Raw genomic sequence first — 144,179 nt, 5'->3', positions numbered from 1 at the left:
TGACAATTTCATTCGGATAAATAATGATGTTCCCGAAAATAGACGATTAGAAAATATGAATTTGGAAAAATGAAAAGTAAACACACAAAATTAGGCTTGATAACTCGAATTGTATTTCACTTCACAGTGTCACGTTGATCTCGGTAGCGCAGTCACGATTGTGATATAATAACTTTGCAATACTTTGGATTATTCAATCCTTTAACGAGCAGCTTGTCGACGCACACCTCTTGCAAAAATACGTAAGGATGAGAATCATGAGTCAGCAAATTTTTAGTAATCGCGACGAGACACAAGCATTCAACATCACTCGGCGGGCAGCCGCTTGAACCTGGTGCCGGAGCTCTCGAAGATTTTTCTTTTTGAGAAAAAAAAAAGTGTATCGTTAGTGACGCGTCGCCGAGTCGTCGCGTGTTTACGAAAACGCGGATCCCCTATCGGAACATCGGTTAATCGCCTCACGCAGCATACCGGTTTCTCTGGATCGCTCGTAGGCAAGTTTTTGCCACCGCGCCTCGGCGCGTTAAAGACTTATTTTGCCCTTTTTTTTTCGTCGGTTTCAACTGCGACGAACTTGACTGTGAACCAGGCTTGGCGCACGCCTTCTGAGTTTGAGAGTTATATCGTGTAAATATAAGGATCGCTTAGAACTATTGCATTATTTACAATTCGTTAAGCGGTTTTGTTCAGCGGATTATTTTACTGCTCCTTTTTTAGCGCATTCGGTCGTAAAGAGAGTTCGAGTGACTTTCACTGTTAAGAAGGAATTTCCGAGCGCTGCGGCTGCTACTGCTGCAGTCGCGTGCCTAAGCGAATAAACATTTCTGGTCTCTCCGAGCCACTCGGTTGCGTTGCGTCGAAAAACCGAGCGCTCCGTATCGCAGCTCGAAACTTTTTACGAACTTTTTTGCTACGATACTTAACCCACATATTTCTTTTTATTTAAAAAAATTGAATCTAAAAATGGTGAATTCGATACGTTATCGAACTAACTTTAGACAAAAAAAATGACTGATTCGAGTGATTTGGTTGATTTATTGCAGACAGCTGAAGCATCCCAGCCAAAAGCCGTGAAAATCATGAGTTCACCTGTACTTCCGAACATGGACGGAGCCGAAGCCGAAATGAGCGAGCCTCTCTTCAGCATCCTCGACCTGTTGCTGCTGGGGTCTCTCTTGTTCGGTGCCCTGTGGTGGCTGCTGAGGAGGAAAAAGGACAGCTCGCCGAGCAATGCCGCCAAGTCCTACAGCATTCAGTAATATATACTACATTATACATTGTCTAATTGACTTTCGTTTTAGTGGAAGGTAATTTAATTCGAGGCGTTGGCTACTTTTCTTCTCTCTCTAGGCCCGTCACGACGAGCGCGTCGATAACGCCGGCGGAAAATTCCTTCATCAAAAAGCTCAAGACGTCCGGCAGGAGCCTCGTGGTGTTCTACGGCAGCCAGACCGGCACCGCGGAAGAGTTCGCCGGTCGCCTCGCCAAGGAGGGCATCCGCTACAAGCTCAAGGGCATGGTGGCCGACCCCGAGGAGTGCGACATGGAGGAGCTCATCAATCTCAAGGACATCCCCAATAGTCTGGCCGTGTTCTGCTTGGCCACCTACGGCGAGGGTGATCCCACCGACAACGCCATGGAATTCGTCGACTGGCTCAAGAACGGCGACGCCGATCTCAACGGTCTCAATTACGCCGTGAGTGTGTGCGCTGCAGCGAGCAGCCAACGATACTTTTACTACCGTGCGGACTCGGCATTTTTTTCCGTCGCACTTTTTCCACTCGCTCTCTTTCGCTCTTTTTCTCACTGTAAACCGATCTAGCGTTCCCTTTTTGAACGAGGTTTTTTTCCAATTCTTTTTTTTTGCCATCGATGACGCGCTCAAAATTTACGATATCGGTTGCGCGGACGATAATGTGTGCTCGCTAGTGTACGATACTTGCAAATTTCTTTGAACTACTCGGCTTTTTCGTTACGAAAGTTGGCGCAAGCCGCGATTATCAGTCGACAGCGCTCGATAATGAGACATTTGTTTCCAATCGTACTGAAATGCACGCGGAGCACGGCCAGACTTTTTTCCACTCCGAAAAATGGGAGAGTCGAGAATTTCGCGTCTCTGGTCCCGCTTTGCTTGCTCATAATATTATATTATATTGTTACGTGCGCGCGACGTTGTCGTCTCTCTCTCTCTCTCTCCCTCTTGTCGCGACTCGTGTGTCGTCTGCACACAGCGAGCCAGAAATGATCGTCTGCTAGCGAGCAGCCGACTCCGAAACCGTACTATTCTCATCTAGTCGCAAATCTGCTCGCATGTGTGCACAAATCATGCACAGAACAGACATTCGTCGTGTCCGTTGATTTTTGCCGTGGTCGTCGTCGTCGTCGCGCGTTTCTTCCGTCGAGACTTGCCGAGCACACACGCAGACTTTGGCACGATTATGTAACGACGCCGTAACGAGCCGACACGACTTACGTATCACCAGCGACACGGACGATTTTCTTGCATGCACCTGTCCGCGAGCGCGAGAGATCAGAGGTTAACGACTACTACTGACTGCCGTCTATGTGCTTGACTTTGTCGGCCCGTGCGTGTATGTGTAATACATGTGTATTATATATATATAAAAACAAAGCATATATACAGCTACATATATATAATATCATTGCGCATACAGTAGTACATGCACGTGTGCCTGTACTCTGGATATGAGTCAAGATGCGAGCAGCGGTCAAATCGTTAATAGCGCGAGTCGCGAAACGTTACCTTGTCGAAGCTCACTTTGCTCGCTATAATGTTAATGCCCTCGAAATTGCAGCTTCTTCTTCCTTCAATTCCGAGGTTAGACATGGTTTTTTTTTTTTAATTTCATTATTCTTTACGAGGTGACAATTTCATTACGTCGGCCTTCATTTCAATTTGCCATTGATGCACTTGTCACAAGTATCGCACTGTGCCGATATCAATTTCTCAGCATGACTTGCGAAAATTTATCGTCATCAGTAAACACGATATTGCATTATTTAGCGTGAAAATATTTTTTGTCACACAAAATTTCACTTGCGTAAAAAGAGTTTTTTGCATTAAAAATCATGAGCTGTACCATTAATAAAATCAAATTAACTCATTTTATATTGATTCATTTATTAATTTTTTTCATATAAATTTTTGAATTAAAATGTTCCAACTTCTTCAATTAATTTTTTAACATTTTATTTCAGGTGTTTGGATTGGGTAACAAAACTTATGAGCACTACAATGAAATTGCCCTTTTTGTTGATCACAAACTTGAGCAGCTTGGTGCTAATCGTGTCTATGAATGTGGTCTTGGAGATGACGATGCCAAGTGAGTAATTTTTCTGCTGACTTTTTATGTATGAATTGTTTTTAAAATTTCATCGATGATTCTCCATAGCATTGAAGATGATTTTCTTACTTGGAAAGAAAAGTTCTGGCCTGCAGTCTGTGAATATTTTAATATTGAACCAGCTGCGGAAGAATTTAGTGTTCGTCAATACAAACTTACAGAACATGTTGATATGCCAGCTGAAAAAGTTTTCAGGGGCGAAATTGCTAGACTCAATGCTTTTCAAAATCAAAGACCGTAAGAATTTTAATTATGCACCAAAATCATATTTAAACTTTTATTCATATAATGGTTAATTATTGCAGACCATTTGATGCTAAGAACCCTTTCTTGGCACCTGTGTTGGTAAATCGAGAATTACATGGTCCTTCTTCAACTCGATCTTGTATGCATATTGAATTTGACATAAATGGATCTAAAATGAGATATGATGCTGGTGATCATTTAGCTGTATATCCAACTAATAATGCTGAACTTGTTAATAAAATTGGTGAAAAATGTCAGGCTGATTTGGATCAAGTTATAAGTTTGGATAATACTGATGGTAAGAAGATTAAAAATTTTTAATTTCGAATAAAAATACATACTTTACTTTTTTTATTACAGAGGAAAGTACTAAGAAAAATCCTTTCCCGTGCCCATGTACCTACAGAACTGCTTTGACTCATTACTTGGATATTACTAACAACCCAAGAACTCATGTATTGAAAGAATTAGCTGAGTACTGTAGTGATCCAGCTGATAAAGAAAAACTATTAAAGATGTCTTCTACTACTCCTGAGGGTAAAGCTCTGTTTCAGCAATGGATCACTCATGAAAACCGAAATATTGTTCATATCTTAGAAGATATTCCGAGTTGCAAGCCTGCATTAGATCATTTATGTGAACTGCTGCCTAGATTGCAGTGTCGTTATTATTCGATTTCTTCATCTCCAAAGGTATTTGAAACAAAACTCTTATTTATAAGCTGTTTTTGAAAGATTCAATTTATTTTGATTATCCACTTAATTTTTTGTCTCTCTGTCTTTCAGTTACATCCGACAGCAATTCATATTACTGCTGTTGTTGTGGAATACAAAACTCCGACCGGCCGAATTAACCGGGGTGTTACAACTTCATGGCTGAAAGAAAAGCATCCATCTGATCCACCTGCCTTAGTGCCAATTTTCGTTCGAAAGTCTCAATTCCGTTTGCCATCGCGCACTACCACTCCTGTGATCATGGTTGGTCCAGGAACTGGTATTGCACCATTTAGGGCGTTCATTCAAGAGCGAGATGTAGCAAAAAGAGAGGGTAAGTTTAGTGTCAAAAATTTATTAAGTTTCAACAATTTTCAATTTACTTCAGAGATTTATTTTATTTTTAGGTAAACCAGTTGGTGATACAGTTCTTTACTTTGGTTGCCGAAAACGCGACGAAGATTATCTGTACCAAGAGGAGCTGCAGCAATATGTCGATAGTGGAACATTGATTTTGCATACAGCTTTTAGTAGAGAACAAGCAAATAAAGTTTATGTTACTCATTTACTTGAACAAAATAAAGATGAGATATGGGATGTGATTGGTAAGAAGAACGGTCACATTTATGTGTGTGGGTGAGTAAAATTTTGAAAAAATTATTGAAATTCTATTAAAATATAAATTTTCGATTATTACATTAATATTTAATGATTATTCAGAGATGCACGTAATATGGCTAGAGACGTTCACAATATTCTGCTGAAGGTTGTGATGGAAAAAGGAAACATGAGTGAGCTTCAAGCAGCTGATTACATAAAAAAGATGGACTCACAAAAGCGTTATTCTACCGACGTATGGAGTTGAATGTAAATAAAGAAAAGTCTGTAAATGTTAGATTTACTATTGCGTATGAGTGGTTGGATCACTGCAATTATACAAAGTGCCTGAGAAGATATATGAAATCTTCAATTATTTTTTATGATAAGAATGAAAACTACAACAAGCTATTGTTAACATATACTTAGGTATAACGTATTTTTTGTGATGAAATTACCACTCCATCACGCTATTTAGAGACGTGCATACGTATTATTTGTTGACACATGTGTACATATGGGTGACTAAAATATCTTGTTAGCCAAATCTATTGTGATAACGATATACATATGTTATTAGATAATTTTACATAGCTATCTAGATAGAAATTTATTATGTAATTGAATAAATATGAATTTTTTAGCTGTTATGATTTTAATATTTTTCTAGAAACTGTTAAAATATCAAGTTTTTAAACTATAAATCGTATTAACATTAACCATCAAAATGCAAAAAAAAAAAAAATTGTACGGTATAAATAGCAGTCAAAAGCATTATGTTTATACAAAATGTTGGATTTTTATAAACAAGTAGATAACTGAATTTTTAGATTTATAGTTGCAACAAGTTGGATTAATGAAATATTATATTGATGTACAAACTTTTTTGCTAATTTTTAATAAATGTATATTTTGAATTTATACATAAGATTATACAATAAGTCGACTTTTATACACTTCTAATGGGAAGTATGATAAAGATTCAGAAGATGGCTAGATGCCGTAGTTCTTATAACATACATGAATATACACTGTAAAAAAAATAAATGAAATATGTTAACAAATAAATAATTTAATTTATTAAAAACTACCTTTTTCAAATAAACGCTATTTATTATAAAACTATTTCCTATTTTTAAATATTTAATAATATTTTTAGTTAAAATTATACATTCGATCTTATTTTTTCACGGAATACAATTTTAATTTACCTGCTGGTATTGCGAATTAAAACTAAAATAATATTTCACAATTAATTGAGAATTTTTATTGATAATCAGTGGAGACAATTTAAAAGATAGTTTAAATATATAGTATAGTTATTTTTTAGAATTGAATATCAAAACTTCTTTATCAGCAATTGAATTAAAAAGGCTATCAAATTTTAATTGATGAAGATTACATGATTGAATTGCATTGTTTTTAAAAGTCGATTGAATATAATAGGAGTCTCAGTTCAAGTTTCTCTACAGTGAGCTCTTGCCAAGAGATCATGATTTTTTGAAGAGTAAGTCCTATTTTGCGATGCACATGAGGATTTTTTTTATAAACCCTATATACTCTGATACCCGAACAAATTACTTTATGTTTATAAATACCTTATGAATGTTCAATTCCGGGGGTCATCCCATAAGGCTAATGTAAAAAATTTTATACTTTGAGATGAAATAACTCAAGATTTTGAAGCGTAAGCCACATAAACAAATACACCATTGGATTTCGCGTGATGTAATCTATCGAATAGAGTAGGTCTCATTTCTCAAAAAATCTTGAAAGAACCTCTTTAATGGTTCAAGTGAATTAAATTTCCCGGTATAGAAAGTATTCGACCAATCAGCGCTCCACTTTTAGTACTTCGTATGGCTTTTTGTTATTGAATGAATCTGATTGGCCGATGCTCAACTAACCTCCTGAAGCCATGTGTTATGTGTGCTACACTAGTGTAAACGTGTTTCATATTGGAGTCTTTTGGTCGAAGAACCGGCTACGATAAGGTCTTGTGCATTTTCATTTTTACTCCCAAAAGCTTATAAATCGTGAAATTAACAATAATCATGTGAAAATTATCAATACCAGTGGTGTCAAGACCACTTTAATTATTAGTTAACATGAGGGTCGGAAATTGTTTATTTCTTAATGACTACGGTTTGAATTTCATTTTTTCAAGCTGCTTATACTTATTGTGCATTCATTTTCGTTGTTGAAGTTGAAATAATTTTAGTGGAGTGTTCAAATTGTTTATTTTAACATAGGTTACAACATTTCCTCATGTGACTAAATTTAAAATTCAATTGTAAATATGGTTTACAACTAGCGAGGTTATGGTAATTTTCACATGAATGTATGATTTAAATGTAGATTTAATGAACTATCACATGAGTATTAAGGAGCCAAGTTAGAAGGATTTTAACTAATTGAAAATTTGTATTAATTTACACAGTTAAAATGAAGCTGAACAAGTTAGTCAGTTCATCCAGGAGGAAAAGCAGGAAGGCGCACTTCACTGCCCCTTCACACATCAGAAGGCGGCTCATGTCAGCTCCTCTCTCAAAGGAACTGAGAACAAAATACAATGTTCGCAGTATGCCAATCCGTAAAGATGATGAAGTCCAGGTACAATGATTTAAAGTAACTAATTTCGCTCATTAGTACTATTATTTCCCAATATTAAGTTATGTTAGAATTATAAAATTGTAAAAACTCTTGTAAGATACTACTTCAAAATGATGATCCAAACCATTCACATAAATTGTGTAATGAATTGTTCTTTAACATTGTTTTTGAGGTTTTCTCATTAACAGTGTTGGGTTCAATTATATTCTCAATTGATGCAGAAAAAATGGCACTGACATTTATGTCAAAGATTAATTACAATTTCTTTTAATAATAATCAGTTATTGATAAATATTTTTATTTTTGATTAAAGGTCGTTCGTGGTCATTACAAAGGACAACAAGTTGGAAAAGTTATCCAGGTATATCGCAAAAAATTTGTGATCTACATTGAACGCATCCAGAGAGAAAAGAGCAATGGCTCCTCCGTTCAAGTTGGCATTGACCCATCAAAGGTAAGAAAAGATTTAAATTTTTATTGTATATTAATTTCTCATAGTGGGAACATTTATTTTGAAACTGAATGATGATCCAAACCATTCACATAGGATCATACTGAATATTATAAGTAAGTCAGTAATTAGGTTTTCTAGTTATTTGACAAGCTTGTATTACTAAGTTTGAACACTGCAGAGTAATTGGCACTGATTGAAAATTGAAAAATTTTTTATTGAAAACCTTAAATTGATATATATTTTTGACAATCAATTTTTTTCTTCATAGGTTGTCATTGTCAAATTGAAAATGGACCGAAACAGAAAGGACATCATTGACAGGAGAAGCAAGGGTCGTCTGGCTGCCTTGGGCAAAGACAAAGGCAAATACAAGGAAGATGCCGCTACTCCTATGGAGTCGTAAACATCATTTTTCTTATGATATTAAATAAAATCTTCAATATATATAAGAAACCATCAGTTTTTTTATTTAAAACAAAAACATCAATGACTATTCGCAGAAAAACAGATAAAATGAATAATTGCTAGTATTGAAATGTTAAAGCTAATAGCCCTTGTAAATTGTACACAATAAAAGCTAACGAGCGATCATAATACTATGGTATTACACGTATTACCGACAGCATGTGTCTTATGAACCGAGTCAAGTACACGGTCACTGCTCGCTGCAGATTTAATGCATAGGTGCGCGAACTTTCGATAGTAAATTGACTGCATCCGCATTCCATTTCCACGCGCGCGCGAGCGAGCGCAGCCCAACGCGGGGAGACAGACAGCATCGGCCGTGCGTCGCAACAGCTGTGCGTGAAAAGTTCGCGTCGCGTATCATACTTCGCGCGAATTAAGAGTGTAAACGTAAAAAGAACGTATCGAGATCTCGAGCGAGCGTTGTTTGCCGCATATATAGGAGGCAGGAGGTCGATACGCGCAGGTGGACATGGGGCGAGTGGAGGGACCAGTCCGGAAGACCATTGGCCTGCAGGACGCGTGAAAAAGTCCAGCCTGCGCTCGCTCTGCACCGTAGAGGATCGATCAGCGCTCGTCGCGCACACAGTATCCGCAGGTGTTTTTCATCGCATATAATACGCTGCTCGCTACTGCTGCGGCACGTGTTGCAATCGCAGAAACTCCGCGAGAGACTGCATACTGCATATCGCTGCGAGTGCTCGTGTGTGCAGTGCGGCCGTCATAGAGCACCGCAGTTCTACAAACAATCGCTGCTATTTACCAACTCAACAAGTGTCAATGATAGTTGCGAGCGAGTATCAAGCAAACGAGGAAATACAAAGTAGTAACGTCATAGACATCCTGTTGTTGTGTGGGTGTGTGCGTGCGTGCGCGCCTGTGTGTGTGTATTTGCCACCGGGGTTCGGAACACTGCGAGGACGCCAGATGCCTGCCAGTCGCTAAATCCGCCTACGCGCACGATATTTTCTGCTCACCTTTCTATCGTTTGGCAGTGACGCTCGTATCATGCTAGGAAGCGATAAGAGTTTCGACAGACTGGCCGCGGAGAAGAACTCTACCTGCTGTTGTTCTCTAAATAGTGGGCCGACACCCGATCGATAATAATATAACACGGCATCGAGCCTGGAGCGAATACTTTAAAGCTGACGTTAAAAGTTTATTTTACCTAATTCAATTCGAGCTGCTGCTGCTGCTGTTTCTCTATCGCGTGTGCAGTCTTATTAGCGCGATCAGTATAAGCAGTGTGACACGCGGCGCAACGATTAAGTCAACAACCCGCGAGACACTCTCGCGCATAACTACCTGTCGAGTGTCGAGCGCGTCGAGGCCAGCTGCACTTGCGACTTATCGAGTTATGATTTTCCAGCTTCGGAGCTTCCATTGAGAGAAGGATTCGGCCGCAGCTCGACTAATGACGAGTAAGCTGCCGCTGCAAGCTGCTGATCAAAATGAAGCAGCTAAATTTCAAATTTTATCCTTGCCTGCTTCTTTTGCTCCTAATTCTCAGATCATCTGCTAACGGAGCTAACGAAAATGTAAGTTTACCATCGTCGCTTATCAACGTATCGCACCATCGTAGCATTGAATGAATGTAAAAAATTAATTTTTCATCCCTATAGTTTCCAGCACATCATTTAGAGGATCAAAAGTTTCCATCCGAAGAGTATGAAGATTCGGAAATCGACGAAAGGGACTCACCCCCAGGAAATTCACCTTTCGTTCAATATGATCAAATTTTGCCTAAAGAAACTGCTCTTCCTTACAATCCACAGCCCATACAAAACTTGAATCCTAGTAAGAGCTCAACATATCTATTGTATTATTTTAGAAATTTTTCATTGCTAAAATTTACTTACCACTTTTTATTTACAGATATAAAATACGACCAAAGATGGGGTGAAAACTTAAATGTAAGACAAATATCAGCAGTTTCAATAGATCCTAAAGGTAACATAGGTATATTTCATAGAGGGCACCGTGTTTGGGATGCATCAACTTTTAGCGTTGATAACAAATTCGATGTGAACCAGGGGCCCATTAAACAATCTACAATAATGTTATTAGACAAGTCTGGCCGGGTGCTACAAGAATGGGGAAGAGCTATGTTTTATCTTCCCCATGGTTTAACTATAGATTCTTATGGAAATTATTGGATTACAGATGTAGCCATGCATCAAGTTTTTAAATTTGATGTAAAGGATATTGAACAATATCAAACAAAATCATCTTATACTTATGACGCTAAACCTTTAAAGCCATCATTATCACTGGGAGAAGCTTTTCAACCAGGCAATGATCATTACAGATTTTGTAAGCCAACTGCAGTAGCTGTACAAAGCAATGGTGATTTTTTTGTAAGCGATGGTTATTGCAATTCAAGAATTATTAAATTTAATAAAAATGGTGAGAGAATTGATGAGTGGGGAAGAACTTGGGGATTTGAAGGTATACAATTTGAATTATTTTTAATATTCATATTTATAATATTTGCTTGTGGTAGTTACATAAGTGTTAAATATTGATAGGGTACATATAAATACTTTGTGTTAATAATGTTGTAGGTAGAGAATTGTACAAAAGACCACCACCTATAAATGCATTTTTGGTCCCTCATGCACTAGCACTTGACGAAGAACATGGATATTTATATATTGCAGATAGAGAAAATAATAGAGTTGTTTGTAGTTATGCAACTAATGGAACAATTCACAAAGAATTCAAAAACGATCAATTTGGTGGTCCAGTCTACAGTATTGCCTATGCTAATAATAGATTATACTTGGTCAATGGCAAAAGATTTGATAATAAACATGTACATGTTCGAGGATACGTTTTAGATGTAAATACTGGAAAGTTATTGTCAGAATTTGCACCAAACATGGATATGGATAGTCCTCATGACATAGCAGTATCACAAGATGAAAAAGAAATATATGTCGTTGAATTGAATATTCAGAGAGTTTATAAATTTAATCAAGGTAATTATTAATTTTATCATCATTCCTATGTGTAATTTTAAAAAATAAATAAAATAATGAGTCAAATTTTTTTCAATTATGATTTTTAGATGTTAAAACATTAAAAATTGAACCAAAAGTAGTTCAATTGAAAAATGTGACTGAAGTTCGATCAGCTGAACTTTTAGATAATGGGGCAGTAGTCAAAGTCCCTGAAAAATCGTCACAAAAATTTATGGTAATTATTGCCGTTATTTTTGCCATTGTCTTCATCGGGCTCTGCATTTTCCTCGCCGCTCTATTAGCCAAGTACCAGAAAAAAGGTAGAACATCAAGATATGGTGAACCTATTGTTGAATTTAGTGCATTAGATGATGCTTAGATGACTTGAAGTTATCCAGCTTTGTAACTTCAATTTTTTTTATGTACAGTGGAGTTATAATTGACTTTTATGTTTTATTATGTAATGTTTATTGATTCAGTTTGCTGCCTCGTAAAATCGTCAAAATTTATTATCCAGTTATGACACAAATATTTAATTTTATTCAGCTGGATTCTGATAATTAAATTAAATTTTGACGAAGTCAGAGGATATTTTTTAAAGTATATTATTTTTATTGGTGCTTAAAACTAAATTTGTCTTGATACTTTAAAGAATTTGTATATAAATGTATGCTTGATTATGTTAGAACGCTTCAATTTAGAATTTTGCACGACTCTATTGTATTATAAATAGTAGAAAAATTGTCGACCAACTTACGAATAATAACGTTTTTGTGTATACAAGTTCAATCGATATTTATGCTTGATGCACAAAAATGTCTAATAATTATTTTTGCTTTACAAGCAAAATTATTGTTGCACTTTTTTTGTTTGATGTGTCGTTTTTTGAGTATATATATTTTTAGCACATTTATGTTTCATAGTACTTAATTGACTTGTAATAAATGTTTTGTTATTCTTCAAAGCTAATTATGTTTTCTAAGCTCGATTTTAATCATGCCTTTATTGCGACGAATAAAATAATTTGTTAACGGCAGGTTGTTTATATCCGTGCTGTAAGAATAGATCAAACTATGACAGCGGAAGAAACGATGCCATCAAACTATCAAGTTTTCTCGAAGCTCGTCGAAGATTCAATTTTTTCGAGAAACGGCCAAACACACGAGATTTCAGTAAAGTGAACACAGAACCAGAGACTTCAGATGAAGAGGTTGGTGAAAATAATACAGAAAGAATCGTGTGAAAAACATTTAAACGAGTTTTTGTGGGAAAGTCTGATTATGTTTAACTCCAAAACAATAATTTTATTTTATTTAACTATGTTTTTCCAGTTTGAAAAATGCACAAGTATTATTTAGATTACATTACAAAAAAAGAGTTTTTGTATTTTAGCTATCAAAAAAGTTGCAGAGCAAAGTAGGAAATGTATGCTTCGTCGAGTACTTTTGATCTCATTTTGATACATAATTTGAAAACAAATTTATTCTAATATGTTAAAATATTTCAAAAGTTTACTCATATAAAATATATTTCTCAACGTGCAATCGAAATAAGAATATTCAGACGAAATCTGAAAATTCGAATAAATGGTCTATGAATGCATCAAACATACAAACCATGCGTCATTGAATGATTTAATTACTGTACATGAGTAAGATGTTTGATTTTAATTAAAGAGAATATATTGACTATTTCTTTATAATTTTTTATCAAATAATTATTACTGCGAGTTTGAAGTTGATAAAAGGATTCGATTTTTTGAGTGAACTGCGCAAACGTAAAATTGTATTTAAGTTGTGCAAAGCATCAATCGTGCAATAGTTATGAATTCGAGGTAATTGAAAACTTGATAGAATGAATGTAACCAAAGTGTACTCTACTATACGTGTGAAATTGGGATTAATTAAATTTGAGTTCCTTGGAACAGGTTTATCTAGTCATAAGTACAAATTTGGTTGCAGCATTTTTTTCTCTCAATAAGAGAAAAAAATGTTTGTTTTGTCAAAGAAAGTTTTGAATTATAAGAGACTGAAAGAATGATTTCAATACAGAATAATCATAACATTAAAATAATTTAAGGATTGTGATGCGTACGTAAAATAAATTATCTATATGAGGTCAAAAGTTGAATTAAATGAAACATAAAAATATTTAATGTAACAAATACTTATGACAAAAATCGTATTATAGAAGAGCTATATATTGTTGTACTTTATCGAATAATATGAAAACGCTATTTTTCATCGTTTTAATTATTATTTTTAAGCGAAATGTATCAAGATAACAATGTTATCGATTTGATATGTGATCTGTCATAATTGCTTGAAAAAGAGATAATTAAATGTAAGTTTACTACCGATTGTAAGCTAAAATTGTCTGAAATATTTTCAATAAACGCAGAGAATGATCATATGCTCATTCCACAATTCAGTATCTTATGATTTCAATAAAAATAAAAATCGATCCTAAAGTAGAAGCGCTAACATATCATTGATAACTGTTATTGCAAGACAAATAAATAATTTAAACTACTTTGTACATGTATTTTGATAATTTTTTATTTTACATACTCAGCTGACTTCTATACACAATTATACAATGACGAAAATGAAAATATTTAACATTCCTAGTCGCTGTACGAACCACATTATGAAAACTACTGCATGGTTTATTTCATTTTCAATGAGTATACAACTTTGTTTATAGCAGCATGCATTTTGCAATGAATTTAGTGTAATGTATTATATTCAGATCGATGTTGAACGTATACCATTTGTTTATATTTCGCAAGTTGCACCTGCAAAGTAAGCTCGCGTTGATAATGCGTACGATTAGACATTTATAATCAATTTCAGAAATGATCTTTTTGCGCAGTTCTTCCAGCCTTTATTATTGTTTTATATTCATTTTTTGCTAAGAGTATGCATAAATTTGCGATAAATGCGACTAGGAAAAGATACTTCTCATTTTTTATGAATTTAAAACAAAGGAATTGGAAAAGTTCGGTATTTTTTTAATCGTAACACTTTAATGTAATATTGTTAAAAATCTTCGATGAACATTTTCTTCTTTATAATTATGCCTGATTTATTCGACTATTATCCTTTTGTATTCATTATTTTATTTTTATTTTAATTCTATCATTATTTTTTTTTAATCGTTAATAATATTATATTATTATGCAATATAAAGCTCAAATACACGATGAACATCATGGTAATGATAATCGTTATTTTTTTCTCGAATCAATTTGTACATTGAAAATCGTATACTCTCGATGGTGTACATAGAACGGTACAATCTACTGATATATATAATGTACGAGTAATATCGTTTATTCGTTTAATCATAATCGTATTTATGGATTTTATTTTTCGCACCTGCGTGCCGATTTATCAATGATATATAAATTAATTTTTCTTCATGCCGGGCAATTTCTCCGGAGAGGTGTCCGGTCGTATACTTACTTATTCGTACACACTTGTCTGTCTGTCTCTCTCTCTCTCTCTCACCATTTAAACTAATCGTACTGTAATATTTTTTTCTTATTTCAAGTTGCAGTTTTAGCATCTAGGATAAATTCGTATATTCACTTCACGTATATAATATTCATTACAAAACGCAACGAAAAACTCGTTATCGTTTCATCATCAATGACATATCGATGAGTTTCATTTGTTTTCGCGCCTCGACCGATCGTTCGATTTTTTATCATGCGATCACTGCTTCGTCGTGTTTATACACATATCATCTAACACATAATCTACTTTGAATAATGAGTATCATCGTCGATATCGATTACTGCGTCTTTCGATGCCGATTTTCGATCAAGTCGCGGAAGAATACTTTATTTTCAGCTGCGATAGAAGCGCTACATGCATCGTATACTATAGTAGACATATTGGTTTACAGGTTTGAAATCACGAGCACATTTGAGAATATCACAATATACCAAAATTTGAGGTAATTCAATGCTTGATTTCTATCGATGAGTTTTGCCAATGGGATTTTTCGTGTGAAGCGACAGCGTGCACGTATACTCTGCAAAAAAACTGATTCGTCTTACTCGCGTTTAGTGAACTTGGCGTTATTGCATATATTACGTTGAAATGTAATTTCGTATAAATTATTATTTACTTTTTTTGCCATTTAATTACGAATTTTAGACTCACGTACTTAAAACAATTATAACGAATACTTTGTATTTTCCGTACGTACCGGGCGCTGCTTTGCGTGTATATTTATGTAGTAAAATTTTTGTATATTTATTTTTTATTTATAATAATAATAATAATATATTCGTAATTATATATTATATCTAATATATATAACGTATACCATATGTATTGTATTTACAAAAGATTATATTCAATGTGTATTTTAGTGCTAACATCATGAAACTTCTTAATTACACTATACGGTAAATAGTGTGGGAGTTTTCAACAATGCTCACTCTTGCGAATTCTTCCCTTCATTTATAAAGATTTGTTCTACTTGAAATACTATTTCATTGTTGTCGAAGCGTTGAACACTCAATGATCACATTCATCACCAAAAGTAAATCGAATTTCGTTGACATTGAATGCGAACTACAAAAATCTTGATTCGTTTCGTCTTAATTCGTCGACTGTGGTATTTTTTTAATACTTCAGGGATACAAATAAAATGCACATAATTATCATTTTCAATTGCAATGCAGTAAATCTTCGGAATAAAAAAGAAAACCGACTCCAGCACTCGGCTGCTCGTTGAAAGTCAATATTTTGCACACAAACGAGCATCGTAAAGGTTCTTGACGCAATCGTATACGGCGCCTGAAAGTTGCGAATCACTGCGATGCCCTCGCGAGCTTCGTGCAACATATGACAACAATTTTTCCTTCGCTTCCGTTGCGCAATTTACCATTACTTTGGCTTAGTTTAATAGTTTTATTAGAAAGTTCATAAAGATAGATGGAACAACGCCGCTCGCGCGCGACATCGTGCACCTCGTGTGATTTTTGACACAAAAGTTTATCGGTAATGATTGCACGACTCCCGACTCTCAATTTATACTTTCAAGTCTCGTTTCTATGATTTTCTAAATTCGACACGAGCAAGTTCTATACTCTTTCTCTCTCTCTCTCTCACACACACATACGCACTCGCACATAACGCGTCGCGCATTATACTTCATAAATTATTCTACTCGTATAATACTAAAATGCAGTTCTATTTACAATTTCTCACAGGATACTACGAGCTAATCCGCTCTGGCTCTGGATTTTCAAAAACGAATCCTCTTCGAATTCCTTGAGGGGAGGGGGTAAATTCGGTGACTCGGATGCCACACGCGTGCGATATTTCATCCCACCCGATCTATTTAAAATTATACAATGCGAATATTACAAATTATCGTAGTAATACTAAGCGCGATCGTACTCTGTAAAATACTCGTCGTATCAAATTCTATTGCAAATATTCATCGTGTCGAAATCGCATCGAGGCGATTTTACAAGATAATACAGGAGCTTGGGTAAAGTCCTTGAAGGTGATCCGACTCTCTCACTACAGCTGCTCAAAAAGTCAGGTAAAATTCGGCCGACACTGGCCTTAGGAAAATTAGCAAAACAGCGATAACCAACAGAGTCGTTATCGCGCGCACATAGGAAACATACGAGTCGATTTCCGACGGCTAAACTTAACTTGGTCGATATATACGTACATAAAAACGAAATAAAGGAACAAGCAATGATGTACATAATTTATACATAGTAACACAGAGCCAGCTTGGCTCGATCGCCTCAATAAACGGAGCTGTACTCGATGTCGTGGCCGTACTGAGGCGGTGGCCCGTGCGGCTGAGGACTGTATTGCTGCTGCTGCTGTTGTTGCTGCTGCTGTTGCTGTTGCTGTTGCTGCTGGGAGGTCGCGTCGGAGGCGCGCCGCCTGAGGGCCGCGATGCTGTGGGCGCCTCGCCAGTCGGTGGCCTCGCCGGCGCCGTTCTCGCAGGCGCTCTGCTGCGCCTGGCCGTTGTTGCTGGCCCCGGCGGGCCCGGCCGAGCCACCCGAGGCGCTGCTGACGTTGCCGCCCGCGGGCGAGCTCTGGCCCCCGCAGCCGCCGAGGCTCGAGCCGAGGACCACCGCCGCTCCGGCCTGCTGCTGCTGTTGCTGCTGATTCGAGCCGCCCGTCGCACCGCCGCCCGAGACCAGCGACGAGCCACTCGGGGGCGAGCCCCGCGACGCCGACATGTGTACCCCACCTGTGTGGCACAAAAAACATCGGATGAGATTGGGAAATTTAATAATGTGTTCATAAAAGTTTGAGATCGTCGAAATAGAGGGAGAAGGAGTTTATGCAAAGAGGAAATTTTGACGCTACCGAGACGCTCGGTATCCGTTAATGAAAAAAAGTGTAATTCTGACACTTTCACGAACAACACAAATAGTACCACGGACGAAATGGCTTTGAAGTTGATGAAAAAGCCGCGCGTTACACATATTTAGTGTGGGGAGCTTCGATCGACTCTCCATTGCGAGTACGAGCCGACCGATAATTCCGTGGCTAAATATTATTCGAGCACGAGTCAAGATGGAGAGTCAATTATTGACGCGATGAGCTTAGTAAATTTATTGCCTCTATCCTATAGCAAAACGGACTCGACTTATCCCGAGGGCCGATTTAATGTGCGCACGTATTATAAAATAGACATTACATTACCGACACGCGCATGGCTCGTTGCTGCTTTGATTCGGAGCTGCGCAATAACGAAACCTATCACTCCTTTTCTCGCTTTTTCACACACTTACAGGTATATTGTAAAATGCTAAAATGGTATGAAAATTACGAATGTAATGTCAAACCCATATGGATCGGGGAAACTCACGTTCATATAAATTGTCAACGAGAGTTTCAGCTCCACTGCTCGCGGTGCAAAAATTAGAAGAATAGCTCGAAGGATCGGGAGAATTTGGATTCGCGCTGTGGCCCCCGGTGGTGCGCTCGCGTATATAGTTTGGCAAATGCCTACTACTGCAGCCACGTGCAAATATTGACCGTTCGACCGAGCAGTGAGCTCAAATACAAATTGCAAATGTTCTCCTCGCGTCGACGAGGAGACGACGACGACGATGATGCGTGCGTGCAATGCAGTGTAGTGCAAGTAATTCGTGTACGAGCCCGAGAGAGACAAGAGGGACACGAGCTCGACCGCTTGAGGCTCGTGCAAATACAGTACACATATACGGAGGAAAGTTAGCCCGGGCAATTAGGTCCTGGGCATTGTTTGACCGTAAAAACAGTTTCTGCGCGCGGCGCGGCCCGTTGTGTAAGCACAGCTCGGTGTGTATCGCTCGCTGTGCGCGTCCAATATTCGGTGGCGTTTCGAACGTTCGGCTTAATTGGCACCTCGTCCGTGCGTACACACACCCACGCTAACACACACACGTAAACTTGCACATCGTCGGATAGAAAAGTTCCTCGCGCTGCTCGATGATCTGCCTATACGCGCGAGTGCGATATAATACACGAGTGTTTAAGCGCGCAAGTACGTGTACGTGTGCATAACGCAATGCTCGTGAGCGATCTTTTGGATCGGGTGCTAATCATTATCAAAAAGCGAAAAATAAGCCTTGCTCTAAAAGCTCGTTCAACGCGCAGCTAGTTATAGTTGTACCGAATTTATGGACGCTACAAAATGTCAAACAACAGATCGTAACTTGTGTGTGTATATAAATGTTTGATACACCAAGTTGTCCGATCGTTTGGTCGGATTGTCACTCCGACACCGTCCGAGTATCGGAAAATTTATGGAAACATTCTTGTAACTACAGTTTCTGCCACACGGGGGGATATTTTCCACCGAGCGTCGTCGGGCTGCAAGCGTTATGGAGCTAAAACTATACGGGTTTGATAATTTACAAGGATGTCGCGTGGCGCATGAATATTCATGATTAGCGCAAATTGTTGAAATTAAATCGACGAGACGCGCGCGTCGATGTACATACGACCCGTTATTGTCGTTGCCTTATGGGCTTTGTGGACAGGGCGCGTACGCGGAACCGCCGCAGCCGCGCGCTAAGCTACTGCTGCTTTTTAGTAAATCATAAAATGGTAATGGCCGTTGCGGCTATTTTTACCGACTGCACACTATACGGCCGAGCTTGTTGCATGCAACTACACCGCGATGGGCGACTCGTGCGCTACGACCGAGGAAATTTGCCATCTAGATTCGATCCTTGAAAAAGGATGAGATTTTCTGTGCAGGACAACGTTACGTTATACGTAAGGTTGAAGAGTATCGACGATCCGGGGCGTATTCGCAGCTCGTAGAAAGTTTTTGAGTACGCGGACGAGAGACAAAACAAGCGACTTTAGATACACGTTGTATGTATACAGGCTTGAGTTAGGTTGCTTATAGCTCGGCGCGCGCGAACGAGAGCCGAGCCGAGTCCGAAGCGCAACACGATATCTCGCACCTAGGTGCGACTACCTTGAGCATCCTGTGATCACATCTCGGCAAATCTTCCAATGTCTCTATTTTCTTTCTCGCTCTACCTATGCTTATACATACATACGTATGTATAAGTGCAGACACGTATGTACAAAATGACATACAAGCAGAGTGGCTCGAAGACTATACCAGCTCCCCGTCCTTATTACATTTTTACCCGTCTCCTCCGAGCCAACGAACAGGTTTAGTTAAATCTCTATCTCGACGCATTGTTTAGCAACGATCGATCCTCTCCCGCTGCTTCGACAAAAATCCAACGCTCTCTCGATGGTCATAAGTGGAATATTTAAATGGAGGCACACCGAGAGAAAAAAGTCACGCCGCAGCTACAAAGAGTATACAGCCATCGCGAAAAGCGATTATAATAACAACAAGAAAATTCGTTTAACGCGCGGAGAATAAAGTCGGCAAACGATATGGAGGCAAGCTCGAGAGAGCTCCGGAGTCGACGTCGGAGGGTGCAGGCGAGCGCAGAGCTTTTCAGCGCCGACAATCAATAAGTTATTCGTTCCCGTATCTGTATAAGCCGCGCGCGCGTTTATATTCTCTCTCTTTGCGAGAGAAGCAACTGCTGTGTAGCGAGTGTATATGGCGAGGGAGGAAGGACGTGTCTGTATATAGAGGAGGGCGCAGGTACGCCGCGCCTGCGCACGCTTCACTCCGTACTGTGTTTTTTTTTCAATATATCTCTCGTTGCGCGGGCACAGGTAAACGACTCGTCGAATATTCGCTCGCGGCCCAGCTCTGTATATTTCGAGGCTCGTTTTGTTTTTCTCGGCCCAAGGCCGCAGACAATGTGTATAAGTAGGCGTCAAAAAAGAATATAATATCCGTGTAGTAGACTCGCAAGAGAATAACTAAAGATCTAGTTAAAAAGTACAAACAGTTCTCACGGCTCGTCGATATTGGGTCGCGGGCAGAGAGCAATGACGATACGCATTATCTCGAGGCTTATATTTGGAAACTCAGCTCCGAGTCGTCGTCGTCGTCGAAGGTATTTGCAAATTTCGCCATTCGCCGCCGCACACGCATACGGAGCAGCAGCGAGGCACGAGAGTCTCGAGGCAAAAAAAAAAATGTTTTCACACGTGGCGACGACTTTTTTCCACGCTAACACCTCGGTGTAAAGTGAGGAGCTCGTGCGCGGCTACCATACGCGCCACTAGCCGCGCAGCGCAGCAGTTCAGCAGCTTCGTACAATAATAATGCGTATACAGCTATAGCCGAGCTAGTCATCCTCCACGAGAGAGAATAGAGCGATAAGCAGGCTTTGTTGCATATTATACATCCAAGGCGCTTAATATGGAGGTGCAGGTGGATACTTACCGAGCGAGTTGAGGCCGTAGGTGGCTTGGTAGACGGTCTGCGAGGGGCTGCTGATGAGCTGGCCGCTGTTGCCGAGGCCCAGACTCGAGCCCAAGCTGCCGGCCGAGCCCTGCTGGCCGAGCTGGCCCAAGCTCTGGCCGAAGCCGCCCATTCCCATTCCGCCTTGGCTCAGCTGACTCAAACCTGCGAGGGGCAGTCAACGCACACGTTCGTTATATCCGTTCGACGATGATACTAATGCAGCTAAAAAGTACACGCGCGCGAGATTCTATCTTTGCTCTCCCAACACGACCGACCAACGATCGATCCGTATACCCAAGAGATGCTAAATTATGAACGACGCGATAATGCGCGCGCGCGGCGATACACGAGTGCACAATGCTGCTGCGAGCTTTCATCGGGGCTCACGAGTTTCGAAAAGAAGCGAATTTTCATATAATTGTATATGATGCAAGCTCTTGCGCGATCTCGCGCCACCGCGTTTGCCGCGAGCTCGGCCGTCGAACCGCAGTCAATCAGCGGCCATATAATTGATTGAATCGATCGGCCGTAACGATGTTTATTTTTTTACGCGAGAGTGCAGAGCGTGAAAGAGAAGCGAATACAAGGCAGTAAATCATCATCATAAGTTAAACTCCGAGTCGGAGAATCGCGAGTATATAGGATATAGGTATAGGCAGCTCGAGTGCGATTTTATGGGGGATATTATTGCAATACCATTATGTATATAGGATATACACTCGGCAACAAAATTATCGCAACAAAAAAATTCATCGAAATTTTGTCGATTTTCAAATGCTTCTATCTTGGGCTAGATTTATCGTATCGACACGCTTTTTTTTTTAATTTCTTGGAAATTTTGTCCTCTTTAAATCCATATAAATTAAGATAAGATTTGAGTTAATGTTGAGTTACCAGTAGTATTTGAGCGTGACCCTAAAAATTACTGAAAAAAAATGACTGTTTGAACGTGTACCAGTACCACAGTGATTTTTTTATCGAAATCTAACATACATCATCGCAAAGTGCTCTTTTTAACGAGTAATTTAAAAAAAAAACGACCTCTCTACGATTTTTTTAACGCCCTGTAAGTCGATTTGAAGATACCATTTAAAGTACGTAAAATCCCCCGTTTACCTGAAATCAAGACGATTTTCTGGGCATTTTGCGTACATAAACCGGACCTTCAAATCGACCTACAGGGCGTTAAAAAAATCGTAGAGAGGTCTTTTTTTTTTAAATTACTCGTTGAAAAGAGCACTTTGCGATGGTGTATGTTAGATTTCGATANAAAAAATCGTAGAGAGGTCTTTTTTTTTTTAAATTACTCGTTAAAAAGAGCACTTTGCGATGGTGTATGTTAGATTTCCATAAAAAAATCACTGTGGTACTGGTACACGTTCAAACAGTCATTTTTTTTCAGTAATTTTTAGGGTCACGCTCAAATACTACTGGTAACTCAACATTAACTCAAATCTTATCTTAATTTATATGGATTTAAAGAGGACAAAATTTCCAAGAAATTAAAAAAAAAAGCGTGTCGATACGATAAATCTAGCCTAAGATAGAATCATTTGAAAATCGACAAAATTTCGATGAATTTTTTTGTTGCGATAATTTTGTTGCCGAGTGTATATCGTACCTGGAGCCATTCCCCATCGATCGGTGGGCGCGTGAAACATGCCGGCGGCGCCGCACAAGTCCGAGCTCATCGCGCCGAAAGGCGGCAGGCCGTGCGACGGCAGCAGAGCACCTGGCGATCTGAACACGTTCGTCGTCTTCTTGCGCTTCTTCCATTTGGCTCGGCGATTTTGAAACCACACCTGCGCACACACACACACACGTCAACAATTTGCATCGTCAGTTTGCATTTATAATTTCTCTATTCGATCATATGGATTTTGCATTATTTATCGAACTATATAATTAAAAATTATTCATGATATAAATGAGCTCAGAAGAGCTAATTGTGTCGGAAGTAACGCGCATGACACTGAAAAGCCAAAAAAAACTTCAAGAAAATGACACTTTTATCAAGTTGGAATCGAGCCAAGAATTAACGAGGTTTCGGATCGCTGAAATCAAAAGTTATACCAGCTACAGGCAGTCATTACCATTTCTCATTATTCATACAATTGCGATGACGCGTGTGCGCGCGGTCAAAAGAGTGCAACACCTTCGACACTCTTTAATCGAGTTGTATCAGTTGATTACGCGCGAATATAATGTCTGCACGTATATATTTATAAGTAGTCGAGCAGAGTCGGAGATGCTATATGTGGGAGCGAGCGGGTCTATATAGCGGGGCAAAGGGTAGGTACATAATAATACGAGACGGTGTCGGTGGCGGCGGCCTGTTAGCTATTAGCCCGTGCTCTGGCTGCTCTGGCCTGCTATATGCTCGCTCGGTGGCGGCGGCGGCGCTTTACGAGCTGTTGATTCCGACCACGTAGTGCGGCGGCCTCCTACCCTCGCGCGCGAGCTATAACATAAGCTGCTCCGCTGCTGCTGCGGGCTCTCCCGGCGACTTGATTTATTGATATCGCATGCAAAGCCCACTCGCTCCCGTGCGCGCTCCTTGCTCCGGCTCGCATCCGCACACACACACACACACACACACATACACACACAGAGTTATATATACACGCGCATAGGCCATAGCTGAACGCAGCCAAGGTCCTGTATACCGAGCAAATCTCGGCTCTCTTTAGCCGAGCATTACTCCGGCCGAGGTGTACAACTGTTATGCAGCCATAAATTAGTGCTTTAGCATTAATTCGCGCTCCAGTTTGCTCGCGCCACGTCCAGCCGAGTATGCTATTTGTCTCTTCTTTCAGCGATTCCAGACTTGCGGTTTTCCACGTGCAAGAGAGCTGCGTCTCTCGATATATCGCCTACTTAATTTTCTAGCCGAGCCTATCGCCTATGTCTCGTTTACACGGAGTCGGCGTGATTTTTGCTTTTTATATACGAGACCAAGCTCGATCGAGCATACGGCACGACTGCGCCTTTTGTAACGATGACGTGCAGTCCGTGGGGGGGGTGAAGCAGGCCTACTGTCTTATATATGGGGTGAATAGATAGGCACTGTGGCGTACCGCATACAATATTTACGTACAATGGTACGCACCGACGCTTCCACTAGCGCCAGTCCATTATATTATCTTGTATCGTGTTCGTTAATTCAGCTGCTATTTCTGATCCATCGCTAACCGACTCAAAGCTCGCACTCATGCACCTTTTATCGTCATCGCGGAGTCGTGATTTTCGACGCGTGCACGAGCGTCCGTCGATCGACCGGTCGGGAAGCGACTCCGAGACATTCTATTCATAAATAGATGCAGTACAAGCTGCTCCGTCAGGACGATCATCGCCGTATAGTTATAAGCGCACAAGAGCGCGATGAATTAAAATCGATGCGTCACGAGCCGGCTAACTCGGGCTTCGTAAGCTCGCGCACGCGGCCCTGTCAAAGGTGTGGCTTCTTTAGCCATAGTACGTTTCTTCTTTATTGCATCGCGTAACGTATGTATCTCGTCCCTCGCTGCCGATGTATGTGCAGTACGCGCCATTCTCTGTATATCGCATATTGTGAGCGAAGCTCTCCCGCGGATACCTATTATCGGTGTTTTCTCATTTCCTCGCTTTGCAACAGGCCCGACTTACGATCGTTTACTTTTTTTCTCGCTTCTATTTCTTTGCGCGCGTGTCTGGTTCCGATTGGCCGGGTGTGGTTAGCGAGTTCATATATAGCTCCGCGCACTCGCAACTCGACAAGTTCAACACGCAAATTCATCTTTCTCTCTCTCCTTCACTCTTGATTCTCTTTGTAGAAATTCATTTTTCCAACTGCGCTACTCGTGCTACTCGCCAACTATAAGCCTTTCTTATTGCTTTTAATATCCAGTCGACAAATAAGCTGCGCGCGTAAAAAAGTCCGAGTCGCGCGCCAGAGGACTGGCGCCACAATAACTTAAATGAGTGAAGAATGTGAAAACAAAGCGGAGCCCAACGAGAGAAAAAAAAATAAGGGAAAACGAGCAGCTTCTGTAGTTGCACGAGATCTGCGAGCTGCGAGCTCGGCCGCAAGAGCCAAGCGCGAAAAGTTAACTTGGCCATTTGTTCCGTGCCCGCGTCAATGTCTGCTGCGCGTACGGTGCTATAGGCCAGGGGCAAAGGAGAGAGAGAGAGAGAGCGATAAAGTTGAACTTCTGCGCTTCTACGTCGGAGCTGCACACACACATATATAGGCAGTACACCGGCGGTGCTTGCAACGACGAGTCCGACTCGGCGAACCGCAAGTGTCAAGGGATCGAAATTTAGCTCGCTCGAGCGATCTTGCCGAGCTACCATCGACTTCGCATATACCTATATGTACGTATAGGAACGAAGCCGTGCGAGGAAAAAGAAGTGACGTGGATGGTTTGTGGGCCATCGCAGCTGGCTGACGTTCAGACAAATGGCCTTCGCCGCTTCTAACGTGCCTCATAATGCTGCCGCGCTGAATCGATTTAGGATTTTCAGCCAACGCATCGACCTCTATCACCCGGGGAGGATTCGTTCGGTCCGAAGCAAGATGCCATTGAAGGATCTTTATCCCTTTTCTCCTCCTCCTCCTCTAGCTCCTGTTCGTCCTCCCCTACAGGGCTATATAGTTCCTCGCCCGGCACACCCTCGCCCAGCTCACGTGCCGTGTACTGCTTCTGCTACTTTCGATGTACGAGCTCCGACGCCCGACGAGTCAATGCTTATTGCGTCGATAAATTTTATGGCTCGAGCTTTAAGCCCGAGCAGGAGACTCGCTGCGGAAACTCGGATGTATTATATTTGCCGCACGCACGAATTTTTCTTACCGCTCAACCGCTGCTGCTGCTTCGTTCATTTTTCAGCACCGCGCGACGCATCGTTTTTCTCTCGCACTTTTCGACCGATGAGCGATATAACCCAACGACTACTCGACGATTTTATGGCTTATTACGTCGAATCAATATCGTATACGCATCTCGAAGTTTAAGGATTTATCAGATTTCAAAAGAAAAAAAAGAGAGAGAGAGAGAAATCCCGGAGTCAAGGAATTGCTTGCTCGAGAGTGACTGCTGACCTCGGAAAAATACGAAAATATCAGACCTAAGCCACAATACGCACACGTATTTACCAAGACATAATGAAAATAAATACTGTATAAAGTTGGCTTGCGAGTTGCGCGGCGAGTCGGGCAATAGCCTCTGATTGATGATCGCCGTCGCTGCACATACACACACACACACACCAGCAGCAGCAACAGCAGTGAGACTGTCGAGAGAGAGAAAGAGAGAAAAAGAGACGACCTGCCAAGGGGATGGGATCGTTAAGCGAGCGAGGCAAAAGACGCATTATCTGCAAGCCCCATCGGGGACCACCAACCCCGCCAGTGAGCTCGTCGGTCCTTTTGCGATGGATCTGCGCATTGCCACTTGCAGCTTACTTATTCACACACGTGCGCGCGTGAGCCGATTATACTCGCGCACAGTCTAATTCGCGCGGATGTGCTTTATTGGCTCACCTGATTTTTGATTTGTCATGATGGTCTACGCGTAAAAGCGTTCAAAAAAAAGTTCTTACATATAAAGAACTTTGCTAATTATTTTCTTATACAATTATTTTGACTTTGTCACTTGCAGATTTACAGATTTAGATACTCGCCATCTAGCGGCGAAGACTAAATTTAACTATGCCTTAATTTTCATTAAATTTATAAATTATTATCAAAACGTCAATTGATAATCAAAATTAAATCCTCCTTTCTTGATTTTAATATAAAAATTAACATATGTGATTACATTACCATGAATTGTTGTGTAATTTATGCAACAAAAATAAAACAAAACCGATACATTAATCGTTAAAGCGAATTTCATATAAAAATATTCGTAAAGGTCAATTATAATTAGGTATACCGTTAAAAAACTTTAATTTAACGAGATTTAAATATGAAATCCGAGATTACATGAAACCAATCTAAATTTTGTTTAAACATATTTTTAAATAAAATCTTTGTTGAAAATGTATTCATAAGTTTAACATTCAAATTTTAACATATTGATTGAAAGCTAATGCATGATTACTGATTTAGTTTTTGGATTAATGGTCCCTAAAAATTTATAAAAATTCAATCATTATTAAAACCAGTCTGCACCACTAGATGGCTAGAACCTTTGTAAATAAATCTGCAAGCGATCGAGTCAAAGTAATTGTATATAAATAAAAGTGAGGTTTTAAAAATGTATATATTGTCATAGGATTCTGAGTTGATTTTTTAGTTTATGAAGAGAGATTGTTTAGTGCATGAAGAAAACTAAATTAAAATTAATGCGAATTTAAATGCCATATAATTCATGAAAATATGTTTCTGTGGTGGAAAGGCATAACGACTTAAGTCCATTTTTACGGAAATCGATATTATGGTGAAAAACAACTATACGTAGTGTCTACTTTAATGTACAAGGGTCAGAATAGACGAATATAGCTTCTATCGTTAGTTTCAGCATTGTGCATAACATAACGACTTAAGTCCATTTCGCGAAAACCGGGGAAAGGTAAAACGACTTAAGTCCACCTTTGTGAGATCCAAAATGTTATAGAGAGTCTACTTTGATTTGAAAATGAAACAAAATGATATTCAAACATATAAATAGCTCTCACATTCTTCGAATGTTGTGAATTTCACTATACGATTGGTACATTTAATACGCTAGGGGTCATTTTCGCGATTTTCAGTTTGGCCTTTTTTCGTTGCAAGACTTGAGATCTGACACCAGTATAACGTTAAATGAGCTATTTTATCAATGTAAAATCATTAAATGACGTTTTGATCACAAACTGAGCGAAATTATCGATATTGAAAAAAGTGTGACAGCCAAAAGTGGACTTAAGTGCAAAGCGTGAAAAGGCACAACGACTTAAGTCCATATTTTTTGCTCCGTATCATCGCTATGATGCGCCTTTCAATTTCATAAGTACATAGGTCAAAAGCTACCTCATAGTAGCTTAAAACACCATAGGTTCAGACCTCAACTCGTCCGCGTCTAGTTAGGCTGGCACAATCAACTTAAAACGCGTTTTTCTCGAAAATACGAAAAATGGACTTGGGTCGTTATGTTATGCCTTTCCATCACAGGTTTTCATTCAATTGAAATCCAGTTAATTTTACATGCTTTTATACACACATTCGAGTTTATCTACGCGAAGGAAAAAACATCCTCCAGTTTTACATTAATTTTAGAGATAATGTGACGAACACGTATGATGTAAATTTGGTCGTTTTTAGCTTGAGGACATAGAGACGATGTCGATAGAAGGAAAATGAAGTATAAAAAAATCACATCTGTTTCGGTGACGCGAGGCGAGTTTGTGATTTCATGAGGACGTATATAGAGCTATATAGAAATTAGAGAGGTCGATTCGAGCCGCGCGATGTATGGGACGTAGGGTATAAGATATACGCGGCGCGGGCAGAAAATTTTTATCGCTCGCGTGGCGAGTAGCGGCGCGAGAGGAAGCGCGCAAACTACTCGTGGTGCTGCGGCCGGCAGTTATCTCGTAAAGTTGATCCGTTTACACAACTTTATTATTATTTCACGAATGCAATATCGGCTCCGAGCTTTAAGCGCGCCTATACGCGGCCGCGCGTTGATGGGCGTCGGTGGTGGCTCGCTGCTGCTGCGCGTGTAACACACGCCTATACACCCGTATAAGCCGGGGAATATGGTCGCGCGTGCTCGCCCGGCGCCTCGGGCTATATTACACGCGCGGGGGGGCCCGGTAGCTCGTCGTCAAATTAGCCTAAAACTGCGCCGGGGGCTATTCGCGCGAATTTAGCCGCGGCGATTTTCGCGCATTAGCCGATCCAAGTGCCGCTGTAAAACCTGTAATTCTGATGAAAGTGCGCATTTATATGGGCTCGTGCCGTAGTGCGGCCGGCAGCTTTTATATACTCGCGCGCGCTTGCGGGGATATATGGTTTTCGGACGAGCGAGTCGCGTTGCCGTGTTATATAGGGCGCGATCGAGGCCGCAACCGATGTACACCGAGGCCGCTTGTAAAGCGTCTCGTACAGGTGAGCCCCGCAAGTAAAGGACGAAATTAATTAGGCTCGAACGTCGTTGACGCGAGTCGAGCGAAAGACTCGGTCTCGAGCGAGCGAGCTTTTATTCATCGACAGACAACCGTTGCGACTGCGACACAGAGAGAGAACTGCGCTGCAAAGTCGATCCATCGAGCTGCGAGCGTATATACGTGTAATAAAATGGGCGTTAGACAAAGATTATATAGCTGCGCATCGCGCAGTAGTGCGTCCCCAGGAGAGCCGGAGCTCGACGCAACACAGTTTATCCATTGCAGCGCGCGCGCGTGACGATATAGGAGCAGCAGCGGCTCGCGCCTCCACCAGCAGCGTCACCTCGTATAATAATATACACGCGCGTATAGATGTACTCTCTGCTTCTGTCTCGCGTCCCCCTGCAGCAGCAGCAGCAGCAGAGCCGAATCGTCGTCCCGCTGTGCGCTATGTGTGTGTACCTCTCCTACACGCAGGCCTACTATACACACTATGTGTATATATACGCTCTCATTCATTTCGCATGCAAGCCATTATATAACGCATTACCGCATCAACGTACACACAGTGGCAATTCGTACGTATATATAGTGAGAGAGCCCCGTACGTACGCCCCGCGCGCCTGTCCTGACTGATGATGCGCTCCTCGCTCGACGCGGCGAAACCCGCCTGCCTCGCGTCTAGGATACACGACGATATCGCGATATCGTCCGCAAGTTGACTCCGCGCTGCATACTTGAACAGCTGCGCGAGCATTAAAAAGCTTCGAGCGGCTCCGCGATTATTTTCCCGAGCTTTGCGCGCGACGCTCGAGTCCCGGAGAACCGAGTGCATTATATTTTTAGCTGCCGCACCACGAGCTGCGGCTGATTTTATTTTTGTATGCGCGTTCGCAAAATTGAAGCCGAACATTTTTTTCTCCTGCGCCAACAAATACAGCACACGTATTTATCGATAAGTGGCGAAATTTATTTACTGCTATATCGCGCGCTCGTGGCTATATGATATACAGAATGTATATTAAAATTTTATCAGCTCCCAAAACCAGCACGACGTACGAGTGCGGATCGAGCAATGATGAAATCCAATAAATTCCGTGTAGCGCGTGAAATTTTCAACTATATGCACGACGAGCTCTTTATGCGCTGCAATATATGCTGCTCGCGCGCGGCTCGAGTGATTGATAGGCCGTGTAGTTCACCAGCGCGTAACTATAATATCGCTCTCTCGCTGATCCCGTAGCCGCAACTCGATCAAATACCTATATACCGAATTCATTTGCGCTCGTGTGCTAGGCATGTATTATTATATGCTATAGTTATTGTTATTTTGGCATTAGCGTTGATTTCGCTCTCGAACGAAACGACGATGCAATATTCAGTGGTCGGGCGCGCGCAAATAGCTGTCTCTCTGTGATGTACACACACACACACACATATACACACACACAAAGGGATGTGTTATATATCACACGGCAATACACGCGAGTAATGCAATATACATGCGGACGCGAGTGCGCCCCGAAAAGGGATGCCGCACGAAAAAGCCGCACTCGTCGACTACCACATAGCTGCTATACTACAATAGCAGAGATCGCTAAATGCGAAAAGCCTGTTAGTCCAGCGAGCGAACGTCAACGTATATATCCACCAGTCGTACGTGTGGAGCGTATGCGCGCGGGCGGCGCAGAGAGTAAGCGAAAGACACCGCAGACGACTATGTGCCAGCAGCATCCTTTTTCCCCGAGGATAGTTGGCTGACACCAACTACTATGGAGCTCTCGAGCTCTCGAGCTCCCTCGGGACGCAGACGCGCTTTATTATACGTATATGCAGTTTCGGGCCACGTTCGAGGCTCGTTTGGACGAGCTGTATATATGCACTGCCGGGCCTATAGCATGTGTGCGCGGCCGAGATTCACTTGCCAGCGATTTATATACGAGCAGCGGTTTTCCTTCGTTATAATATTAGGGCGGGTAGGAGCGGCGGCACGATATTCTGCGAGCTGCGCGGCCCATTATAAACGATGCGTTTTGGGATTTCGCCGCCACTGTGTATAGCAGCTATAATGATTCTTCGGGCCGTTACTCGGATCGCGGCCAGTCCAAGTGATACGAAGCTTTCAAAGTATCGATTAATAAAAGACAATCGACACGAGTAAGCTCGTTTAAATATAGCCACGATCACGATCCGAGCTCGTCTTGGTGCGTAAATGCGTAAAAGCTCCGGGGAAAGTTCGGGCCGCTTTTGTAAAGCCAAAGTCGATTCCGTAAGCGAGGGAGAAAAAAGCCTATTTCGCGAGTATCGACCAATAGACCCATCCTATACAAGTATGCATATGTATAAAAGATCATCCCCGATGGCGATTTCGCGCGAGCTGCCCGCGTAAACGCGCGAATAACGCTACTCGAGTCGTTGAATCGTAAAACTGCGAACTGCCCGAGCTAATCGAGGCTCTCGTATGTAGGTGATAGCTGCTTTGCGGACGTACGTATATAAGTTGCCGCTGTGGCTTCTACGACTGCTATACTACTCGGGACTTTGGCTGATCGGTGCACGCGGCGAGACTTGTTAACTTAAATGCCCGTTAGCCGACACTTTGCGCGGTGAGCTCTCGGCCATCTGCTGCGGCTACTCCACACAGCAAACCTCGTCGAAATGGCACACACGCACAAAGCCCGTAACGATCATTCGACTTTTAATCTCTTTCATTATTATCTCTTGCCTATATTTCCATTGTTATGTCGTACACGAATGGGCGCGTTTATCTCGCGCACTGTACAGCTTTTTTGTGCTTTTTACTACTATTTGCGTAATAGACTTGAATATTTTTTCAATGAATCAACAGCCCAAAATGTTTGAACAAATTAAACGAGATAATGTCTTTTAGTGTCAAAAAATTTGTCGAAAAATAAAAACTAATTTCTAGAATTCTATCTCAAGTAGTCCGCACAGCGCATCATGTTCCGCAGAACTGCGCGTGATAGTATTGCAATGATGTCGATCACGAGACGGGTATACCCGAATCGAGGCAGGCCGAGTGCAGTCTGGTACCTGCTGCCAATTAAACGTACATCCAATAAAAATTACAAGGGCGCTCGAATCGTTGCACCCAAGCCAAGAGTACACAGCCCAAGAGCGTTCGAGGCTGCGACCCTCCTCGTAGTACACAAACGTGCGTGCCTATATAGATCTCTATTTATAATAGCTGTAGCGAATGATTTTCTTCTTTTTTTTTTGGCTTTGCGAATGGCCTTCCGGTCGACGAGATAACCGTTTGATACGAGGCCAGACTGTAGCGTCCACGGAGCTTGCCGCGCGCGCATCGATCCACGACGAGCCTTTGACGTGCTTCGTGAATAATCTGTGACTCGTCGTCCCTTATACGTTCCGTATATAAGCCTGTCTTGCTGATGTGTTGAGAGGGTCACACTCACTCGCTCACCGACGAACTGCATTATATCGTACTCTGTATATCTGGCGCTGCTGCTTTAGCCGCTCGGTCGCCACGGCCATCGGGGATTGACATTAAAATCTTTATAAACTCTCGATCGGAAACATTTCATTTTCATCGAGTACGCCCTATAGCTGGCGTACTGCAACTATTCGCAGCTATTGCAGCTTTCCCTCCCTCTATCTCTCACTCGAACAGCGAGCCAATTAATTGTCCGCGCAAAATGTCCGATTTTCATTGAATTTTTCAAGAATCCTCGACAGCTTTCACATCCGATTGACAGGTAATGGCTCATTTTCCTCTGTGCACTGCGAAACGTATATCACTGCGACTTTGTCGAGTGCGTTGATTTTCCATGTAATTTCATTGAAAAAGTGCTAGGCTCGGTTCCAGATCTCGCAGAAGTTCTCGATGTACCTCCAAAATATTCTCAATTAATTCGTAATTCTCTTGTTCGCACATCTATATTAGACCGGAAGGAAGTGGATCGTAAAAAAAATTACTCTACTTGTCAATTACATCGGCACACTAATTTATTCGAGTCCCACCACAAAGAGGATGAGAGCAACTTTCGGAGAAAAGAAGGAGCAAACATCAAACGGTCAATAGAATCCATACAGCAGCCGTTCGATCGCGCGTGAGTCTGCTGAATTACGCGAATCGCTTGAAACGTTACTTTTCAGCCGCAAAGTCGCGATTCCAGGAACGAATGAGTCGAGTGATGAGGAGACGAATGATATTAACACGCGGTTTTACACGTCTCCGTCGTAAAGGATGATACACCGCATTAGTGTTCTCTCTCTTTGTACCTACGAGCGAGACAACAGGCAGATTCGTATTAGAGGTGCTACCTCGGGGTCTATTCGTGTTGCATTTTCGAGCTCATATTCTTACATACGTTGAGTCGTCGTCGAATTCTTGAAACGCGCTTGATGAACGAGACAAATCAACAAAGAGAGTCGCAAGCGTCACGCAGCCTATTCATCCCTCATATCGACTGTATCGCGAGCTAAAAAGCTTGAAAGCTCGTAAAAGCTTTCTGCATCCGTGCTCAGCTCTCTCTCATCTCTCTCAGTCCTATCCTCTACGCTTTTGCGTCGAGGAGGCAAACAGTCCACCACACCTCTCTCTCTCTCTCTCCTCACTTGCAACCCGGCAGAGGCAAAACGAGCGTGGAACGTGGAAAAAAAGGCGAAAAAAAATCTGCACGAAGAGGAGAAAGAACGAAGCGTGTGTTATAGCTGTATACGTGCGCGAAGCGTATCATCGGCTGTGCGAGGCGCTGCACTGCCATGGAGGATAGAGCTCGTGCCGATTGGCCGACGCCGCTCGGGGCAGGCCGACGGTTGCCTCGGTGACGCGCCGCCACCACCACATCTCTGTGTATAGCTCCGTATCCGCACGCGCACGCGTGATATTGCCGCGTTTGCACACCAGCGCATACAGGAGCTTCAAGTTCGCTCAAACTCTCTATGTATGTTTCGCTGAGCGCGCGTGTGTGTGTGAGTGGGACTCTACCCGTACTGCACTGGGCTTTTTTTTATATACCCTTTACTACTTATTCGATTGTTCAAGTACTCGCGATGATATTTCACTTATACCAGCTACGCCGCGCTGTTTTCATTCTTTTCATTGTTTTTTCCATTTCGCGAAACTTTAACATTATTTTTTACTTTCGTGTAATACGCCGCACTACCGAGTCGTATCGTATATATATACGGGCTGCTGCTCGTCGCCAGGGCTACTCGCTCGCGTGCTTCATCAAATTCTGCTCTTGAAAATTCAGGCGACGAAATTCACTACTCAGCCCCGAAACTTTGTGAAGCGAGACTCAAAGCAAACGGGGGATGGAAAAAAATGTCCAAAAAAACTCTCGAGCCCGAGCGATCAATTTGAAATAAAAGCTTTTTAGGATTTTGCCAATTGATTTAATCGTTAAATTCAATTTTATACCGCTTGCTCGAGCTTTTTTCATGCGCTAATAATGTGTATATCGCGCATACGAGTTATTTGAGGCGCGCGAAACGCGCTCGATGCTATTTCTATAATATGACTCTATGCAGTGTGAATTGACTAGAAAAGCTCTTGCGATCGCGAAATTTCCGCACCGTGGGCTTCAATTACTCGAAATAATTTTAGTCGCAAAAAAGCTCAATTCGCTGATTTTTTTATCGCGAGAGCTTGCAGGCAAATGACTCCTCTCTCTTTTTTTTTAACGATAAAGCGTGTATTTGTTTACGAGAGTGATATTATATATACACGTCCGTGGGAAATGGAAAGACACGAAGAAAGCTCATTGGTATGCAGACGGCTCACGGCTTGAGTGACGCTTTGCGAATATGCGAAAAATAAAAATTTCATGAATCTCCATTATAACTTCCATTTCTCTTGAAGCGTGTACGTTTGCCGAGGCCCCGAGAAAATTCACGTGTCTCGTCTCTCTCTCTCTCCTTCTCTCGTACCGTTGCGTATGCGTGCGTGACTGCGCTCGTGCGTGTGTGTGTGTGTACGTTTTCAATTGACTCGACAAGTGAGTGATCATCTTGAATTATGAAATTGATACGCGGCACACGCGTGTAGGCACTAGGCTATCATGTATTTTTGATTTAATTTTCTGGCAGCTCGCGAATTCTCGGTCTGCATATCCACGTACAAGCCGACGAATAAAAAATAAATTATTTTCCGATCATCTTTAAATCGAGGTTTAACAAAATTGCACTTGCTCCCTCGAAAAATGTTTCGCCGTTTGACGATTAAACCACAGAACATCGCAAGCCAAGAAATCGAGTCGTGCTTGCGGATATTCCCGAATTAATTCATTAGCACGCCCGGTTAAATTGAAATCAGGAGAATAGAGTATCGATGAAAAATCGCAGCTACTGTCACAGCTACTGGCCTATACATATCGAGGAAAATCACGTGGTCAGCGACAAAAGCATCGGTTACGTCGATACGTTATATCAATACGGCACGACGAGACGCGCGAAAACTTGCCGACGACTAACGCGAGCTTTTCTGCATGTATACCTACAGACTAGATGCTATATGTTGTCGGAGCTGCTGCTGCGGAGGCGGTGAGCGTCGCATTTCGCCGACGACAAGTTTGCTTTAATCCGGAAAGCCAGCATAGGCCGTGGTAATTGATACGGGGCACAAAACTTTCCTACCCACTACTATTATTCCTGCTGGTGCTGCGTCGCAGCTCGCATTTCTCTCTCTTATTATCACTCAAAATGCGCGTCGATATCTGCGCTTACTCCTTGCAAGAGGTCTTAACGTATCTTTAACAATTTTCAATTCACAATAGTGCAAAAAACTTGGAAGTTGTAAGCCAGTTGACGAACGCGCAAATTCACTTTTAGCTTCCATTTGAGACCTATAACAGTACTATCTTAGACTATTATATCAAACGCGTCTTTGGCAATGATTTTAACTTGACTCGGCGTCGATGACTTTTAACTTGATTATCGTTACAAAGTTACCTGCGCCAATAGAATAAAGGTGTTGCCAAGCCTCGGAAAAGCATTTTTCAAGCTCGCAAAAGTCACGTAAAGCAACAGCTCGAGGCGCGATTGAAAGTTGGGTCAAGAAAAATTGATAGAAATATAATGATCGAACGAACCTGTACTCTGCTCTCGGTCAGGCCGATCCTCATGGCTATGTCCTCCCTGAGAAAGATGTCGGGATAGTGCGTCTTGCCGAAACACCTCTCGAGCTCGTTCAGCTGAGCCGGTGTGAATCTCGTCCTGTGGCGTTTCTGCTTGGCTGGTTTGTCGTCGTTCGAGCCAACATTGCAGGGATTCCCTAAACAAAGTAGCTTCAGTTTGACAATCGAACAGTTTTGTCGAGATAATCTTCGACCGCATCGACTATGCGCGATGCGTTCAAAGTTCACGCGACGACAGTTTAATTTTCGTAACTCTCATCCCGACGCGATGACGAGGAAATTTTTGTATGGGTTTTAAAAGAAATATTGAGTTTATTCAAATACCTGAACTAGGCATCGTCATTATCAAGTCCTGGGGAATTGTGAGACCGCCACCTACGGACAAGCCACCGCCCAGGTTGACTCCCAGGACGCCGTCCAATTTATCGTGCCGTTTCAAGTCTTGTACATGAATGTCTTTTGCACCTGTTTGCAATTTACCAGTTGGATTAAGCATATTCATAGCTACATGTGCGTTTCATTTTTCAAATTAAATGTAGTTTTAATGAGCTTTTGAATTTTTTTTGTCACGTGATAATTCAATTATTTATGATATTTAGTGTTGGAAACCAAAGATATATTTTGAGTCGTTTTACGCAGCTCACAAAGCAATAATGAGGGTTAATACGGCGTTTATTAACGTAAAGTGTCTAAAAAATGAAATGACAATTTTCAACGCTTTTTGAGCGAAAACAAGCTGTAACAGTTGTAAAGAGTATAAAAACAAAATGTAAACGCTCGTAACTTTTTTATTGACTATTGAGTAGGGCTCATTTATTTTAAGTTAAATAATCAATTAATGGTTACAACACATTCAATTAAAACCTTTAAGTTTCCCTTTATTTTATGAATTTTTTTTTATGCACAACACGGTATGATCTCGATGTTGCTTCTTATCTCATACGATGTAAGCAAGCAATGGATTGTCAAGAATAAATTCGGCACCGTACCTATAGTCAAAATATTTTCTGCACAACATCGGCACCAGTGCACGTTATCGCACAGTCATGAGTCACAAGTTCACACGCAGAGCTTCATCCGTCGCAACGAGAAGAAAACCAACGAAAAGACAAAAGCGTCGGACAACAACACCAACAATCGTATAACTTCACAAAGCCGAGTATTTTTCCAGCCGCACTGCACGAGTTAGTCATTCGCGGGCTGCTCTGAGCTGTATACAGTGCTGCACACACACGGCGTCGTCACACGGCGACGGCGACCAAGACTGAACGATCTCGCTCCGAAGAGAGCCAAAGAGTTGAGAGCTCGCGATTTTGCTGTCGGATGGACGACGGACGGGCACACGCACAAGTCGCAAACTGCCACAGGCACACAAACAGACACACACACACAGACGAGACACGAAACACTACTCGTGTGCCGAGGCATAATATATACGCGCAGCGAGTTTAAATTTGTATAGGAGCAGAAGCTGGCCGAACTGCAGAGAGCTCGAGAGCTGGCTCGAGGTGGAACGGTGAGCTCTCGCGGCTTACTTAGCACCGAGGTGCGAGAATCGTCACCGGTTTCCCATATCTCTCTCTCGCTCTTTCATGCCTCTTACCGGAGCGGATGAATAAATATAACGCGCGCAGCACACGGCTATCTATATATCGACTCGCGACGCAACGCCTTCACATACATATATACTTATTGTATATCTATACACATTTATATGATGTGTTTCTCGGTGTGTCGATGTACGCGCCCGAGTCCCGAAGATCGTCCTTTCTTGATATATGCGCGCGTGTGTGTTCCTATATATACTCGTCCTCACGACGTTGCAGAAAATGCCAATGTCTCTTGGTCCGTCCGCGTCAGCTCGTGCACACATCGACAGCTATAATGACCGATGAAATGTCATTAGAACCTTTTACGCGACGAATGTGTGCGACTTTAAAGCTCGCATTTACAGATGATCTTTTGAAAATTACTTTTTACACTGACGATAATACGAAAGATACGAGCGCACACAATAGTCATTACGTAACTAATAATTTCGATTTTCGACATTTCACTAATGCACATTGCATCTTCACTTAGATTAATGTTCAACAATGGCATTTTTAAGTTATTTTTCAAACGAATTAATTGGCATTTTTAAATGCTTTTCATAATAAAATTAATTAAAATAGGATCTTTTTTATATTTAATGAAAAATTAATTAAATGTCTTCCTAAATTTTATTCAATTGAAGAAGATATCTCGTATTAAATAATTAACAAGTACAAAAGTCTCTGTTAATTTTACTCTTTGTTTTAATTAAAGTAATGTCGAGAAGTGTAACTATTTTAAACGCTCCCACGCTCACGAGCTCCAAGTTAATTTTACAGTATTTATTTGTGTGTAAAGAGTCTCAAAATGTTTCAAAAGAAAAAAGCACACAGAGTTTAGTATTTGTTTGTAATTTAGAGATAGGCCGCGTAAAAGTGTCGAATGGTCGCAGAGCTGCGCGCGGAAAACGACGACTATTATCACCGCTTCTTAAGCGTCGCTCAAGTTCCCTCATCAATGTTACTATAATTGCATCATAAGCCGCGGGTAGTTGAACGTCGTGCTGTGCTCGGCTGCTCCGTGCCTTTAACGTCCAGCAGCTCTCGGTAGATGAATGGCTTTTTACGACTCGAGCCGGTGTCTCTCTATACGCGAGATAGTATATAGTCACACACAAACACACGCACGCACACACATTCACGAGCCCGACGACGACACACTATCGGCCAGTGTCATGCATCTTCATCGGTTTTTTCACCTTTTGTAATGTTTTTTTCGTTTCTTCGTTTTTTTTACGCCCGTACGTCCTCTTTTATTTCTATACTTATACGTATTTATATATCTCTTTCGTTTTACGAGGCTGAATGCGCAAAGAGCAAGAGCCTATAAGAACAGTGTGTATACTCTTAAGAGGTGCCAGAATAAAACGAAAAAGATCCGGCCAGCGGAGCGAGCAAATGTCGCCTGTGTTTTTGTGCAGGTTAAAACGAGATGAAAAAAAATTTTAAGTACGAAATACTCGTACACGGTCGGATGACTTTATTTCTGATCTTTATGTATTGCCCGGCATCAACAGAGCTTACAGCGATGGGCCATAGAAAAAGGGAGCGCAAGAGAAGGAAAAGATTTGCCGTTGTATTGCCTAGGAATCAAAGTTTCACCATAGACCTCAAGTTCTCTCTATTGCATTCGTCGATTCGAACTTTTTATCGTTTGCGCTTTATGAGTTTCCGAGTCTTCTCTTGAGTAGAAAAGCTCATGGAGTGATTAAATTTGAATGCTTTATCTTTATTTAAAAAAAAGAACCGTGAATTAAGTGAGTTCTTGTAAGTCATTAAAGTTCGATTGCTTTTGGTAAAATGTATATGAACTAGACCACTTGCTCGTCGCTACGAATCGTTATTCACTCATGCAGTTATACGCCGAGCGTGGACGCAGCGATAAAATTTTAATTCATATCGTCTGTGATGAATATAATACAATTTACAAGGATCAATGAAGCTTTATATTTTTGAGGTAGAGCAGATCTAATAATAGGCGGCTCGGTGACCACGAATAGCCAAAGGCTAAAAAGTTGTCTGCATGTAGGGAATGCGCTTTTTCATTAAGCGCAATTACCAGCGCGACGGAGTACAATCGCCGGGGGGTGCGAATCGCATACGTGTGTTTGTGTATAATTTAATGGTCGAATAATTAATCATATTACATGTCGCATAAAATGGCAATAAACGGCCGGCTAGACGTAGGTATATATAGGAGCTTTTTACGTGCTTTCGATGCGCGAGCGAGGAGAAAGAAACTCGCGTCGCGAGACGTGCGAATCGTTAAAGCTCGAGCTTTTTGTCATACTCAACTTTAGCGTGGGACTTGATTATGCCCGAGTTCTGCGCGATCGATCGAATTTGTGAGGGGGAGGGGGGCAGACAATTCGTGCGTTATTATACCTGTACTGATAGCGTGAATGGAGCCACCGGCGGAGATGTTGTTGAGCATGCCTCCGCGGGGCCTTGTCGGCTCGAGCAGCACCGTAGCACTTGTCTGGCACCACCGTCGCACACCAACGTCGTCCGATCTACGCACTGTTCGTGGGCTTTCGTATTGCTCCTCTTGCCTGGGACAATACGAAATCGTGCTTCGATCACTCGTTCTTTGATCTTTCGAGGACAATATAATTTCGTGCAACGATCAATGGAACACAGCACAAGAGTCATGAAATACGACGGCAGGTAGGCGACACGAGGCCCGCGGCATGATAACGATAAAAGGGTATCGCACAACGAACTGGCTCACTCGCTCGACTGCACGAGCTTTTCGGTATATTACTGTGGCGAAGCGAAGCTCGGGGCTGCTATATACTACACACGGTTCATGCATGCATATTATCGAATCAAATCTCGTTCGGGTGAACGTGTGCGAGTGTGCCGTGGGTTGCTGCAGCAGCACGACGAACGACGACACACATTTGCGATGCCTTGGAGCCGACTGTCCGGCTCGACTTTGTCCGCCATGTCCACAGCCCCACTATAGTATCGTCGCTGGCGCCGCCGCCGCCACCACCGCTGATACCGCCTCCCACTTTCCTCTCTCTCTCTCTCTTTCTCTCTGTCTCGCGTGCACCCTCCGATCTACGCGGAATACGGATCGAAAGCCCACGCGCATGGAGAGCCGAGCAAAGCCACCCTTGCGAGCTTCGCTCTGTATGTAGATGTGCGTGCGAATGTACTCTGGGCTGTATGCGTGGGTGTGCGTTCTCGACACACACAGTGGTAACTCGCAGGTGAGCTTGCTCGCACACACGTACGCACCGTACATATACGTACAGCAGCTGCCTTTTCTCCCTCGCTGCTGTATACATACAGACCTAAGCTATATATGATGGGCGTGATATTAAATCACCACCTTCTTCTCGCTCTCTCTCTCCCTCGGCGTACTTCTCGCATACATTTGCGCGTGACATGCTTACACCGATATGAATACATGCATAGCGCGGCAACGTGTGCCTGCTTTTACGAGCTTTGGATGCACACTTTGTTTTCTAAAGTCACTGTCGTCTATCAGAATATTTAGACCTCAGTTTTTGATTTTTGACTGCGTGAGTAAACATTGATTCATATTCAACGTCAATAATGACATTACTGATAAAGAAAATAAATGAGCTTTATAGAGCTTGAAAATTGCTCTTACTTAATACTAAAACTTTGACTTTTCTCTTTTGGATTTAAAGAATTCGGCCATAGGCCACCTAGCGGTAACTTATGAACTATTGCGTATCTGCAAAAAGAGTATACATGTACAATTTACAGCGAGCTTGCTCTAATTTACGATAAATATAAAACTTTCGTACTTTTCAAGCTGCGAGTATTGAAGTTCAATTTTATGAATTAACAGCTGTATTTTCGAGTCTTGACATCCAAATTCACATATTGGTCGAGTAAATATGTGTAATATATTTTATTAGATTTCAGCATTAGTACTTTATTTTTCACATAAAAACCATTGGTTTTCAAGAGTAAGGTAGCTTCTGAACGACTGCAATGATTCGTTTCACGCTTGGTTATATTATTTACTTATCATAGCTCAACGCGCTAATCTTTTAACACCAAGCTCAAACTAACGCCGTAATGAGTAAATATTTGAGTCGCATTTTACGTTTTATGAAGCATTTCAACAACATAATTAGAAGGAAATGAGAAAGTCGACGTTTTAATTTTTTTTCGTTCTTATTCAAGCTTTTTCGAATGACTATTCAATCTAAATTGGAGAAAAATTTGTAACGTATAAATCTCGCAAAAGTTTCAATAATCACCGAACATTATTGCTCTTCTTCGCTAATTTGCCAATTCGAATGTAAAACAAGTAGAAGCCGTCTCGCGCGATTACGGAAAAATCCTGAGAACACGGTAGACAAAAACTCAAGCGAAAAGAGGAGTAAATTCGATCTGCGATAAAAGAATTTCAATATTTTTCACTCCTCGTCGTCGACGCGCGAGCAGCGGAGCATATTTGATTGATATATATTTTTTAATATTATGCGCGGGCCTATCATCGCGCGGCAGTTGATACATAAAGGAGCGCGAAGGTGAAGAAAATGGAAGCAGTTTCTTATTTTGCACTCCAGTCTTCTGTATATAGGTGCGATGACTCGCGCGGCTCTCCTGGACTGATCGAGTTTTTCCGATTGTCTCTCCATTTTTCGTTTCGCCTGACATTTCACGCGCGCGCGTGTGTGTGTGTGTGTGTGTGTGTGTGCGCGCGCGCAGAGATACACGAGCCAGCTAATGCGTCATCAATTGGCTCCGCCGCGCAAATATACGAGTAACAATATGTGTACTCGAAACTATGCCGTTGATTCTTACGTTCGGCAAAGTCGACTCGGTATACGGGGTATCTAGTTGGCGTACACTCGAGTCTATATACTGATACAGGTGTATATAGGTACATATAGATATATCTAAGCACGAGCCGAGTTGCTTACACAACAGGAGAGCCGCCGCTGCTGCTGCTGTTGAATCGTTCGTCGGTGGCCTTGCGCTCGCTCGCACACAGCTAGACAGCAGCAGCAGCAGTAGTAGCAGCGGCAGGTGGGCGTGGCTCCGGCTATACGTGGGATCGAATGGCGCGGCTCGGCCCAACCTCCGGACGCGTCGCTCGTCCCCCACCAGCGCGCAAAAGGCAAAGCTATCCGCTATATACTTGCACCCCCTCTGAATGGCATCTCTCTCATTCTCTCATTCTCTCTCTCTTTTGCTCTCTTCCGTGCGCGATCGTCCCTGCACAAGCGTCGAGATTTATTGAAATTTTATTTTTATGCTCGCTCGCGTGCTTGCGCCCCTGATGTCATCGTCGTCGTCGTCGTCGTCGTCGTCGCGAGATTGTAAGAGGACTGCCGCGTGCGAGGATGGGAAAAACGCTTTTTCGCTTTCTCCATCTCTCTCTCTTTTTCTCTCTCTCTCTCTTTTCCGAGCATTTCTGCATTACCTAGCCGAGCAACAGACTGCCTTGCTGCGCGTTACTGCTCCAGCGTAGGAGGGTTCGGAAGCCAAACAACTACTCGTCGTTTCAGCCCCGGGAAATAGCTTTTTGCCTTCTCGTCGTCGTCGTCGTCGTGTACCCCCTCGCTCCATTCCAGCGCCTCTCACTTTCAAGCTTTCTCTCTTTCCAGCTTGCAAGCTCGCCCCGATGCTTTTTCGTCGTCGTCGTCTTCGTCTCTCGAAAAGTCGACGAGCTTCGTTTTCTCCGGGAGCCATCGTCCTCCTCCTAATTCAATATAACCGACTGCTGCTGGCGTTGCCTTGTGCGCCACTGCGTTCTCCGCGCGTTGCGAGCTGCAGCTGCTTTTCTCGCGCGCTTTATGTCGACGCGACGAAGCTTCTTGGTTCGTGCTGCCTGCCTCGTTGCTGCTGCCAGCTTCTTCGCTGTCTCTGTTGCAACGATTTTTTATCTCTGATACACTTTTTTTTACTCCAACTTCAGCTGACGATTCATTTATTTTTATTACAAATGGAGAAAGGTACTTTATCAAAAGAATAGCTGCAAAGCAAGTTGCTCCGATACTTTTCATTAAAATATATCGTCCATCATTCGATGATTAAAAGCTTTTTTCATTTCGTTTTCTTACTCGCGAGCGATTAACAAATACTCGAAACGTACAAGAGCTAGGCAATATCATCGTTAAATGAAATAATAAATGCAACATGAAATTGATTCGAATGCGGATCAAAGATAAAGAGCTCGAGTCGTGTTGGTAGTCGAGGAGTATTACGGGCTCTAATGCAGCTGTACGTACACGCAGACACGATCCAAATTACAGGAATATCGCGAGTTATACGCTCACAAAGCAACTGCTTGCGAGCTTTCGCTCGTGCATTCTGTATACGTGAACACGCGTATATAGAAGCGGCAACTGCGAAATATTTGTCTTTACATCGCGCACACGTACTGCGCTTTACATTGGCTATAGCTCGCTGGCGAATTATCAATAGCCGCTTTACATGCCCCAGCACGCGTACACGTATGCGCGAGCCATTAATCAAGTTTGACGCAATTAGTCGTGCTATAGGTCGCTGCGTTTGCACGAATGCAGCTGCCCACTGTAACTCGCGCACGTACACACATACATACAGAACTACAGAGAGAGAGAGAGAGATAGAGGTGCATTCTCTGATGCAGCTTTTCGGCCTCTCTCGCTTTCCGATGCCGCTACCGCTGCTCTCTAATGATTAGTTGCCTATTCCCATCTCGCTCGCTCTCTCTCGCGCACACACTCACTTTTCGACCAAGTTTGAGCGAATGACCTGCCTAGCGCGTGTGTATATACTATTCATACGCGAGTCGGTGCGGAGCTCTCGCGCTTTCGCGCGCGCACGCTCGTATCGCGTCATTAAGTTTCAATTAAATTACATCGCGTCTACAGCTGCACATATATATATTTATGCGTTGCGCGCTCATATACGCGCGTCTGCGTCGGGGAATACAAAATACCCGTGCACGCCGCGCCGAGCTTTTGACGCGTGCATCTCGCTGCTCATAGATTTGAGCTGCTGCACACGGCGCCAACAGCGGCATATGAATAATTGTGTGCCACTGACAAAATATAAGAGCCGCGCGTTGTATACACAGTATACAACACACACGTGTATGACCCGCTGAATTACACATGCGAATGTGGCCGATACGAGCTGCTACGCGCTCGACACTCGTCGAGGCTATTTTATATCAAAAATCTAGGTCGTCCTTTCAACTGCCAGATTCACTTCGGTACAATGTATCATTGATAAACTTGAGCTATTTCTTTAGCCGTCGTTGAATGATAACAATTTTAAAATATTAAAAAGCTGCATTGATAGAAAAAATCGGAGGTCTATTATAAGGTGGATTCGATTGAACATCGGACATCAAAATTAAAATAAATAATACTGAATTTTATTCAAAGTACTTTTACATGAAAACTTTGTTCATGGAAAAGAATACATACATACTGGTTTATTTTTCTATATTAATTGTACAATAAATGCGCAGTATTCTTTTTTAAGGCAAAAATAAGCAAAACAGATTCAATTCGATATTCAAATTTGAAAAGTCTTCTTGCAACAATAATTAATGTCAGATTCTACCACTAGATGGCGAGTACCTTTATCTGTAAATATTCAAGTGACAAGTGAAAATAATCGTATAAATCAATCAACGCACGGTTTTGAATGCTTAGAAGTTAAATCATTAACGAAAGTCCATTGAATTAAATTTATTCGTTGAATCAAATTGACGCTTTACATTTAAACAATAGAAAAATTTTTTACAGAATTAAAATTAATTGATTAAAGTTATAAAAAAGTTTGTTTGCGAACAGATGTGATAAAAGCAAAAAATAAAAAAAATTTATGAATGTTTTTGAGCGCACATTGAATAATAGAACTGATATGAAGGTCTAAATCAAAATTTAACAAAACTCAGCCCATAAAGGATACTTTTCTGAAGATTTTGATACCTATCAGGAACTCTCACCTGAATAACTCTGATCTGAACCTTGCGCACAGTGCCGAAAGGCTTAAATAGCAAAAATAAGCTACTTTTAGGTGCAAAGGTCTATTCTGCAAATTTTTCACATTTTTTAGGGCTCAAAGATGTCAAATTTATGTTGAAAATGTAGAACAATTTTTACGTTCGATTCAAAGTTCATTCCATTGCGATAAATCGCAATTAACATTATGCTTATCGAGTACTTGCATTCTTACATTAATGGACAAGCTTTCTCTTTTAATCGAGGTATCATCCCTTTTCCGAATCCCATTCACGACGAACGATTGAAAACCATTATAATTATACGTGCTAGAGGTTGTCTTTTTTTCCTCGCTTCGATGAAAAAATGTATACGGTATGTACATTAGCAAAGAGTAGTAGGAAATACAGCGTGCGTATCGAGTTTTTTACGTACAGTCGAATTAGCAAGAGGCGCGCACAGACGTTATAATCGATTTTCAAAGCGGATAGTCGTGAGCGAGATGTGACCGGAGTGCGTTGATGAATTGACAATACGTCGTTTGCAGAGACGAGCTACTGCGTGTCGAGAGCTGCGAGATGAGATGCCTCCGGGCCAAAAGCACGCGCTCGATAATAGCTCCCCGAGTCTTTTTTCGCCTTTTCGTGTGTCGATGCGTCGCAGCTCACCCGAATTACATCGAGCGCACGCGGCGAGCTTCCAACCTCTAATTGACTGGCCCTTTCGAAAATTGATCGAGCTTTAGACATAGTTATTTTATCCTCGGGGGATGATGATTTAATTTCAACGTTGTCTTTGAACAGATGAGAAAGGCTTGGGATCGCGAGCCGGACCCACTACATGTCTCAGCGCTCAATAATTGGTAGCCGCAAATTTCGGCAAGTAGTGCTCTTGCACAGTGGACGAGCGAGTGGCGGCCAGCTCGCTCGCGGACCCACACTCATCGTGTACATCCAGTGCGCTGCAGTGGAGTCAAGGACTTTATGCCTTAGGCTCGATCGTTGCGGGCGCGCAACCAATTGGAGGTAGGGGTAGGCGCGAATGTTCAATATGCGCGAGAGTTGCTCTGCTACTACACAGGTATGTATGTGTATATAGCTATGGCCGGCCGAGCTGTTATTGTAGAGATATTATAGGCTCGAGGATCGCGATGTAACGCACAAGTGGCTCGTACCAATTCTAGCTGCCGCTCAGCGTAAGCCGCCCTCGTTCGTTCGTTCGTTCGCTCACTCGCTCGCTTTGACGCGGCCAACATTCTTCATATTCTCTCTCTCTCTGCGCTGTATATATACGCACACACGGGGCTTAATGCCGCGTGCACGCGCCGGGAGCGAGCGCCAAATTATTACATTCTCTGGGGCTTGTTGTTGCAAATTTCTACCTTTCGCTCGTGTAGTTGCCACCGCCTCCTCTTCTCTCTCTCTCACTCACTCACTCTTTACTGCTATCCTATGTAGGTGAGTCGATGTGGATGTGCTGCTTTCATTAGACATTACGCTCGTATGCGTATATATACGAGTGCGTGGGTGGGTGCGCGTGTGTACGGCTGAGCCGCAGCTCGCGCGAACGCCTCGATACAGGCAGCTACCTGCATTTAGCCTAGCGTACACATTGCGCACGGGACTATATCCAGGATGGTTGCTGTATATACGTGCACAACACCGCTATGCAAGCGCCTAGCTATAGCTGTGCTATATGGAGCCGAAAGTGCGCGCCAACCAGAGAGAGAGAGGGTTGTTGCTGTTGCCGAGCGTGCTTCATTCGATTCTAGTAAACCCCCTACCCTGCCCGATTCTCTCTCTCTCTCTCTCTCTCTCTGGGCAACCATCAGACGCTATGTGTGTATACGCCAAATATATTCTCCCACGCGCGCAACTGCATATCTCAAATTCCTCGAATTTTCCACCGTCAATCGAATAACTCACCCTTTCTGCAATATATGCTGCGGGCGTAGTGTAGCGTGGTGCCAGGCATCGTCGCCGTACTACCTACGCCCGACCAGGTAGAGCACGAGAACTGCGCGCACATAGGTACCTGACTGGGCGCACCGACCAGCCAACTCGAGGGCGCGCCAACTCGAGCTTTTCGAGAACCGAAAAATATCCATAGTCCAGGCCCCAGCTTCGCAATGGTCAAAAAAATTTTTTTAGTCGAGTTTTTTACACATTCCCATGTAAAATTGCCCGCTGAATCCGAATTTGCATGTTGCCAGGCCCAAAAACGTGCCCAAAATTGTTTAAACAAATTTTTTTAAACAAATGGTCAAAATTTATGTTTTTTGGCCTGGCAGTACATTTTTTAAGTTAATTGGATCATTTTAAAGAGAAAAGGTCTCTTGACATTTTTCTCTAAAGTTGATAGATTTCGAGTTATTCAACATTTTATGGTGCAAAAAACTCGAAAATGTCCAACTTCGACATTGAAAAAATATGTGAAAAACGTAAAATTTTGATGTTGCCATAGCGTTTTCTTACACTTCAAACATCCCTTTATAAAGTCCCGAAGCGTTTTAGACGATAAAATTGTTGAAAACCTGTTTGTTATCAACTTTTAAATCAGCGAGTTTGACGGTAAGGTTAGCCATACGCATTGCTCCCGCAACTTGCGCTTGAAGGCTCGATTTTCGACAAGGAATCTTTTTTGTTAGAACCTCGGTCGCGGTTGGATTCTTAGAGATTACTCTGTATGTACTACTGCGCGTCGAGTACAACATACGCGTAATTTTGCAGGCACGTATTAACACGATCTGCATGACTACCGCAGCTTACAACCATACTTACTCTTATGTACGCGTATAGCTTATAAAATTGTTTCAAAATATTTTTCTTTCTCTCCGGCTGGCCTTTTCTCGCGGCTCTGTGTGAAATTCCCGCACGTGTAGTATAACAATGCAAAGTTTGTGATAGAATAATTAAATAATTATTTTTATGATTGTTAATATTTATAGTAATTATTATTCATTAAATTCTATACAGTGATAAGTAAAACGATCATCTCATGCGACCATGCAAAGTTACCCGTGGTTTGTAAAAAACCTTACTTATGACTCTACTTTCCCGACCGTCTCCATACATTTTTACAAACAATTTTATAAAATCGTGGAAAGAGTAGTTAAATAATTACACCGTTAAAAAATATGTTTCTACAAAAATTGAGGGGCAAAAATCTGACCTTTTATTTTCGTTTAAAAGTATTTTTATATTATAAAATTGAAAAATATATAAAATTTTATAAAAAATATAAAAATATCAATTTTATGAGCTTACAGATCTACAGTTAAAAAAATATATTTCGGAAATATAAATTATCTAAATGTATCATAATTTTTGGGATTCATTCTATTTTCACGCGGTATGTATCAATTTGGCAAAAGACACTACAATCCAATTAAATAAGAATTTTCGAAGAAGTATCATAGTTGCCTGGATAGGGACAAATTACTTTCATAAAAAAGTTAACTTTGTTTTCCCACTAAACAATCTTCTTCTTACTTTACCTCTCTCACTTCTTCCGCTTCCCGCTTCTGCCGCTAGGTGGCCCCTACTGCAATAGTCGCTCTCCACATGTGACGTGTTGCTGCTAGAGCTTTTAACTTATCTTTGTCAATCTCAAAGGTGGTTTTCAAAAGACCGATTCCTTCGTCTTGGGGAAATGTTTTGTGTTTGATGCACATAATGTGCAGAGCGGGACATGAATTTGGATCTTTTATATTAATGTTTGAACCGTTTCTATACAACGTTTCAATAACTTTTGGATTATTTTTTGCAATAGACAAATAAAGAGCTGACTTTCCGTGGTGTGCGACGGCAATTACAATCAGATCGTGATGAGCGGCGAGTTCGAGTCGCTCGATCGGTCGCTCGTGGTCGAGATCATCAGGAATCGTCGTCAGTGCTGCTGATGCGTTCTGAATCACTGCTGGTTGATAAAGTTGAGGTACTCGAAGGTGAATCACCAAGCTGGGCTTGTATTCGATATCTACAGATCGTTAAAAGTTACTTTTAAAGTCATCATTTTTTATGGCAGTTTGCCCTAACCATACTTTATACACAGATCTATCTTATACATATCTATTTTTTACATCTATGTATAAATGTATGAAATTTAACAATCTTAGTATTTTTTATTTTTCTCTCTATTACATACCTAGAAGATTTTGAATAATCATCTAGATTTTCTCTTGAGTGACTCGTATTTTGTAGATGATATTAAAAAATTTTAAAAATGTTTTGAGAAAATAGTATATTTATGGTGCTGTTAATAATCGAATAGTAAATCGATCAATAAATTATGCACCCTATACGACTAACTTCTCGATGTGGAGTTTAAACAATATTGAGCGAGCGCAACCGAATTTTACATATCCTTTACTCAAACATATAAAATGTTTTATTTAATATTTGATACTCACGTCAAAATATGGGACGTTGTCCCTACTGAAAATTTAAGAAAAACTAGAGATGGCAATTATCAGGCTAAATGGGGAAAAAATGGTATGCAGTGAAAATTTTGAAAAAAATCAGTAAGTAAATTTTGAAGGTTAAATTAACTTGACGTGTGTTAAAAAACACAATGAGAAACGGCGTCCAAAAGAACCATTATCAAGTCCTGAAAAAATGAAAAAAAAGGCGCATTGAACAGTCAGATTTGGAAAAAAATAGTTCTGATAGTGATTGAATTTATTATGTTGTGTTGTTGCATATTTTGTTTTGAAATTGTTTTATTTTGTTTCCCTTAACTTAACTTACTAGTTTATTTAAAATGATTAATTCGTTACTGAATCATTTATTGAATTCGCTGAAAAATAATTGGCTGAAAAAATAAATTATAGTAATATAAAAAATGTTTCTCATAATTATTACTGTAATTGAATTTAAATTTTTTACTGCAGTCTCAAACTTGCAGCAATTTGGCCGCAATGGTCATCATGTGTGTAAAAGTAAGGTCACGTTCTCGATCACTCATCACACGTTCGCCAAACTCTTCATAGTTTGCATTTTTTTCAGTGAATTTTCAACACTTGCACAAAATTTTCGAAAAGTTTGAAAACATGTGAGCTAAGTTTCCCGCACTCCCTCATTCGCCAAAGTTAACAAGTTAAACTCAAAGTTAAGCCAAGTGTGGCCCACCCTTAATTTTTTTTACGCGGGTAGGTATTTAGAGATTGTATTAGTCTCATTAAGATGATGCCTTGGCCACAATTTTTACCGGCCGAGCACAGAAAATGTATATTTTCGTTACTTTTTTCCAGGCTAATTTTCGAAAAACGGCTATCGAAGCTGTGAATAACTGCACCAAATTTCAGCCAATTTCATCGGGTAGTTTTTCCGGAAAACAGGATTGAAATTTTTGATTACTGTTTGCAGGATAAAAAATTTTGGTTTTTTCTCGGTAAAATAGGCCGTTCGGGAAAAAAATTATTCGGCAAAAGGGTTTTCGGGAAAAGCGCTTCGGGAAAATGGCTTTCGGGAAAATGTATTCGGGAAAATACCATCTGAGCACACATTTACCACCATCGAGGCTTGTTTGTACGCCGATAAGACCAGCGCTACCCGATAGAATATAACGTTCTTGCCGTTGTCCAGTAGGACGATGCCGATCAGTAAACTTAAATCAGCATGTAGAAAGATGCGCTGGCAACTGTTACTTTCGAAATGAGATGTTTGAACGATTAGAGAAACATAAATTCCGAAGAAGTTAATATTTGAATATCAGTTAGTAATTAAAAGTCTTACATTCATGAGAAAATGATATGTGACCAGTCATAATTAAAGAGCTCCCGGTGATTTTTTCGAACCGTCGCCTACTAAAAGATTCAGAAGGTAATGGAAACTTTCAAAATGTTTGAGTTATTGTGGAATCAACAACTTTTTAAGCATATTAATTTCTCATAATATTTTAGTATATAGGAAACTGTCATTAAAAATTATTCTAATTCTTAAAAATTAATAATAATGTAAAATTATCGTACTTTGGTATTAAGACAGCACCACAGATCACATGTTGAATGTGTGTTAACTTTTAGTATTAGGGTGCATCAAGTCCTAAAAAGTATTCGAAATTCATTGAGCGTCTTGTTTACGTTAACAGTAATTAATTGCAATACTTAATAAATTTATCTAAATAATTCAATTGAAAATGATTATTATGTTTAAAATTTTCTGTATCATTATGTTGTTACGTTCTGCGTAACAGTAAATAAAAATTAAATAAAACAGTTGAAAGACTAGATGATAAAATTACATGTAAATTACTCTCGTGTGATAAAGATTATTTGACGACATTGGATAATGTCTATTTATTAAACTAATTTTGCGCTATAAAATCATAAAGTGTGTAAGTTTACCCCTGATAACGTCTAGTTCATGGTAACGCGAAACAATAGTTAAAAAAGTTGAATAAACGAGTTGCGAAGGAAATATCCGAGATTCTGTAAATGTGTAATCTACACATTTTTGTCACGATAAAGGGTGATAAAAATTGTAAATCAGAGAGCAATAAGTATCGTTCATCATTTAGTTGTACGTGGAACAGATTTTAGTTGTATAAGTCTTTTACATTTTTAGGGTAGGAAACATCGATTGTCAGCTAAAACTTGTCTATTTGCGTTTTTTTAACACGCGAAAACCTATAACGTAAGGTAAACCAATGAAAAAGAATATCTAAGAATTAGAAATCAATGTTTTGCTTCCTCATAGAGGAAGTTATCTAGGCAGACAAAGGAATCTTACACAAAATTCTAGATATCTCTAAGTTTTTTTTGAGTTTTGTATATAAAAATGAAAACGGAATCGAAAATTGAAATGACATATTAATTTTGAAATGAAATAAAAAATGAAATACGAATTTTCTAATAACCAAACCCTTTCATTAATATAATTTTTTATGAGAAAGGTCTTAGCCAATAAATTGGCAGCGGTTTTTTTACCATTTGCAATGGAAATGTCCCCTGAAGAAAAAAGTAATATAATTGGGATTTCAGAGCTTGGATAGAAATTTTTTTAATATGACGAAAATCAGAGAGACTTTAAAAGCTTATGAATTATTATATGTATATAACTTTTATCTCGATGAGATACTGTGATAATGAATATATAATTAGAGATTATTTACTTTAAATTATCGTGTGCTTGTCAGTAAAAAGTAAAAATTCATTTATTTGATTAATATTAAAAACATATACAACATTAAATGACATCGGAAAGTGACAAATATACTATAAATATACCCATCATGAGCTTTGGCTGGTAGCTGCCAAGCAAATATTATACAAATATTTGTTCGTCAATGATTCATCGATAATCAGTTCACAGCACTCAAGTGGCAGTCGGTAGCGCGTCAGCTTCATGAAAGATTCTATGGCCCAGCTGCGGAAAAATCCTCTTGACATCTTCTCACACAGATGGAGAGCACAAGCCTCTATATACCTTTCAGGGAGGCCACAATGTTTAACCAAAAACGCGATACTGCAGTATTTCTTAAACGTGATCAGTTTTGCTGCCTCTCCGGGTCGTAACTGGATCAGGTCGTAGAGCGACAAGTTCGGTTTTACCATTTCCTTTTTCGCGACCTTCGCAAACTCCTCGTTATCAAATAAACATTTTTCAAGTTCCTCTGACTTATCGAGCAATCTGTACTCGGCTAAAAATTGCATTACCGTCAGCGCATCGCTACGGTTCATCTCGTATCCTCTGTTCTCAAGACTTTCAAGGATGCCCAGAGCTCTAGACGCCATTTCCATTTTGACAGTAATGTAATAATCATGCTTCAACTTCGCGCCATAGTAACTCTCGGTGGGAAAATGGAAACGAGAGATATTTGCACCATGATCCAATAGTAAATCGACCGCATGCAGCGTAAAATTCGCCACGGCCAAATGTAGTGGTGTCCGGCCTATCTTGTCTACAGCATTAACCAGTACCAGCAGATGTTTCTCGTCACAGATCTTGAAGAATGTCTCCGCCAAGTCCTCATTGTGGAAATTATTGCAAATGACGTGCAGCGGTGTGAACCCATCCTTTACGTTGGACAAATTCGGATTGGCTCCGTTTCTCAGAAGAAATTCAACCGCTTCTCTGCGTTTGTATCTCAATGACAAGTGCAATGGGGTATCACCCCACTTGTCCCGGGCGTTGACCAACACCCACGGATGTTTTTTGCCGATTACCTTTAAGAATATTTCGGCCCAATCGATTTGGCCTGTTCTGCAAAATTCATGAAGAAACGTCGTTTCTACCCGGTTTTCCAGATTCGGATTAGCGCCTCTTCTCAGTAGCAATTCAGCAACTTTCTTCTTCTCGTTGTACAGAGTCAAGCTCAACGGTGTTCTACCCGCACTGTTTCGGGCGTCAACCCGCACAGTCTGCCGGATGTCGTCGATAGTATCGAAGAAGAGTTCTGCCATACTTTCATCCACGTCTTTCTCGCAAAGAATGTGCAGAGCTGTCAATTTTTCTGCATTAGCTAAGTTCGGATCGCTGCCTCTTCTCAGCAGCACTTCGATCAAGTTCTTGTGTCTGTGCAACAGGGCCACGTGTAGCGGTGCGTTACCCTTATTGTCCTGAGCATTGATTTTTATCGGTTTATATTTGTCATTACTGAGCTCGAATAATGTATTCACCAAGTCATGGTTGCGTTTTCTGTTGCAAATGACGTGCAGAGGAGTCGATCCATCCTTGTTGGCCGGATTTGGATTGGCGCCACTTCTCAGCAGCAGCTCAACTACTTTTCTATGACCACCAAAAAGAGCCACGTGTAGCGGCGAATCACCGGTTTTTTCGTAGAGGCACTCGGGATCTTGACCGTTTTCGAGAAATTTCTTGACAATGTCCTCAAAACCATACTTGCAGGCCGCGTGGAAATGCGTAAATCCAGTTTCATCGGTGTAATTCACATCAAATCTGTTGTATACTTTATCAAAAAGCTTACGAACAATTCGGCCATCGTAGTTTTGTTTAGCCACGCAATGCAGTGTAGTGATGCGACATAACAGTGGCTTGCCGTCTCCATCGACGTCGGGCTCGTCCTTATAATCAGTTCGTAAAACAAAGTCGATAAATGATTTTCCTTGGCAATGACGTTTGCCTTTAAGCACGTCTTTTATAGAATGCATGAGGAGACGCTCGATCTCATCCGTTTGAAAAATATCTCGGAGATTTGGAAGTTGGCCCTGCCAATCCCTGAATAATATGTTTATTCGACGAAGAAGATTTTGTCGATCTTTTTTAGTCATCCAATTTCTTAGCTTAAAATTCTTCAAAATCTTTTCTCGAAATATGTTCAATTTTTCTAATTGATTCTGTTGTACAACAGAATAATTGTCTGACTGAAACATTTCGTGCACTCACACACAACACAAAAATATAGAAACAATTTGTATTTTTCGTCAGAAGAACACGAGCTCGAATCAATGAGATCTTCGTATCTGTTCACACTACGGTGTCGTAACTTGTACTGACTATTATATTAGAAAGTAAAAAATGACGCTCAAAGTTATAAGAGATGGAAGTAACGCGAGCCATGTGCGCAGTAAAGATTAGAAAGTATAAGTCTATAGCGTAGTGGAATATTCCACTACGTGTACGCGTGGGAGCTGGACTATCTGCTATTGTAAATTATTTAAAAATAGATGAAATTACATTATTAAAAAAACGCGTGGGGAATTCGTGTGAAAAAGGGCGCCATTTATGGTAATGGCACCCCCGATTTTGAATGTCTGCGCGTACTACGTCTATCGCCCGACCAGATAGCGCACGAGAACTGAGCGCACATAGGAGGTACCTGACTGGGTGCACCGACCAGCCAACTCGAGGGCACGCCAACTCGAGCCTTTCGAGAACCGAAAAATATCCAGTTCGGCTATGTAGCCACTCCACCTGTTCCGTTGCTGTTTGCCGGATTTTCCATTTTCAACGTAGCTAGCTCGATTCCTTGAATGACCATTTGCTCGAAATATTGTAAAATTGTCTGTATACAAGGCTCGATTTTCGACAAGAAATCTTTTTTGTTAGAACCTCGGTCGCGGCTGGGTTCTTAAAAATTACTCTGTATGTACCACTGCGCGTCGAGTACAACATACGCGTAATTTTGCAGGCACGTATTAACGATCTGCATGGCTACCGCAGCTTGCAACCGTACTTATATACGCGTATAACTTGTGATTGTTTCGACAAACTTTTCTTTCTCTCTCCGGCTTGCCTTTTCTCGCGGCTCTGTGCGAAACTCCCGCACTGTGCTGCGGCTACTGTTTACTTACACATGCTCGCAAACATCTATACACTCTTCTTTTGCACGTATATATGTTCGTGCTGTATATGTGTGCGGGGATCGGCTCTCGCCGCTTCTTTTCTCGCGAGTGCGAAATATCACCTGCACGAGGAGGCGGCTTGCCTATGGCTACAAGCTATACGCGTACTTCAAGTTTAATTAGTTTCAAGAACACCAAGTAAGCCGCCCGCACCGCCACGTTTCTCTCTCTCTCTCTCTCTCTTTCTCTCGCTTGTCTGTGCGAAGCGCCGAAATATTTACAAACTTTGTTTGCCGCGCTGTGTATGGATCGTAGACGCGATAAGCGAAAAAAACAACAAGCATGAAAAATTATGCGCACTGTACGTAGAGCTCTCTAGCCTGATGCGATCGCAGACAAAAATGTGAAGATCGTGCGAAAGCACATCGTAGCCCTAGAACACGGCATGCCTCAAGTTTCTCCCAGTCTAAAGAGAAGTTTTTCAATTTTCTCGCTCCGCGCCGGCGTGTCGTAGTCGTCCCGGTCCAATCGCGCCGGCTTAACTGACAAGTCGGCGCGGAGTCACATAGTCGTGTGCGCCAAGCGTCGAGAGGCCGTTCGCTCGTAGTCGTCTTACTTTCCTCGCAAAGTCCTGGGCAAACCCTTTGTACGAATGTGTATGCGCGCGCCAAGGTAAAGGCTTTACTACGGGGACTCTCGAAAATATACTCAACTGTATAAAACAACTCCCGGATAATTTACCTTCAGTTGACTCGCGAGCACTTACTACTTAGATATTTCTGCACAACTTTTTTTACGATTACATTATATGTTTAAGAATCATTTTTTTAAATCTCATTTTCCCTCAATAATATTTCATTGGTAAAAATTTACTATTCATTTAAAATTTTTTTAAATTTACTATTCATTAGATATTAAATGCATAATTTCATTTCTTCCATGATTTCATGATAATTATTTGATGATACTATGTGTTTACAGTTTGGCTTGCATAGAATATAGTGCTAAAAAGCAAGATGGTGCACGGCAAAACAACGCGTGCCGGGCAACATACCGACAGAGATCATGCACGCTACGCTGTGCGCACGACGTAAACAACACAATCAGTTCTCAGCTCTGAGTGTTCTTCACCAGTTTTTCTGCGCAGTTCACCTGATCAACATACGAAAGATTATTGATGCTGAGCGCAGCAAAGTCGTGCACATTCGATATTGCTAATTTTCGATGTTTTACTCTAACTGCGAAAACTCATGCAGAGATAAACCAATCGATCTGAAAATTTTACATAGCATCCTTAAGGTGTTGACGGAGTGCTGTATACTTTTTTAGCAACATCAGTGTATCCTAATATGCAAAAAATGCATTTCTATGCAATTTCGAGTTTTGCATCAATATTCGTGTGTAAATTTTATAATATATATTTTGTGGGTTATTTATTGATATTTTTTTTTTGTATACATTCGATATTGCTTATTTTTTATGTTTTATTCTAATTGCGATAACTCATGCAGGAATAAACCAATCGATCTGAAAATTTTACTTAGCATTGTTTCGGTGCTGATGGAGTGCTGTATACTTTTTTAGTGACATCCGTATATCCTAATATACAAAAAATGCCTTTTTATGCAATTTTGAGTTTTGCACCTCGCGACATCTCCACTTCGAAAAAACGTAATTTTTGTTTGCGATCGGTCTTACTTGTGTATCGGTATTTAACATTGTACTTAAGACAAGTATATTGTATGTGGTGTTTTGAGTACCACTATACTGAGCGTAACATGATTGTGATATAGTATAATTATGTCGTGTTTTTGAGTATCACTACTGAGCAAAAATTTATGATATGTTTATTTATTATATGCTAATAAATAAATATATGTTAATTTATGATTTGCTAATTTATTTATTTGTCTCGACGTTTCATCATTTTGCGCGGTATTAATAGGTACGTTTTAAGATCATTTGTATTGATCTCGTGCTTGGGTATTGCCTTCATGCACAGTTTGGACGTGTCTGCATAAATATTTTCTATGTTTAAATTTTTGCCGCATAAAACATAAGCGTGATCAATGTCTTCGTGCTGCGTTTTAATGTGAGCTATAAGACGATCCGTTTGAGAAAATGTCTTGCCGCACTTATTACAATATCTTATTATGTCTTATTATGCATCAAATTCATGTGTTTTTTAAGATTACCCTTTACTGTGAATGTCTTTCCGCACACTTCGCAAGTATGTGCCCCACCTTTATGCATTGCATCGATGTGAATCTTGAGATAACATTTTTGTCTGAATGTCTTTTCACATATACCACACGCATGTTTAACACCATTATGTACTCCATCGATATGGATCTTGAGTTTATCCTTCGTTTGAAATTTCTTCCCGCATATTTCGCAAGTAGGGGCCATACCATTATGCATCGCATCGATGTGAATTTTGAGAGTACCTTTGTGTTTGAATGTCTTTCCACAAGTACCACACGCATGTTTAACACCATTATGTACTGAATCGATGTGGACCTTGAGATTACCTTTTAGTGAAAATTTTTGACCGCATATATTACATGGATGTTTAACACCATTGTGTGCATCGATGTGAATCTTGAGTGCAGCTTCAGTTAAGAATTTCTTCCCGCATACTTCGCAAGTAGGTGCCATACCATTATGCATCGCATCGATGTGAATTTTGAGAGTACCTTTGTATTTGAATGTCTTTCCACAAGTACCACACGCATGTTTAACACCATTATGTACTGAATCGATGTGGACCTTGAGACTATCTTTTCGTGCCAATTTTTTACTGCATATATTACATGGATATTTGGTACGATTGCGTGCCTTATCAGTTTGGGTTTTGCGTTGACTATTTTGAGCAAATGTTTTTCCATTTCCATCAAATGCATCACTGAGTTCACCATCCAAATTCAATTCCTCTTTTACTTCGTCGACAATTTCTTCTTTAATTTTCTTTTGAGTCTGATAATCGCAACTATTTTTCATATGCTGCCATTGATCTGGATAATCGTCCTCGATTTTCTTGACTACTAATAAGTTAATGCCGAGCTTCTCGTCCTTACATTCGAATTCTATTTCCAAATCGTTATTAGGTCCAGAATTTTCATCATTTTCACGAAGCCCATAAATCTGGAAATGAGATTAGTAAAAATACTTGATCAAAATATTATATATAAACAGTCCCACATCAACACTTACTAAATTTTCTCGACAAAAATTCGAGAATTCGTCGTTTTTAGCATCGCATGCATTGTCAATTATCTTATAATCTTCATTTTTAATTGGGGAAACATCATCTGGTTCCTTCTTCACTCTGCAATATTTCCATCAATATAAAGTATTATGCCATTTTTTTTTAATTTTATTCTCACGAAACAAAAATTACCTGACATCAAAGTTATATACATCACTGAAGTCCATGTTTATCACTCGGAACTTGATCAACGACTAATTGTTTTGTAATAATGTTACACATCGAGCTAGGTAACATAAGTGTAATAATATTTACAAATCGTGAAATGAAAGTTTGAGAAAATTTATGTCAACAGAGACACTCTAAACTTATCATTTATTATTGGAGAAATTATACTATTGATCTCGTAATAAACAATTAGCCATTTTCTTTGAATTGTATCTTATTACAAAGAAATTATAAATTATTGAACACTTCATGAATCGAGCTTATGATGTGTCCTATACTCCTTTTCACATAATTTTTTTCGACGCGCAAAATATGAAACAAAGTTAACGTGAGCGAATGAAGGGTTTATATACATTTTTATATTACACTAACGCCAAATACATAACTACAGTCGCATCTATATCATTTACCATTTTTACACAACGAGCGAATATCGTACATCTATGTAATCTATTGTGTGATAAATATACATGGTTAGTCATGTAGGCAAATATATATCTATGTATATTGTCACGTGGGCACACCGGGCCAGCTTAACGCGTACTTACAGCTCTATATGTGTTGACATGCCATGTGCAAATTCCTTTGGTTGCAAAACATCGATAAGTGAAATCTATTTCGTGCGTGCGAATTACAAAAACCTGTATTCATATATACCTATACTAATGTACATGTAGGGAACATCAAACTAAAAAATACGCCCTATTTTTGCGTTCTACTTCCAATTATACCAATAATAATTTTAACGGCTTTACCAAATAAACTGACACAAAAAACTCATTGTAACATTGATTTATTATGATACTCATTGAAGCTACTATTATTAATTTCATACGGCTGAAACAACTATTATCATGATGTCGTATGCTATTTCGTTATTTACCATTCAGTCGCTCAGCATTTTGCAACTGTGGTTGCCACTAGTAATATGTTAACAAGATTCCAAGTGAAAAGGATGAAACCAAGTGATTTATTTGATTGTGGCGTCAGGTAACTTTCGTTTAAGAATTACATTACAACAATTTTAAACATAATAGTTACAATTATTTTTATTGGGGTTACTTTAGAGTGAAAGAGGAGCCAAGTGATGTCCCCTTTCGTAAAAATGATTATGAAGTAATTGACGAGAAACCCGATTTTAAAAACGTTCAACTCCTATCATTCCCGCGAGAAAATTCAGTAAGTTTTGATAATCGTATGTATTTAAAATTGTAGTATTTTTTAATCAAAATTTTCACAAAGCTTTAATTTTTTTACAGAGCCATACGCTTCGAAAATATGACTTGAAACATGAAGATGAACTTGGTAACGAAGCGAAAATAGTTTTCGAGAGCGAAGATGTGAAACCCAATATGGCTTTTTTAGCAGTTAAGAAAATTGACAGTAATTTTAAATATCATTTGCAGAATGTAACTCACAGTGATGGTTATAAAACTCAAAACATAGTTAATGAAGAAACCGTGGTTGAAGTAAAACAAGAATATGTTCATAAAACTGCAGAACAATTGAATTTCAATCTTGACAGTAAACGTGTCGAACAAAATAAAAAAAGAAGAATTATGAAAAAGTTTAATTATGAACATAACCGCAAAACAAACATCGGTTCAATGCTTAATCATAACACTCACGCTTGTGAAATATGCGGAAAGAAATTCTCACAAAAGAGCTATCTCAAAACTCACATTAACGCAGTGCACAATGGTGTCACACATGCATGTGAAGTATGCGGAAAGTCTTTCGCTCAAAAATGGTACCTCAAAGATCACATTGATTCAGTGCACAATGGGGTCATTCACTCATGTGATGAATGTAAAAAATTATTTCGCCACAAAAACAGTCTCCGAAATCACATAAATGAGATGCACAGGGCTGTCACACATACATGCAATACATGTGGAAAATCATTTTCAACCAAAAGTAATCTCAAGAACCACGTCGATTCTGTACACAAGGGTATCACACATGCATGTGACACATGTGGAAAGAAGTACTCAACTAAATGGTATCTCAAAGTCCACATGAATTCGGTACATGATTAAATCACTTCTGCTTATGATATTTGTGAAAAAACATTCAGACGAAAAATCATCTTAATGCCCGATTCGGTGCATCGCACTCACGTATTACAATTTTTAAAAATGCATTAAACTTTCTGAAACTTGTTTAGAGACTTAATCTAAATTATTTTATTTGTAATAATATAATTAGTTATTCTCATGTTTATTTTATTATGTAAACATAATCTGTAAGGTTTAAAAAGTTCAATAAAATTTTGGAGTGAACTTACACATGTATTTTTAGTTGCAAGCTAATAAAATTTTAAAATCGTTAATTCAACTTTTTGTCCTATCGCTTTATTAACAAAGAGTAAAAAAATAAGAATAAGAAAATCAATGACAACGTTAAAAAAATCTCTACACATTTGTGATGTAATGACATTAATTTCCTTTAGAAATATAATTCATTTTAATAAATAAAAGTTCGTCAAACGCTTCGTTTTACGCGATACATTCAGGTCATAAAGATGAAGAAGCTGCAAGAATTTATTCTTGCTTAGCAGCGAGTCGTGTCTCGTGGCTGACGCACGTCCGCGAGACTACGAGATAAGCCTTGCCGCTGCAGCAGCCAAAAATCTGTCGAGCGAGATAAAGGAGAGAAAGCTCGCGGAATCAGCTCGGCTAAGAGCAAAGTCGATCCTGCGCGCCCTTATACGCGGCACGCGCCGCACACGTAATAAACACATCGTCGCGTAGATGGAGGATGGCGAATCCTGAGTAACGAGACAAGTGCAAGAGCCACATAGGCGGGAAAATTTGCTCTCGCTCGGCAAAAAGTTATGCAAGTAATAGTCTTTGCTCGGTGTAAAGGCTGAAACAAGCAGCCTCTACGTGTCCTCTCGGCGGGCGGCCCACTGTATACGCCGCGCACATGCAGCTCGTCGAGCTCTCGCGCAAAAAGCCAGCACAGCTATATACGTTCTCGAAAAAAAAATGAGACATTGGTATGTAAAGAGAGCGGTGGATATGGCTCCGCGGCAACGGCGTTTTAAAACTCGTCAAAAGTGGATTTGCGCCGCTCGAAAGCCTCGGAGTATAATATATACTGCAACTAGCTCGGGCTAGGTATGTGTATTTCAAAGCGTTGCGTATATAGTTGGCCGCTTGATCCTCGCTCGCTTCGCGTGTACGTATATATACGCTCGCGGATGAACTTACATACGTACACACGTACAGACAGCCTGCACGCACACTTTGGCACGCTCGTTCGACTTATTGCTGAAACGTGGCGAGATTTATATACGCGCGAGTTTAGTCGAGCTCTCTCTCTAGCTGTGCTTCGACGATTTATTATTTATGCGCGCCGTTCTCTGTGTACTATAACACTCTACGTGCCTGTGTGGTGTCGAGCCCCGCGCACAGCGCGTAATATACTCGAGCGATCCAAAATAGATCCCGATTTTCAAAGTTGCGCGCTACGTGCATCAAGCGCGATGGCTACTACTTGGGTTCAACTCGGTGCCCCATCTGGTCGAACATTTTTTTTTTGTATTACTTTACAACGATTTCTTTCCGATCGAAATGGGGTAATCTGCAATAAAACAGTCTACAATTAATCCAAGCTTTTACATGAAACGTAGATATTTTCAATAATAATATCGACTACACAGGTGTGCAGTACCCGACTATTTTAGTTTTACTCGACTCGAATCCGACTCGTCGAGTTCGAGTCTGGTCTTGTCAGAAAAATTCGAAAACCGGAATGTTTTCAGTTATTAGAGTATTTCAACTAGTTCGTATATGATATTAGATTCGACGCCTTTTCGTGCTGTAACTGGATTAGACCAAAGAGAAAAAGCTCCAGACGTATCATCACCTTTTTAACATTTCATGAAAAAAATTGATTGTCACGTAAATAAACGTCGATGTTAGATGAATCGCTTACATCGCGATTAGCGAAAAAATCCACTTATCGTATAAGTTTGTCATCGTCTGGATGTCGATTCGGTCTAATTTGAAATCTGTTTCTCTCAATTTCGACGATGGCTAAAGCACCAGATAGCGGACAATAGTCTTAATTAAAAATTATGCCACCTTTTAAAACACTCTAGCTTTAATCTTTCGTTAAAATAACTAACGGGGAAAACGAAGCCAGTACCCGAAAATTTAAGTACTCGATTACAACTCGAAAAAAAACTCGACTCGATCGGCTTTAGTTTTTCGAGTATTCATCATGATTCATTTTGCGACAACGAACCTTTTTGTCGTGAATACTTTGCGGGCTGGGAAGCGAAAAATATTTTAATGCACTCAGAAATATAGTATATTTATATTTACTTATCATTATTAAAAATTATAAAATTAAAAAATTTGCACTATTTGTAGATTCCACTCTTCAACAAAGAAATCCTCTCACGCTAAAATGTCGGTCAATTAAATTCAATGACTTTGAACGATTTCAAAATTCGACTGTGATAAGTAAATAAATCAGCTGTCAGCGATCGGGCGCGCCCGAGCCGAACTGTATACTCGGCCTGTTTTTCAAGATTATCACCCCCCAACGTGAAATTCACACAGACGCACACGGATTCGCTGCCGCCGTCATAATGCACGAGTCAAGTTGCGTGCATTTATTATAGAAGCGAACGAGGGATGCTCCGCTCTATGTATCCGCAGCCTATATAGGGGCTGCCGCCCGGCACCACTGCGCCGAGCGCGCTGATTTTTTTTTCCAACTTATCACGAGCTTAAAAGAATCGTCGTCATCGTTATTTACGCTGAAAATACATTATCAAACGTTCGTCAATTGTTACGAATTTAATTTTCAATTTATGTTGGACGTCAAGAGTGTCGAATCATTAGTTTTGATGAGTCTTGATTTATCGTTTGCGATGATTTTTTATTTTGCTATATAAATAGAGTCATTTTATTGTTAAATAAGATTTTTTGACTTCAGAAATATCATTGCCAAAAGTCACTAGTACTGTGAAACCAAAAATATGATTACTGGTTCATGTCCTTGGATTATGGTATTTATGCTCTTTGTAAAGTAATAAATACGCACTAAAAATCTAGTAAGCTTTTTTAAAGATACATTTCGTGTAATCGAGATTAGGATTGTATGTAAAAATATTTGGCGTGAGAAGCAAAGCAAATATTGGCGAAGCCACTCGCACGAGTTACACGAGTCATTAAGCCACGCGGTTAATGTACATGGATATGATTAAATCGATATGATCGGTGCGATATGTATTTACAAAGCCGTGTACATTATGCAGTACGTGTGTGTGTGTGTGTCCGTGTGTGGAGCAATTGTGTTTTCTCTCGCATGGCAGAGTCGAATGTGGCGCGATGCTCGCCAAAACGTATACACACACACACACACACACACACACACGTAATATAGCAGCAGTATATACACACGGGTCAGCTACCCCGCAGCCAGTGCCGTCGGATTACAAGACCCCATAGAGGGAAAAATGTAATATAAAAGGCTTATGAGCTAAGCCGTTAATATGTTGTATATGTGTGTAAGTATACGACGATGACAATATAGTATTATGTTCATGCGTAGGCGCAACTCACCACCGGCGGCACCAAACGCAAAGGCGGCGGCGGCGGCTACGTATTAGAGCTATTTATTATATATACATATATCGCCTATGTATATGGATGACTTTGGGCTGTGGTGTCGACTCCTGTACTATGCCCGTGTACACACGTATACGCGCGCGGGCAAGACATATGCCCCCCGTGATCTTACGTGTGCTATATATCCTAACGAGAAAGAAGAATCGAGGGGGTCGCGTTAAATCTTTTCACAATTGTCATAGCTGCACATGTGCAGTCTGTGCTCCATTTTTTTGTTGTCAACGGCAAAAAGTCACCCGAATTGAAGCTCCACCGTATTATCTATTCGAGCTGAGCTCTGATTTTACGCGGACATTTGATTACTCGACGATGCTGAAAAAGTTCCGAAATCATAGGTAGCAATTGATCAATAGCTATTAAAATTCTAATTAAATTTTTGAGAAGCTGAACGCCCAATCGAAGAATTCGCTGAGGTAAATTTACTGATACAAGACGAGGAATGTTGGTATATTTTTTTTAGGATCGGCCCTGAGATGTAGAGAGAATATGAAAGGTATATTTCAATCTGTAGCAATCGGAATATCAAGTTGTAAATCCCAACAGAAGCTTTCATCCCTGTTATATTAAGTCAGTATCGAGCTCACGAGCTCTTCTCTTTCTCAATAAGCGGCATTCCTCCCGGACGATTGAGTCAAGGCAATGAAATTCTCGCACCGACTCTCTCTCTCTCTCTCTCTCTATCTCTCCTGGCCGTCGAAGGGAGTTTTCGTAACCATGGCCGGATCCCATCTTCTTCAGACGTGTTCACGAGGCTCGAGCTGGCTCAGCGTGCGCTTATACATACGTTTGCGCAGGAAGAATTGTCGTGTGGGTGTGTGTGTGTGTGTCGGTGCGCTCACCTACCTCGACACGTGTCGACGCGTGGCCGAAAACTAATTGAGATCTGCCCAACCGTTGCAGCTCATACTGCGCGAGGATGAACTTGTCAGTTTCGATGTGCACCACTACCCGGTCTCTGTTTATGAATACGCCAATTCCGAATCTTTTTTTCCTGAACTACCTTTCATTTCGTTGTCTACTAACGCCTCTACGTAAGTGCATTTTTTGAAATATCTTTATTTTGGATCTACGTTATGAAATTCGATAAAATTACATTGATAGTCAATTTCATAAACCGTATTAAAGTGTACGTTGAAATTGAATTTTTTTTTATTCGCAAAAGTAAGCATTATATAGTAAGCATTAATAAAAAAAGATATCAAATAAATCATTTTCTAATTTCACGACAAAGCGGGTACAGCTTTTAAGTCTAAGCACTATTCTTGGTTGAAATGAAATTCAGTTATTCACCAATTTCAATGATAGCTTCGTGAGATTCTGATGGACTCAAGACAAGCTCTTGACAAGCCAGCTCGATTCAGTTATGCGATACTAAAGCCTTGGATCATCTAGTGGATTTAGGATTCACAATACCAAGTTTTTTTCTGAAAAGTACTTAATAACAGGCCGCAACTCTATTAAATCAATAAAATGAAACAATTAAAAATACTTAATTCATAAACGAACAAATTCCATGGGGTGGAACGAGGTGTGTTTAATCGATATCATGGAAATGAGAAAAGTGTATTTTTTATTACAAATCGCTCTATTGGAACTACCGAGCATTAAGTTTACCATCTAATCAGCTGGGATAAAAAAATCCAGGTCATCCGTCTAAAAGTCTACGGAAATAGAAATACATTTCTTTCTATTTTTACTTTTGATTAGGTTGAAAAAAAATGTAATTGAATTATGAAGTATATGAGCGATTATTATTTCGGAAATATTTAGATATCCTGTGGGATCTCGTCGAATTTACAGGCCGAATGTAATTGCTCATCTAGTTGCGGGCATAAAGTTTATTTTGACTTTGTAATATGATCACAAAATTGAAGTTGGAGCACGAGCGAGGAAGCAAAAGAGGCAAATATTATTTGTGCACGGCCTTATTAGGAAGCGAGAACGCGTAGGCATTTAGAATGGTAATTTTTGCTGGCTCTCTCGCTCGGCGTAGCGTCGTCGAGCTTTAACGAGCTTTCGAGTTGTCGATGACAATTATAAAAGAAATTGCAATTTCCCGTCGATGATCCCGCGCGCGTTCGATGTATCAGAGTTAATAAAATCAAGCGGTAAAGCGAAACTGCTTGTCAAAGAGTATTTTGAGTTTATGTAGTGGCGTATGGAGCGAGCTTGCGACTTTTTGCGGGTGTAGCTGCGTCAGCGTGTGCTGCTGCGCACACGCGAGTGTGTGTGTGTGTGTGGGGCTGTGGGGGTGATGGTCCGTGTGGGTATGAAAACGCATTGGTTCGACTGCAGTGATCCAGACAGTTTCAGTTAATTTAGAGGCCATTTCCCTCGGTAAATAGCCAATAAAAGCCGACGGCGCGTTGCTGCTATATATACGTACAGCACGCGGAAACGAGAAAGAGGGCTCTCTCTCTCTCTCTTCTCTGGTTCGAGGCGGCTCACGGGACGCGCGAGTCGCGTTTTCGCATCATCACGGCAACGAAAAACGAGCTATATTATAAAATTTAATGTCCTGCTTTATTATGTATAGTTATATTATACGCGCATACATTGTACCGCGCTACACACACGTGTCTACGGAAGCGCGCAAGCTCGTGAGTAAGTATAAAAGCTCGCGCGGCCACCGGCGCGCCATGTACCGTACTGCAGCTCAATTTTCGATTTTGGTCTAGCATCATCGCCGACGACGACTAAAAGTTATGCTTTTTTGTGGCTGTGCGTGCGAGAGTCTATCGTGCGCGTTGTTGGCGTGGTAAAGCCACAAATCCCAGCGTGCGAGACACATTGTTGCTGGCCGCGCGCGATGTAGTTCGCTTTGGCACACAAGTTGCACATTCGTGAAATAATTGAAATTTTGCGAGAAATTTTCATTTTCTCTCCGCGTCGCGCAAAGCAATCAAGGGAGTCGAGAAGAGAGAGGCCAAGTATGCCAATTTATTATTTTAGCTTGTAATTTAATTTTTTATTTTCGAAATTTATTTCTTCGGCTAATTAAAAATTAGTCGAAGGAAAGATGTGTTAAGGATTTGGAAAATTTGGTAATAACAAAAGGATTGCCAGGATAATTTTAGTGAAGGAAATGTTAGGAGCTACTTTTTCTTTCAACAAAAGCTCCATAATAAATTGTCATTGAAAAAATGTATATCTCATTAAATTCTTTTAATATTCTTTATAAAAAAAAGCAAAAAATGTTTCGATAGCAGGAAGTTTTACCAACGATACAATATTCGATGATTCAGTAACAGTTACGGAGACACAAAGACTCGCGAGTAAAATGTCAAGATGAATATATCATAGTTGCAGATGGTTGGTGTTGCGCTCGAGCCTATATACTTGCACAGGTTCTGCAATAGAAGCAGCTATTATCCCTGTGAAACAGCAGCAGCAGCGAAACGACCGAGCAAAGAGAATACGGTATATAGTTGCTACGATATCGCAGGTATGTACGTGTGAACTCTGTCTACGTATATATAGTTAGAGAGAGAGAGAAAGATAGAGATGCTCTTGGTATATACATATAGGCGCTCGTTGGTTCTCGGTACATATATATATATAGGTACAGTGGCGGCGGCGGCGTCACCCTGCGAGCACGGAAATCAAGACTAATGCCAACACGAAACTGCACTACCCCGCGCGCCCTTTGGCTCGTACGCACAGACACACACAGACGCATGAGAGCCGGAGCTAGCTTATATTGCGCGCTGCCCTATACACCCTCGCGCGCGCTCGGCTCTGAAATACAGCTCCGCTGCTCACTGCTCCTCGCAGTCGCTATAGCAGTCGGCGGCGGCGGCAGCTTTCCCCCGTCCGACCGGAGAGAGAGAGAGAGAGCAATACGCCGCGCGTATACACCTATACAGCTCTAGCTGCTCTTAGATATATGGACACGCACACGCGCTTATATCCAGAGCAGTTCTGTAGCTCCTACTCGACTACCTATATATATGCTGCAGGAGAGCAGAGAGCAGCATAGCACGCGGATCCACGGCCTCCGGGGAATTACCTGCTGTTGCTGCCAGAGCACCAAATGTATATACAGCAACCGAGAGCGAGATCGAGCCGCATGCCACAGCTCGACGCCACTCGCCTCCTGCACTATACGCCACACAGTCTATGTAATATACTCCGGGCAGCTCCGACAATAGGCATCGGCTCTGCGAGACGAAAAGCTCGAGTACGCCGTCGACCGACAGTTCCGTCATGCGGACGAAGACGACGACGACGACGAACTCGCGATTCTCGAGCTTGCAGAGAAATCATCGTTCCGAGCGCGCGTCGATTCGCTAAAGCGCCAACCGAGACAGCCGCACTATATTTAAAGCTTATATGTTCCTCGCGCGAAATTCGGCCCTGAGCCATGTAAGAAAGCCCCGCACGGTATACGTGGGTCGCTCTCGGGGATATCGCAGTCTTTTATCGGAGGATCACCCAGTCGATCGCTTCCCGGCCAATTCTGGCTTTTCGCACGTATACCTAAGGAATATCACGGAGCCGACTTCGCTGGCTCATGTACTTATACGCACACGCATAAACGGTGTGCGTAGGCCAAGCTCCATATACGAAATCGGTGTCGCACACGAGCTGCGAGCGAGCTGTGTGTCGGGGCCGCCACCGACGGAGCGAGCCCAAATGCGACCATTCGTATGATCGGCGCGAGCTCTTCCCGTGTACCTTATACTCTATAGCACCACCATGAGACCGACCTGCGTGAGCCTGCTCCGCTGCCTTCTATAGCATCATCCCCCCTCGCAGCCAGCCAACTTGTACCTAGCGCTGAAACATCTTTTAATATACACTATATCTTCGATGATCCGAGGGGCTGCCTATACTCTTTTCTCTCTTTTTTCTCATCTTCTTTTTCTTACTCTCTCTTCTCTGCAGTTTTTTTTCCTTTGCAAAATTATATCAAAAAATTTTAAATAAGCTTTAAACTAGCTAATTTTGGTATTCAACCAATCGTACCCGGAAAACATAATCGTTGAAAGAACTTTTTAAAAATTTAATTTACTTTAACTTTTTAAAATTAAAAAAGCATCGAAGATCTATCCCTAATCCTAACTTTATTGTCGGCAGTAGAGCGCAGAAACGAATAGATTCGAAACTGAAAGGGCAAGGCACCTAAGCTTACAAGCGCACTATACACAAGGGTGATAATTATAGAAATGCGCCGCTGCAATTTACAAAATGAATCTTATATCTACTCATATTGCAGCTGATTAAATTAATTTCGCTAAATTAATTGCCAGTTAAGATGTTTAGTCTTAATTGAGAGAGTCTAGATTCTCAACCATCTCGATCCTAATTCTCTATTACCTCGTCATCACTGTTCTTCCTCACCTTCATTTATGCAAGCTCACTTTCACTCCTTGTGTGTACTCTAAAACTTTCGCTCATTTAATTCGAGAAAGGTTCAAATAAACGAGTATCGATGGCAAATCAAGAAAAGAGGAAATTTTACAGTGCTACCGAAGTTTATACGAATGATTTAATTTGATTGTTAATCAGTCCAGTTTCGTTAATCAAACACATCAGAGTTCATTTCTATTGTTATTTACTCACATCTGTTCATAATAGATACATCTACTCATTATAAAATGATTAGCTCATTAGATTTTGAATAATTACTTGGTATCTACGACTATTCTTTCCTTTTTGAAGATTCAATCCTTAATATTGTACCAAGTAAATTTTTAAAACGAATGATAGGCGACATCTTGCGTATTATTCGTAAGTTGCAATTCTGATTTGTGTGAACTTACCGATCAAAGATAACAGCAACGTGAAAATGAGAAAAACAGGCGTCGATAAAGCAGAATAAAACTGACTTACAAGGTATTAATTTCAAATAGTTGTATAAAGTTTCAACACTTAGTTTCTTGAACAATAAATTTTATTAAAATGTTAATATTAATAAAGATACAATAAATTTCGATTCATTATTTTTTTTAATTTGTTCAAATAGCTCTTACAGAACCTGTGCAATTTATTGTACATTGTCAAAATATACATTGTTATGTAGCAGTACAGTAAACTTTAACATTTTATATATCATTTGTAAACATTCATTTAAAACAATATTCTATTGTATCAATAAAAAATTATCGTTAAAATTCGTATTGGCACAGCTCTCAAAAACATCCACTCTTCAATTCAAAATTAAACGTCTTTATAATACTTGTTTTTTTAAGGCATTTTAATGCACAACACATAGCTGTGATTAGACAATTTTTGTATATAGGCTTGTAAGATGTTAAATTTATTTAGAGATTACAAACTTTTATAGCTATTTAAATCCACTGTGAGCAATTATTATTCAAGTGAGTCAAAAAATTGCAGCCTAGAGATTGTTAAATGCACTTGTGTGTAAAATTGGATTTTTTGTAGTTTATGCTATTAAGGCAAGAAGGCACTTCTTATAATGACCGCTACAATCATCCTAGAAATTAAATTATCAGACAGTTAACAACTCATCAGTTTTTCAATAAATGTTTAAGTTAATATTATGTAGAGACTTACAGAAATAAAGCTTTCTAAAGACTGTCCGTATTGTTGAAGGAAAGCTTCTTTAATTTCTCCCATATCTATTTCAGAACGTGTAACAACCAAACGGATTAAACGTCTGTCCTGGGTACCCATACCCTTCATACTCTTGTACAATTGTTCAGCAAAGAATCCAGCTCGATTCTTAACACACTTAACTGAAATATTATAAACAAGATGTAGATATACAATTTGAAAATAATAATAGATCAATATAATGAACAAGATAACTAAAAATATATTTACCAATAGCTAATAATCCTTTTTTAATGTCCCCTGAAAATTCATTTTCAATAGCTTGTTCAATATCATGACCTGTCATGTATTGATACTGTTCAAAAATCGCCCGTAGTTGAGCAATATTCCTCTGAGCGAGTACTGCATTGAATACTGATTCATCAGTTCCAAAACGAAGTTCACCTGAAGTAAAAAAATATTATTAAGTTATATTTTTAGACATTTTTAAGTCTGAAAATGTTATTAAATTAATGTCTTACCAGCTTGCAGGAGTTGTCTTGCATCTTCGGTGGCTGCTGCTGCATCAACCTCAAATGTTTCATCTCTGTTAGCACAACATAGAGAAATCATCAACCTTTCAAAGTTTCCAGAAGTATCAGCACTCAAATCATCTTCTAAAGATTTTCCAAACACTAGAATGAAATAAATTTAATTAAAATAATGTTAAGAATGAATACGAAAAAAAAGTAAAAATTATAAATAATTAATCAACTAACTAGATTCATAAGCTTGCTTGATGATACGGATTTCGTGGTTTGACATTGTGCAAAGAATTTCAATTAAGACGTTCTCTTCTGTACCAATGCCTGACATAGCTTCATGTAATTCTTTCGCAAAATACTGAGGCAAAGGTGTCATCATAGCAACCAATAATTTTTCAAAATTTCCAGATGTTTCTGATTTCAGGTCTTTGATTAAATCCTATGGACAACAATAATAAATTTATAAATTAATAATTAAAATTGAAACAAGCTTCATTTGAAACACATACTTTTCCATATAGAGTTTTAAATTGCTCCGCAATTTGTTGCCGCTGTAAATTAGTTCGATTAGCAAGAACTTGGATGATAGATTTTTCATCTGTTCCGAATCCTTTCATAGCTTTGCGTAAGACTTCGGCATCACTCCTAGGATCAAAGTTAGGGAACTCCTGTACAGTTGGAGATAGCTGTAATGCAATAAGAATTCCATGAGTAAAATATAGTATCTAATTTAAATTTATCCAATAAGCACAACAGAAACATTATTTGAACATTATAGAAATTATCATGTGGTTATTGGAATATTTTTACTTTAATGTGGTCCCTTATTATCTTTTACCTTATTTCGAGCTTTAGTGATTCGAGGGGCAGGTACAGGTCCTCCATAATTAAAATTTCCATTACCTTGGCCCCCAGAATACCCTCCGCCCGGGTAGGGAGATGTTTTACTACCATGCATAGGTAACATGCCAGGGTTTGGTAATTCATGCTCAAGGTTATTTAGACTAGGATATAAACCACTTCTAGGACTAGGATTGGGCACATTAGAATAATTATGCTGATTACCTTGTGCTGGGTTTGTTGGATAGGAAGTACCTGGATAAGGTTGAGGGTTTTGCGAAGTTGAATTAGTTGGTGGATATTGAGGCATACCTGGCGCTGAATAAGGAGGTTGAGGTGGGCCTGATTGGAATTGTTGCATTAGTGGAGATGGGTAAGCTGGTTGTGAACTTGGATAAGGTTGATGAGGTTGAGATCCTGGATAGGTCGAGTGAGGTTGTGATCCTGGATATGCCTGGTGAGGCTGTGATCCTGGATATGATTGATTTGGTTGCGATGGTGGATAATTTGGAACAGATGTAGAATTAGGATTATAAAAATGCTCAGGTGGGTGAGTAGGATTAGGATAAGTAGAGTTTGGCTGTGGCATGCCAAAGGAAGTTGGTTGTTGTTGTGTTGCTTGTGGATATGGTGGAGTAGAGATTGGCTGGGGCATGCCAAAGGAAGTTGGTGGTTGATTAGATGGATAAGGCGGAGCGCTTGGACCACCTGAGGGTGTTCCTGGAGGAAGTCCAAATGAGGTTGGTGGTTTATTTTGTCCTGGGTATGGTGGTCCCTTGTTCAAGAGAGAATCACACAGTGTAATGAGTGCAATTTGAATAAAAACTACTACATTTGTTTGAAAATATCATTGAAAAAGTAATTCATTTCACGCTATTAAATCTCTTAGTTTGATATTCAATCTACTGTGCTCAAAAAAGAAAAAGCAATGTAAAAATAGTAATGAATTAAAATTTACCTGGTATCCGTAACTCATTTTGGTAGCTTTAGATTAAATAAGATCTGGAAATAAATAATACAATTAGAGATTTAAAAATAATTAACATTTATAATTTAAAAAATGAAAATTGAGATCAAATGTATAATTATATAGATCATTGTGCTAAATAAATTTATTATTGACCAGAATAATTGTTTAATGATGTAGATAAGATAGATGTTATTATAACAAGGATAAAAAGACAAGCGTTTGACAGTCGAACGACAGCACAGTGGTCTAAGACTCTAAGGTAACAAGATAGTTTCAAAAGTAACACGCGATCGGTGCAAGCTAAACAAACTATCTATAGACGCTATATGGACTAAGACCGATCAAGAAGTACTACGACTTCACGTACGAAGAACAAGAATATTGCACACAAGGATACGACGACGACTGTAACCCTGGATTTGGCACAACTTAGGTATATAAATTACAAAGTATTACTTACAAAGTGTAAAGCGTATAAAAGATATAGGTTCAATTTCGAGGGCCGCACGGGTGTGTATAGAGAACGAAGTGCCTCGGAACGCGAACTACACAGCAATGATGAATCAACGCTGCCAATTACGTTTATTAACTAGACGCGATATATAGATATATAACGATATCTTGCGTGTTTCACCGCTCACGTACTAAATACGTACATGATGTGAGAGTGGCATTTGCGTCCGCGGCGGTATCCGGCGGGGCGCGGGTATTACCCGTAATGTCGTTTTCGAGAACAACGGATCATGTGTCATACGTCACGCCAGTGTCTTCTGCTACGACAGGCGTGTGTTGTGTGTGCATATTCTTCTATATACTGTGTTTGTATACCTACTACAAAGGTGTCTCAAGACCACGCTACATAACGATGTCGACACTCGCGATTTTAATACACGGTCTGAATGCCGTAAATGCTCGTACGATTGGTAAACTTTTGCCATCGCATTGATTTCAAATTGATGCTAATTCATAAAGCTCGAGTCCACTGCGACGAAAAACCGCATAACTCTACGATAAGAATTCAAAATTCAAACGCGCGGTGACTGGTCTCGCTTAATTATCTTGTTTGATAAATTTAAATCTATTGTTCGGTAATGTTCCATCGAGCCCGTGACTAGCGGTGTATCGTTGAAAAGATATAATTTATCGAGCGCATGCAAGCACAAAGTGAAGCTTGCAATCCCTATGCCCAAAATCCTTAAAATTACAGTCGACGTGTGAAAATGTCAAAATCGTTACCTTCTCACGAGCGAAATTTCGCAGATGTTTAACAATTCGACGTAGCGCGTAGGTATATACAGCTGTATAACGCAGAACTCGGGTTTTGCTCGCGCGCGATCTCTGCAAAGCAGCAACTAAGCGGCGTCGGGCCACGTCATCGCCGCCGCACTTTACACACACAACGTATATTGGCGATCGAGTGGGGAAAATAATACAGTTTGCTTGTGTGTACACACGAGTTTCTCTCTATATACGTATGTGGAGTCTGCAGAAAAATATCTATACGTATATTGTACACTATTGCGTGCACAGATATATAGGTGTATAGCATAGGCACGGTCAGCTTATTTTCCTTCGACCGCCGTGACAGCTCGCGCTCGCGCGAGGCTCTGTTGTGCATCAACATAAACATTGCGAGCGGCTATTTATACTCGATATAATTGCACGAGAGTTGCGAGCAATAATCGTCTGTGTGTGCATGTGTAGCCGCACGAGAAGGGAGATAATAACGCACTGCGGCGATAAAATATACATTATGTAATTTCGAATCTATCTCGCTTTTGATCTGACGCTCGCATGCAGCGACTCTATCGCGAGCTTCATCTATTGTTTACTGCCGCGATGCCAGCCCGACTTCATTTATTATTAACTCAACTAAAAGTGACCGATGATCGATTCATTTGTTATTTTTTTAGGTATATATGTTGAGTCGAAAATTGGCGATTTAATATTTTTCAGCTCGCTTGAATGTTGCAGACGAGTCATAAGATAAAATTAACTCTAATTAATTAAGTTTGAGATATGATCGTTGATGGGTAAGTGCCTTGGCAAATGAGACGTAGCAGAATGAACCTAAGAGTTCAACTATTACACTATCCAATTCGTTTTTATAAATGTATTCAATTTGATTAAATTGCACGAGGAAAAAGATAAACGCGCAAAATACCATTTGCTAAATTTCTTGAGGAAATATCCGAAGCCAAGGTTAACATAAAAATTTTCAAACACGTTTTCCAGGATTCCCACTGAATTATTTTCGAAAAAAACTACGTAAACGTCTAGAAAAATATCCAGTAAAAATCTCAAAAAATTTGTTAGAACATTTTAGCCTCGCTCTTATATTAATTTATAATGATTTTTAATCGCCCATTTTACCTGATAAATTCGTTGTTTCTGCCTATTTTTCTAAGTTCAAAAAATGAACTAAAGAATTGAAAAAGATAGCATCTAGTTCAAATAGTGAAAACTTGAAAATCGATTTCGAAAAAAATCGATGTATGTAGCCGGAAGATTATCAAAATTATCACTCCATTCTTTAGAGATAAATATTATGTCTCAGTACTCATCACTCAGTTATCATCACGATGCTTACCGTGTTTTTGACCATTTTATCTTACGGTAGCATTTTAAATTTACTATTAGAATAAGGCTTTATTAGAATAAGACTTTGGAAAAAATTAAAGATTTTAAATAAGCTTTCGACTATTTGAAATAAAAGCTCTACTACAAAAGACCGACCATTTAAAATATCTTTATCATTAAAACCAACAATAAAAGCTGTTACTAATTCCATAAAAGCTTAAAATCGTTTTATGCGAAGCATGTAATATTGCGCTTTTTATTCAAGTAATGTTCATATTAGTTAGAGTAGGAGCGCTAAAAATAACCGAGAACTCATTTGCGCGTTGATCGGCTTAGGCTCTCGTGACAAGTGTTTAGGATCATGCCATGACATTTGAAAATATATGAAATAAACGCTCGTGACAAGTATTGTTCGTGTTCACCAGCTCCATTTACAGCATCTGAATCTTTTACCTACGAAAATACGGTGAGTTCAAAATTTCGTCGCATTTCCATTTCGAATTTTCGTCCTTTGCAAGATTTAATTAACCTCTTGAAACTTGATTAAACTGCTTATTTGAGTACTCTTGAAATTGTTCATCATTTTAAGCAATTAATTTAATAACTTAACCTTGACACTGGAAAGAATAATTTTGATTCGAGATAAAAAATAAACAGTGTGAGTTTTTTTTAAATTAATTTTTCTTTCTTTTGTTTACAATAATTCTTTGAAAAAAACTATGTTTGATCGCTGCAAATATTAGTATCATTTGAAATAAAAATTGAATACACCTCTATTGATTCATCAGCAAAAATGTTCAATAAATGTCTGAATTTTGCTCATTTGTGATGACTATCATTACTGTCGATCTAAGATTAAATGCAATAAAACGACGGGTATATTCGAAAAACGACATGGGATGCGCAGATTAGAGCTTTTCGTTGCTTGCGCAAACTGGTAAGTCAAAGTCTCACGCTGACTACTCGCACTTCTTAATATTTATTTTAACAAAACGCATTCGCTTTTGTCAATCTTCATTTATTTCGTTCATCAGATATTTATAACTGTCGACGAATCTCTTTTTATTCATGTATAATAATTCCATCATGACGATATTATTTGATCATGAAATTGATCAGCCAATTATCATCTCTCATTTTGTATAATCAAAAAAAACAAAAGATAAATAAAACGGTTTTTATTGATATTTAAGTCGTTGATAAAAAAATAAACAGCTCATTTGAGGTATTAGTTACAAAATACTCGTTTTGAACTGTGTCTGTTACATAATATTTATTTATAAAAATATTTTCCATCGATGTGAATATAACTAAAATAATAACGTTTAATTTTATTTCAGGGGTTGAATTGATGTAAAAGGCAACGCCATACTCAAATAATTGTTCAAGATGTTGCGGAGTTTAATTTTTATATTTTTTCTACATTATCTAATAAATTCTACAGGTACTTAAAATTTTATTCAATTAAAGAGGTTCGGGGGGTCTGATTATAGGGAGATGAATGTGGAAGCGTGGAAATCCTTTTTGTTTTAAATGAACAGAGTTGTCAACTTCGCGATAGCTCTTTTTTTGTTCAAAAATTTATAATTTCTCAAAATTTGACGATGAATCAACTCATTTTGTGGTTAAATCGTTCCTTGTAAAATTTATCACAAGTGCATATTTTTTATTATTTTTCACATTTTTCTCCATAAAATATTGTATTTTGATGTAAATGCTTGAAACGAGATTACTGGATCTTATTAAAATGAAATTTATTTTATGTAACTGAAAGCCAATTTTTTAATACAATAGCATCTGATAAGCCATGTGACCCCGTAAATTTTGGAGAGGGTAGCATCGTGTGCAGATGCAACTCCACTTACTGTGATGAGTACGATGATCCGGTGCTCCCGACTGAAAATGAATTCATATGGTACGCATCAAGCAAAGCTGGCTTAAGGTTGCACCGCGAAAATGGAAAAATTTCTTCTACCACTCGTTCGTCTCACAAAATTAGAATAAATGCAAATAAGCGATATCAAAGTGTAGAAGGTTTTGGAGGTGCTTTTACGGATGCTGCTGGAATAAACATAAAAAATCTCAGTGTAGAAGCTCAAGATAATTTACTAAGGTAACAATAATTTTTAAATATTTGATTAGTCTAGAGAAGGCGTTGATTCTTTTCGTTTCAGCTCGTACTTTGGTCCCAAAGGTGCCAAATACAATCTGGGCAGAGTTCCGATAGGGGGTTCGGATTTCTCAACCAGGGGTTACACGTACGACGATACTCCTGGTGATGAGCGACTAGAGCATTTCAATTTAGCAAATGATGACCTTGAGTATAAAATACCGGTGATGAAAAAAGCTCTTGAATTGAATCCCGAACTTCGTTTCTTATCGGCAGCTTGGACCGCTCCAATATGGATGAAAAATGAGCCCAAATACTACGGCTACAGTAATGATTAAAAATAATTTATTTTGAAAAATCATCCAAAGTTTTTCATTCCGATGATTTTAAAATAAAACGCGTAATCTACTGTTTTCAGGTTATCTTCAAAAGGATTATTATCAAGCCTTTTCTAATTATCTGATTAAATTTTTGGAAGCTTACAAGGAGCATGGTCTCGATATGTGGGCGATTTCTACCGGAAATGAACCCTTTACAACCTTGCTACCAGTTAAAATAAGTTCCATGTTTTGGGCACCGAGTACCGTGTCGAAGTGGGTGGTTGAAAATTTTGGGCCAACATTACAAAAATCAAGCAGCAACAATACAATCATTTTGATGGTGGACGATCAACGATTGTACTTGCCTTGGTTCATGCTAGCTGTCAAAACTTTTGATAAGCAGGCTTTAAGTTACATAAGCGGAGTTGGAGTACACTGGTACACCGACGACTTTGTACCTGCGTCTTTCCTCGACTTGACTCATAAATTTATTCCAGACAAGTTTATCTTAATGACAGAGGCTTGCGTAGGTAAAGTTTAAGCTTTTGTTTATCTTTCCATTTCTTTTGTTATTTATTCTCATTTGTAGGTATTTAAATTAAAAATTTTTAACTCTTAATGTAGGTGACAAACCTTGGGAGCATCCAAAAGTTATATTAGGTTCATGGGCGAGAGCTGAAAGACTGATGGGTAAAATGTTGCAGGTATACAAAATAGATACTTTGATAAGCTCCTGTTTATCATTTGATATGCATTGATATGAATAAATGACTAGGATGTAATTTTACTATTTCAATAATCTTTTACGTTACAGAATTTGAACCACTGGGTCACGGGTTGGGTTGATTGGAATTTAGCTCTTAATGAACAGGGTGGACCGAATTGGATAGAAAATTTTGTCGATGCTCCAATAATTGTTGATGGAAGTATCGATTCGTTTTATAAGCAGCCAATGTTCTATGTATTGACCCATTTCAGTAAATTCGTACCTCGAGGATCCGTGAGGATCGAAAGTATTAGCCAAAATGCACATGTACAGTCGATAGCATTTACTTCAAAATCCGATCAAACGATCGTCATTTTGTTCAACAAGTAATATCCTACATCAATCATATTATGGATAATATTAAAACAAAATCTAATTGTATAATGAAATTTTGCAGAAGCGAGAAAAAACAACAGATATCGGTGGTGGACGATCGTGTCGGTGCAATCGACATTGAGCTACCAGCGTCTTCGTTCCACACTATTCTTTATAGTGGATCTTCTAAACTTTTGTAACTTGTAAATAGTACAATCATATAAACATTTTTTATAATAATTTTTTCAAAAAACTGCGTATGAATAGTTTTTGGAAAATAAAACAAAACAAACAATCTTCAAAATAATTTATTAAAAACCTTGAATGTTTATTAGTTGAATCGTTATTTATCTGCAATATATGACAGCTTATTGATATAACCGTCGTTTGTGTCATATATAGTAACTATTATACTTGCGTGAGCGTGTATGGCGACTTCTTTCAAGTTACACAATATCAAGCCCTCATAATGTTCATGTTTGTTCAAACATATTTTCCGTACTTGTGAAATGGCAGTATAGCATCCAACAATTTTTACTTATTACAAATTATAAGATAACCTTAGATCGTGATACTGAATTTCGTAATTTTTACGAGCGTAAAAAAATTAACATTCAAACTTCTACAACTAGGAATCATAACACTAATTTTCATGTTAATTTAATAAGTGTGCGTTGTTGAAATGATAATAGTAACCATTTGTGAATGATTAAGGTTTTCTACTAGTTTTAACTGCTTCAAGAACTTGCTACCCTTTCGTTCTTAGTAAAATAAATCTCATAGAACATTCAATATTTTACATATGTTTATAACAACTATTTTTATAACTGCACTCGAGTGCATACGTTTTATTGTCAGTGATCTTCTGACGATCTTGACGTTTTCTATAACAGTTTCACACTTATTCATAAGAATATTCACACACATGAGTACTGATTTTTCACATAATTTTTTTCAGCAGAACCAAAAATTGAGAGAAGCCAGCTAAAGGTACCACAAGTCCCTAAAAATTGGAATTAAAAATAATTTAATTGCATGATAAAATCCTTTACCTTTTGTTCTTTAAATATTTTGCCCCGTACAGTTTACATTCTATCCAAATTCCTGCATATAATGTAAAAAAAATGCGTAACAATTTACTTTAATTGGCAGTAGCTTGTGAGTATTCATAGGATACTTTAGTAAAAAAATCATTTTTTGAATTGTTGATTGATGTCCAATAATATGCAAACAAATCTTTGATTGCTAATATTACTTAGATATTATTGAAATGAACACGAAAGTTGTTCCTTAAAATCCTATTGCAATTTATTTTGAAAAGACTATTTTTAATCATAGTTCTTTTAGTATTCCGTTAGAAGCTTTTAATGCTTTTATCAAGTTTTCATTAATATTTTTATTAAAAGCAATTCTAATATTTTTTATGATCAATGTTGTTTTGATATCAAATTCCTTAGAATCATTTTCGGCAGCTTTACGACAACAAAATTTTTCATCAGTTTACGTTGAGGTTATCAAGCAACAAATAGTCTTCTGTTAATTTTTCAAAAAAATTCCTTTTGCAATTAGTCTTATAGTTATCGTGAACTATAACGTTTTAAGAAACGATGTACTTAATATATAGTAATTGAAAATTTAAAAAAGTAGCGCAACGATTCTTGCGAAAATTTCCGTTTTTTAAAAGTTAGACGACGATGTGAACAATACATATGCTCCGAACATTATTTATGCACATTATCGAACTTTTCATTAACGGACTATTTGAAAATTCGTATCAAAACCCATATTTAAAAAAAAGTCTAAAATGACACATTTGTCGTTAAATTGAACACATATTCCTTTCATTTGATAAGAATCGCATATAAACAACGTGAATTGTATGAAAATTGATCATCAACTGTCGAATCTATGCATTTGAAATTAATCTAAGTGGAAAATTGATGTGGAACATTTAAAAGTAGAAAAAACTTTAGATATTAACTAATCATTATCGTTTGAGAAACGAGGCTTAGAAAGTTTGGCACACATAATGCAAGTCTTGAACGGTTTTTGGTCCCGATAAATAAACGCTTAACTTAGTTGAAATATTTTATTGAACAAGATAGGACAGTTGTGCACAATTAATTTATTTTGAATCGAATAATTTTGTGCCTATTTATGTATCAAAAACTTATTAACTGATATGATCATTCAAATTGAATTAACGATTTGATGCATCATAAATTTATCAAATTTTTCTCAGTTTCGACAGTTGATCTCATTTTGTACATTATATTATTAAATCTATGGACGACGACGAGTTCTTTTATAAATAAGAGACATTGTCATATTATAAAAGAACAATCCACTAATAAAAATAAATTAATTTAATAATTATTGGATTTTGATTGATCAATTCTTTTTACGCTTTTTAGATGGAGTGTAAGTACATCATGTATGTACTCGTTGCAATGAAATATTGGCAGTATGCGATCAGACATTTTAAAATTTTCTACCATCATTACAATTTACAGCACTGAATGTAAACTAATCTTGGATTAGTAATGATTCCTAAAAAAAGTTCAACCTTCAAAGTTTGTTTATCTGGCTGCACGTAAATAATTATTATTACTTATATTCATGAACGCGATGCATTAAATATCTCCAAGTACGTAGTTTTTTGATTCCTTCTTAACAACAAAATTAAGCTTACATGGCGACATTGTTTACTTAAATTTAGTAGTTTACGAGCAATCGCAATAATGTACACAGATTTCACGAGTATATTCGAATATTCGCGCCTTCTGAGATGAAGCAGGGCAGTGAAATGCAAGAAATAAATGCAATAAAAAGAAGGGCTCGTTTGAAAAACGACACGGGATGCGCAGATTAAATCACTCCTCTCAGCCAATACAACTCGTAAAATCCAAGTCTCACACCGAATACACGCACATTTAATAATTAATATGTACAATATTTTAACAAGGCGCACTCGTGCCTCTTCCCAAATATAAGAAGTCGATCCTGCTCACTCGTATTCATTAACAGTCGTTGAACAAGATATCATCTGTTTCATAATTTTAAATCGATATATAATTCTTTAGGTAAAATTTAATATCGAGAATACTTGCGTTTAATGATAATTAATAATCATCGCATTGACGCGTGTGTCTCGGCGGACTGAAGAATTTTGGAGCACAGCTCCTTTATGTATTACAGGAAAACAGCGAAACGCTCATACTTGAGTCAAGTATTCAGTGCATTCTTCAATTGTCAATCTTCGCTTAATTAGTTTATCACATAAGTTTCGACTAGCTATGTTATTATTAATATTAATTATTATTCACGTATTATTGTTGTTATTAATTATTTATATTTTATCGTAATTTTTCCCCCATAACCATTCGTTTTGCCTCTAAGCATAATATTTCAATCGTTGAAATGCAGTAGTGGTATAATAGGAGAGTCGATAATTTGTTGAAACTATACTTTTGTTGTACTTGAATTATTATCTACTACATGCTGCGCGATTCATTCGAAGAACCGACTATATACGCCCAGTCGGAAAAACGTCAGCTTCGAATAAATCGCTCTCGAATAGTTTCATCCTCGTATAGATGCGGCATATCGCGTTTAGTGAAATGTCGAATGACCAATGGCGTCTTTCGAAAGATAATAAAAAGTGTGTGTGTGCTGCGCGACGGGCTCGCGGACGTCATACGTGTCTCGTCCCGCGCGCATTTCGTCATCAATTTTCACACTCACGCACGCAGACTATATAACACTCTCAGGCTCACGAGCGATCCTAAATCATGGTAAAAAAATTATGCGCGCACAGCGAAAAAGGAACAAACTCAATACTGCCGAGATTACTCTCGAACTCGCGTCGTTACACCCGACGACGATATTTAAATTCGTCGTAACGTGTAATCCCAAAAGCTCCAGTTATCGATTTTCCAATGAGGATTCAGTGGAATCGCTTCAGAACGGTATATGCTTGTGTTCCGAGACGAGTTCCGTACGCAGAATCGCGTTCATCGACGACAACGACGTTCACGTACCGTTGACTCTTCGTACTTGGCTTCGTTCGTCTTGTCTCTGCCTTTCAATTTTCTCTCTTAACGTGACCTGCAAAGAACGAAGAGCCGGATTAGTCTGCGATCGATCGATTACGAAAATTTACTTTCGAGAGAATTATCGTATGGTATACCCCCGAAATACGAAGGCGCTTAGTAGGAGAAGAGCCGACGAAGGAAGCGACGCCGAAGCAGATGTCCGTGGCAGTGGTGGTCGTGGTCGTCGCCGATGACGCTGGTCTCAGGTCGAGTGCGTCAGACCGTGGTGACGCGATCGATCTCGACGTAGCGCACGGAACTCTCGCTGTGTCAGCAAATCACCTCCTTGCCGTCGATGATGGCCGTCTCGGAGCTGATGCTCTTGAGGCGGCGCTGCGGGTGGAGCCGCGAGCCGACGACGCCGCCGGGCCCCGCCTGGCCCGGGTGGCAGATGCGCCACGAGGCGATGCACAGCAGGCCGCCGATCGAGATGAAGGCGATGGCCCCCAGGCCCAGGTGCATCGGCGGCAGCTGCAGCAGGATCGAGCAGTGGGTCAGGGCCTCGTCGTAGCCGGTCGGGCACTGGCTCGTGCCGTCGCACCAGAGCGAGCCGTTGATGCAGGCGTCCAGCTCGGGGCAGCGGTGCTCGCAGTCAAAGTCCAGTCGCATGCCCGCCAGCGCCGCGATCACGGCAGGCCTGCGTTATTAGCATCAGAGTTACTTTTCAATATCTTTCGAGGACAAATCTTTTTAGTCTACATACTACGTAGAAAATGAATTCATGTTCGTATAAAACAATTAAAATTAATGTGATTTGAATTTTGATATTTTTTATGAATAATTAATCATGAATTTTGAATAAAAATTTAATCGAACGTTTTTTTAAATTTTATAAATATAATACATTAATTTTAATTCTTTTTCGTCTTCACTTATATAATTACTTCAACTTTACCACCCGCAGATATGAATATATTAGGGTTCTCGCCATCTAGTGGTAGAGGTTGTAATTAATTACGACAGAAATTTCATAAAAGAAATTAAAACAAAATGACTAAACCCGAGTATTAATATAAATCTTTTTCGTTGTATTTTTACTTTAAATATAACGCAGGGCCGTAACCACTAATAGTAACTGGAGCTCCATGAGTAACCCAGGTAACCCCCTCTTCCCTTTCGAACATTTTTTTGGGCTACGGCCCTGATATAACGTATACGATTGAATTAACGACTTTTTTGCTTTCTACGAAGATTTCATACAAAATTATCTTAAAGAAATGCAGTATTATTTAACTTTAATTTTGATGTCTGATTTTACATTCGATCTGCATCAAATTAAAGGTTTTTTTTTTCAACAATTTAGATGTGACAATTGTAACTACCTGCGGGTAAGCTCGAGCCAGGTGACGCTGTAGTAGTCCTCCTCGTGCATGACGTACTCGATGGCAATGCTCTTGGGCGCCTCCTGTACCACCAGAGGCAGCTGGAACGGATTGCTGCCGTGGGGTATGTTCCAGCCCTCGCTGAACACCTCGACGACGTTGCCCCTGATGCTCTCGGAGGGCCTGGGGCAGACGGCGGCGCGCAGCCTCCCGGCCGTGTGCACGACGATGCGATTCTTCGTCTCGCACTTGGTGCGATTGTTGGCGTACGCCCCGGGCAGCTTGACGTAGAGGTACTGGTCCTGTCCGGGCTCGATGAGCCACGGATGGCTCGCGCAGTATTGCTGTGCAAAAGTTTCACCAAGTTTTACGATCGCAGCTATCTATATATAGTAGACGTATATGTACGTCGAGCGACTAGGTACTAAATTATGCCGGGGCAAATTGGCTCGAGCACTTACGTCTCCGTCGTCCTCGCTGGGCGAGTGATTTTTTATCTCGCCCGAGGGTCCTCGAACGCGCCGCTTGTCGACGCACGGCGTGGCCTTCGCAAAGTCCCACGTACCCTCGAAATAGACGTTCTTGTAGTCGTCGAGGGAAGTCATCGAGTGAACGGCGAAGTGCACCTCGACGATGTTTGACTTGGATTTGAAGTTCATGGGTAGCGAGCGATTCGAGCAGAAGCAGTCGCGCTGGATCGCCGGTGCATTGGGCCACGGCAATTCCATTACCTGCGAGCCAAGACAACGGTCAAATGCATTTTATTCGATTTGAATTTAACTTCGCTCGATCGGCCGGACAAACGCGCGACAGGTGATTAGGTCCGGTACGATTCTCTGACATATATACACCGCTAAAAGTCCATCATCGTTCATTCGGTCAGGAGCGCGTATTGACATTACGCCTCGGCGTCGCTACTAGATAACTTTACACATTTGGCGAATATTCAGCTCTCTTAATTAGGACTTGTAACCAATCGCTCAATTTTAATTTAGTATCAATTTTTTGGACTTGAATTTTTGTTTTTACGTAAAAAAGTTATTTTTTGCAAGGTTAGCTGAGTAACACTTGCGGGAATTTACAGTTCCCTTTCCCTACATCAAAGCTTCATTGAAATTCTAATAAAAGCGATTCTGCTGTCTGTGTGCTGCTCCCTCATCACGAGTTACCTATAATGAGCACGCTCGCCGCAGACAAGTATATATCACTTGTTTGGCAATTCGGTTTTAACTGGAGAGTAATGCGACGTCGCGCATAGCTCAACTGTGACACGAATTTCAATCATATAGCTTTACGTTTATTTGCGTATTCATGACTCCGCGTGACGTCGATTCATCCCCTAAGCGATTGGATCGAAAATTCTTGCCAACGAATACGCGTGTAGGCATTAGTCAACTTTATAAAGTCATAAATCTAAACTTCCATACAGAGTCACGCACGGTGGTCTAGATAATAATCGAATAACATTCGAGGGGCGCGAGAACGTTTCGCAAGTTCGAAATAGATTTTATGCTCTGATACTGTTCACACTTGCCATTACATAATAACTTTGATACTATATACCCGCACGGAAGTTGACCAGAATTATAGCAAATAATCGCATAGACGACTCCGAGCCAAAGCTCAACGGCCGCCATTGAATCTATTCATAAAAGTTATATCATATTAGTCTAGGGGCCAGTGGGTCCACCGTGGCCATGTCTTGTGTTATGGGTGCACTAAAGTTTTTCCTATGTATTTTGAGCAGCTGCAACTGAATTTCTATGGCGCATGTCGCTAAAATTGGTTGTAAAAAAATTATAAACAGATAACTATGCTATACCCATGTAAAAACCATGTTTTTTCTTATTTCTCTCGCTATATCTCGCTAAAATCAAAAAAACCCTCTCTAGAAAGCATCTATATCGATGGGAAATTTTCTGAGCTTTCGATCTAAACTATTTATAAAAATCATGAAAATGAATTTTTTGAGATAATCGACTTTAAAGTTTTTCCATTAGTTTTTTTTCCTTTACCTAAATACGTTTAGGTAGTTTTACAGCAAGTTAAAAATTTAGCGATTGGTCTAAATAATACTGCTCGGTGTGGTACTGCGAGACCACATGAATAATAGCGGCATTTTTTCAAATTCGAATCACTTTTTTCTCGTAAACCATTGTGTTTACGAAAAAAAGACAAGAGTACTTTTTTGTTTAAAATGACCCAAAAATGCTAAATAAATGTTTTAGGAGCAAAAAATTCAATTTCATCGTCATTGCATAATTATTTATTGGCCACTTTTTTATGACCAATTTTAGCGATATGTACCTATAGAAGTTCGGTTTTAGCAGCCCAAAATAAGTAAGAAAAACATTGGTGCACCCATCAAAGAACACATGACCACGGTAGGCCCACTGGCCCCTAGACTAAACACTTTAACCACACTTGCTTAAGTCATTCAATTGAAAGATCTACAATCTACATTGACCGACCATGATTAGTAGGAGTGTGCGATTACCCGAAAAAACTCGGCTACATCGAGTTTTCTTTTGAGTTCCCCATTAAAAAAAAAGAAATCCATTCGATGATTCATGACCTAGTTAATGTGTAGAAGCAGCCTAGTTGCAGTGTCTCTGTATTATTTCTACTTTCTCTTATGCTTCTCCTACCGACCAACTGAATGTTGTGAGTCTACAGAGGCGTTGCATACGCTTAGCCATCTGCTACTGACATTATAACATTGTCATAAGCTCGAACGGCTTTCGCTACGCCAGATTTACATTTTCTATTCATTACCGAATTCAAAATGACTCTGACTGTACATATGCTACTTGCTTTGATCTCTTCTAGCTTCACCTACGAGTTTTTAATTCTCTATACAGATCGTAGTGCATGTAAAAGATCAGTACAGGTTACGACGTGGCAGCGTGAACATCCAACAGATATAGCAAGCGATTCTCTTAAAATAAGAATAAAATACATGTACATTTCAAGTTACAAGTGATTGTGAATTGTGTTTGAGCGAGTTGAACGATGGACACATTCGAAGACGGATCCACTGCAAGTTTCGATGAAAAAAAATTTTTAGAGACATTGAAGAGTTTAAAAAAACATACCAACTGGGAGCTCGTAGATGAGCGACGCAAATTTATCTATCAAGTTAATCCTTTAATCGAAAAATGTGTCGGACCAACCCCACTACTTCCAAATGTCCAAGACGTTTTCAGTTCCGAAGACGTCGAGCGTCTTGCCATCGATTGCATCAATTTTGAGCATGAGGTAGAATTCAAAGATTTCATTTGCTTCCTGTCTATCACCGGCTATAAGGACGAGCCCAAGCTCGATGGAGACGGCAAGCCATCGTCGCGTCGCACAACACCAGTACATGTTGCGGCTAAAAAGAATGAATTAATCTGTTCCTATCTTTTTGATATATACAACCGATACGACGTCAATTACACCGACGAATCTGGACTGTCGCATTTCCATGTGGCCTGTATGAATTGCTATGTGGACGAAGCCAAGAAATTTCTCGAGCTCGGTCAAGATCCTAATTGCCTCTGGCTAGAAACAGGAGATTCGCCACTACACTCGGTTCTGTTTGGCCACGAGGAGTTGAACCCAGATCCTAATTGCCTCTGGCTAGAAACAGAAGATTCACCACTATACTTGTTTCTGTCGGGCGACGGGGAGTTGGACGAACACGAGCAGTCGTTTGAACTATTGCTGAGAAATGGGGCTGATCTTAATTTAGCCAATAAGGAGGGATTGACTCCTTTGCACATTATTAGCAAGAAATACACTTCCGGGTTTAGAAGAGTTCCTGCAGTGCCGAAGATGTTATTCGAAATCAGTGACGAATTGAATCTGCCGTTGCCGATCGATGCTCGTGACAAGTTCGGTAATACACCATTGCATTTAGCACTGCTCAACAACAGCGTTTATGTTACTCAAATGCTGCTGAGAAGAGGCGCCAATCCGAATCTGGCGAATGACGAGGGATCGACACCTTTGCACCTATTTTACATGAGACGCGATTATTATGACACCGGTTTGATGGAGTTATTTTTCAAAATCTGCGACGAAGTGAATCAGACGGTGCAAGTCGACGTGGTGGACAAGTTGGGCCGGACACCACTACAGTTGGCAGTGGCGAATCTCTGTCCAGATTGCATTGATATTCTCTTCGAGCATGGCGCCGATCTGGGTAAATTCGTTTTTCCAAGTGATTATTTTGCCACCAAAATATCTAAATCGAGGCCATCTTCAATTACGTTCAATTGCAGATTGAGAATAGCGTCCGGGGCGTTGGCCGTTGTCGAACGAATTGAGAATAGAGGATATCAACTGAAGCGAAGTGACGCCTTGACGATCATGAAATGTTTCGCCGAGTACAAATTGTTCGAGAATTCAGCAGATCTTCATCAATTTTGGTACGAACATAATGCCTTCACAGAATTGGCAAAAGATATCAGGATCTGTCCGGGCATATCGCATGTACAAAGCTATCTAGATGACGAGGAGAGGATGTACAAAACTGGAAGAGAAATAAGGGGAAGTCCGAGTCTGCCGCTCAATGAAATTGTGCTACTACAACCCGAAGAGGCGGCAAAATTATTCACATATGAGGACTACTGGAAATTTGCTTGCTCATTCCAATTGTGTCGTCAGTGGGATAAGTATCAGGAACTAAGTGCATTAAATCTGTGCGAGAAACTATCGAGAGGATTTTTCCGGAGCTGGGCTCTGGATCCTTTCATGGAGCTGATACACGACCGACTGCCGGTTCTCTGCTGTGAGATGATCATCGAACAATTATCGAACGAAGATTTATGCAATATTTGCTTAGCAGCTGCAGGAAAGAATTCGTGATGACGTTAAACATTTTTCGTATTCATTGTTTATGTCTTTTTTTATTAAATTTCTGTAGACTTTTTATAATAATTCAAATAAATACATTTGAAAAAATGAGTTCCGATATTCTTAGTGATAAGCACACGATCGTTCGAAGTATAAAATATATATGAGTCAGATTCAGAATTTTAGTTTATAGGTCTGAGATTGCTCGAAAAAACTCGATTAAATCGAGTTTTCTTTTGAGTTCCCCATTTAAAAAAAAGAAAAAACCAATTCGACGATCGATGCGTCGAGTTATGTGTAGAAGCACGTGGCGCTACTTATGCCTAGTCATGTGCCATATTGATATTATTTCCTCGAATTTTCTTATGCACGAGTGATCCCCACTATGCTGGATTTAGACTTTCTAATCCTTCCCGATAACAATTACTATATTATAACTATTTTTATCTCTTGTAGCTTCGCCTACGATTAAATTCGTATTACGGGGGTTCAATTATTACATGTAAAAATTCGTATCGGAGATATTTTTCGTCGGGGAATGGTCTTCAGTTCGTGTTATAGAGGGATGCGGGCATTAGCACAGTGCTATAAAATGTTGTACGATAATCGTGTCATGGGGACACTTTTCGGCCCAGCTATTAGGATTCTCGCTGCGCTTGGGCCCTAAACTACGCTGTGCTAAAAAGTGTTATTTATGGTACTTGTATCGCAACCACTATTTTTCACTTTTACAGCCTACTACTGTAATTGAAAAATGAAAAATAATTAAGCCGCCTGTTAGCCCTTAAGAAAATCTTGACCCGATCGATACGATTTGATTACACTTAATAGCTCCCTTCGTAATCACTGGACTATCTATCTCGCATTTATACAGTTCGCTCTTTAGAGTATATTTGAATGAGTCTTAGGCATTGATTGTAACTAATGACTTAGCAGATCAATGCCAATGTTGATAATGGAATATCGGCCTCCACTGCTTTGAACCTACACGTATAGAAGTTAAAATGTGCTCGATCTCTCTTTGACGAGCGAGGAGCTTCGGTAATACGATAGCTCAAGTGATGCTAAAATTTCCAAAGAGATCGATTAGGTCGTAAAAGCAGCTACGGATACGATAGGAAAGAAAATGAACACAGACACCTCAGAAAATGAGTTTCATTAGAGCACTTAGCCGTGTAATTATTCGGTAACACTAGAGTCTGAAATATGAAAAATAATACTACAGTCTTCGTGCTTGAAAGCTCGCAAATGATAAGCTCTTATACCGATTTGATTTTTTCTTCATTTTTTGTCGATATAAAATTGATACTTTATAGAATTATTGTAATTAAACGAGCTAGCATAAATAACGAAGATTCATTCAAAGACTCATAAGCTCAGAAATATTCTTCTCGTCGTCGCAGCAAATATTTGTTCATGAAAAAATCAAGGGGGGAAGTAAAATCTCAAGAAAATGAATAATAATTGCAATTATTTAGCATTAAAACTGACTGACTGTTGAGCGCAGTCAAAGCGTCTGTGTATTATAGTCGGCGAGAATTGATGAGGCGCTCGCGCGCGAGCTCGCGAAGGAGAAGTTGGAGCGATTCGGTTATTGTGGCACAGACAAATAGGCAGCTCGGCGAGACTTTTCACGCCCCGCGCGGGCGATATTATATAATAGTTGCTCGCTTGCGCGGAAACGCAGCAGCCGACAAAGTAGCGGGCGGCGCGAAGAGAATATAGCGCAATTGCAGCGCTCTGTATCATGGTACATAAACGACTCGTCGAGCTTACGTTCAATACCCTCCACCATCGCGTACCCCCCCGGCCGCGCGCGAGTGAATAAAAGCTCATCGTTGTCGTTCCATTTACGTCCTCTCTCTCTCTTCATTGCTTCGACTCGTTATATAAAGCACAGGTGAGCTCTCGCTCGCTCGCCGATTCGTACCCGCTCTAGTGTGGCAAACGCCCTTACACGACCTGTCATTATCGTGCGCGCAAGCAGCTCCGCAGCCATATAGCCAGTCGGTTCCTCGTGCTTGCGAGGCTATTTTTGTTTATCTCGGCGTTGATGCGCGCGCGATAAACTCTAGCTGCGAAGCTGCTTTCGCGCAGTGATTCTCTCGCCAACCAGAGTCTACAACGTATACCCTGTGCAGATTTTCGTCGCTCTTATAATAATATGTATAATGCAATCGGACGATTGCTGACTTACTTTGACGGAGAAGCTACTGGAGCCGACGCAGATGAGACGATTGTAGTCGGGGCTGGATACGCTCCGGCAGGACCGGTTGCCGTTGAGTAATTTGTTGAAGCGCAGTTTCACGACCTCATCGTGCTCGGCTTCGAAGCGGTACACGCAGCTGTAAACAACACGAGAAAAACAACTCAATTTACATTCAAACTCGAGAGAAAGAGCTGGAAGAGAGACGAAATCCTCGAAGTGCTCCTCCTATCCTCGAGAATTGCAAAATTTAATAAAACTACAGAAACTTGGTTAAGTTACACGTTGACTCGTCTTATTACTTGGGATTGATAGGAAATTAATTAGTGCCTCGAGTTGCTGCCAGCGCGAGTTCGTTAATCAGCTACGAGCTATCATTGTGCGCCTCTCCGTATACACGTACATAAGAGAAGATCGCGCGCGCGACGATTCGCAGCACTTCGAGGAATTCAGCGTCTTCTCATTTCTACGCATTTCTGTTATGCGCCGATCGATATGTAACAGGTTCGACGCGAATACTTTCTCTGTTTGTTTTCTCTCGCGGGCCCGAAATTCCGCTGACTATTGACATTTTGTCACAGCAGGAGGGAGGGCATAAAAAATTCCACCCTCTTACGTCCATCGAAAAAAAAAGAAGGAGAGAAAGGAAAAAAATGCGCGAGGAAATTCGAGTTTTATGCAATGTCCGCGCGGAAGCATTTCAAGTGAAAATTCGCACTGCAGGTATATTTATATATATAATTTTAAATACCTCGAAAGTTCTAAGCCGCGCTTGTCGTAAAGACTAACTTTATGAGCTCCATAAAAGGTGCTTGATAGCGAGCGAGTCGAGCTACTATATATTTTACGTAGTATTCCGAAGCTCAGCCGGTAGCCGGTTACGAGCTGTAACCGCTGCAGCAGCAGCTCTTGCAGCTACACACGTACGGGATGTGTGCTGTGCGCATTCGATTGTGTGCATCGCATCTGTATATACACCGATACACCGAGAAAAGCATAACTAGCGACGACGCGGCTTGTTTTCGCTTTTCATACGCCGCTGCACGATGCCGCGCATCGATTTTTTTGCTCTATTAAATATTTGTCCCCGATAAATAATATTCTCGACTCGCGCTGTGAATACCGGCGCATACGTACTTTTACGAGGATATTTTTTTTTATTGAATCCAGCTGCAGCGCAGTGCCAGAGTCCGTGCGGTTGTAAAAATTTCACGTGCGATACTTCACTGCAGCGTCTTATCTGATTAAGCTTTTAATGTTTAAAGCTGACTCGCGGTGTTTTTTAACTCTTTCCGCTCGAGGCTTTGAGTGAATATAATCGTATGAAAGGGTCGACGCTCGCTGCGCATCGAGCAATCAAATACGTATCTATCTCGTGCTGCAGCTGCGCGGCGAGCACGAAGAGGGAGAGAGAAAAAAATTACATTATAATACTCACGTTAAATTTTTCGCTCCGCCTCGTCCATAAAGGAATATGTCCCTTGGCCCGCGGAATCTCCGGTCTGGGTAGGTGTCGCGGTTCCGGCTGTAGAAGATCCGGGAGCAGGGCGTATCGCCGTACGGATCGCCGTCCTGGTAGAGGTCGACGAATTCGAAGAGGGCTCGGAAGTCGAGTGGCCTGCAAACATCGAAATTCGTTGAACATTTCGAATATTTTTTCGTCGCGCGCGTTACATCGCCCGCTCGTAGTCGAGTGCGCAAATATTTTCCTCTTTTTAATTTGAAACGCACTTTTGTGAGACAAAAAAAAAAAAATTCATTCGGCCAAGTGCCATTTTGTAGTTTAACGTATTTTGCGCTTACACTCTTGACTATATTTTTTTTCTCGCTCTTCTCGGTGCACTTCATTGTACCGCGTGCTGTATTTCAAAGCTAACTCGAAAGATAATATATACCTATAACGAGAGAAAGAGAGAAAACGCGACAAAGACTACTTGGAGAAATTTCAAAATGAAAGTCGATCGTAGACTCTTCGACGTCGAGCTTACTGCTGCAACACAGAGAGAGACAGGGTAAAATTTCAGCTCGACGCACGAGCAAGTTCGTTGATGTAGCGCGGCGCATCGAGAGAGTTGCAGCATCAGCCAATGACAACTATGCGTAACTTCTCGCCTATTGCCGCGCCGGAGATGATATTCTCTTAACGCCTACTTGGCTGCTGCTGCCGCTTCTTTGAAGTAACTTTCAAACGTGACGCGCTCGACCGTAATTCGGACTGAATTTCATTGAACCGTGGGCATATTGCGTGAAACAGTCGTCAGAGCGAAAGAGTATAATATATAGGTACGTCGCACCGATGCATTTTATTTTACACAAAGTGCAGGGAGACGTACCGTGAGTTACAAGCATTCGGCCGACAAATATTCTTTTCGTTCCAACGGTTTTGAATACTCGGCGCGCAATTTAGGCGCAAGTCGACGCGACCAAAGAGAATTACGAATCAAAGGGTAACGGTTGGAAGAAGATTATTAGATTATTCGGTGAAAATGAAAAAAGTTTCCTCCTCGACGATGTTGCGCTGCGAAAAATTGCTCGGAAAAAAGGAGGTCGAACGCTCGGGCCGGCGCTGCATGCGCGCAGCAGCTCTTCATCCGACTCCGTTTTTCATCCTTACGATTTTTTCCGGCGTCGTTCGGGAGCAATTCGAAACAAATGACGATGAAGATTACATCGGAGACGAGGGGATGAAGACAAAGGGAAGAATCGAAGAAGCAATACTGCGCGAGAGAGAGTCTCTATAGCTCTTCGATGTGGCTATCAAATATCCAATATGTAACTCGCTGCCACCGAGCTAGTTGAGCTTCAAAGTTTTTCTCTCTCTCTCTCTCGCTCGCTCGCGAATGTATATATATGTACGTCGACGTATGCGAATGTGCGAGCATGTGCTCCCGACGTCGAAGCGAATAAAGTAAAGTAGAAATTCTCCGTATAGAATCGGCTCGCGCTCCCAGCTATATACGTTTATACCGGATATGTACAGCAGCGCGGCAGTAGTAGACGACGTTGCGACGACTGGATGCACATTTCGGTGGCCGAATCCGCAAGGGACAGAAACGACGACGACGGCTACATATCCATTACGCGACGTACCTATAACGTATCCGTTTACTCGTAGAATTGCACAAGAAGAGAGAGAAGAGAAGAGAAGAGAAGAGACGAGAATAGAGAAAAGGAAAGGAAACTCGCCTGAGGGCAGTAGTCTCGGAGACGAAAAGCTCGATGGTCAGGCTGCCGCTGGAGGAAATGAAACTCTCGGCCGGGCTGCACGGTCGGCTGGTGTTCTGCAGAATCACGTGGTCGCAGCTGCGCGGCACTTTGTCCTTGCAGTAGCGGGCCATGAGGGTGGCGTTGCTCGACAGCCTGCCGCTGGCCCCGTGGCCGGTGGCGGCTCTGCTGCCGTTGATTTTGGCTACGGCACTGCCGCTGCCACTGATACTGCTACCGCTGCTGCTGCCCAGAAGCTTCTCGTTTTGTTTCTCGCTGTGGATTTGAAATTCGAATCTTATATCAGTGAGGTTTTACGAAAAAATAACGTAGAAATAAAATATACGTCCTGTACCAAAAGCATCGTTTACAGGGACCTTATTTTTTCATTTCTAACATTTTTTTTATCAAGTCAATACATTGATGGGTACTCGTTACTGGAATAGTTCATTTTTCTTTGCTCGTACGCAGATATTACAAATTCCATTTATATATTTTGATAAAAGCCTCTCGCTTATTGTATATTTTTCATGAAGCTACAAGCTCTTCGATGAATCGTCACAACAAAAGAATTTGTTGTAGGAATTTAAGGAATTCATTTTGCAAAATAGCTTTTATTAATTAATATAATTATTACGAGCGATTGAAAAAGAATTCCAATTTTCAGTCCAAAATTAACAATTTTTATCGAATTAAAAATTAATTTAATTATTCGATCATTTCCGTTAAAACGACGTACGGTTTAAAAATCTAGGTATTTAGGAAATTACCGCGATCTCTTCGATGTTTGAAATATTATAGAAAATAATTTCACGAATTAATTTAGCTGGCATGCGTGCGGGCTCACCAAGCGATATCGTTGCACTCGCCCGTCGACAAAGGCATCATATCGCCGTCCCATATTTTCAGACTGGTCGAGCACTCGTCGTCGGCCGCCGGGGCGAGGCTGTTGGCCACGTGGAACTTGAGCACCGACAGCCAGACTCGAAATTGCGGAGTCGGCTGCAGGGGCTGCTGGCGACCCCACTTGATGTCGGCCTTGGTGGGGAACTTCGGTATGGGACGGGGCGACGTGGGCGACGGAAAGCTCGTGTCCTCGCCGCGAAGATGGTACAGGCAGGTCGTGTTGCGCGGCAGCGAGTGACGGGGCGAGGTCAGCACGCCACCCTCGCTTCCTCGTAGCCAAAATTCGCAGCGCTTGTTTCGCGTGAACGACGACGAGTTGGCGTCCACGAATTTCACCTGAGTTTTTTTAATCCACATTCAATAATCGATATTTTTTATTTATATCCGGTCTGTACGAGTAGTATGAAGTGGTTCCGGGTTTTCTTTTTAACTCTTGCAAGCTTGCAAATGCGTTCAAAGTCAAGATCAACGTTACAATTTATATTCATTTAGTAAAGTACTTTTTCCCAAGTTCAAAAGTCGGCACAAGACACTCGGCTGCAGATCAATTAAAATAAAATAAATAGTGAAATAAATAATTTAATTTTCAAGGAAAAAATGTCAACTCGGCGCTAGAAAAAACATAAACGTGTACATTAATATTAATTTGCCGTTCGTATACCAGTCGCATGTTGCAGGCTCGAAGAAAGGCAGGTAATAATTATATTACGACACGATTAAGGGCTGCATACTTTATAGCCAAGGAGCAGCGACGCGCGTAAGAGTATTACGCTCGTAGCTGCCGAGGCGGAGGTATTTCCAGCCTTTGTCGGAGCAACGCCTGTATATACGTATATATATACGAGGCTGTGTCGAGGTGGGCGTGTGCGTGTGTGTCTGTGTATGTAAGAGTCACCTGCACGTCCAGCTGAAAGCCATGAAGCGAGTGCGGCGATGATGGATGAAGAAAAGTCCCGTAAGGCGAGGTCGTGAACACGACCAGCAGGTCCTTGCCGCTGCTGACTACCTCGGGCAAGGGCTCGCCTCCCCCGCAAAACTTCAGTATTACCGGCTCCATCGTATTATAACCGTCGTAGATCGTTACGTGATCCTGCCGGAGCATAATTTTGCAATTAAGAGAAAAGCCCTTTTTACTCGCGCGAGCTCGCCTATAACTATAACGCATATAACTATATAACGCCGCGCAACTCGAGGCTACTCGGCTACTCGGCCAGCAACTTTAACATTATATACATATAGAGCCGCAAGCGGACCGAGCTAATTTGCGGCAGCTCGAGCCTTTCGAGCGACTGCACAAAAATACCTCATAATGTTTCGCCAGAACAATTCCTATATATCACTCCGAGGCTCTCCGACGCCTCCTTCTTGCTCGTTGCCCCGCGCCTTAAGACGTGTACTCGCATACATATACAAAGCCGCGGGTATTTTTCCCCGGGAAAACGAGCATAAGTCTCCGACTTACTCGTAAGTATGTAACGAGCGAGTGACAAATTCAATATAAGCGTACCTTGACTATGTCGCAATCATCCCAGAGGCGGAGCTCCCTCGGCGGTGGCTCGGCCTGCGAAGGCGGCTTCGATCGCACAGCAATCAACTGACCTCGAGTCTGTCTCACCGATATTAAGGGATGCTTTCCTTCAGGAACTTCGTGCTGTCGTATCTGTTAATGGAAAATCATATCTTAAACTTACGGTACGCTGAATCCCCGAGCCGAGGCGAGACGAGACGAGCGCAGCTTTTGCCAGCACAGCGCGCCTCAATCAAATCGACGTTTTCGATCGAAAAATATTATATAATGCCTCGGCAATCGTAATGGCTTCGAGGCGCGCGCACCATCTGTTGGCTTTGTAAATTTGCACTCGTCCTAATTAAGGACGTTCGCTCGGATAAATACAGAGACGTTTTAAGCCGAATTTCCTGTATGCATTATACGCCCGATTTTTAAAAACTTTTTACTCCAGTCGAGCTTAACTTTATTTCACAAAACAAACACTTGCGAGGCTTGCTTTTAAAGGCGGGATGTGAGTACTTTTCAATAATCGAACATTGATGAACAAAAGCGCGAAACTTATTGAAACAAGAGGAGAAAAGTAACGAGCAAAAAAAATCTCACAATGTTAAGAAATTGAAGTAATTAAATATCAATTGGTAAGACGCAAAGTTTAGTGATATTTTTCCTCTTCATTTTTCTTTCAAACTCGAAAACTCAATAGTTTCTTTAAAGTAATTATGGTGTATAAACTATCTATGCAAGAGTCGACGCGAAGTTTAAATTGATTATTCTATTACCAAAAAAGTATCGGACCGAGACTTTGTTCTCGAAAAATATGGCCTCGAAGAGAGCAGCCTTACCGCATAATAACAGGTGAGGTTGCGCGGATAGAGGCCCGGAAAGTTCGGCGACTGCAGCCTGCACCTCTTCTTATCGCAATCGCTGAACGTCTTCGAGCAGTAGGTGCCGGATATGAGCTCGCCTAGATACTGCTCGCTGCTGGGCTTGCGCGTGGGCTTGGACGTCGTCGTCGGCGGCGTCGTGGAAATCGAGCTCGTCGGAGGCACAGAAGTCGTCGGGGCTCTGGTCGATTTGCTCGTTAACGGCGATTTGGTTGTTTTCGAAGTTAGCCCCGGCGATACAGACGAGGATGCATTGTTCGTTGGAACGTGCGCGGTCGAGTTTGTTGTTGGACTGGGCGTCGTTGTGGTCGGCGGTTTGGTCGGTGGGTTGGTCACGACTAAAAATATCAATGTTCATTTAGTACAGGACATTAATTCCAAGAGCAAGTGAGACTAAAACAAAAGTCACATTCAATTCAAAGTGGCTATAAGGTAAAATCTATTTACAAAATAATATATTCGTCGAACGAAGTATAGAATTTCATCGTGGCTTCTTGCCGAGAAAAAAAAGTATAACGAGTTGGTGGTAAAGGTATCGACTTGAAAAGTTTAGCGGCGAGTAAATAAATAGGCTAGGTGTTACTGACCCACGAAGGGATTATTGTATCGCACGACGGCGTCGGAGCGTCGAATCGTCTTGTAGGCCATGCGAAAGTCAAAATTGAATCCGGTCTGATCCTTGCTGAGCCTGAAGAGCCTCAGAGTTATGGAGACGCTGGCGGTCTCGCTGTAGTAGATGGCGGGTCCCCAGGTCGTTCCACACCAGTGGCCTCCCACGTCCGGCCGATTCATCTCCGATATCTGCAGCGAGCCGTCCGGGCATCCCGCCGACGTGAACGACACGAACTTGCCGAGTGTGAAGCTGTCGAACGTCAGCTGCAACGATCAACCAAAATCATCATCGCGTCTGTCGTGTGACTGATAATGCGCGCATCCACGAGTACATAGACGTCTGCACGGCAAGATAATCCTTCGAGCTTTGCTCGGCTATTATGACCGAATGACAATGTTCGTTCGAGTACTTTTTAGCCGAAATAAGCACGGAGAATAATTCTAGCCTTTTCAAGGCTACGTAAATTCATTTACGGATGCAAATTTGATGAGTGAATTTCGTAAGAGGTACGAACGAGACGAACAAGAGAGCTATCCTGCGCTAAACTACACCCACGCGTGAAAAGTACGATAAGTCAGGCGTTGTAGCAACAGCAGGACACGCGCAGCTGCTGGATTCTCGAGGAAACGAGGCCATCACCCCCTTTAATTCTCGACGATACGAGTCACGAATGCAGAGGGACGGAAAAATGTTTTTTTCTCTCGCGCTTAAGATGCATTGTCTGTGCTTACACTAAAATATGTACGCTAAAATAGCGATTGAAATTTTCGTCATTTTAGCTTGCAAAGGCATTGAATAACATTAAATAACCGCTGACAATGCATTGACAAAGAGTTTCTTTCAGAAAACATGATTATTTCTATTTTTATGTATAATTAAGTGTGAAATAAAACATTGTGCTATTTCAAAATGATACATTTTTATACAAAATTTTGTTAGTTTTTCATATATTTTTCATTTGTACGACAAAAAATAACTATAAATTGTAAAAGGATATTATAAAGACCGTGAACTTTTCGGCGATAAAAGTCCGTATCAAACTTGATTAGATTTGACTTTTACGTTTCTCTTTGTTGTAGTAAGCTTCCATTATATTCACATCCTTTTGTAGTATTTTTGATACGGTAATTTTAACAATTCCTATAGTAGAAATTCTCTAGTCACTAAAATCGAGCTAGAATTTTTTCAAATCTATCATTAATTTACAATTAACCATGTAGAGTTTCAACACAAACGAGTTATTTCCATTGACAGATTATCGATGCGACTGTCACAGATATTTTACTACCACCTGCAGCTCCAATAACTAATTGCACTTTATTTCTAATATAACAAGTTTAATACTATTACGTATTGTATCGGTGTGAATTCAGAGACATACTTCTCTTTTGTATAAATGTATCTTCACATTTCATGTACGTATCAGAATAGTTTGCAACTGAATTGTTGACATTTTCACTACAATTTTGAAGTAGTCAGAGCCTCTGTGTATCGCATTACATTAATGCGTACGGCTAGTCGACGGTAGAGGGGAATGTATCGCCAAAGAGTCATCATGAACAGGGAATCATCCGAGTAGCGCGTTCAATCGTCAACGAAAAGCTAAATTCCTGCAGTAAGCAAGTGTTTAAACATAATATCCGTTGCAGATTATAGCTCTCAAAAAGTTTCCATATTTTTACGGACGAAATTTTAAGTGAGCCGACTCGAGCGAGACGAGGCGTACCTCCTTTGGCGATTTGCAGCAACTGAAAGCTCTTTTGGCCTCGGGTATAATGACGACGCAGAGAGGGGCGAAGTTGAGCTGCCAAAGTAGAAGAAAAAAAGGCACACACGACGCGGAAAACAGAAGCGCAAAAATTCGACGCGCGTGGCAGGAAGAAGAGCATTTCTCCGATATCGTCGCGTGCGCGGCACTCAGCGAGAGAGGAGCGTGCTCAGGGGGCGGCTTGCCTGCCAGCGCAAAAATCACGAGTTAGGCACAACCGTATCGATATATAACGTACGGCCTATCGGCGCGACGAAGGTGAGGCGCTTTTCCGTACGCGCGGCCTCCTTCTCTTTCCACGTTCATATTCCGCTCCGCGTTACCGAATCGTTGCAGTGTAACGCGATGTAATATACGTACGCAAAACTTTTCAGCGATTTTACATCTGCATATCGAATGTCCGCTTCCTTTAACTGCATTAGCGTCGGCCATAGCTGTATCGATCGGTAATAAAATCCGTTTTTTAATTTCCGAATAAAAAAGAAAAATACCAAGATTAAAATACCAGCTCTTTGATACTTTATCTGTTTCCGGATGCAATAAATGAAGTTGGAAAATTTTTTGTTCGAATGTGAAACATTCATTCGGTTGGATCGAGGCTTTTTGTAAAATGAGCATCGCGTGCATTCGTAGGCGTGACCTCAAACTCGATGAAAGAGCGCATATATACACATATAAAAAGAAACTGCCAAGCCAGAATTTTTCTTTCATTCTTAGGATTGTATTTTCGAGCAATATGCGTATTCGCGTTTATTGTTCTTCACGCACAAACACACACAAATTCTTTTGTTGGAAGTTATTAAAAAATTCCAGCGTTAACTCGAAAAGGGGATTCAAGCACCAGTCTTCGGCTAAAGTACGCGTGTCCGCGCACCTGAAAATAGTCCAGCTATCCGTGTGTATAACTCTTTTTAACGGGAGCAAAGGTGCAAAAGGTGGAAAATACCAGCGACGGAGGATTAAAATTGACAACGCCAAAGCACGTCGAGCGAGCGAGCGAGCGCGCGCGCAGCCGTTTGAAATGTAAGCATTTTTTGCCCGCGACTTTTATCATCTCCCTTTGTTCGTTACAAAATGAAAATATGTTTTCTGACGAATTCTTTATGCACATGCTCGTATTACTTTCTGAATTCGAGCGAATTGCCGTGTAATATTTATATTTACCTGGACTATGTCACCGAGGATGCCGCCAGGGGCACTGAATGTGAGCTTGCAAACGTAAGGCACCTTATCTTCTTTCGGCCGGTGAAGCTCGAGATCATACGTTTTACCAACATCGCCGTAGTATGTTTTATTGCATGCTGAAACACAAGCAAATTTTTTTGTTTACTCAACATGAAAATTTCAATTTAGATGCATACACATAAGACGATAATAGTTAATTTACGTTCAATGCCGTCAGCTATAAAGTCTGACTTGATTTTTTACTCTGATCCTAGCTGGAGCTCAGAACTCGGTTTATCTGCTTGTTTTTCTTACTTTGAGCTCGATGTTTCTTTATTCCTCGAAACTCTTTACTCTTGATTTACGCGAGCGAGTGTTTTTGCGCGTCGAACGAATGAGAAGCTCTCGCGCGCCAGAAGTCGTAATTCTTTCAACAATACTGCTGCCCACGATCCCAGCCGGGTAATTTTCTATACAGCTTTACTTACGAGCTGCTTTGAGTTATGATCGCAGCCGCGTAACTTGATAATTGAATAAAAAATTCACGTCAAGCAGTTTGCGGCTGAACACTTTTCCCTTACAAATGAGCGACTACGCGAGTCTCATTCTGTCGCAACGAAATTAATGCATTTGACGCTTGAACATCTTTAAGTAAACTCGAAGGTTTGATTGACAGTGCCAAGTAAGCAAACGCCGTCAAAGTCGTTCGACAGAACCAAATGTATGTCATTAGTTAATTGAATTGGTTTACAGTAAGTCATACCCAAAGTAACGATCAAATTAATCAAAAATAATTTTTAATCAACAAAAATTTATGAAAAGTCATAGGCTGAAGCGCATAAGTATGCTTAAAATTTTTCAGTAATTTTATTTCTAACATTATTTTTACACGTTTGAGGCGAATCAAAAAAAGTGTCACTATATAAACATCCTGATCCACAAAATTTTTTACATTTTTTATTTTTACATTGATTTTAGATCGAAACATGATTTTTAATCAAACCAAAGATACGTATAGCATGATTCAAGAAATTCGACTGTTTTCTTTGTCATAAACTACATAGGTCAATAAACTTATGACGACGCTTTATCTTTTACGCAAAATCTCACCGAGTTGTATCATTTTCGAACGTGTCATGTTGCAAATTATTTCTGATGGTATTTCGATAGTCTTGTTCCATATTTATACGTCATCAAATTTTGAACGCCATTTACGTGCATTCCCCAACATTTTCAAAAAATTACATACAATAACGTCCCTACAGATTAATTTAAATTTGCTACATTTCACTCATATTTATCTCTGATTAATAATTGTTTATTAACTGATTGAAAAGATTTTATGAGCAAATATATTGAATGTCATAAAACATTACCTATCACTATCTAAAGAAAAATATATTTGAATCGTTTAATCAGATTTTATTTAATTTTTGAAATTATATTCATCGATGTATAATTACTAAGAGGAAATGAAGTATGGGTAAAAATATTATTTAGATATCATAAGCTGTCAAATCAAGCTAACTTGATTGGTTATTTCAGGTTTTACCGAAAAATTTTCGGCCAAAAGTCCACGTACATTTATATTTTATATTTTAATCCATTTTGAGTAGCCTGAGTAATCCTATACTTTCCCCATAGGAGAAAAGCATACTAGATTAAATAAATTTGAGCTCAAATGTTTTTTCGAAATAGAAACAGATTACTGTATATTATATGTATGCCCGTGCTTTGTCGAAAATGAAACAAACGTAAGTCCTGCATCCATTTTCTTACTTTAGGTGATTTTTTTGAAATGTTTGGATTAAATAAGTAACTCTATTTTTGTTACTAAATCAGAATAATTTCATCAATAATATAGAGTTTTTTGGACTCACGTAATAAAACTGACGTTGAAGCAATAAACTAGTGTAAGTAAATAAAAAAATGGATTCGTGGAAAAATTGTATTTATATTTGTCTATAATTAATAATTTTAAATGATGCATAGGCCCAGAAATGCTGGAATATATGAGGCCATGGGCCAAAACTGCAAATCAAATCGGTAATGAAGTGGTTGCTTACGCCCATGATGGGCTCATGAATTCTTGCTGGACTGGTGAAGACTGTGGTGTAGGAAATTTCATAACTGACAGCTTTGTCGAAGCTGTATGTCATGGCAAACATCGCTTATTCATTTTTGAAAGATGTTTCGATGAGCGCTAAATTTACCATTATGCATTTGCAGTTTCGTAATTTGACCGATAATCCAAAACATTGGACGCATGCATCTATAGCTTGGATAAAGTCGGGATGTATCGGAAGTAAATTACCAGCTGGAAATGTCACTTATGCCGATGCAATCGCAGTTCTACCATTTGAGAACGTAATCAACATTATTCAAATGACCGGTGATGAGTTACGCCAAGTAAGATTTTTTTCGTAACTAAAAAAAATTATAAACAACATTGATTTATATACAATTTTCAAAGATTCTACAATCTGATGTGAAAATGCGATTTTGGAAAAATAAATGGGTACAACATGTCACCAATCACTTTTCGGGTTTGGAATTAGTTTATGATACGACTAAACCTAACGATTTTCAGCTTATTAGCGTATCTGTTAGGTAAGTTCACATACTTTCGTTTGACGATAAAATGAAAACATTCATGATTTCCATCTTCAGGTGTCAAAAATGTGAAAAGCCGATTTATGAACCACTTGTTAAAGAACAAGTATATCGAGTTGCTACATTTGACTATCTCATTAATATATTTGGAGATAAATTTAAAAATCCGGCTATACAAAAATTTAATTTGAAAAACATTGATTGTTTTACTAGATATTTGAAATTGGTAACACCGTATTCTTATGAAAATGACCAGCGTCGAATCATATTATGAAATCGGTCGGCCAATATTTAAGTCATCAGAAAATATTCCGAAAAAATTTTCAAAAAATATAAGACAAAGAATTAATTTGTAATGGAAAAGCAACGGTATGTGCGCAAACGCATTGAGGTTGAACAAACTTCTAGCGTACATAACGAATTCCAATTAGAAGCAGCGCGTACAAGCGCCGAGGCATTAGTCGCAGTTGTACTGTAGTTGCGAGCTGGAGGTCGTAAGCAAGCGTGGGTCGTAAGCACGAAAATTTTAATCGATTGCCCAAGCGTGTCCGTTTGCTCTGAAAATGATGACGCTCTGACAATGAATATCCGATGAGTTTTTGATGACCGTTCACGAGGATTAATAGTTTTTTTAACAATCAATTCTTTGTTTCGGTGCTACTGTGCGACATAGAATTGATACAATATCGATTGCGTATTTATATTTTGACAAACTAAAGTACTTCATTCATTTTACTATCAACAATCAAATGGCGCAGAGTACGGGTGATATTAAATTGACTCGAACACATTGTTTTCTAATGTGCATTACTCTATTAAATCTACTATCATCATAATACAAAATTATGAAAATGCATCGAATGATCAATTTTTTTATTTTTGCTCATACAATCACTTTGAAAGTCAAAAAAATATTTAGTGACTCATTATGCCTCCTTAACTTGGGTACTTAATTTTAGATTTTCGTATATAAAAGTGAACTAGGAAGAAGGGTTTAAATTTCAAATGCGTCCGGGTGAAACTTACGTGTGCACTGCTGTTGCTCGTCACTTTTGTCACCGCAGTCGTCGACGAGATTGCAGACCTTATTAAGATAGATGCAGCGGCCATTGTTGCAACGGAATTCGCTTTGACGGCAAGACAGTACGAGTGTCGCAGTCGTTACAAGTAAAACACTACTGTAGACGAGCCAGCATGGACCTGTAATTAAAATTGAAATCAAATAAATTAAGAGTCTCGGAGCATACGATTTTATCGATTACTTTACAACATCAATGAGATCGAAAAGAAATAAGACTTTGTTTAACATTGAATAGAGTGAAATGAAAAAATGTTCTTTTTATTATTCAAGAAATTGGGAATCCATCAATTCGTTGTTAGTTGCAACCTGTTAATTTGATGATTAATTTAAAAATAAGTTTTCAGTTCGAAAACATCCTATGTTACATTACATTGACATCTTTGCCAAAATCATGGGCTAATTTCCATATTGACATTAGCGTTTATTAAAACTTCAAGAGAACAAAACTTTTTAACTTGACATTTACCAAGAAAAAATTATCTACTACTGAGGTATTCTTGTGTCCGCAAATTTTGTTAAGATAATATACGGGGTTTGCAATGTATTTATATAATTTGTGCTTATAATGCAGTTAACACGACTGGCTTATCTATTCTGCAACGTCAAGTGACTGCTGCACGTACATCTCGTTCTCAAACGCAGCTAGTATGTTCTTGCTTCTATCTACAACGTTGTCATCGCGTGTTTGCTGAACCCAAAAGTACAAACGAAGCGACTTGATGCAAAGCGTGAAAACAGCTCGGCAACTCAATGAAAACTCAGCCTAGTCTTTGAGTTTGACTTGACAATTAAACAGCATACAAATTCATTCTGAAACTGTAGATAACAATAAAACTAAAAGAGCAAAGTAATTTTTTAACGGCGAATTTAACTCGGAAGAATTTAATTTCAATAGTGGATTCATTGCCAGCTTCTAGAAATTCACAAGTTCAAATGTTATTCAAAAAGATCAACCGATGCATACCTTTATACGATATAGAAATCTTTTACGAGGCCGTTCTAAATAAAAAAGCCAAACAACAAGACCGATACGTATCCTCACATGTACTACATTCCGTGTACACGCTGTGCATAGAGGTCGAAGCTAGTTACAGAAAGCAGAGTTTGATGGCTAGTGGAGCAACGGCAATTTGCTCGATTGGCTTTGAACCAAAACATACAGGTAGCAAGACAAAATCAGCAGTCTGCCGAGTGAGGCGTTCATTAGCCGCACTCCAGCACTCTTTTAATTACGTGTGTGTATACATTGCTTACATCAACAATACCTGCAACGGCACGAGTTCAAAATTACTATGCGTTGTGTTGATTTAATCCGTTATCGATTGACCGTAAAGGCCCTTGAAAGCTATTTTTCTTATTCTGCAACTCATTTGCCATTGAATTTGCAATCTTGACTCCGTTTGACGATCAAATTTATTTTGATTTCGATATTAACAGATCAAACTATTTTTTTTCCCAATTCGACATTGTGCCATTTTGAAAAGTCAAAAAGATTTTTCAATGTGTTTTCTGGCAAAACAAAAAATAAATAAAGGAGAAGCATATATTAGAAAACTCTAATGAAAGGTGAAGTTGTGTGCTAGACATTTTTTTAGAGTAAAAGTGAAAAGACGACGGAGCTAAAAAGAAAGTTTTCTTTTTCATCGAATTTTTTTTGCTTGCCGGCGCGTTCAATCGTCAAGAGGATTCTCTTGCGGATGAGTTGAGCGAACGCTAGAGACTGACTTTATTTCTTCAAGATTTTTTTCGAATTACAACAAATATTATCTTTTTTATCGTGTTTAATATATATTTGTTGATATCAGATAAATCATCAAACGAATTTACACTGTTGAAAAACCTTAAATTGAATTATAATTCAATGGGAAATCAAACATAAAAATTGATGAAAGTCCAATCATAATTAATACCAGCCTTTTCCGCCAGATGGCGATTACTTTCATTAGTAAATGTGCAAGTGGTAAAGTCAAAGTAATTGTATAAGTAAAAACAAGGTTTTAAAAAAATGCCATTTTTATAGGAGAGATTGGAGTTGTATTTCTAAACAGGTAAAAAACTGTTTGAAAATCTTTAAAAAAATTCTTCTCATTCGATTGTTTTGGAATGGTTAAAAAATAGAGTACCCGAGTATTCTCGATCGCACGTTATATAAATCACACGTGAGTTTGAACACTAAAAAAGAGATGTTGGAGTAGTTTTAAAAGAGAAAGAAACGCAAGAAGAATCGGGCATTAGAAAAGGGAATAAAAGGGGTAAAAACAGAGTGTATATCCGCGAGACGTGAGAGCGCGCGCTAGAGTAATAAGAAGGAAGATAAGTACTGAAGCGAAGTTAAGCGGTAAAACATGTTTGGCCGTTGGTCAAAGTTGCAAATCATCCTGATAAATGGAGATCCCCGCGCACTCGTGCTAATAATCCACTGCTCTGCATGGCTGTCTTACAGGCCGGACTATTCAGGTGCAGCTCATGGGGAAGCGCATGCTTAGATCGATTCCTCGCAGGATTTGTTGGTTCTCCGGGACGTTGCAGGAAACGAGATCTCATGCTCGATTACGTACGGTCTATCGTTCATACCAATTTATTTAGACGTCTCGCACAAAGACCGGGCCGTAAACCATATGCATTGTACGAGTTTATCGAGAATCGAGCTGCTCTCGGTCTGTTTTGCGAGAAGCTTCCTCGTTTCTCATGGAAAATAAATTCAACGTCGGGCGACGCGGGGCGCGTATTGTCAAGCTCGCGCGCGCCCGCACAAAGCGCCGTATATACATATAAAATACCACGTCTCGCGGCTACAAAGCTTTTCGAAAAAGTAGGTGCGCGCGCCAAAGTCGTCTCGTCCAGACCGGCTTGATGAGTGTAAACGCAATACCCGAGTGTACATTTACACTCGTTGGCACTCGAGCGCCGGCGAAGCACGCAAAGAGCCTAGCGCGTATTACATCCCCCTAGCCGAGCTAGCGCACTAGTAGCAGCAGCACCAGAAACTCGTGCTGCTTAGCTGCGAGTCGCGTTTTTCCAAGTTTTCTGATACCACTACTTTGCGCGCCATCGCGAGCAGTACCCTTAGATCTTATTTCGGCCTCGCTCGAGATGTTCTCTGCTGCGCTGCTTACGACGACGAAGACGGGTCCATTTCCGAGCAAGAACTTTCAGACGTACTTCTTTATATGACTTCATCTTTTCAGCTGCTTCATATTTGGAAGCTTTATACAGAACTTATCCGCAGAATTACTTTTCTTCTACGAGTATTTTCGCTCATCTTTCTTGCGCAATTTCTAATGGAACACAAAAGATTGTATAAAAATAATTTTTTTGACATCGACTCCCTTCACTTGCTAAATATTGCAATATTGTTTTTTATATGCTTGTACAAGCTTTCAAAAGTGCGTGAATTTTTCAAAATGAAACTCGAGCAACTGACTCTATTTCAAAGAAAAAAATTCAAGCCAAAAGTTTGTGCATAAAAATTTTGTTCTGATCTCTAGGGAGGAAAATTGTCTGTAGACCCGAGCTCAAAATTGTAAAAGCAACGAGACGATGATTTCTTGGAATGGTAAAGTCGATATCAGAGCAGCAGTAGTACAGTATGTGGCGTCGCGTGGCTGACTTAATTACAGCGAGTACGGCATGCAGCTCCGATCGGCTACCGATAGGCAAGCCAAGATAATCGCGCGGCGCGCGTAGCTTCGGTTCGCGTTCAAGCGTCCCGAAATCCGATCCGATAACATCGCGTATGGTCACGGAGAGGGTTTCCGTTCGCAATGCTCCTCCTGAGCACTATATACGTATACGAGGGATCGCGACGGATAAGGCGGCTCGCCGATAAATCGTACAATGCTCGTCTGCTTGAAGCTGCTACTGCCCCGAGGAATGATGGATTTCGCCCTGGCGGCTGTAACACCGCAATAAGATGATTACGTGTGTCTGACGGTGCTCTCGCATCGACGCCTTGCTAAGCGAATCGCTTTTTCCTTCGATTCCACTCGCGAGAGCATAAAGGACGCTAATCTAATCATCGAAAACATGTCGTTAGTCATAGGTAGACGGGACAAAGAAGATCGATGTTTGTTTGCCGATGATCTCGACTGTACACAACAGGGTTCGTTCACCCACTAGGCTCTTTTCCCGTCATTATATATAGACTCGATAAACTGATTTTGGCACAGTTGCTCGAATAATAATCAATTAACCAAGCACCGTGTATACCGGCATGCGGCTCGCTCCGATGCCGCTTTTTACTGCGCTAGATAAAATGTCGATCCATGGTGTGTTTGTTGCCATTTTAATTATATTTTCCACTACCTCGTGCATTTTCTGCGCTGTGCGGGAGCACTATGTAATTACTCACGCGAAAAATAAACCAAAACTTAATTACGAGTTTTAAGCGGAGGTCGTCGAATCTATATGAGTAGCAACGTATGAATATATTGAATTTTTTTTAAATAATTTTTTTACATTGAAATTTGACGCTCGAATGATCCTTTGAAACTTGATTTATTACTTTTTCCCTGCAATTAAATGTTAGTAATAAATTCAACCGTACATAAAATAATTTGTTCGTTCTTTTTTTTCGACTTTGGAAAAAATCATCCTCATCGCGGCTGCTTGTAGTTCCACCACATTCAACCCAGTCTTTTTTTCATCATTATTTTCAAAGCCAGCGGGAATAATTATAATGAGAGAAGTATAAATCCATGCCAGGTTGGTTTTTTATTCTAGTCTCTCATTTAGTCTTTCCTCGCTCTGCTTTTTTACAGGTACATTCTATCACTTTTTGCTTCCTCTGTAACTTTAAGCCTTTCACTGAGTCATGTGTAAATGCTGTTTTGATGGAACATGTAGGTGAGTTTTTTTCCAACGTATACATATCTCATACATTACACTTATTTTTAAAAATACGCAAATGTATGGACTTTTTTCAAATATTAAAACATTTTTATCTATTCCTGTACATTTTTTATGATTCGTCCTTATCAAAACTGGTGATGTGTAACAGATGATTGTAAATTTAAAAAAATAATGAAATAATTAAATTTTTAATGATGAAAGTAGTTTGTTTTCCTTAAAGATTTTTCGCACTTCAATAATATATTTGATTAATGAATTTTCAAATAAAAAGCGTTACAAAAAAAGCTGATAAGATTTTCTCTCTCGTTAACATCACTAACGAGAAAAAGCTCATGGGATTCTGCTGTGTGCTTTCATCAATTGTATACGTACCATAAAAAGGAACGTCCGCTCTCTTGTGTTTAAGCTTTCCCGAAGAGCATAGGAATGGAAGCGAGGCGCGAATCCGCAAACAAGTTCAGGTGGCATTTGCGATTATCGAACGATGCATATCGGAGGGCGGCATTCGGCACGCCAAGTACGTGACTCCGATGCAATGATTTAACCGCAAATACATACTGTAGACACTCGAGAAGTGCTTGGCTCGGTACGTCACAGTCGGGCGTCGTAACCGACAAAAAAAGAAGCAGAAGCGACGAGCTTAAAAATAGAGCGCGGCCCACATAGGTAATTGAAGGGTAGAGATGCATTCACGCACGTTGCGAGGAAGCAAAATGCTCCCTCTCGCAGCAGCGTTAAATAATGATCTCGCAGCGAATCCAGCAAATGTGCGCTGCCGCAAGAAGACACCAGTCTCGGCGTGTACGTAAGCTATTACACTTGGCAGCTCGCAACGACCTGATCAATTGCGTTTAAAATAGCAGCTGGTGCTCGAGTCCCGGAGGCAGAGGAAGCTCGACGCAGAAGTGTGCATGCAATTTTAGCGGCACTAATAGAGCTGCTGCATCCACAGAGCTCCGAGCCAGATACTACTCGCTACGTCTATACTCGGGCTCGTAAAAGGCCACGATTCCCTATATATGAGGCATTTCATGCGAAGTGTCCTAGCGCTTCGCCGCGCGGCCCAATTAAGCGAAATCACTCAGTTTCTAACTCACGTAAAAAGTATCAAAATATACTCAGAAAAAATAACTAACTAATGATTTCGATAGGAAATTTCCTCAGCTTTCCGATGGTGTGGTCAGATTTTCCGAAATTTTCCATTTTCCCCGGAAAAATTTGACATAAAGTTTAAAACGCAAATATCTCAAAAAGCCCATTTTTAAGATTTTTTTAAATAGTCCCAATCGAAAGCTGAGGAAATTTCCTAACTGTATGCAAGTTTTCAGAGTGTGCAATTGATTATTACTTAGTGAAACACAGCTGTGAACATCGGGCGCTCGGCCGCGCGGCGGTATGACGCCAGCCGCCGCGCCGTCAGCCATCGCGCGGCACCCACTGCCCTATTCTTGTGTATGACACGACTCTAATTTCTCTTTAAAAATTAAACAAATACATGATTTCGATGTATTTTTTTCTCAGCATTTCAATGGTGCGGTCAAATTTTCCAAAAATTTTCGTTAATTCCAAAAATCGTTTAATTTTCAACTCGCTGTAAAAGTACCTAAGTGCACCTTGAAAAATAACTATCACTCTATTCCGATGGAAAATTGTCTCAGCTTTCCAATGGCGAGGTCGAATTTCCCGAAATTTTCCATTTTCACCGGGAAAATCGTCGAGAACTCTATAAAACTGACTATCTCAAAAACGACTGAATATTTTGAGTTAGAAAGTTTATGTCAAGTTTTTCCGGAGAAAATGAAAATTTTTGGAAAATTTGACCGCACCATTGAAATGCTGAGAAAAAAATACATCGAAATCATGTATTTGTTTAATTTTTAAAGAGAAATTAGAGTCGTGTCATACACAAGAATAGGGCAGTGGGTGCCGCGCGATGGCTGACGGCGCGGCGGCTGGCGTCATACCGCCGCGCGGCCGAGCGCCCGATGTTCACAGCTGTGTTTCACTAAGTAATAATCAATTGCACACTCTGAAAACTTGCATACAGTTAGGAAATTTCCTCAGCTTTCGATTGGGACTATTTAAAAAAATCTTAAAAATGGGCTTTTTGAGATATTTGCGTTTTAAACTTTATGTCAAATTTTTCCGGGGAAAATGGAAAATTTCGGAAAATCTGACCACACCATCGGAAAGCTGAGGAAATTTCCTATCGAAATCATTAGTTAGTTATTTTTTCTGAGTATATTTTGATACTTTTTACGTGAGTTAGAAACTGAGTGATTTCGCTTAATTGGGCCGCGCGGCGAAGCGCTAGGACACTTCGCATGAAATGCCTCATATACGTGTACATTAGATACGTATAATCCTACTCGCTCATGCACTCGAGTGCTCGAAATTGAAGGTATATCGCGTGTGTATTTACGAAGCGTCAAGCTCTCCTGCCGGGGCTGCAGAAAACGATACGCGCAGCCTGAGAGATAGAGACTCTGAGAGTAATGTGGACTGACGTTTATATAGGCTAGTGACTAAAGTAGCAGCGAGGCAGCGGCGCAGTTGAGGAATCGATATATTCGTTATTAATGTGGTCAGAGCAAACTAGCTTCTCGGAATCCATCTAGTATTTTAACGCTATTACGAGCTCGGCTTCAATCTTGGCTTATTTCAATCGCAATATCCGCGGCATATAGAGCGCGCTCCTGAAAAAAAACTTGCGAAAGTAGCACAATTGATACAAATACAGCCCGATGCGGTGAATGGAGAGAGAGAGAGAGAGGTAAAAAGAAGCTCGCTCGCGTCGAAAATATTGCCACGATTCTAGGGCTTCGCGGAGTCAGGCAGGGTCCAGTTTTCACTCATCTTGTATTCCAGTGCATAAAGCATGCGAAGCGGCTGCTGCTGCTGCGCGAACGAGCGAAAAACTTTTCTCTCCCTCTCTCTTGTCAACGCATGGACTTTTGGACTTGTGTCCGTGGATTAGTTTTTTCCTTGCGCCAGCAGAATTTTATACTTTTCCACACACACTCGCGCACGTACACAAAAGAGAATCGCCACCAACACCTTTGTCACTTCTCGTGTCCCCCTTTTTTTTCTTCTCTCTACTTGCCGAGTTTAGATATAAAAGTTTTCGTTTTACTTGTTGTGCGAACTTTGAGCTTTCACAAAGCCCAAAAAGTGATGAGCTATTTCTTACTGCGAACTACTTTTATACATGTGTATTTACGTACCCTCAATTTTTTTAAAAATCCATTTTTCTTTCCTTGTTACCATTGTGCCGTCGTGCATATGCTTTTACAGTAATTGTAACTAATCAACTGAATGACGCGTAAGCAGGGACGTTTAGAATTAACTTAAATGCAGTAATAGTAACTGAGACCATATATTTTGGCTTATTAGAATTCAAATTGAATAAAGTAAGATAACAGTAGTTCAGTGTGTACGTTATTCAAAGTTTAGATTTGATACATGGCCCTACCAAACATGAAAGCGGCAACAAAAAAAAACTACGTACAAACTTTTAATCGGCTATACTAGCCTGTAAATACATATATCATGTCTCATGGACACGTAAGCGCTCGCATGGAAAGCTACGGAGGCTGTGGATGGTTTAGCTGCAACGACGGTAACGGGCGAGTCGCAGAGGTGCACAAACGTTGGGAAAAATGGCGCTGTATTGCATTTTACAGTCCAGCGAGCAGTGGCAAGGATTCGACGTACGTATACGAGGACGTTGATCCGCCAGCAAGTTTGTGTATAGGTATGTGTGTGTGTGTGTGTGTGCGTGTGCGAATGCAGAGAGATCCTGGGGGCTGCGCGGAACCAGTGGAGCATCGGATCGAGGCCAGTGGCACGAGGCGTACAACGGCAGCTGGCATTGGGAGAGGGGAGGCTGATGACACCGGAACTCGAAACAAAGATCTTCATATACATATATAGAGAGCTTGCGCACGGGGAAAAAGAGATTTATAGATTGAAAAAAAAAGAACGATAAGTAGTGGAATGAAATCTATACGGTATCGCAAGCGCTGAAATTTAACGGAGAATAAAGAAGATAACAGATATTGACGAGTGAAACGAGGCGGAGATTTTTCGACAGCTTACGAGAAAAAGTGCACAAATATAAGATAAATGGAAAGATTGGAGCGGCGAGAGCGAGGATGGAACAAAAATACGCGCGTGCAGCCGAAGGAAGTTGGATATCGAAAGAGCTTTTACGGCTGCGCGAATAGGTAAAAGTCATTGTTCACGCTTATATTAGAACCGATTGAAGCCAAGGTATAGGGCATTATGATTTTTTTTTCTCAGGATGAATTGAAAAATTCGATGTAACCGAGGACGTGTTTCGGGAAAACATTTTAGCAACTGTTGATTACTGTAAAAGGTTTCACATTTGAAACATTGCGAGAATATTATTACAAAATATTTGAAAAGCCTATGTACGAGCCGGCGCAGGCTCGGCTTATGTACCTCGTCGTTGCTTCGTGCAAAAACAAACAATAACAAATCGAAAACCAACAACACTGCACAGATCGCTCATCAGCACTTTCGAATGGATATGCAAAGAGAGAGAGAATGGAAGGGAAGGAGGGAGAGAGAGGGGAAGACAGGGGAAAGTGGAGTGCTGCATGCGCGATATATAGAGAGTACACAGACCAGCAATGCCAATATCGCACTCGAGCCATTCGCCACTGCTGCTGCTACTGCTGCTGCTCATTATCATCAGCTGCAAAAACAGACGCCTGAGCTGCAGCTAAAACAAAGCTTAAGTCGCCCGGCGACGACGACGACGACGACGAGGCCACCGCCGTCGAGACACGATCGATTATCGCCTCCTGGCCGCAAAAGTACCCCGGTCTATTCACACTGTATGTATGTGCATACTGCAGCTACAGACAGAACAGTGGAATTCAAGGGACACAAGGGGGCGGCGTCTCCTGCGAGAGAGAGAGAGAGAGAGCAAGTGTTGCCGCGCGCGCAGTTTCAATCTCGGCAATAATTAATCATGCGGCAGCGCACGAGACTAACTCGCTCGACGTTCGCAACTTCCCATTTGGGACCAAAGTCAGCCCTTCGTATAGATATACGCGCTACGAGTTGTCGCTATGCATGTACGATTCGGCCGGATTCATGTACTTTTCTTGACCGTGTACATGCGTGCTTGCAACGAGCAAACGTACATGTACCAATTCCGTGGTAGTATGTATAGAAGCGTCGGAGCGACGCTTTTCAAGAGCATGCTCCGCTTTTATAAGACGAATGAGTCGAAACTTAGTGAAACCGTTTCGAGTGTGCCCCCGGATTCATTCACGTACTCGAATTCATGGATGTTTTGGGCGCTCGAGATACGTAAATTACAGTTTATACAAAATACACGTAAAGAGGCAAATTCATTGATCGACCCTTTGGAGTATGAACCTCACGTAGACAATACAATTTATTTTTCACTCCGATAATCTCAGCTGCACAATCTCGTACGCGATTCGGTATATTTTTATTTGATTAATCGTGGGCACACTTGATGGTTTACGAATTATTGGTTTACAATGCGTTTGCATACATAAAAGCAGCTGTTAAATTTTATTAATACACAACATGCGCGAGACACGATTGCTGGGCGAGTTAAATTATCAATTTATTAATTACTGGTATTCATACCAAACGAAACGTTACCTTTATCAATGAAACATAATTTATCTAGAGTCAGAGCAATCGTGATGTTATATGTAGATATGTATAGAAAATAATCATCAATAATGAAGAGTATCGATATTGCTTGATTGTGTCCAACCTATAATTTATTGAGTTTGAAAAATAACTAAAGTTCAAAACAGATAAAATTTGAATGTTATTTTTACTCATACTTCTTGTTTCTTGATATTTAAGTAGCACCAAATTATATTTATGAAGTTGTTTTCATTATTACATATAAACATCGATTCCACAATACTTTACAAGATATTACATATCAAGCGAGTTGCGTTGGACCGTTGGCTTTTTTGCACTGTATTGTTGACTGCTTTTAGCACTATTTGTATGGCACAACGAGCTCACAAAAGTCAGGATATTGTACGAACTTGTTAAAAATGTCATCGCTCAAAGCAAGAAAGATCGCGACTGACTTTCTTTGGGCTTTCAAGATTTAGCTTTACTGTAACGTGTCAATTCAACTTGAAAAGCCTTTGTTACGCAAACAGTAATGCAGTTCGATAGCCAGTTACAATACGATTTATACACGTTCGATTTGTTTCTTTAGAGCTTCTGATCTTTTCAATGTGAGGTATGTTCTTTTAGTTTGACGAGCCTTGATGAATTTCACAAGACAGAAGAACGTCACTATCCATCAAATTAACCGAGGAATTTATTCAATAGTTGCCAATAAAATTCTCAAATTGACTCTTCATTGGGGTAATTTACAAGGATCTTTGTCCCGAAGTGAAGGAACGAGTGCAGTAACTTTCAATTCCCTTTTCTATCTGGCCTGACTATATATTGAGCTTTACTACTGAATGTAATAATTCGGCAACAATGGCTTTAAGAATAATTCTTTTAAACAAGATCATAATTTGAAGATTTAAGGAACGATCTTAACCATTTAAAACAAAAAATTGATAAATATAAAAAAAATTCCTTGATCTTTGTGTTTTATAGAATTCTAGAAATTTCTTCAAAATGAGATTTCTTACGGCTTTTAATAAAGTACAAAATGTTCTTAGTTGCTACAATTGCTGCACTTTTACAAATATCGACTTTGATTCCTACTTTCCGTAATTAGAAGAATGAAGTTGGCGATTCGATTGTGGAAATAGAACAGGATCAAAGTCGAGTTTACAACAGTAGATATATATCTACCTGTGCCTATATATAATGCACATAGCATTGCTGATGCACGCGGCCGCAGCCCTTTGCCCGTAAGTTACTAACCAAAATTACACTCCACTGTGACGAATTATCCCAGACTACTCTAACGAACTGGAAATGAGCTTCCGACTACTTTGAGTATGCAACAACTACGTATAAAACCTCATTCTCATTTGTTTATAATTTTGACGATTGACTAATATGCAGATGATTGGTTCCGAGTATTGTCTAACATGGAAAAGCTACATCAGTTAAATTGTGATATATTCTAGGATATTTACGAAGTATAGAACCTAAATTAAATAAAATTTATCTCAAAATATTTAACAGATAAATTTGAAAGTAGAACGTACTGATTTGGAAGTGTAGGAAGAGGCTGCTAACAAGAGCGAACCGATGAAAAATGCACCTAGCGACAGGCGAGTGTGCGATTGGCGAAAGTCTCATGGAATACGAATCGGCATGGCACAGATAGCGAATTTAGCATGCGGGTGAGAACGCATTCCGACGCGTGTCCACAACAGATAAGCAGAGATAAAACGTATACATTCGTGAGTACGCACGTATTTCGCGTACAATGACGGCAAAAGAGCGAACGCACATTCGACTCTGCAGACATTGAAGAAAAACTCGGAATGTACGATTCGTCAAAAAAACTCGTCGTTATCCTCAATAAGCGCCGACTATAAATTATTTTTCAATTTTTGTGAGGCATCATATACGGTGACGCAGTAATTGCCAGATTTAATTTTACGAGGCTTTATGGATTTCAGGAGTCGAAATTATCGACTCCAATGTTAAAAATATGTCATATACGAGCATTCCTTATAATCGAGGCTTTAATTAAAATTTTTTTTCGACAGAGAAGAGATTGATTAGTTCGAAGCAGATTCGTTCGGAGTTCATTAATTCATCGCTTGTCAATATGTGATTTTCGAACTTCGAGCTCAAAGAACGCGCATTTTTGGCTCGATGTAGATTGCTCCTCTGAAAGGCATTTTAATCCGATAATCCAGTAGGCAGTAATGGAAATGAGAAAGAGCCCTGCGCGATTCATATCTAATATTCAATTAGGACCTATAGAGAGCAATGCTTGAACAATACGCTATCAGATATAAATGTAATAGGTCCATATTTATTTTGAATAGGGTCAAAAGCCAAATGAACACGAAATTTTTCTTTATGAAATTTCATAAAGATAAAAATTTATCAATCTGCTTTTATAAACAAGTACAATTTATTAAAAGCGGGTATATAACCACCGTAAAAATCAATTCGCCTATAATCCAAAATAATATTGCTATGCCATAAGAGTATTATCAATGCAGTAGGTTGAATTAATATCAGTTCAAATACTACCTCGCAGAGTTCAAATGAGTATTGAAAAAAGGCGATACGACGATGCGTGAGCGAGAGATATTTCGATGTGAAATTTTCATTTCAAAGCCGCGGTGATCGCGGCAACTTTCACCGTGTACAACTGCGCCGTAGCGAGCCGCGGTAGCGCGCGAAGTCAAGTAGTCAATAAGTTCAAGCTCGATCGAACATGCATATGAGCTCGCGTTATGCATTATGCGCATTATTAAGCCGTCTACGGGCATAATAATCATGCTTGTTTGGCACATTCGAAAACTGACACGGAGACCGTCCGTCAATTAGGGGGAGAGAGAGGGAAGAGAGAGAGCGAGTGGCGGCGCACAGCTAACTAATCGCCCTCTAAATACGCCATCATGTACTCGATTTCACCGGTAGTGCGCGCGAATTGAACATTGTTCGCGCAAGGCCAAATACAACGCATCAGCATAACATATACATTTAATGCGTGCGATAGAGTGACGCAATTAATCCGATTACGAGAGAAGCTTCGAGCATTTCCTGGGTTACCCAACTCGCAGCGCCGCCCGTAGTTATGATCACTCGTTTTCCGTTATATCACGTAATGTGCGTATGCGCATTTTCATTTAATGAAGTTTGTCTATTTCTGACGCGCGACTGTCCGAGGTTAATTGCGTCGCTCCCAATTTTTTTTCCTCCTCGTATGCTTTATGACGCGTACATAGCTGCCAGTCGATATATCCGAAAAAGTTTAATTGCCGAGTGCGCTATACGGTCGTTCCAATGCGAAAACTCAATTATAAATAATTTCTTTTTTTCGGCGCAACTCGCAATAATATATCGCAGACGCGGCCTTCAGGGGGCGCGTAGATTAATCACTTCGTCGTGCGCCGAAAAAAGTGCCGATTTAATGCAGGAGCGTATACTCGAGCCGCTCGATTTTCAACATTTTATGCGCAACGTACGTATATAAGCGCGCGCCTGAATAAATATTAACAATGCGAGAGGCGGAAGGGGAGCAAAGTGTGAAGCACGCGTTAGTCGGGCGGGGGTCGTTCATCCTCGCGAAGCGCTCATTCTCACGCACGGCGAGCCATAAAGAGGTCAGTTGGGGAGTCTCGACTCGAGAGGGCCGGAGCTGCAGCACTGCGTTACGTTACACACACACTAACGCTGCAGCAGCGATTTACGAATCGAATTAGAAAACCACCTCCGCATGACGCAGCAGCGGCACACGCATGCGTATGTATATTTATTTTATAATAATGCGCTGGCGTTGCCGAGATAATCCAGTGTATGCGCGCGGTGTACTCGAGCTACCAACTTGCAGCACTTTAAGAGCTCAACTTTGCGCATAGGCTTTTCGGGGGGGAGAGGAGGAGCAGGATATAGCCGCCGACACTGCTTCATATAGGAGAAATTGTTTATGGGTATTTCATACGCGAACCTGGGCTGGCGTTGCAGAATTGAAGCTCAACTATACGGAGTATGCAGTGTGCGCAAGACCAAGTTTCGTCGTTTTCAACTGACGTCTATGATGAACTTGGCAATTGAGTTTGATAAAACAACCTCGAGCCATGTATGGGAGAAATTCTGATGCACTTTAGCCTGACTGAATAATTCATTCAAATATAATATTATACGTACATCGCTCGACTCTACTTCTTTATCCTTACTTCGTATCGTATTGGTATTGACTTTCAACTGCAATTGATATTGGCTTATATACCGCACCATAATAATCGACGCTTTGTTCCCAATGACGTTCTAATCTTCAATTGCGACGAGGAAATATATTTACCACGATTTCTCGCTATCTTGAAAAATAATAATATCCCACGTCACATTTTTCAATATAAACGCAGATTTTTCATACGTCCATTAAAAATTAAATTAAATTACGACGTCGCATGTATATATGTTTCGTTCAATATTACAGAGGCAAGCGCTCGTCGAAGGAAAAAAACTCATATATGCAATGAAGTGAAGCTTTATTTATTAACTCCGAGCTTGAGTTAGTAAACTCGTTGAACGCTTGAAAATTGCGAAAAATCTTGACTCACGTTTATTGCTCATTTCGAGCGGCCGCCGCTCTGCAGCACAAGACAGAGCGCAAAAATTACAATAGGACAAAAAGGAGAGGGCAAAAAAAGAAAGAGTCCACGAGCCATATGTACCAATTATAGGGCAAGCCGGCGATTTATGAGAAAAGTTTCAGCCCACACGGGCATCATCGCGCTCTGCGAATTGAGAATTGAAATTCCCAGGGAGCCTGTAGCAATGCATATGAAAAGCTTGGTCGGGTCGTAACAGTTGGCCTGTAGACGTACAAGCACACGCGCTTGTCTACTCGACTGCGCAAGAGCTTGGCCGCATGCAGAGGTATATACACAGCTCGAGTCCATACGTGTGTGTATAGTTAGCGAGCAATAGGGTATTACATACACCTATAAGTATGCGTCGCGAGTCGTTTCGGAATGGAATTCTTTTTCTTGTTCTCAACCCCATTCATCGTCGAGCGTATCACCTAGAATTATCACGGCTCGCGATGGATTCTCGAGTGCCTCGAAGAATAACGTCGCAATAAGTACACAACACACGAAAGTGGAGCGTATTTTAACGCGTCGACGAGGCTTTGGCTAGGAATGCGAACGCGCGCGCCCGGGGGGGGACTACCTCCTCCTCGAGCCGTGTATAACTGGGAGCAATGCGGGGCAGATTCGATCACGTGCACTCACGCACGCGCTCACACATACACGCCACACGTACACGTGTACACGTACGTGTATATATATATCGATAGGAAGCCGCCTGTGAGCCGTGACAAAATCGAGCGATACAATATTGGCCTGATTAAACAAGCCCTCGATGCTATTGTACTTGCTCATATATTGAATTCCTGATCGGCTATGTGTATGTATGTGCGTGGGTATATGTATGTGTTATTGCTGGCACGCTTGTGAGCTTTTTGCCCTATACCTTCATGTTTCGTTACTCACTTTTGTCCATCTCTTTATTGTACGAGCAATTTAGAGCGAGCCCCTTGACGTTGCGTTGTGAAAAATTTTTTTTTTCAAATCGATTTAAGTACTTATCGACGATATCTATACATAGTTATTTTGCAATACCCGTTCACTCTACGAATTTGATACGATTGAGCAATACCAATTAATCATTATTTCATGATTTTGCTTTTTAACCGATAAACATGCTCAGGCTTTTGAAAAATACAAATGAAGTAATCGAGACCTCGATTTATTAGTCATAGACGAACTAGAACATGCGAAATACGATAAATAAAAGAAAACGATCGAAGTATCGGACACCACTCGAACGTACATGACCTATCAACCGAGTTAAGGGCTATGTCAGCCTATTATAACAGAATAGAGCTAGTATAGTTACTTCACAATCATGAACCTATATTTTATCAATGATGTTTGTACTCTGTTGAAAATATGTTCATTAAAATTAATGTGATTTAATTTCAATTTGAAGATTGTTTCATTAATTGTTCTATATCAATTTTCATTGAATTCGATGTAAAAATTTTTGCATTTTATTCGAAATCACATCAATTTTAATTTTTTTACATGAAGGTAGATTCAAATCATGTAAAAAACTTCCTTCTTTTACATTCATTTTATATAGTTATTTTTCATTTCCTGCATTTAACAATCAAACTGAATTTGTGTTTATTTAAACTTGATAACGCTGTAGTAAATGATGTACGTAGTAATGAATACGTTAATACATCACGTTTATTACCAACAATGGTAGTGATTTTAAAAATTCTGTAAAAAGATTTAAACACATCTCAGGTATTTTTAGGTGTTTTTTTCTATAAGTGAGTTAGAGTAATGAATCATGTTGGATTTATAACTGAAGCGTCTATGTAATATAATATAAGAAGTCGGTTATTAAGTACTGAGCCTGTTCTGTCAGTTGAAAATGTATATTTCGAGGTAAACAAAATAGCACCAGATAGACCTGTAATTTATATCCAAAAACCCTTACAATTTTTTAAACCTTGCTTAGAGTTATACAATTACTTTTACTTTTCTACTTGCAGATTTACAGATAATGGTACTCGCCATCTAGCGGTAGAGACTAAATTTAATTATGGCCACATTTTTATATATTTTTTCTATATAATTAATGCAAAAAATAAATGAGTAAAACATTAATGTCTGGTCAAAATGTTTGAGCTTTAGTGTAAAATTCATCATTGTTTATTTATTTTTGCTTTAAAAATATTGTATATGATTGAATTTCTATGTATTTTTATGCATTTTATGTAATCTATACTACAGATACATTTAATTTTAACAGAGATTTCATGTAAAAGTATCTTTGGTAAAATTTAGGACTGTTTACTTTAATTATAATGTTTGATTTTACGTACATCTTCATTAAATTTAAGATATGTAATAAAAAAAAATTTGTGGAGAAAGTCATAATGCATCATTGATTTCTTGGTAATGGAATATTTTTTAACTTTTCAGAACATTAAGAACATTATTCAAATTCAAGTACTATTAGAATTCAGTCAAAACCACAAGTTCGTTTACACCACTTTCCTTGCAGGTAGTAACTGCTTCTAAACTATGCATTTTTCTTTCAAAACTTTCTAACAATATTCACCATACGCGAGCTTATAGTCAGTTTATGCTCAAGTTCAGGTACATTCTTGCGGTTAGAATTATGAATTCGACTGGGATGCGAGAATAATTTTCGAGCGCAAGATTCTATGAAAACGTGTTGCAAACTCGCGCGATGAACCCGATAAAAATGTCCCGCTTTGTTTGCAATGCATTAATATCGCGAGACGAAGCTCGGCTCGGCCGCGGGCTGCATCGATTCACGCGATTCGAGTCCGCGAAGCGTCGTTGTGGTCGGCAGAACAAAGTATAGTGGATTGCGGACAAGTTTGACGAGGGGTGAGGGTTAAAGCCCAATTGTATCGCGGTCAAACCAAAAAGTCCGTTTATTGGACAGGAAGCGAGTGCGGCAGCGGACACGCGATATTGCTCGTGGCTCGAGGCTCTCGCGCAATGCCGATTATTCGAGGCTGCACACGCACACACCGAACGAGCTCAGCGCTTGCTCTCTTATTGACGCGGTGGCTATCGTTCGTTCGACTGCGCGCGAGTATAAAATAATTTACACCTCGCTTCCTCGGGCCATCGCCGTCGCTACGTATTTGCTCGCTTTCGGTATAGCCGCGCGGCCGTTTCAATGAACAGAATCACGTAGTATAGTGGAGTGTATCGACGAGCCTGCACAACTCGCGCTCAAAAGCCGAATTGTATTTTTTTACAAATATTAACGAAGCCAACCAGTCATGAAAGTCAATTACACGATTATATCCACTTGCTTGTCCATCGCCATCCGCATGACTGGAAAAAGGAGCGAAAGAGCAAAACCGAGTGCGGCTTTTAAACCCGCGCTCATTCTTATCCAATCAAATAATACGAAAGGATAAAATAAAATATGGAATAAATAAAGTATCGCAGCGAGCACGCGCGCACACACACTCGCTTGCGGTGTACATAAATACTCGGGGTCGACGGTCGCGCGAGACGAATAAATCATCGGATTGACAGCGGAATTAAATTCCGTAGGACTCGAGCAGTGGACAAGTTTGAAATTGCCTCGGCACACTCATACAGTTTCTCTATTTGCGCAAAATGCAGAAAATTCAAGCCAATCTCGGGTAACTCTCGAGCGGCACTTTATTATCGTCGTCCTATGCACACACACCCGCACTTTCTCTCTCTCTCTCTCTTCTACCGCTTTTCTTTCTCTTTATCAGCTGTGCACCGCGACACTTGCTAATTACATAAAGGTATGGACGGCTGCAGCCCGGCACTACTGGCGGCCGACTACTGCGGTGCTACTGCTCTCTCTCTCTCTCTCTCTCTCTCTCCCGAGTCAGCTCTCGGTCACCGATTGTGTACTATTAATCTTTGCGTGCGACCACGACTGCGGTTCTACCACTCCTGGCGACTGTGTGTACATGTGACTTGATTATCCGTTCACGGGATCTTTCTTCCTGAAATATCGACGAAACTAACCGAGTGCCGAGGCCGTGGCAACCGAGTGAAATATACCGAGTTTATCTACGCGAGATTTTCAAATAAATTATCTCGAGATTCCAAGTCGTCCAGAGATTCCTGTCGATTCGAAAAAATATTATTTACCGAGAAAACGACTCGAAGAAACTTGACTGATAACTCGAGCGAATTAGCTAATGAAAAAGAATCACAAAAATCATACGATTCCGACACATTTACCTTCCTCTTCGAACTTTCCAGCTGAATTTTCCATCTGATGTAGAATATTATTTATTCAAAAGAAATTTTCTGAAAATTTCACGAATCATACTACACAAAAGTCGCACAATCAAAGTTTCTGCAGAATTTACGCATTTCCCTCGTGTGCAGTTTTTTTTATCGAAAAATCGACTATTTTCTGTTTTTCTTGCGCCGTTTTTGGTGCCCGACGAGTGAAGCAATACGAAACGGAATACCTAGTCGAGGTAACTTTACAAAAACTAAACTTCTCATTGTGCTTGTTTTTTCTTTCTTATTACAGCTTTTTTGAAAGTGCAGTTTTATTTTTACATTTTATACCAAGCGAGCTTTGAAATCATGGCCGATGCAATTTGTTCTCCCAAGACTGGCAAGAAATCACACAAAACCACGAGTAAACAGCGGTGTTTGCTATATTTTGAACAAGCCGCACAAGAGTCTGGCGGGACAGAAAAAGTTTTGCTGATTCCATTCCCTCACACAACACTACGTCTTTTGAAAAGAATAAAAAAGCATAATATCCAATTAGTTGTGATTTTGAAAGTTAACATGAGTCGTCTGCGCGATCGTGTCAGTAATGACATCGCACAAAAATAGAGTTTCTTTTAATAAAGTTACGTTTGATCTTGTCTAAAAAAAAGTTGGCGCATTAACTTTGTTAGCCGATTAGCTAGGCAGCTCGGAGCAGTGATGCAGAAAGAGGTTATAAATGGCTGGCCATTCAGCGGGCAAAAAAAGGTCGAAATCTATTAAGTCTAACTTTTCGCGTTTGAGGAACAAAAAGGGGATTGTAAATGGGCAGAAAAACAATAGCATTCAACGGCAAAATCTCGGTTAAATTTATCTATCAATTGTAGTGGAACAAAGCCCCTCCGCATAGTTACGGAATATCATTTTTGATCACGATTAAAGCACGTGAAGATTTTTCGTGCGAATGTTGTTGAAAAATACTTTCATTAAACAGGGGAATACTTGTTTAAAAGCAGTTTTAAAACAAAAATGATTGAAAATGAAATTCCCAACATCACGCCGAGGTTTGCGGAGCTGAAAATTTTATTTAAATTCATCAAAAATAAAATGAAAAATTTCTGAGGAACACTAATATTCCATAAGCCGAGCGGCGATAATAAAAAGCAGCTTCGTGCATCAGGGTTCCAATGGCTAGGTGTGTTAGTTTCATAAACCAGTGCAGTTTATGCACATTGAGCCGCACAATATAAAGGTATTGCATAAGGGTAGAGCGAGAGAGGGAGAGAGAGAGAGAGGAAACGCAAGAGTAGGGATGGTGGTGGCGCTTCGGGCTATTATCCCCGAGAGAGAGAGAGAAAGAGAGAGAGAGAGAGAGGGGCTGCCGAGGGCCAAAGCTGCAGGCTCGGCCAGTTTCGAGCGAAGAGAGAGATTCGCATACACACACAGAGTGAGGTAGGCACAGGAGGGTGGCAAAGACTACTGCCACTATACAGCTACTACTGTTACGTTGGGCACTAGGTGGCACCGGGTGGCACTGACACCGCGACCTGCATTCCAACCATTGTGTACTGTTTTCTCAGCAACACACCGCTGGCGCTACATTCGATTACGTCATCGTGAGGCCACTGCTCTCCTGATTCTCCCTCCTCCTCCTCCTCTCTTGCCACATAGCTCAGCCCGACGTTCTTTCGAGCGGCTGATTCATATTCCACTCCACGAATGTCGAACTTAATCAAGTTGAAACTTTTCTCTGCCACCAACGCGGCTGCTCTTTCAGCGCCACCGAGCTCCCTGTTAAACTCGCTTTACAGAATCATTTTTCTATCAATTCCATGTGACTTGTATTTAACAACAAGCTTTTGTTCCTATTACTAAGGGCGCACAGCTCCATTGTTTTACCGGCATCAACGGCATAACCGGCGCCCGACGGGGCGTAAAATGATTTGTGGATCCTTTTGCATAGCGGACAATCTTGAATTCTATGCAACGTGTCGTTGTACGAAGAAAATCTTGCATCCATCTTTTCTTGTACCTTGACTTATGCTCAATAATTACACGGCATAATATTATTCTCATTCTTTCGAATTTATTATAAAAGTAATCGTAACTTTAGTATTTTTAAATTACCATTAGATACCACAACGTATCATAATAATTTTATGCCTTTTCCCATTAAAGCTGAAAAATACTGTCATAATTTTTATAGATTCAAGTTGAAAATTTACTAAAGCTGGCAAACTCGTGCTGCAGCTTAAAAGCTAGACTAGTTGCACAAGTACCAAAATCTCATATAAGTAAAATGCATAAAGAGTCTGGAGTTATATGGCTGAGGTAGAAAATATAGACCCAGCCGTACTAGCCCTAGCACGGGCATAGGATTTAAACCAGAAAATAGCTCGTGATTACACCTTTTGTGTGTACGCATTTTCAGTCTCTTTTCCTCTAGCGCGTTTCTCTCTGCCGCTCTAAGAGCAGCGCCAGCAGCCGCAGCATCAGCTAGACTTTTAATGTTACTCTTCTACCTAGCCGTACGTCCTTCGTCTATACATTTTTCGTCCTGAAAAGAATTTGCTCATCAACTAGTAATTAAAGCCAACAACTCAGTTCTAATGTAAAGCAGAATTAATATATTATCTGCGCAGTACTGAACTAAGCAATATTTTATGTACTAATTCTATTAGAATGACAAGTACTTTAGATCTGCATTTTAAGATGAATCCGACGCGAATTTGAATATAAATTTTACACAATACATGAAATTGAATTTCATCGATTTTCACGTGAAGTTGAAGAATATACTATAATCCTTGAACTCGTTTATTCATTTTTTAATGTTCACTTTTCTTGTATCATACCTATCCTACACTTTTGAATCTACATAAAAAATAAATTGAATTATCTAGAGTATATAACTAACTATAAAAGCTATTCTATCGTAACAAAAATAGAAAAGAAATAGAAGAGATGAAAATAAGTAATTTTAAAAAGCCCGAATATTTTGAATAATTTTAACTGCATGTAAAGATTCCAATTTTAAACAAGCGTGTTAAGTAAACATAGCGTGTCGAGTTATGGTTGGATCACGCTGAGAATTAAACTTGCATTGACTAGTTAATAGGAAATACACAGACGTATTCTTATAATGGAGCAATTGCATGAATAAACGACTTATTCCATTCGCTAGGCTCATAAACGTTTACATAATATAATGTCGCATGGTAAAACGTTAGTTTCAAAGTTCATAATAGGCATTCGTAATACACGAAGTGCATAAATGTGTAAGTAGGTAGCAGCGTCAGCTAACGTTGACAGTTTCGTGCCTGCGGAATCTCATCCGTGGAACTTGAATAGTAGCAGCAGCAGCAGCAGCAGTAGCGCGCGGGCATTCAGGAGCTTGATGAGGCTCTGGGCATCGCTCCCGCTACGTCGTTTTACGGCCCGGCCAGGATAAATGCTTGGCCCGTGTTATTGGCATTTTCGAGCGAGCATACCCCAAGAAAACTCAATGCCCTCGAGGAAATGCATGATAAGAAGCGTCTCTCGATCTGCAGCCCTCGTCCTACGGTATTGATTACATCCGTGAATGCGCGAGCTCGGGTCCATATTTGAATTTTTATTTTGTGTACCTTTGACTCCGTCGCTCCATTGTTTGATCAAATTCAATTCACTCGTGACGGTAATGGATATGTAAAGCATACAGATATTTCTTGTAAAATCATATGCGCATATTAATGAATCTCTCTGAAATTGATATTCATTAAAACCATTTACCACTTTGAGACTCGGTGTTATGATGTTTATTATTATTTCACACTGAATAAGTCGATTACGTATTATCTCTATTTTATTCTGTCATCATTTCAACAAAAAACTATAGTTCATGAACTTTGAATCGATTCTTAACTGCATAGTTAAATTGAACGTTGTGCAGTTTTAGACCTACTTTGTTTCTATACATTTCAACCGAGTTTTTATAGTATTGAAATATTATCAATTTGGAATTTAATTGTAAAAAAATTACTTTGACATAGTTACAAAATCATTCATTGGATTTCCCTTCACGAAGTAAGCAAGTTCATAAACAGAATAATTAATTATTTTGAAACAAATTTAATCCAACCTTCATGTATGTGTATGAAAAGTGGTCTATAAACTCCTCAAAATATAGAACGAACGGTTATCAGACATGACTTTTATAATGTTTAAAATTTATAATGACACTCAAGTAAATTAATTTAAATTAACTTGACACGACCATCCCACAGTTTTGAAATAAACTTGTCAATAATATATTCATTTCCGGTGAAAATATCGATAGTTTAAAGAAATGATTGGCAAGTAACTGCTCCAGTTCAGCCAGACTAGCACGTTTCGCAGTGAGGTCAAAAATCATAGGTATATAGAAAATGCAACTACGCCTGGCGACTGCGCAAACAATGCATCAACAGCCCTAGCTATTTTTCTCTTGCGCACTTTTCTCGTTTTTTTTTCCTCTCTGTGCTAGAGCTTTTTTGCTTTGTAAGCGTGAACGTATGAACGACGTTGATTGTATGCAAAAATATTTTCCACAAAATATTTTTTTCAGCAACACCATCGGAAAGAGCAAAAAGCTATCTATTCAAGTTTTTTGATTACTTTCGCAGCATTTATTTAGCGATTTGAGCAAGTTGGGCTAAAACATGCATTTTTTAATAAATATAACTCTAATTTTTTGAATTCATAAACTCCATTCCTAAACATGCTTTTGCGTGCTGTTGGTACTTTAATATTTATTTTACAAGTTTTTGCAAGTACTATTATAACGTGTCCTGAGTTTTTTTTTTAATTTTCAACAACACCAAAGACCCCGCGTTCGCATGGTTTAAAACCATTTTGAAATCTCTAAAACGTACCAACTTTCTCAAAATATTTGAAGTGTTCTATTTCGGCAATTTGAATATTAAAACTTGGCTTAGCAAAAGAAAAAGTTGCACCGGTAATGTAGACCAACAATTAAGGAGGTTCGGGGTTCGGGCATAAAAATACTGCCAAGTTTTTAAAAATTAATTATTTGTCTTGAAGCTTTGTATTATGATTGTTAGTATCAAAACATAATTTTTATTATGAAAAATTATAAATTTCCTATTGGAAATAAGAATAAACGTTTGATTGCTCTGTAAAGTCGAAAATGGACACATTTTAAAGTAAGAAACACAGTTTGGTTGTTACAAAGGTTTACGAGAAACATTTTTTTATTTTTCCCGTATAAAATAGCGATGAATAGGAATATAAACATTTGACTTTATTCAATGTTGATTTTAATGTCGATGGAAATGGTAAATGTTATATCAAGCCGAAATATCGATGGTAATTTCGAACTTTGTGTAGTTTTTTATGTTTTATGGGCAATCCGTTCGGGGATTGCGATTTGATACTTAAGGAAATAAATTTTTATAAGGTTTTAACTCATAGTATTTCGTACAAAAAATATATGTTCTTAAAAAAATGCATACATGAGCAAATAAAAATTTAATTTTAATAAAAATCATTTAACTCCAATTGGATTTGCATATTTAGAATAGCGTTAAAAATCGTTATTTATACTACCGTAAATTGAGTTTAGCAATAAAACAATTTTATACGTAATCAAATATCCGGCCTTATCTTGTACTCGTCTTAAATTTTAATTAACAAATTACAATAACACATTTTTATGAGCAGTATCTAAACTTGATTATAGCCCTAAATCAGTTAGTTCGATTGCCAATCACAGAGTTTTAAGTAATTTTCACAGTTTTTAATCAGAAAAATGTTCAAATATCCTTCACTATTTGCACTTCTCATGGCTGGTAATAATATTTATTCTACTCAATTAAGATATTCGTATTTAAAAAAATGTATACGTTGAACTCAAGTTGCCTGATGATATTTGCTGGCAATGTTGTTCAAGCCTCACGCTGGAAAATGAAACCAAAAAGTCAAAGAACAGTCAAGTAGTCACAGCCAAGAAAAATATTAAAACCCACACTTTTTTCATTTCCACGTGTTTGAAATCGCGTACACCATGTGTACATTTAATCATTAAATTGATCCAATGCGATTTTAATTAAAAATAAAAGAATAATTTTATTTTGCCTGAATACTTGTCGCAACTTATTTGAATTCGTTGATAGTAAATTTTCAGTACAAATAATCCTTCTACGAACAAGAAACATTTTCATTGATCAAAAACTATAACCATAAAATATTCGGTATTTCTTACCACAGGTGTAGATGAAAGACTTGCACTCAAAACATGAATAATTCTTAATATGAATCTTGAAGCAGAGCTTGGTTTTAAATTTGGATAAAATTTTAATAATGAATACAAAAGTATATTCTCAGTATCCAAGTGTCTGGGTGATTATTCTACATTGAAGTGAACAAATAAGTCAATATGTGTTTTAGCTTGCGCTCGCAATTGTACATGCATCAGAAACATCTTCCAGTAGAAGTAATTGTTATTGGCAGAATCTGAGAAACGTCTGACATTGTTGCAGCGAAGAGCCATTCTTTTGAAAGTATCGGCGCACATGGCATTGTTTGAACGATTTGCTTTTGTCCCAGGTTCGTACGCGTACGTAGCTTCTTCCAGTTACAAGTTTCATTTTATTTGTAGATCCGATGCGGATTAATTCAACTCCGAACATGGCGAATTTACAAGATAACACGTTATTGCGCATGGCAGATATTGGAGCCTTTTCGTTTTGTTTTGTAAAAAGTTTTAGCGAGTGACGTTCACTTTATCAAGCAAACTCGTCTTCGAAAGTGCTCCCTCGTTCTCTTTATTCATTTTATTATTTTCCAGCTTTCTATTTTTATCTCTTTTACTTAAAGTATCTCAACTTTCAAGTACTATGGCAGAGTTCTACCCCATGAGCCCATAAATATATCTGCCCATCTCGAGTCCATCTATTTATCCATCAAAATATTAAAAGAAGTATAAAATGTTTGAAAGATTCGAGATATCTGACTCGTTCTTACCATATTTTAGCACAATTTTAGTTAGTTGCAGATGAATAAGTTTAAATTGATATTTAATTATAACTGATGATTGTACTTTTTGTCAGTCAGTGTAAATACAGATTAATTTTAAACAATTATTTTATGCATATTATGTGAATTGTTTCATAATTTGAAGTGTTCACATTTAAAGTTCCATTTGAAACAATATTAAAAAAGTCTCATAATTCAAAGGAAACCTCGCATGAATCGATTTTTTTCCAACTTTTTCGAATAACGAGAAATTTACTTCAAATTGAACAACTTTTTTTAAATTACACAACCAAAAAACTTCTAATGCATATTGTTGTAAGTCTTCTTTGAAAGTCGTACTCATTGAGTACAACATTAAAAAATACCTTAGTTACTACCTCTGGAAGGCGCGTGTTCGTATTCTCGGAAATTTCATTAGAAAAGGCAACATTCTAGGAAGAAGTTGATGATAAGTACGTAGAAACGATTACTTTCGTTTGTTAAAATGTATTTACCCTATCATTCTTATTATCACATAATTTGAAATCAAGCAGCGGTCATCAAAAGTTTGAAGTAAGTGATTTTCGCGTACAACAAGCAGAGTCAATGTACAGATTCTATGAAGTTTCTCATAATATCAATGTTATTTGAACCTTTGGCCAAGAAAGTTTCTTTTACACCCATCATAAAAATCCCCGTAGTATTTTTTCTGCATCTCTAACACAATTCTTTGAAACAACAGAACTGCATTAATAAGCTCACTACAGAAGACTTTTAAACGAATAAAAATTTTTAATTCAAGTAAAGAGTTGTTCATCACCTCATTTGGACCAAAAAGAGATCCACACCACTAAGTTCTCGGAGGCTCACCTGATTACATGACCTATAAAACTATTTAGCTTCAATGAATTCATGCGTGCACAAGCTCATTGTGTGTATTTACTTTACTTTAAATCTACACTTATGTATTCTTATGCAGTATATAAGCATGAATACGAACATATGTATTTCAATATACGAAGCTTTGCCTACATGACGGTTGACTTTGTCAGAGCGCGCAGAAAATTGGGCTTTTCGAGCTTGTAATGTAGTTTTTCATTTAAATATTACGTGGTTTATATTACACGATGTTTGTAATTTATTAGTGATGCAAACCAATTCGAAAATTCCAGTCATTACAATTGAACTCCTAAAATGAAACACAAGCTCAATTTTGAATTATCAAATTTTTCCTATCAATCTTCTCGAATTTTGTACAGAGATCGTTTTAATAAACATGAATAAACGTGAATACGGTGATTTTTTTATGATTAGTACAGAGCAAATCATAAAAAATATGATTCGTAAATATTTTTATTTAATTAATTTTTCTCGAGAAAATTTATTTAAAATTTTCAAACGATAAAGTTTTTCTATTTTTAGTGTCAAGAACATTTAAAATGTTCTGAAAGGATAATAATCCAGCGGCATTAAATGGTATTGTTTTTGTTCTCAACCATTCTGTGTGGAAATTCATAAGTACATTTTGGAGACTCAAATTACTGGAGCTTATGCCTCTGTTATACTTACAACTGCTATCTTACACTTTATATCTCTCTTTTTCTCCTGCTATCTTTGCGCTCATTATAAGTGCTCTTATTTCATCTAAAAACTCCTACCAGTGGTTACAGAAATGAGATCCTATAGACTTATGATATTTTTAATAATTAAACGATAAATATTGAAACTTGCTTTAGAAAAAATACTATTTATTTTTTGAATTGGGCTCAAAGGACCATCGAAGGACATCTACATTTTTTTATGTGTAAAAAAAAGTAATATAATTCGATAGGCAAATTCGAGTATTTCAGTGTACCTATATGATACCAGCCGAAAGGAAGCATAAGAGAAGCGACCAAACGGCAGTTATGCCATGCAGCTCGCTCGCTGTTGACGCGCATTAGCACGTGAGAGTCGAAAAGAGTGTATGTAGGAAGGAATCGAGTCGAGTCCGCGAATATGCGTGCATACATATCCGAGCAAACAGCTGGTACTGCGGCCACGCAGTGGTGGTGTGCACACATACAGGGGACTAGGCAAAGGACACTCCAGAGCGGGCAAACGAGGCTGGCGTATAGCCTCGGGGCGTCAGTAGTGGACCAGTTCGGTCGCCACTACTACTACATCATACACAGAGGCAGTGCAGCGCAGTTGTAGAAAAGCTCGACAAATATGCGTGCGCTGCATAGGGGTCGAATATACGTACATGCAGGTCCCGACAAGACAACAAACGAAAAGCTCTCGCACGAGCTTGCGCTACCTATGTAGCGCCCAGTAGTGGTAGTAGCCTGTATCGCGAATAGTATCGTCGTTCGTTTTCGAGCGCGAGCTCGTGTAGCTATGCCTCCGCATGTATAACTATAATATGCACACGAGGCGCGCGCTTGTGCAGCTGCTCGTGGATGCGGCGTGTCTCTGCCTCGGTGTCCTCCGTTCGATACATGCCTTACAGATACATACGCGAAACTTTCTGCCCGAGCTATGCGAGTTGCGAATACACGTATTATATGTGCAGTAGGGACACACGCAGCGCACATCGTGTTAACAGATGCTATCTTCCTGCCGCGCGTTGTCTTTTTTTAACAAATGCCATGAATAACTTGGGCATATTTCTCACCGCAGTCGTAGATCGCTTTGTTTTTGCGAGTTACTGCTCTAGTCGTTCCTGCTCTCCCTTCTCCTCTTCTTTTCTCTCTTTGCTCTCTCTCTCTCTCTCTCTCTCTCCCCCCTCCTGGAGAGAGACCTCTTACTTTCTCAACCATATTTGTTTACTCAAGAGCTTTGCTATTCGGTTTGGCTTAGCCGAGAAATGGATATCCCATTTTTTCTGAAAACCTTATATAGACACGATGGCTCGGATCGCGCAGATCGGTTTACTTAGCAACGCGCTATGAAATGCTACGAAGCTATATAGCGAGCGTTAAAAACGGATCGAACGAATTTGTTCTTGCGCTTACACCGACCGGCGCTGCTAAATCGCTTGATCCCCAATTATCCCTGTTTATTTGTTATTTGCTTCTTGAGTTAAGCCGGTCCGATACAAAACAAATCTTGTTTTCGCATAATGAAATGATCGACGAAATGGAATTGCGTGAAATTGGAACTGGAAGTCATTTGGCCATGCGTTGCGAGAGAAAGAGAGAGAAAGGGACGGGGGGAGAGTGATAGAGACGGTAAATACGAGCTTACGAGCTTGCTCAATTACGCGTATCCAATTTAATTATACGAAAATGTCGCGCGCGCGGGCGCTCGTGTACAGTCTAGTGGCACGGCGGGACGAGGAAGAATTTGAAATTCAGAATTTTCCTCGGCTACACAGGCTGCAATTGTCCAATTAGTCAAAAAAAAAAAAAGAAGAAAAAAAACTGGCCAACACGCAACGATGTGTCGAGAGCAGCGGTAGCAGCAGCGGCGGCGGCAGAAGCGTCGGTACACGCAAACTCCTCTGCACACACACACACACACACAGACGGTCAAAGAATCGTGCGGTATACGAACGCGATGAAGAACATAATATATATCAGCGCAGGGGCGTGTGCACCGAGAGAGTGTTTGCACAAGCAAGGTTAGCGAACTCACAAGTATCGCTTCTGCAGCGATAGCTGCAACCCCCCTGTAGCAAGAGAGAATGAGAGACAAGTCACTGCTCTCTCTCTCGCTTCCCTTTCTCTTCTCTTCTCTCTTCTCTCTTCTCTGTACATGAACGATCGCTTCAATTATCGGTGGATTCAGGTCACTCGACCTTTTCACCTGCACGACACTTCTCTCCTCTCTCTTCTCTTCTCTCTCTCTCTCTCTCTCTCTCTCTCTCTCTCTCTCTCTCTCTCTCTCTCTTTCACTGTCTTTCTCTCGGCTACGTCGCTACTTGTTACCTTTCTGCTTTTTCTTTTACTTCACTTACTTCTTTTTACCTGTGCAGTATCTGCAAGCAACATTGCATTGTATTCGGGCTTTATTATTACGCATACAAATGCGAAGTTCAAATTTTCACATACTTCGAGACAAATTTTTGACGAATTATTTCAACGAAAATTTGTTTATTTATGCTTCGTTAATCAAGATTACAAGTGCACTATTTCGTCATCACTATTGCAGCAAAGTAGCGTAGCGTTGTTAAAGTGCGCTTTCGAGCTTGCTTCCTTGGAACGTTTACATCATAGGAAGCTTACAGATATGAGCTTCAACATAGATTTTAAACTGGCAGTGTAAATTCGTCACGTGCGGAATGTGCAAACGAGCATGAAATTTTGAGGGATCGATACCAGCCGGCGCGTCGAAGGAGATAGCTCGCCGAAAACACTTGGCAAATGTAATAAAAAGCGCAATTTTCTATATTTCTGTACTTGGCAGCCCGGCAATCGATACTCGGTGCGGTACAAACTATGACTTCGAACCGCCTCTGAACCTTCCGCTCTCTCTCTCTTTCTCTTCTGCAGACACACACTCTGAACTTTCCAAGGCTGCGGCAAACTCGCGCCGTGTATATATTCGGCGCTCGACTAAGAGCGAGGGAAGGCTATATGTACCGGGAGAGGAAGATCCCCCGAGGCATTGAATGACACGAAACTAGGCCAAAAGCAACGCTTGTGGTAGTGGCGATGGCGCAGCAGCAGCAGCAGCAGCAGCAGCAGCACTGCCAACAGCACATCTCCCGACCATTATATATATACACCTAGCGCGCCTCGCACCTTCTTCTATACTTCTTTTTTTTCTTTCTCTTTTTCTACGAATCGCATAGCTTTTTTCTTCCTCGTTTCTCGTAATTTTTCTTTTGCTTTGATATTTTCTCATCGCCCGCTGTATGGATATCTTTACTTTTATTTTCAACCCTGCTCTTTTTTTCTATTTTCTATATTTAGCTGGGTGCCTGGAAAAATCTTTTTTTGCTCGATTTTTGATACTCCACAAAGATTTTAAAAAATATCCACTAATACACGTATGCGAGCAAGCGGAGCTCGCTTATTTTTCGTGAAATTTGCTACAGTATCAATTTCATTTTTTTCGCATTCATAATAATTCACTTATACTGTAAATCTACAATAGTATTTATAATTTCTAAATAAATGACTTTAAAAAATTTTCTATTTCTATTTAAAATTTTTCTCAGTCATAATCAATTACTAAAAAGGATTATCTAATATGGTACTGATTGAAAGAAGAAAAGAAGGAAGAAACGGGGTGCTTCAAGAAACTTCCAACTCACAAATATGACATATACTTAAATAAGCTTACTTTAAAAAAATCAATAAAACATTTTTACTCACACAGTTCTGGTTTTATAAAAATTGTTGCATACGTAGCAAGTAAAAGGATCAAAAACGATGAATTCTCACTGAGAGCATAAAAAATTCTGCGCACATGCGTGCACGCTTCACTTGTAAGTATAGCCGGAAAATTGGATGTACGTGGCGCTAGCGGGTTTTGCGCGATTAGATCAGCGTGTATGTATTTTTGAAAAATAGAACGATTTTTTTTCAAATTTAACTTGGAAACTGTGACAAGGCAAGTGAAAATTTATACGTAGTTGATGAAAATTCAGCGTGAAAAAAATGTCCGGGCCCTTGCATAACCGCCATTTTCCTTTTCCGTCCAAGCAGCCGACGTAATTTCGCATAAATTGTTCTCCTCGCCTCGACTTTTCTGTTTTATATACCGCAGAGAGCGGGCCTGCCGCGTTTGTGTATGCGTGTATCTCTATATATTGCCAGTTACCGGCGACATTCGCGCAGCGAGTAAAAAAGCATTTGCACGTAAAGCGATTTTTTTTGCTTACACCCCCGTCAGGCGATTTGTGTATACCTATAGACAGTCGCAGCCGTTTTTCACGGCTTATTTATTGGCAAAACGCGTCTACGGTAAGTCTTGGGACCTCAAACATCGGTGCAAGTATTAATCCACGTCACAATGAAGAGAAGTGCCCCAAGTATTACAGCTCAAGTAAACTTTTCCGTTTCTTTTTTGAACCCTAGCACTCATTTCCTCCGAGCACACGATAATTAGCTAAAACAATATCAAGCGCAGCGAAGATTATAATTCAACCGGTCAAAAATGTTGAGAATAAGCCGGTAGCAAAATAAGCTGGCACATTTTGACGAGGTGAGAAAACATCAGCGTTACAAGATATGCTACGAAGCTCGCGTATATAGCAGATAAGACGAATAGCGAGCTGTGAAACGTTAGAAATTTACGAATGTACGCGAAAGGGAAAGCAGCGGAGTGCCGAGAGCGCGCGGACGCCTCGGCGCTGCAGGCTCGTACCAGCTACGACGTGTGCGCGCGCGCGCGTGTGTGCATCGCTATGGGCGCCGGAAGGTGTACATATTATTATATGTATACAGAGCGCGGAGAGTCGGGCTAATCTTGCGAACCACGCGATTCGCCACCGCGATAGTATCCCTGCTTACGAGCCTGATAGCTAATACTTCCCTTAGCCTGTATGAACAAACTAGATTACGCCTGCTAACGCAGTCTGTGTTGTGCAAGCCAAGGTGCAGGCTGTTGTATATGTATGCGACTACAGTAGTGCACCACTACCACCACCACCACCACCACTGCCTCCACCGCTCTTGTGTTTACACACTACGCTTGCACGTATATCTATACACCTGCAAGCACGCCCGCATCAGATAATAATTCCGAGCTTTCTGTTTTGCGAATAATTGAGTCGAAAGCGAACGAACGCTGGTCTGTACGGTGTAGCGCACGCCTCGTGCTGCTGCTGCTGCTGCTGCTACTTCGCGTCGTGTGCCAAGTCTCATCAGCTCGTATCAAGTTGAAAGAGGAGGAGGCGGCATTTGTTCACCGAATTCGGTTGCAAGCTTGCTCCGCCGAATGAAACAAAAGCTTTGCTAATAGCCGCCGGATTCTTTGTCACTTTCAGAATCCGACGTTTTAACTATCGCACAAATTTACTCCGACTAATTTTCCTTTCTTTTTAGTCTGTGCCATTTGAGATTCGCGCAGAAACGAGAATCTATACTCTCAAAGAAACGAATAAAAATCCTCTTCGTACAATAAGTTTCTCTCGCAAATTGCAATTCATTTATTTCTTATTATCAAAATTTATACCTCCGATCAATGGCAAAGAAAAAGGAAGTACGATGGAAGCTCATTAAGGTTATTAATGCTATTATGAAGTGACTTGAACGGTACACCATATCCCCATTATAATGAGCTTATTCGATGAGTATGCCTACGGTTCGAACATTAACGAATCAAATTAGATAATTAATGAGTTAAAAAATCAAATATGATGATACTTGAACTGGATAAACGTATGTGAATGAAGGATTATGTGGAAACTTGAATAATTTCTCACGCACTTCCCAAACATTTAGAGACTAGTCATGCATAATCATGAGTGAATCTGAAACTGTTTCATATTAGAATATTATTTCTGTAGGTAAAAAAACTCACAGAAATGTTGAGAATGTTATAATGTTTATTTTTTAAATTTGTCAGTAACTTTAAATAATAATCTTAAGCAAAGAAAAGAGAAATACGGAAGACGGTAAATTATAGCTTCAAAAAAGTCGTACGAACTAGCGAAAAAAGCTTAATCCAACAATTCGACAAAAGCTCTTAATACCAAAGTAAAGAGAAAAGACTCGACTTTCCCTCTTTCTTTCTCCGTCGCACTTTCATTGGTGTATAGTAGCAACAGCAATTAAATTATCCTAAAGTATAAGGAACTTCGAAGGGGTACATGTATCTATGTGGCATCGGCAGCAGCAAGGCAGCAGCGAACAACGTAGAAGAATCTTATTTCCACTGCTTTAATTCTCTTCCAGTCTACAGAACGTGTATATGGCCGATTCTCCGCGGAATCGAATGACCAAAATGTTCCTTTTTAGCTGACATGAAAAACTTATTTTGTTATCATGTTACACGTTCAACTATGATGATTTTCAAGTATTCATGCCATAGACGCTAGAAATATGTATCAAAGCTATGAATTCTTTCCTTTTTGAAATTCAGGTTTAATCTAGGTGTTAAGTATCAGTTGTTAGTCGTAGATATGGTGGTAAAGCTAGTGACGTATAGATAACTGGTTCCGCAATATAGATTTTTAAAAATCATTTGATACGTATTTTATTGTTTTATTTTTAGTTAATATACACTATTAAGTAAAGTATGGTATATTATAACAATCAATATGACGTCACGTTAATTTTCAAAATTTTAGTACCTTAGTTAATAATTGATTTATTAAAAAAACATTAAAATAAATGGCTTAAAATGTTCTTAAAATTTGCTTGAAAATGCGTGAAGCGATAACTAGCAATTTTATAATCTTACAATAAATTTGAGAATTTAGAATTTAAAAATTGAAAAAAAATTGAAAAATTGAGAAAAATGTTTTTTATGATTTTTCTCATATTGATCAAGTTAGAAGCAATTGAAAATGAAAAAAACGCTAATTTTATGATTATCGGTCGCGTGTAACAACATGAAAAAACGATATTTTTGAAGTTGCCGGGGCTTTTTATTGATCTTTAGATATCCTTCTTTTAAGTCTTATAGTAGAGTTTAATAGAGTTCGATTTAATAGAGAATCAGCCATATATTATGTTAAGAAAGATAAGTGTTTCTACTCCTCGCGTTTAAGAGCAGCATAATTCGTTTCCCAAATGTTATACCTCACTTAGAACATGCGATACTCGATGATCCGTGCATAAAATAAAATCGAAACGATGAATTCGTTTTACAAAGGTTTCGGTATTGCTCGCAAGTTTAGAGCTATTGTATGCATGAGATTTTACGATTAAACAAATGAGAATCCTTACCTTTCATGACGGAAAACGGTATCATAGTCGTTCCGAGGCGTTCACCCGTTCTTCCGTGAAGTTTTCATCAATCAATGCGAAACAAATTCACATACACACGCGCACAACTGCTTTCAAATGCGAATAACGATGAGAATGCAGCTGAGAGTGCTTCGAGAAGCTATTGTCAAGCGCAGCGTTATTCTAAGCATTTATGCGAACGATGTCCCTGATTCACACTCACAACACACGCGGATGAGATGAACCATTTACATTCTCAGCAAATTCTGAAACGACAAAATTGCATAGTTATTTAATATTCACAAGTGCATTGCGCAGTCAACATGAATTACTTCCGTATACGAAAATACTTACACCGTTTAATTTTATTATATTCGACATTTGCTTATAGAATATTAATTATTTGTAAAATTGCATAATGAAAAAAAAATCCAAGCTATACTGAAATGTTTAACCATTTTTTGGACACGAGTCATTTCGCGAGTTCCTGCTAATGCCGAAATCCGGTAAGGAATGAAGTTAGATATAAGTAGGAAAAGAAAGCAGAGAAGCGTGAATAACACCGAAAGTAGTCTTGGGCACAAGCTGCGTCATAAATTGGGGTCATCAAAAAGAAAAAAAAATAAAGGAAAAGCGAGGGAAAGCAGCCAACTCGTTTTCCTGATACTTGCTGCACTCTCGGACTTTGCTTTGCCCAGACAACACCGCGAGTATACCGAATTTTTACAGACACACATGCACACACACTCAAAAAGATACCGGATGGGATTCTAAGGTTCACGAAACAATGTATGTCCTTTCTGTTTCGTAGCTAGCAAGGAGACACAGGAAGCCCGGGACTTTCATCTTTCGTTGTTTTCGATTTTTTCAGAAAGCGGAGTGCTTTTATCTCTCCCTCTCATGGAAATTATTGTACTGCACTTTGCGACACTAGTAAGAGTTTAAAAAAAAAACTTCACCGAAACTGATTTTGGCCTAAAGTGGGAATACAAGTTCGAGAATAATAATAACTTTCCTCTTACTCAACAAGAAAGAAAATATTCATCGAAAACTTCTCGTTCAACTGAAACTAGATACGTTATATTCAAAGTTTGTTACATTATGATAATTGTGTTTCGAAAATCATTTGAATACATTAAAAACTTATATTCAGTGGAGTTGGCAAATATTTTAATGCAAGACGTATACCCTTTCAGAAAACGATCTATAAAAAGGACAGACGTCAACGAGAGGAAGAGCTGAGAAAAGGTGGCAAGTCTGTACATTGCTGGGTGTTACGTATTTTTCTTTGTCACGTGCAGAGCAAAGTCATTCTCAACACTCCAAGCCGATATCATGTCTATATAAATATACGCCAGAGCTATAATGTCATTGCACTTGCATCATCTCAGCTTCTCTTGCTCTGGAGAGGATCGGTGCGGCTAACGTACACACATTTCTTTTTTTTTTCTATTGACTTTGCACGCGGCCACGATATCCGCGAGCAAGGGGCAACGTTTTATTCGACGTATTATTGGGTCCGCGAACTGATACACACAAAAAAAGATTTGATTTTTTCCATTTGCTAAATAAGTTGCAGCCACTACGAGGCTAGACCCGACTTTACCTCATGAAAAGAATAATAAAACGCTGTACGAGTGAAATTTGAAGCGTTCTATTGAATTTGGCAGACTATTACAGACAGTCTGTCTGACTGTAGGTCTGGGCCAACAAAGATACTGCGCGGTGGCTCTTCAGAGGAGCTTTCGAAAAAAGCTTTTCGGTAAACCAAGCTTTTACTTCACATAATTAATGTGTGCTTTGAGAAAAAAGTAATTGAATACATTTTCTGGCTTAAGATAAATCGTATCGATGCATTATGGCGCTTGAAAAGGTAAATATTTATTTCACGTAAACATCAAACAACTCCTTCGAGTAATCAATTTTTTAGTCAAGGCAAATCAATAATGCGAAATTCGTAAGCACGGAAAAGCGGTAATGAAATTCAAAGTAACTTTTAAAGTCTGCTAATAAACGCCTACAGTGACAGGTGAGTCTGATGTGTGCAAGAATGAAGTCTGAAAAATGAACGGACATTTAAATACGCCTATTACAGCGTGTCGAAAAAATAAGCCAGCAATAGCAGTAGCTAGCAACAGCGGCGGCGGCGGCAGCAGCAGCAGCAGCTACTTGAAAAAGCCGCCTCGATGACTATGCAGTAGCAAGAAGTATCGCTTACTCATCGAATGTCTTGCTTGCGTCCGCTCTCTGGCGCTGCACCTGCAGCAGTAGTGCCACCAGCCTTCCCCTTTATAACGTATCGCTTTTTTTCGGACGAAGCCCTTCAAATAAACCATTATGCTTTCACTCTGGATAAGTAAAGCTATGTGTATGTTTTTTTTTTAATTTTTCACTGTCTCAAGCGAAATGCAGCGTTTTTTGTAGATTTTCAAGTTAAGTTTAACGAAAACTATTGCTCAAACGTACGAAAAAAGCACATCATTTTAATGGATGGAAGATAAATATGAAAATACAAAATCAAATCCAGCGCATAGAAAGAGTATATCAATTAGAGTTGTATAATGTGGATAGAGCAGTAT

The 144,179-nt window shown here is 39.9% G+C and overlaps 8 protein-coding genes across 16 annotated transcripts in view; 5 read left to right on the top strand and 3 right to left on the bottom strand.

The window, feature by feature from the left end:
• Positions 1-6,011, top strand: part of LOC106653539 (NADPH--cytochrome P450 reductase) — a 17,329-nt gene extending 11,318 nt beyond the window's left edge. For 4 of the 5 annotated variants that reach the window (XM_014373023.2, XM_014373022.2, XM_014373021.2 and 1 more), the window contains 9 exons: positions 1,044-1,255; positions 1,351-1,696; positions 3,220-3,344; positions 3,414-3,602; positions 3,671-3,909; positions 3,972-4,303; positions 4,397-4,658; positions 4,732-4,960; positions 5,045-6,011. In XM_014373023.2, the coding sequence (XP_014228509.1) occupies positions 1,080-1,255; positions 1,351-1,696; positions 3,220-3,344; positions 3,414-3,602; positions 3,671-3,909; positions 3,972-4,303; positions 4,397-4,658; positions 4,732-4,960; positions 5,045-5,189 (2,043 nt within the window). In that variant the 5' untranslated portion in view covers positions 1,044-1,079 and the 3' untranslated portion in view covers positions 5,190-6,011. Of the gene's footprint in view, positions 1-1,043; positions 1,256-1,350; positions 1,697-2,309; positions 2,840-3,219; positions 3,345-3,413; positions 3,603-3,670; positions 3,910-3,971; positions 4,304-4,396; positions 4,659-4,731; positions 4,961-5,044 lie in introns of those variants that run through there. The other variant, XM_014373025.2, reaches the window with a different exon arrangement.
• Positions 6,012-6,828: 817 nt separating this feature from the next.
• LOC106653544 (60S ribosomal protein L26-like) lies at positions 6,829-8,441 on the top strand. Its single transcript, XM_014373030.2, has 4 exons — positions 6,829-6,915; positions 7,362-7,534; positions 7,848-7,988; positions 8,257-8,441. Exons 2-4 carry the CDS (start codon positions 7,367-7,369, stop codon positions 8,389-8,391), a joined length of 444 nt encoding a protein of 147 aa, XP_014228516.1. The 5' UTR covers positions 6,829-6,915; positions 7,362-7,366; the 3' UTR covers positions 8,392-8,441.
• A 330-nt stretch (positions 8,442-8,771) lies between these two features.
• On the top strand, positions 8,772-13,890 carry LOC106653543 (peptidyl-alpha-hydroxyglycine alpha-amidating lyase 1-like). The gene is made up of 6 exons (XM_014373029.2): positions 8,772-9,991; positions 10,076-10,250; positions 10,329-10,901; positions 11,018-11,434; positions 11,524-11,736; positions 12,454-13,890. The coding sequence occupies exons 1-6, from the start codon at positions 9,905-9,907 to the stop codon at positions 12,657-12,659; spliced, it is 1,671 nt and encodes a 556-aa protein (XP_014228515.1). The 5' UTR covers positions 8,772-9,904; the 3' UTR covers positions 12,660-13,890.
• A 3,308-nt stretch (positions 13,891-17,198) lies between these two features.
• On the bottom strand, positions 17,199-40,939 carry LOC106653283 (homeobox protein orthopedia-like). Its single transcript, XM_023457862.1, has 7 exons — positions 40,425-40,939; positions 36,772-36,912; positions 36,403-36,584; positions 22,875-23,055; positions 21,233-21,415; positions 17,608-17,656; positions 17,199-17,520 (listed from the first exon to the last, which is right to left on the bottom strand). Exons 1-7 carry the CDS (start codon positions 40,471-40,473, stop codon positions 17,199-17,201), a joined length of 1,107 nt encoding a protein of 368 aa, XP_023313630.1. The 5' UTR covers positions 40,474-40,939.
• Positions 40,940-60,586: 19,647 nt separating this feature from the next.
• Positions 60,587-61,697, top strand: LOC106653281 (zinc finger protein 891-like). Its single transcript, XM_014372682.1, has 4 exons — positions 60,587-60,648; positions 60,726-60,837; positions 60,918-61,182; positions 61,435-61,697. Exons 1-4 carry the CDS (start codon positions 60,587-60,589, stop codon positions 61,695-61,697), a joined length of 702 nt encoding a protein of 233 aa, XP_014228168.1.
• A 9,541-nt stretch (positions 61,698-71,238) lies between these two features.
• LOC106653390 (annexin B9-like) lies at positions 71,239-75,548 on the bottom strand. 4 transcript variants are annotated; one of them, XM_014372795.2, is made up of 9 exons: positions 75,399-75,548; positions 74,151-74,194; positions 73,191-73,967; positions 72,862-73,038; positions 72,587-72,791; positions 72,350-72,502; positions 72,099-72,272; positions 71,829-72,010; positions 71,239-71,748 (listed from the first exon to the last, which is right to left on the bottom strand). In XM_014372795.2, exons 2-9 carry the CDS (start codon positions 74,166-74,168, stop codon positions 71,698-71,700), a joined length of 1,737 nt encoding a protein of 578 aa, XP_014228281.1. In that variant the 5' UTR covers positions 74,169-74,194; positions 75,399-75,548; the 3' UTR covers positions 71,239-71,697. The 4 variants fall into 4 exon arrangements, with proteins under 4 accessions (XP_014228281.1, XP_014228279.1, XP_014228284.1 ...); XM_014372793.2 differs by lacking the exon at positions 75,399-75,548 and adding an exon at positions 74,623-74,868; XM_014372798.2 differs by lacking the exon at positions 73,191-73,967 and having other exon boundaries at positions 75,399-75,528.
• Positions 74,562-80,530, top strand: LOC106653455 (glucosylceramidase-like). Of its 2 annotated transcripts, none has more exons than XM_023457878.1 (8): positions 74,562-74,595; positions 78,083-78,186; positions 78,537-78,855; positions 78,917-79,179; positions 79,271-79,702; positions 79,797-79,876; positions 79,987-80,264; positions 80,336-80,530. In XM_023457878.1, the coding sequence occupies exons 2-8, from the start codon at positions 78,132-78,134 to the stop codon at positions 80,451-80,453; spliced, it is 1,545 nt and encodes a 514-aa protein (XP_023313646.1). In that variant the 5' UTR covers positions 74,562-74,595; positions 78,083-78,131; the 3' UTR covers positions 80,454-80,530. The 2 variants fall into 2 exon arrangements, with proteins under 2 accessions (XP_023313646.1, XP_014228389.1); XM_014372903.2 differs by lacking the exon at positions 74,562-74,595 and adding an exon at positions 77,030-77,208.
• A 2,864-nt stretch (positions 80,531-83,394) lies between these two features.
• On the bottom strand, positions 83,395-141,864 carry LOC106653280. Its single transcript, XM_023457959.1, has 15 exons — positions 141,601-141,864; positions 106,403-106,576; positions 102,764-102,900; positions 99,806-100,094; positions 99,177-99,556; positions 98,332-98,484; positions 97,720-97,914; positions 96,766-97,160; positions 95,901-96,194; positions 94,153-94,332; positions 92,706-92,853; positions 86,131-86,400; positions 85,670-86,013; positions 84,443-84,984; positions 83,395-84,360 (listed from the first exon to the last, which is right to left on the bottom strand). The coding sequence occupies exons 1-14, from the start codon at positions 141,623-141,625 to the stop codon at positions 84,618-84,620; spliced, it is 3,351 nt and encodes a 1,116-aa protein (XP_023313727.1). The 5' UTR covers positions 141,626-141,864; the 3' UTR covers positions 83,395-84,360; positions 84,443-84,617.
• Between the last annotated feature and the right edge of the window lie 2,315 nt (positions 141,865-144,179).

The sequence above is a fragment of the Trichogramma pretiosum genome, unplaced genomic scaffold, assembly GCF_000599845.2.
Source record: "Trichogramma pretiosum strain Unisexual culture from Peru unplaced genomic scaffold, Tpre_2.0 scaffold93, whole genome shotgun sequence".
Classification (NCBI taxonomy): Eukaryota; Metazoa; Arthropoda; class Insecta; order Hymenoptera; family Trichogrammatidae; genus Trichogramma; species Trichogramma pretiosum.
The sequence above is the reverse complement of the archived record's forward strand: the minus strand, read 5'-3'. Positions and strand labels throughout refer to the sequence as shown.

Coding starts and splice junctions, on each gene's coding strand:
- LOC106653281 (XM_014372682.1), top strand. CDS start 60,587: ATGTTAACAAGATTCCAAGTGAAAAGGATGAAACCAAGTGATTTATTT. Junction 60,838..60,917: donor CATTCCCGCGAGAAAATTCA/GTAAGTTTTGAT, acceptor ATTTTTTTACAG/AGCCATACGCTTCGAAAATA. Junction 61,183..61,434: donor ATTGAATTTCAATCTTGACA/GTAAACGTGTCG, acceptor ACATTGATTCAG/TGCACAATGGGGTCATTCAC.
- LOC106653455 (XM_023457878.1), top strand. CDS start 78,132: ATGTTGCGGAGTTTAATTTTTATATTTTTTCTACATTATCTAATAAAT. Junction 78,856..78,916: donor GCTCAAGATAATTTACTAAG/GTAACAATAATT, acceptor TTTTCGTTTCAG/CTCGTACTTTGGTCCCAAAG. Junction 79,877..79,986: donor TGATGGGTAAAATGTTGCAG/GTATACAAAATA, acceptor TTTACGTTACAG/AATTTGAACCACTGGGTCAC.
- LOC106653280 (XM_023457959.1), bottom strand. CDS start 141,625: ATGATACCGTTTTCCGTCATGAAAG. Junction 100,095..102,763: donor TCCTCGGTGACATAGTCCAG/GTAAATATAAAT, acceptor TGATCGTTGCAG/CTGACGTTCGACAGCTTCAC. Junction 98,485..99,176: donor ACCTCACCTGTTATTATGCG/GTAAGGCTGCTC, acceptor TTCCATTAACAG/ATACGACAGCACGAAGTTCC.
- LOC106653283 (XM_023457862.1), bottom strand. CDS start 40,473: ATGCTCAACAACATCTCCGCCGGTGGCTCCATTCACGCTATCAGTACA. Junction 23,056..36,402: donor TGACCGAGAGCAGAGTACAG/GTTCGTTCGATC, acceptor GTGTGTGCGCAG/GTGTGGTTTCAAAATCGCCG. Junction 17,521..17,607: donor TCGCCCCCGAGTGGCTCGTC/GCTGGTCTCGGG, acceptor CCTCGGCTCGAG/CCTCGGCGGCTGCGGGGGCC.
- LOC106653544 (XM_014373030.2), top strand. CDS start 7,367: ATGAAGCTGAACAAGTTAGTCAGTTCATCCAGGAGGAAAAGCAGGAAG. Junction 7,535..7,847: donor GTAAAGATGATGAAGTCCAG/GTACAATGATTT, acceptor TTTTGATTAAAG/GTCGTTCGTGGTCATTACAA. Junction 7,989..8,256: donor TTGGCATTGACCCATCAAAG/GTAAGAAAAGAT, acceptor TTTTCTTCATAG/GTTGTCATTGTCAAATTGAA.
- LOC106653390 (XM_014372795.2), bottom strand. Junction 72,503..72,586: donor CAAGCAAGCTTATGAATCTA/GTTAGTTGATTA, acceptor ATTTCATTCTAG/TGTTTGGAAAATCTTTAGAA. Junction 72,011..72,098: donor AAAAGGATTATTAGCTATTG/GTAAATATATTT, acceptor ATAATATTTCAG/TTAAGTGTGTTAAGAATCGA.
- LOC106653543 (XM_014373029.2), top strand. CDS start 9,905: ATGAAGCAGCTAAATTTCAAATTTTATCCTTGCCTGCTTCTTTTGCTC. Junction 10,902..11,017: donor AAGAACTTGGGGATTTGAAG/GTATACAATTTG, acceptor ATAATGTTGTAG/GTAGAGAATTGTACAAAAGA. Junction 11,737..12,453: donor AGCCAAGTACCAGAAAAAAG/GTAGAACATCAA, acceptor TGTTAACGGCAG/GTTGTTTATATCCGTGCTGT.